This window comes from Lepisma saccharinum, chromosome 27, assembly GCF_977018435.1.
Source record: "Lepisma saccharinum chromosome 27, izLepSacc3.1, whole genome shotgun sequence".
Classification (NCBI taxonomy): domain Eukaryota; kingdom Metazoa; phylum Arthropoda; class Insecta; order Zygentoma; family Lepismatidae; genus Lepisma; species Lepisma saccharinum.
This window is the reverse complement of record NC_139255.1, coordinates 9,596,228-9,740,406: the sequence shown is the minus strand read 5'-3', so window position 1 is coordinate 9,740,406 and position 144,179 is coordinate 9,596,228. Positions and strand designations below refer to the sequence as shown.

At 39.9% G+C, this 144,179-nt stretch overlaps 1 protein-coding gene and 1 long non-coding RNA gene across 3 annotated transcripts; one reads left to right on the top strand and one right to left on the bottom strand.

Annotated features, from left to right (window-relative positions):
* Positions 1 to 31,774: 31,774 nt before the first annotated feature.
* On the bottom strand, positions 31,775 to 140,243 carry LOC145980088 (glutamate-gated chloride channel-like). The gene is made up of 9 exons (XM_083113086.1): positions 140,087 to 140,243; positions 129,770 to 129,861; positions 118,008 to 118,111; positions 111,116 to 111,185; positions 50,097 to 50,250; positions 46,163 to 46,245; positions 45,447 to 45,581; positions 39,979 to 40,364; positions 31,775 to 33,314 (listed from the first exon to the last, which is right to left on the bottom strand). The coding sequence occupies exons 1-9, from the start codon at positions 140,152 to 140,154 to the stop codon at positions 33,063 to 33,065; spliced, it is 1,344 nt and encodes a 447-aa protein (XP_082969212.1). The 5' UTR covers positions 140,155 to 140,243; the 3' UTR covers positions 31,775 to 33,062.
* LOC145980322 (uncharacterized) lies at positions 102,359 to 108,911 on the top strand. Of its 2 annotated transcripts, none has more exons than XR_014440842.1 (3): positions 102,359 to 102,444; positions 104,960 to 105,107; positions 108,558 to 108,911. It is a non-coding gene; the product is annotated as an uncharacterized LOC145980322 (long non-coding RNA). The 2 variants fall into 2 exon arrangements; XR_014440843.1 differs by having other exon boundaries at positions 102,433 to 102,444; positions 104,968 to 105,107.
* Positions 140,244 to 144,179: the final 3,936 nt, after the last annotated feature.

Here is a 144,179-nt window from a genome sequence, read left to right as displayed (position 1 = left end):
TTCCTCCTCGTAGAAGCGCCCCAATAAAATTTCACCGCCACTGTCCTTTATTATATACGTGTGACGGTTTCCGGGTAGAACTCGAACCACGGTAAAAAGTTCCGTGCTCCAGTTTCGTGTGAAACCCCTGTCGAACGTTTGCTTCAATTTACTGACCCTCACCTCGTCTCCAATTTTGTATTTAGGTTTTTTTGTCGTGGGTGTGTACTTTGGACAGTAAACTGTAGAAATTAAACGCTGCTCGTCGGACTTGGTAACGTCAGCTGGCTTCATGCCTATCGTTCCGTGCACCGTATTATTATAGGTATCGACGAGTTCTAGCAGAATGTCGACCCATTTTGTAATTTCCCCGAAGCGTGAATCGTTTCCACATGTGTGTTTTCAAGGTTCGATTAAATCTTTCCACGATGCTGGCTTTGATGTGACTGAAAGTCGAATAATGTCGAATGTCATGTTTTTGAATAAACTTTTGGAATACGGCATTGTAAAATTCTTTACCGTTGTCTGTTTGCAAAAACCGTGGTCGTCTGCCGCCGCTTTCGCGAAAAATTGTCTTGAATGCTTCCGTGACGCACGTCCCCGTTTTCGCCTTCAAAGGTAGAGCCCATGCGAATTTCGAAAATGTGTCTATGACTGTGAGGAGGTACTTGTTGCCCTTGTTCAATTTATGTACGTTTTTTAGATTGCCGCTGCTCATCTCCACGAGGTCACTTTGCCAGAGGTCATCGATGCCCTTGGTTACCACCGCCAAACGTTCGTAGTTGCGGCATGCAGGTTTATGCAATTCTTGGACGATGGCTTGCCTAGACATTTTTTTAGAGATTACGTTTGAAGAGAAGCACCAGCGTGATGGGATTCAAAGAGGGTGGCACCTCACCTGTGTTTTGAACGATCAGCTTATCGCCGGCACTCACGTCGAAAACGGTAAGATCTTCGTCTTCGTGTATTTCATATACGTTGCGCGTTTCGTTCCAACGTGCCAGAGGAATGTTTCCTGCTTTCTGAACACCACGATTCGATATTAAGGTCATGGTGGGAACGCTAGCTTTTCTGCGTGAGACCAGTACGAAAATTCGTTTATCTGAATCGTGCCATCGAGGAGAAACTTGTAGTACGGATGATAAGGATGCAACATGTACAGTTTGTTACCTTCGACGAACGTGGAGATTCTCTGTTGATTGGGTACGCTGTTGATTTCGATGGCTTGCAGAGAATGCAGTTTAGCGAATTTAGTATCGACGCTAACGAGGTTGCTGTGAAGCTGTCCCAGTGTATTTTGTACGGGCAACAAATGCTCGACTATGGTATCCGTTACGGTAGAAAATGACGGTTTGATTTTCACTTCCACGTTCAACTGCTTGTAGTTTTCGTTAAGTTCTTGTAACTTGGCACCGAAAGAGGCCAGCGTCGATTCCTGCGTGGATTCCAGCACTCCAACTTGATCCCTGATGTTGACGACAATACTCTGAAGGTTCTCGACTTGATTCAATTTCGAACTTTTCTCGGTGAGATCGTTCACGATGCTTCGCATCTCGGTAAACTGCGTGTGAAGGTCTGCGACGCTCTGCGAAGTGGGCAGCGTCGACACCAGCGAAGCAAGTTCGTCTCGAATCTGTTCCACGTTCGCCGTTTCCGTTTCTAGTCGTTTCAGCATACGTGATATGTTCCTTTTTAAAGCGTGTAATTCTTTGGAGGTGGGGAGATTGGCCACCCTACTCTCGAGATCGCTCAACGAACTTTTGATGTCGCTCGATTCGGATAGTGCCGTCACCGCCGTTTTCAATTTTTCCAAATCTTCGCTCGAAGGTACGCTCGTCCGTAACGATTCCAAGTCACCCTGTATGTTGTCCAGCACGTGATGAAAATGAGCAAGATTGGATTCGACGTTCAAATTTTCTAAATATTCGATCTTCTGCTGAACCGTGCTTAACGTGTCTTGAATGCTCGTTAACGCGTTCGCTTCAGCGTGAATATTTTTAATTTCTTCGTTGATCAACTCCAGAGACGCCTGAAGCGTAGCGATGGTGGTTTGAATGTGTTCGAAATCTTGATAAGCCTCCAATTGAATTTTTATGTTCGCAACGCTTTTGCCGATGACCTGCAGTTCGTCTGACGATGGTAGGTTCGTCATTGTATCTTCCAAAGTCTGTAACTTGGATTTAATTTCTTCCAACGTGCCGGTGAATTCTTCTTGTAATTTGGAAACAACAACATGCAAGCGTTCTACATCAATATCCTTCACGACAGTTTGAAGTTCAGAGAAATTCTTTTCGATTGCGGAAGTTCGTTCTTCGATTTCGAGTTTCAATTTTTCCAAATCTTCATTTTTCGATTGAAATTGCTGTAATTTGGCCAAATCATTTTGAAGCGAATCCACGCTCAACTGTATATTTTGAACGCTGTCGTAAGAAGGTACGTCGACATAATTTTTTATGAGCGTTTTCAGTTCGGAATCGATTTTTAGAATAGGGTCGAGACATTGCGTTTGGAGCGTAGCGATCTCGGACTCTAAACTTTTGTTTAAGGTCTCCTGCAAAGCGATCAAATCGCTCCTCAACTTTTTAATTCGGACGTCCAACATGAGAATCTCTTCTGCGTGGTCTACACGCTTGGTGTTGCCGAAAATATCGTTAGGCATTTTGGTTAACGGTTATTTATAATAGGATAGACGATTCGTAATTCTACGAAGAGAGGAATGAGTTTGTCGTAATCTCCCAGGAGTTGAACGTAAAGATAATCTCCTGCGGAAACATCGTACGTAATGTTAGAAAGCATCTTGTGCTTGATTCGAAAAATGTTTTTGCCGGTAGATATTTTGATTTCGCCTACGTTTTCCGGATTCACGGTGATTTGAAGTTTCCCACCGATCGGAATTTCGTAAAAATGTAAATTGTTGTTGAAGATGTAAAAAGTTTTGCCGACGTCTTCATCCAATTTCGTCCAAATGCTGTTGAGATGAATAATCAACACACCGTTGAGTTTAGGTAACACGGAAGGTAAGACTTCATGATCTGGTATGGACGGTGCAGTTTCCATGATGATTTTTTTTTTGAAACCGAACAAGTTCATAGGCATGCTGGTTTATTTGCACTGTGTGCAATTCTTATTTATTTCTAAACGACGATGTCCCCAAGGCAATGTGTGGATTCCACACTCGAGGACGCACCTCTTGTCGTCGTTGGGATCCAGGGCAATCTTCCTCACCTTGTTGGTGGTCAACACATGGTCGACGCTCTGGATGCGCTGTTCTGCTCTTAGAATCGACGACCTGGTTTTGAGGCAATCCACGAAGTCCTCGAATGTGAGATGCTCCCGAACCACCTGTGTGCCGACACCCTTGGCCTTTTTGGTAACGCTGCCCTCGGCTTTGATGGTATAGGCCTTTTTTGTTGCGGGCCAGGATGCCGTACTGGTTCGGCTGGGGATAGCCCGAGGTGTCGAAGAGGTTAACCAAAGATGGAACTGTGGCTATATCCCCGTATGCGTCGGCTGTGCGAACGTGGTACACCAAGCTGTCCGTGTCCGTGTAGAGAAGCGAGATGTTGTGGCCGTAGTGTGGGCGTAATATATCGTAGTACGTCTCGAACATGTGGAGCTTGCTCAGATCCAGAACAGTGGCTCCAACGTAGATGGGCTTGGTGAGCCTCACCTCACCTTGCTTCATGTGAATCAGAGCCAGCTGCTCGTTATAGATTGTTCGAGACTTGAACAATAGACTTGCGACAAGCTGACGACATCGCTCTTTCCTCGTCACCAATTTTATGTCCACGCGATTCCGTACATTCTCCATGGTTTTGCCAAACACCGCATTATTCATGAGTTTGAAAAAATCCTTATCAAACTCGGACGTGGCTGCGGTGCGGTGTTTGGTGTTGACTTCGATATATGGGCGCAACCACGGAGAATGCTCGAACTTGAGGATGTGGTGAACTGCGTGGACCGTGACCCCTTGCTGCATCAACCACCGGAGATTCTGGTAGTGCAGGATGTAATTCTTCTTGGGTTCGAAATCCATGACGAGCTTCTTCTGGTTGGAAACGGGTGGACACTTGAACTCGGGTGCAGGGGGGAGATCGCAGAACAAATCCTGCAGCTTCTCGGAGAACTCAAGGTCCACCTCGGCGAAGAACACATGTTCCGAATCGTCGAAGCTTTCGATGTCGAATTTGGAAGGATCGGCCCACTCGAACTTTCTAAAAGGGAGTGGCTGCATCATGGAGTGGCCGTACAAGTTATTCACGTCCGTGTGCATGATGTAGCTTGACGGTTGGGTGGAGTCGTAGCCAGTAGCCATGTGATGGTTGTTGGCGCGCGCGTGCCGTTGCGACACCTGGACCATTCCACCCCGCACGGCGCGTTCCACAAACAGCACCATGTCTACGTCCGAAAGAAGCTCCAGCTTGATTTTTGTCACCAGAAACATGGCTGACCACGCCAGTCCGGGGAGACTATAGAAGTAGGCGGGGTCCAGCTTGTAGATGGTCTTCGCAGTTGCACGAAACGCCTGGAACACATCGGCGAGGAGCGTCACATCAAGTCTGAGGTAGGCGTCGTGGTAGTCTCCGAGAGTTCGACAACCTAGCTCGCGCCACATGGACTGGGCGTGATGATATTCTTCGTTGGTAATGTTCGAGCCTCGTAGCTGACTGTAGAACTTCGCCTGGGGAGGTAGCGACGTCTCCGCAAACTTGGTAGAGTCGGTGACGTATTCGTAGGGGTAGACCCCCTTACGCCTGAAGAGACCGGCGTCCAAGTTCGGAAAATTCGCAGAGGTAATAAGCATTTGTTCGTTGCTCAGCTTCCCTGCAAGAGCATCGAGGCTGGCCGGGAGAAACCTCAGGGAGTCGAGGAAGCGAAGCTCGACGGTAGAGTCTGCTCCCGGGATCGACACTAGTTTGCTCACACTGATGTAACGCTCCTCGTTCTGGGCGAGAACGTTAATTCGCATGTCGTCGTACCCAAGATGCTTGATCAGGTGGTGAAAATCGTACCCCGAGCCATTGTGAAAAAACACAGGGATGAAGCGTGGGTCCCGGGCCATACGGTTGCAATCATTGCACCAAGGACCAACGTACCTACCGTTAAAGTGATCGTGGTGTCGGACTTTACGGTTGTTGGCGGTGTACTCCTCGTCGCAGACAGGGCAAGTGATGGCCTCGTCGTGTCTACGTTGATCATCGGGGGACAGTGGGAGCATAGACTTGGGAGCCAACAGTACCTTCTCTATCTCGATGGCCTCGACAACCATCCTCTCGAGGAAGTGTTTGGCTGCGTCGGGACTACGGTACACGTAGGGCTCGGGGGCGATGTGTTGATCTCGTCGCACCACAATGTATGCGAAACTGGATGCCTCGTGGAGTTGGTAAGGGGTGGTGGAGGAAACTTCGGGATCGGGATCGCAAGTGGACAGGGGTTTGAGGAAGGCCTCGAAATCCGCGATGATGATAGCGGGGTGCTCCACCATGGCACCGTGCATGTGGAAACGCTCCACGGCGCCAGGTTTGGGTAAGACTATCACCTCAGGCTTGTTGGCATTACAATAAAGTTTGTGGCTAGCGAGCTTCTCGGCAGCGATGTTGCGACCTCTGATGCGCTGGTAATCCTGCTGTTCTCGATTACGAAATGTAGACAAGCACCTGGGACAAACTTCTATGTGGGTTTTGTCTTTGCTCAGCTGGCTCGAAACAAGCCGAGAGAGGGAACGGATGAGGGTGTAATGGTGGCGAGTTTCATCCTTGATGAGCAGAAGGTGAATTTCCTGCGCACCGTCGTCGTCTACGTCGCTCACCCGAATGGGGTACACCACATTTTCGTCGGTGGCGCCATAAACGTTGATAGCCAACCGAGGGTTGTGTGTACGGGCCTCAAACTTGCGAATGTCCGAAAGCGCCACCGGGTAGTCGATCCCAGCCATCGCATCTTCCAGCTCTGGCTCGTAGGGTAGGTAGTGGTTAACTCGGCGTGGTTGGTTTTTCCGGTCGACAGGGTGTAATGCTGCAAGCACCGACCAGAGAAAGCACTTGGCGTCACTGTTTTGAATGTTCAGGACGGCCTTCTTTGCCGCAATGGCAGATGGTAAGCGAACGTAGCTGGAGGCGGAGAGAGGCACAAACTTGCAAAGTTTGACGCGCAGTTCGTGAGGCTCACCACACAACGAACCTCCCGAGCCCTTGGCTTGATGTTCCTCCTGCTTTGCCACCAGCTCCTCGGCAAACTTGTTGTAGATGACCTCGAGGTTGTCGACATCCGCCAGATGCAGCGTCTTCGCCTTGGTGTTGTGGCAGAAGCTGTAAATTTCATCAGACGGCTTCTTGTACCGACAACGTAGCGATGCGTAGAATTTGATGGAGTGCGTTGCAAGCGCATCGCCGAGGATGGAAATAATTTGGGCTTGTACGTTCTCCAAAAAGCTACGCGCGTCGCATGAGTCCTCCGAAGTAAGGGGAAAGTCCTCTAACAAACGCTCGAACGCAAACTGGTTCGCTTTCGCAACAGTTTTGATGCGCTTGGCGGATAGTGGCGTGTCGGCTTCCGCTTTCCTTTTGGTTGAGCTGGTCGACGGTTGAGCACCAGATGTACTTTCGCTTAGACAAGTAAGCTTATGCTTCTTGGCATACGCAATTGTAATGTGTTTATTGCATCCGGAACACAGTTCGGTGGCAGCCAAATGCTTGCCTGGCACGCAGGTGCGACAATGTCTTGCAAAATTTTTGCTTGATATAGTTCTTTTACACACAGGGCAACTTTTCATGGAGCGCATTTTTTTCGGGGTATGTTTATTTATATGTGATCTGTTGGTGGTAGAGTGTTGTCTTCCTCAAATATGTGCTTTAATCAACCCTATAAAAAAATTAAAAAAATATATAAGAAAAATATGATTGTAGATAGAAAAAAAATAAATATTGTATGCATGTGTAATTCTATTTAGCTTATTTTTGCTAGACACAAATCTTCTTCAGATTTTATTGCCCACTAATATATTTTTCTACCAATCTAATAGAGGTGTGAAACTATGAAAATATTCTGAGACAATCTTCTCTAAAACATTCTTCCCCCAAAGCTAATGTTAACAACCTGTTGTAACCTAAGCATCGTGTGTATTGCATCCGGCGAAGCCACGCTAACGCCCAAGCAGCTTGCTATTATGTACCTGCACGCTCCGGATGTGCTGACGATCTTCCATCCCAGCTCGCTGTTGTGTGCCTGCATGCTCCAGATATCTAATAATCTTCGGGCATCTCGCCCGCTCTGAAACAAAATATAAATAAAACAAATTGTATACGCCCAAGCAGCCCGCTATTATGTACTTGCACACTCCGGATGTTGGGGGTAGGTGTACTGACGAGGCTTGCCGTTGTGTAACTTCCGTCGTCCCAAAGCCTACGTATTGTTGAATTTGCGTTATTGTGTCAACATTGATAGCACACGCAGAGAGGAGAGGGGACAAAATTGTAGTTTTTTCTAGATGTGTTTGCGCCATAATACAAAAATAATAAGAGGCGCCAGCGCGCGCGTGTGTGTGGCACATCGTTCCCGAGAGAGGTTTACAAAAGTCACGATATACATTGGTGTCCCCGGGACTTGGAAATAAAATATCATATGGTAAAATATTCTTGGGGTGAGTTGGCAACACTGAACCGCAATTGATGGCGCAGAACCGAGTTGATTACACTAGTCAGTGTTGCCAACTCCCATTTGTAGGTTAGCTTCGTCTGTAAAATATCACATGGTGGAATATTCTTGGGGTGAGTTGGCAACACTGAACCGCAATTGATGGTGGTGAACCCGTGCACCTCCACTAGTCAATATTGCCAACTCCCATTCGTAGGTTATCTTTGCTTGTAAAATATCATATGGTGAAATATTCTTGGGGTGAGTTGGCAACACTGATCGCCAATTGATGGCGCTCAACTGAGCTGATTACACTAATCAGTGTTGCTAACTCTTATTCGTAGGTTAGCTTCGCTTGTAAAATATCACATGGTGAAATATTCTTAGGGTGAGTTGGCAACACTGAACCGCAATTGATGTTGCTAGTGTTGCTAACTCCCATTCGTAGGTTAGCTTCGCTTGTAAAATATCACATGGTGAAATATTCTTGGGGTGAGTTAGCAACACTGATCGCCAATTGATGCTGGTGAACCCGGCTACCTCCACTAGTCAGTGTTGCCAACTCCCATTCGTAGGTTAGCTTCGCCTGTCAAATATCACATGGTGAAATATTCTTGAGGTGATTTGGCAACACTGATCGCCAATTGATGTTGCCAGTGTTGCCAACTCCCATTCGTAGGTTAGCTTCGCCTGTAAAATATCACATGGTGAAATATTCTTGAGGTGAGTTGGCAACACTGAACCGCAATTGATGTTGCCAGTGTTGCCAACTCCCATTCGTAGGTTATCTTCGCTTGTAAAATATCACATGGTGAAATATTCTTGGGGTGAGTTGGCAACACTGCGAGAAAGCCTCAAGCGTTGCCAGCTCCTTGCTTGAGGTTAGGTTATACCCAAAAAAAACCTTGGTGATTTTTTCGAGTGAGGAGTTGGCAACACTGCTCATGCCTTACGAGAGAAATCCATTAAGGTGAGAAAGTAGGTCAAAAGACCCTTCCAGAACGTACCGTTCCACCTACTACTATAAGTTAGCTTCGCCTGTAAAATATCACATAGTGAAATATTCTTGAGGTGAGTTGGCAACACTGAACCGCAATTGATGTTGCCAGTGTTGCCAACTCCCATTCGTAGGTTATCTTCGCTTGTAAAATATCACATGGTGAAATATTCTTGGGGTGAATTAGCAACACTGATCGCCAATTGATGCTGGTGAACCCGGCTACCTCCACTAGTCAGTGTTGCCAACTCCCATTCGTAGGTTAGCTTCGCCTGTCAAATATCACATGGTGAAATATTCTTGAGGTGATTTGGCAACACTGATCGCCAATTGATGTTGCCAGTGTTGCCAACTCCCATTCGTAGGTTAGCTTCGCCTGTAAAATATCACATGGTGAAATATTCTTGGGGTGAGCTGGCAACACTGAACCGCAATTGATGTTGCCAGTGTTGCCAACTCCCATTCGTAGGTTATCTTCGCTTGTAAAATATCACATGGTGAAATATTCTTGGGGTGAGTTGGCAACACTGCGAGAAAGCCTCAAGCGTTGCCAGATCCTTGCTTGAGGTTAGGTTATACCCAAAAAAAACCTTGGTGATTTTTTCGAGTGAGGAGTTGGCAACACTGTCGGTTGTTTAAAGTAGGTCAAAAGACCCTTCCAGAACGTACCGTTCCACCTACTACTATAAGTTAGCTTCGCCTGTAAAATATCACATAGTGAAATATTCTTGAGGTGAGTTGGCAACACTAAACCGCAATTGATGTTGCCAGTGTTGCCAACTCCCATTTGTAGGTTAGCTTCGCCTGTAAAATATCACATGGTGAAATATTCTTGGGGTGAGCTGGCAACACTGCGAGAAAATGAGGCTCATGCCTTACGAGAGAAATCCATTAAGGCGAGCCTCACCGAGCCTCATTTTCGGTTTCAGAACCCGGGCACCTGCACTACTCAGGTGCAACAACCACTGCCATCGTGGAGATCAACGTATAATAAATAACACGCATAGTGAAAATAGAGCAAATCGAAAGTTACGAATTGCAATCTTTCCCTCCCAACCGTCGCACGTTCGCCAATTTGAACGAAGCGAACAGGGAGATCGAATACGACGTGGACGTAGGGGATGGGTTCGTTCATCCTCACAGAGCAGACCTCTACCTTCAATTCGACGTGGTGAAGAAGGAAAGCGGAGACGCGTTTCCACCCAATGCAAATTTGATACTCGTGGACAACTTCGTGCCTCACCTGTTCTCGCAGGTGGAGGTGAGGAAACACAACACCGTCATCGACAGAATAGATTATCCAGGCATCACGTCGACGGCAGTGGGAACATTGAAATTATCCAAAACGGACGCAGCATACTACCAGGCAGGAGGATTCGAAGCGGGAACGAAAATATCGACTAGAAGTCACACAGTGCTTTTTCCCATGCGTCTGCTACCGGGATTCTTCTCCGACTACAAGGAGATCATGTGGAAGGGAGGATTGCGCGTCACGTTTCGAAGAGCGGCCAACGACAACGACGCACTGATGCGATACACCAACTTAAACGCCGACGGCACGCCGATAGCCAACACATTACCTGAAGCGGCCAAGTGCATCATCCGGAGCATGGAATTGAGAATGCCAATCGTGGAATACGAAACAAACTACGCCCTCAAGTACAAAGCGGAGATCTTGAAGAGTCCGCAGGTACCGATTCACTTTCACGGTTACCAGTGCGTGCAGAAGATGGCGTCGGGAAGTCACATGGAATTCGACGTAACGACGCAGTTCAACAACATACAGTTCGACATGCCAGATTTCGTCGTAGTGTTCTTTCAGACCGGGCGCGATAACAACCAGGAAAAAGATTCCAGCAAGTTCGACGACTGCAAGATCAAGAACGTTTATCTGAAGAATGGACGCAACGAAGTCTTCCCGCGCGAGAATTACAACCTCGACATGACCAAAGACGATTACCTCAAACTTTACGAAGCTTACACCTCTTTCAAACGCGTGACCGAGGGAAGCATGGACATGTACTACACGCCCAGCGAATTCAAAACCCGCAGACCCATGTTCGTCATCAACACATCTAAGAGAAAGCAGGTGGTGGTCAACGATCGAACCAACATCAAGGTCGTCTGCGAGTTCCACGAAGCCTTGCCCGAGGACACCGTGTGCAGCGTCATCCTGATCGCAGAGAAGTCCTTCATCCACGACGTGAAGAACGAGAGGGTCACAGAGCAGTTTTAACAAGTTTTTAACATTTTTTCTTGCACAATAAGAAATTTTTGTACTAGCACAATCAGTTTCAATGGCACAATACGAAAATTTCACTAGTTCAAGATCAGTTACAATATCAATTTCATCAGTTATCAGTTACAATATCTTTTTTCTTATCAGTTTTTGCACTATAGCACGAGACAATCAGAAATTTTTGCACAAAAATTTTGTTGTTGTTGTTTTTACATGAGAAAATTAACAATAAAATTCTTTTTTATCGTTTCAGATGCTGTTGAACATCAAAAAAAAACACATACACATACAAACACACTAAAAAAAAAGCATGCAACTTTATTTGTAACACACACATACATTCTCCATCTTCATCAAAAAAAATATTATAATAAACATAATTATTTTTATCTATCACACAATAAAACTCTATATCCAAAATATTACAACATCAAATAACACTAGAGTCGTTAGTACACGTTGCATGCATTACGGAGGTCCTCTGTAGGGTTTCATGAAAGTTTGGGGGAAAAAAAAACACGTGAAACCCTACAGAGGTGCGGTTATCTACAACCGCAGCCGTTAGAACCTTTTACTTTTTTTTGGTTGGGCACCACGCACCCTGGCGAGGTTATAGGGGCCAGGAATCCTAAAAAAAAAAAAAACAATTATTATTTGTTTGTTTGCCTCACAATACGAAAATAATAAGAAGCGCCAGCGCGCGCACGTGTGTATAGCACATCGTGTTTCCCCCGAGAGAGGTTTACAAAAGTCGCGATAGGTCTCTCTCTCTTCATCTTACAGCAACATTGGCATTTCTATTTTTTTTAGTTGTAGGTGGGTTGCCAACACACTCTAGTTAATAATGCTACATATTATACACACACACACGCACACACATAATGTGTTGCCATCCATCCATCCATCTCTCTCTCTTTTACGGCAGTATATATTTGTTGCCGGCTCTCCTTGCCCAGTGTGTGTATGTTACGCCAGTATATAAATTAGCTAAGCCCTTGCCAAGTAAAAAAAAGAGGTATAGGTAGGTATTGGTAATACTGTCGGTTGTTTACTTTTCCCCTCTCTCTCTCTCCTCTCTCTTTTTTGTAAAAAGCTATGGGGAAAAACCAGTAGGTTGGCAAATTGCTTTATGCACTATAAGGCAAGCCTCAAGCAAAGTTGCCAGCTCCTTGCTTTAGGTTAGGTTAGACCCAAAAAAAACCTTGGTGATTTTTTCAAGTAAGGAGTTGGCAACACTGCAAGAAAATGAGGCTCATGCCTTACGAGAGAAATCCATTAAGGCGAGCCTCACCGAGCCTCATTTTCGGGCGTTGAACCGGGTTGATTACTCTACTTACGCACATTGCTCTTGTCAATGGTGTCATCTCCGTACAAATTCTATAGCCTTCTGTGGATTTTGGACAGTGCAAACCGGACTTCTTTCAAAGAGAATTCTAGAGTTGGGTTCAACGATGGTGGAAATGCATCGCTTTAAATGGAGACTATGTTGAGTAGCTCGTTTGTATAGACGAAGAGTCACTGCAACAACATGTGCAATTTGAACGATCTACATCAGTTAATAAAGAGGTTATGACAACTTTTGCATTACTTTCGGTACGGCCCTCGTATATTGATGCACTTACATTTTATTTACATAATGACATATGAGAATTGCAGAAAGAAATAACATTGTTTACAAACCAGTATACAAGGGTGTGACATGTCACAATTTGTTGCCAGAAGAGGACTGCATATCAGAGTATGGGCAAATGAAAGGTTATTTACCATCCTTAGTGAGTTCCACACACACTACGTGAACATAAAATTAACAAATGTCACGATTGCGCATGTCCTATGTAGGCCATATTGAGTCTACCTTATATAGTGTTACTCGTTATAAACAGTACTTTAGATGAAAGTCTAAACTAAATATATTGTTGTAAAGTATAAGTTATGGACTGGAGATATAAATACCTATTACTTGGAAGATGCAGTAAGTAATAACTTCCACATGCAATATTAGATCAAGTAATGCATTGAAGTGTATCTCGACTGAAAAGAATGCTACCTTGAATCAAATGATGCACTTTGGTGTTTCTTTCACGACATACAAAAAAGCACCCAAATACATTAAATGTGAATCTGATTCTTTGAAGAAGCCATAAAACACACTTTAATGCATCAATCGATGAATTCTGGTGCATCAATCGATATGATGCATTTATTTTTCTGTGTGTACGCTCAAGCAACACTCCGGTCGCTCTCCCCTAACGCTCCGCTCACGGTCAGAGGGTGTCCACACTAGCGGCGAAGCTTCGCTCCCGTGAAGATACGATCAACGTGAATCTGGTGTTGGTTTCTTCACAGAGTACACCAATTTTTCTGCATAAAAAGCCTGCCGGTTGTTCTAACTGCAATGTTTAAGAGATTTTCAAGAACGGACTTGTCTGTTACAACACTATCATTAATTAGAAGCAATTAAAGAAGAAGGATAATTGCAAAAACGGGGATTGATTGATTTGGTTGATTTACTTCGCTTTTCTGGCAGTTTTGACCAATTGCGAGGATGAGGATGCGTTGTGATATGACGAAATGGATGAAGGGACATCACAAAGAACATCCATGCTCAGGCCGGGATTCGAACCTGGGACCATTCGGCCACGGAGGTCGGTTATTAAAATATAATACTGTTTATTGATATACAGCGTGTCCACAAAAACATTCCGTGATTATAAACGACCACAATATTTTAATTGTGTATATTACGAAATTTATGCCGATACCATTCGAAAGACCAGCTCAAAGAATTTTAGCGGATGTGTAATTGTTGGCGTTAACTACAACAATAGATGGCATAATAATAAAATAATGAACAAAATATATTTCGATCGTTAATGTGTTATTGCAAATGGCATTGTTGTTAGAAGCAAATTGTGTTACTGTTGATGTTCACTGGATGTTTAGGTTTGAATTTCAGATAAGTTCAGGTCTTCAATATTCTTCATAAGTGATAAATGTTCGCAGAAAGCAAGTCGTTTTTCACTGTCATCAGGTTTCAACTTTTGCAGTAACTGCAGTATGTAGGGATGATACTTCAAAAGAGTACATAGGATTTTGGACGCAGAGAATTTAGGAATGTTTAACTGCGGGCTAGCTCTACGCACAGACTTCATAGCGTAACATTCTCGTCCGGGAACGAATAAGGAACCTGTCAGGACTTGCTGCTACAATTATGTTGATGAAAGAGTTATACATGAAGCGGCTAGGACGTAGACCTTTCAGGGGTAAGTGATTGTCGGCGAAAGCAACACAACCAGAGGAGGGGAGTAGGAAAGGTCTTTTGATTGGAAATCATGGAGAGCAGCAACAGCTGGAGCGATAACTATATTGGTTACCGGAAGGGGATGTTACGATAGGACTACGTATAAATGTCTCCCACACCTGTTCCACAAACGAAGAACAAGTTCGTCTAGATATCAAGAATTATGTTTTCCCTTGGCAGAGGCTTGACCAATACCTGCTTTCCCCTTGTACACACAAACACAAATGACAATTTTGTTGTCTGGAAAAATATGACCGTCAACAGGTTAGCTTTTCGATTTAAGGATTTTAATTCATGTAAAAAAGGTCATTACAACTAGTGCTCATGGACCATATTTGTGGTTATTCCCCTATTCAATTTTTTTCATCCGTTATAATTGTAATTTAGTTCTTTCGGTCAGTTTCTTCTTAAATTTATTTTACTCGGGTTCATGAAATCGCATATTTTGACCGATGTTTTACAAACGCAATTGAGAGGAAAATATTTTGGGATTTTTTTTGCGCAATGCACCCACCAATGAATTTAATCTATACTCGCCTTTCTCTATGTTTCAGTAGGTCTTTGACTTCAGCTCGCTCATCTGAAAGCGCAAAACTGGGTTACGTATCCTCTATAACGGGGCTGATGAGTGCTACTGAACCGTGGGTTGAGCGATACAGACGTTCACAAAACCATTAAAACCCTTCGTACACCAAGGTGGGTTAAAAATTGTCCACACTTTGATTCGGATAAGAATTTCTATGGATGTCTTTTTAGTATCATGTCATAACTCAGGTTTTGTGTCAAAAATAATATAAATTTTATTTTCTGTCATTCAATACTTTTAATTTCTAGAAAATAACCCAAAATTTAAAAAACGTTTTCGTGGTGGACATAAAGTACCCACCCTTGGTGTAACGTGTTACCATAATGTGCATGTAAAAGAACCGAAAACAGGAAGATGAAGATGTGTTCTTTGTTGCAAGGAAGCCAGATCAAAAAATGTACAGTTGAACAAGTTTGCAAAAACAACAATTGTATGTGGAAAATGTGAAGCCTTTGTTTGTGGAAAGCATAGTGAAAAAAGTAACGTGTGCTCTTGCAAAAGCAAGACTATTGATTCAGAGTAACCAACAATGACTTTTGGAAAGTAATATAAGACAATAATGCTTACTCTGTAGCTTCCAACAACAAAAATAATTTATGTCTGTAGTACTACATCATTGCTCTTATAATTCGGGAAATATGTGAGTAGAATTTCCATAATGTTAAAATACATTGTAAGAATAGCACATAAAAATGGTGATATACTTAATAGAATTTCCATAATGTTAAAATATATTGTAAGAATAACAAATAAAAAAGGTGATATACTTAATACTTACTCTGTTCGTAGCCTTCAGTTGTCTTAGTTTATAGTTACTACAAAATAGAGAAGAATATTAAATTTTCTGGGACAGAAAATAATGATCTATGTGGTGGACATTTTTTAACCATCCCTTGGTGTGCGGTGTTACACGTAACATCTTGGTGTACATAGGGTTAAGCTTCGAGCTCCGCCCCCTCACGTTCCAGTCAAATATTCTTTCCACCCGACCGTTACCAGACCCCGAGCTGAGAGCGATCGGAACGAACCTTGACCGGGACGCCTGGTGTGAATGCTTCTATAGGTTGAGGCAGTCAAACGGGAAAATTTGAAAAATTCACAAAAAATAGAGATAGCTAATATTAGTTCATTTTTGAACATGAATGTACTGTACGAATGAGTTGAAATTGTTAATGTACCTGAAATGTGTTCAATGTTTTAATATGGTGTCAGTAAGATGGCGTCCTAGATGTTGCACACATTCTCGGAGTCTCAGAGTAAATCCGCCCATGACATTATGCTGACATATTGGTAACCTTTTTCCTGCCTGTCCTCAATGACTATGACCCAGATGAAGAAACACACTTCCAGCAAGATGGTGCAACTATTGTCTATGGATGTGCTTAGACTCGCATTTCCTAGTCGTCTCATCAGCACATTCGGCGATAATCCGTGGCCTGCCCGTTCACCCGATTTGTCGGCTCCTGACTTTTTCCTTTTGGGTTACCTCAAATCCAAAGTATTCAGGGACAACCCTCCAAGAACCAGGGATGATTTGAAGGAGCGAATTCGGCAAGAGATCTACAACATTCCGTTGGAGATGCTACGAAGCGTCATGGGCGGATTTACTCTGAGAGTCCGACAATGTGTGCAACACCTAGGACGCCATCTTACTGACACCATATTAAAACAATAAACATTTTTCAGGTACACTAGCAATTTCAACTCATGTACAGTACATTCATGTTCTCTATTTTTTGTGAATTTTTTAAATCTTCCAGTTTGACTACATCACCCTACATTTAAAAATCATTCAACAATATTTGACCGCACCGTGAGAGGAGGGTGATCTGAGCGTTACTTGAGCGTAGATGGTTTCCGTTAATGATCTTGTATAGCAATTTCATATCTGCAATGTATCTACAAGTTTCTGGATTATTAAAGTGCAGATTTACAAGCAGATCTCCCTTAGACAGGAGTCTCGAGGCCGACACTCTACAATATCGAACGATGAAGAGCTAATTTTCCTCAGTTCAGACTGTATTTTTTTAATGTAAATCAGACTGTGGGGTCAAATTTGACCCCTAATTGTTTTTTCGTTAACGTTCGTATAATTTTTTCAGTAAATGACACCAATTGATAACTGTTGCATTACAGTATATTTTTCACAACCTAAGGTACCTATATTAACATATTGAACCTTCAATGTTACAAGACATGCTTTCTTACATTAATCAGTACAAAAAAAAACTTTCCTCACACGAATCAGACACTGGGGTAAAATTCGACCCCACTAACAAAATCAGCAAATAATTCACGGGAAACAAAACAAACTTCACATTTCACACCAGCACCTGACACCTAACACCCTTTTTGACATAGTCACTGGTTGTCGTACATGTTGTTGAAGAAATTTCGAAATGCGGCGGTTATTTTTAAAAAAAAAAATTGAGGTCAGAATTGACCCCACAGTCTGATTCCAGGGTAAGCATATTTGTGATCTCAAATTGAGTAGAGGTTAGACAGCGCTCTACCAGGTCAGGTCCCACGTGTTAGAATCCCTGCTTGGGCATGTGTGCTCTCTGTGAGTGTGCCTTCATAAATTTCATCATATCGTCACTCATCCTCATCGTCGCGATTAGTTAAAAGTGGCAGAAATGAGATTTATTATGTGCCAAGAGAGTGTACAAAGTGTTTCTCCGCTTGAGTAGTTGTAGCGATTTTTCAGACCGAAGCGACACGTAACTCGTGTCACTTGGAATCCAAGTTTCAAAAACAAATTATGCCGACCAGCGCGACAAAGTGGTGAGCACAACGCGCTACGACGCCAGGGCTCCTGGGTTCGAATCCCGGTCTGAATGTTCTTTGTGAGTGTGCCCTCATCAATTCCAACATATCATCACTTATTCACATCGCCGCGATTAGCCGAAACTTGTAGAAAAGCGATCCTGAATAACAAATATTAAAACAAGTCAGAATAAAATCAACCTTTCGTACCGGAGTAACGTGACAGGTTTCACGTGTCGCTTGCATTACATTCTTTGTGGTCCGTATTGTGCATCGCGTCGCAACCATCTTTTGGTAGCGTATGAAAAGTGAATTATTTTTTAGAAACTGTCACTTTGGTATGAGGCAGTTTCAGACCGAAACCAGGAACAACAAAAGGGTTTACACCGAAGTGACAAGAGACACTCTGTAAGCAAGCATTCACTGCCCAAGAGCGAACAACAGACCGAGGCGACACGATACACAATATTGAGGAAACTGTCCACTTAGACGGCTTGCAAGCGACAAGCGACTTGTGCAGCCTGTCGTGTCGCTTTAGCTCGAAAGGTTGCATTGATTAATGAGGTTTCGTTTCCAAGTGACACGTGTCATTTATCGCCTATCGCGTCTTGCTTCGGTCTGAAAGCTGCCTTACAGATGAAAACACGCAATGAACAGAAGGGCTAACTTTTCTCCAAGAACACATTAGGGAGCTTTGAGACCTAAGCGAAACACGACACGGACCCCTTCTGTCTACAAGCAAGCACTCACCCCGTATGCGCGAACAAGAGACCGAGGCGACACAATGCATTGAGAAAACAACGCAGTCTGAGCGACATGTGCAGCTTTTCGAGTAACTTCGGTACAAAAGGTTACATTTTTTATCTAGAGTGAGTTTCCAAGTGATGCTTGTCACTTGTCGCGTGCTGCTTGTTGCTTCGGTCTGGAAGCTTCCTTACGGAGCACCGGTTTACACCACTTTATTTACTACGGTTCCCTTGAAATGTATTTTGTTGCTGAAGACCGCAAGGACTTGCCTCAATATTTGAAGTCCAAATCTGCATCCAACATATGCTTAAACTTTATCGTCTAGGATCTTTATTGCAATATATCCATATAAACTTACAGGCCCGAAGCGATGGGGGCCTCCCCGATGGCGCAATGGTAACGTCGTCGCCTTGTAATCAAGGGGTCCCGAGTTCGATTCCTGGTGGAGGCACATAGTGGTTCGGATCCCACTTTAAACTGTAGGTCCAGTCCCCATTAGCCTTACTGTGCATAAAGTGGACTTAAAAAACACCAAACCAAACACCGTAGCGATGGGCAGGCTTGGGAGACTGAAGCCTAGGGCCCCATGCACAGATGGTTGGTTGATTGATTGATTGATTGATTTGCTTTATTTCACTTCGCTTTTCGTGCCACTTTTGGCTGATTTGCAAAGATGAGGATGAGTGATGATATGAAGAAATTGATGAATGGACACTTACAAACATCCATGCCGAGGCCGGGATTCGAACCCGGAACCCTGGCGTCGTAGCGCAATGTGCTAACCACTCCGCCACGGTCACAGATGGGTCTCCCTTATCGCACAACACTAGGACAACCTATTGGTCTGACTTCAGACGAGGAATGCATGATGCATTGTTCTGTTAAGCTAGATAGGTTTGGTTCTCTTAGCATAACCTAAATACACTGCAAATATACATTCGTCACGAAAAGTTTGGAATATTGTTCCGTTAGGTACTCCTTGATATGTGGATTTTGATTACCTAAAATATTTTAAAAATGGCCCAAAAATTCGTACAAAACTCAATCTGCTTATTGAAAATAGTATATATATTCCAAGACCAACAATTTAACAATTGCTTCTTCACCTTGGTATGTTGTACAGACTGTGAATAAGAAACTCGACAATGTTACATTTCGCGATTTTCAGACAGGCTTCGTTGCGCTGGTAGTTAAACAAAGGGTAAGTACCGCAAGATAATATTCAGACAAAACAGAAATTGTTGAACTTCTTATGTTTCAGCATGCAATGACACAAAAGTTTTTATAAATGGACCTAAGAATGACACAAAATTTTAATAAATGACCGAAAAAGAAAATGGTAAAATATGAACAAAAAATGATCCAAAAAAACTTACATTTTTTCAACCTGAGAAGGGTGTTCAGAATTTCTCTACTAGTTACCAATGTCTATGTTGCACCAGTTAAAAGATGAAATGTCAACAAAATCCTGGCCCTGTAATAACACATGGTATCTGTCTGGTGGACGTTGTCATCTTTTCGCCAACATACGCCACCGTGCCTATCGCTTATTGCCTAACATAATAATATTCGAAATTTGCTTTGCCTAATATAACAATACTCCAAACTTTCTTGAGGAGTGCATTAGTTATGCTAACAGAACAAAACCAAGCTAGCCTAACCTAACATCTTAGGCATTTAGCCTAACAATAAAAGCATTTCCCGGTGGCGTCAGAACACAATGTTGTCCTAGCGTTGTGCGATAAGGGAGACCCATGATGACGCCATTAAAAACTTTAAAGAAAATGGCAACAAAATTTTTAGAATGTAAATATCACAAACCATGATACAAGAAGAAATTATCGGACTCACGTAAAAATGTCGGTGCGTGGGAAGGCGCCAAAACACAATCCTGCCTAGGACGCCAAAATATCTAACTACGGGGCTGAAAAATTATTGCACCCTTTCGCGTGCACGAGACGAAAAGGAATAGACTAGCGATTAGCCGTAACAAAAATATAATTCTCTTTCCAAAGGAAGAAGTAGGGCATAATAGAAACTCAAAAGAAGTGTGATGACGTATTTCCTTGGTAAAAATAGTTTAAATGTAATCCGAGACTCCAGAGAGACAATGTGAATACAACGAAGTAATTTCATAAAAATCTCATTTCCACAGATATTCAGATTTAATTTTGTTTATATAAACTTCAATTTAAGATCGGCACAAAATATTATGTTTCACGGTTGGTTGCCATATAAGTATATATTATTATCACATTACTCACTTCTGTAGAAATATAAATAATTCTTTGTTGTATAATTGCGATTAAATAAATACAGGATGTTCCACCGTTCCTCCTTCCCTTTTTGCAAGTCGCACACAAGTGTTTCCACTTTCCGCGTCGCGTCTTCAACACAGAATAGATAGCATTCTGTACCTCGAAGCTTCTTTTTGATAATCGATTTCAATAGCAATCGATTTCTGATTGGTCGACAGTCGGTCACGGAAGGCTTTCATTATAACCTTTCCTATTTAGAAATTCTTGGACAGTAACCACGAATGCGAGAAGAAAACATGTGTACTGCGCGCATTTATTTTGTTATTATTATTAGTATTATGCTTTTAAGTTTTCATATTTTCTTTCCTCGTTGGCAAGCCCATCATTTTTTTTTCTCTTCGTTTTTCTTAGTCGACCGTTTCTTGTCTTTTCCTTTGTCACCCCAGAAGACAGAGAGGCCGTACGGCAACCCCAACTCCTGCATTCCAGCGACACCCCAGGATCGAGTAGAACCAAACCCCTATACCTATAAGTAACTAAACTTTACATTTTCATCATTTGGACAATTAATTAATAATAGAATCTTCTATCCATTGCATAGGAATGAAGGGCGGTTGTTCATGTAATAATAAAGTACCAAAGCTACAACAAATAATATATACAGGAACTAAGCTAGAAGTGAATATGGACACGAGTTGGCAGTTGTGTGTGTTATGTGAAAACGGGGTTGGGGGTCTTCAAGAAGTGACCTTTTTTTTTTTTTTTTTTTTTTTTTTTTTTTTTTTTTTTTTTTTTTTTTTTTTTTTTGCAAAACCCGGTAAATGGAGAGAAACCATGAAACACGGTTGACTATTGGTCCAAGGGAGGACACAGGCGCCAAAAAGCTATAGAACTGACGGACTGATTGGCTTTTTCTCTCTCTTTTTTTTTTAAGAAATGTTGTTGGAAGAGGGAAACGTGCGTTTTCCAAGACAGTGTGTTTGAGAATCTGACGAGAGGAGGACTGCAACTGTGTTAAGTGTGGGAAGGAGAAGAACGTACTCCTTTGTGTCTATTGGTGAAGTGGAAGGAACAAAAGTACAGTGGATGAGAGGATATATTTATTTATTTATTTATTTATTCCTTGTTTTGGATGGCGAAGTTAAGGCACAAGCCTTTTCTTCCACTTAACCATCTCTACATTACATTTTATAAATTGATTTTTATAGCTAACTGTATGTTAAATATATAAAAAACTAAATATTTAAGATACCAAGAAATGAAATCTATAAAAAACTAAGAACATTGAGATACCAAAAAAAAGAAAAACACAAGAAAAAATAAAAGAGAAAGACGCAAAAAACATAAAAAATAAAGACAAAAATACATACACACTAAGTAAAAAAAATACACGTAAAACATAAACACACACGCAACAAACAGTCAAATTACAGAAAAAGTCGGTGGGTGTTGGTCCTACAAGTTTACACGAAGGTTTAATTTTATTTCCCTGTTTTCAGTTCTGGTAAGTTGACTCCAGAAGATGATTTTTTAATTTTGATTTGAATTGGAGAAGAGAAGAAGAGTTTCTTATGTCGTTGGGGAGGTCGTTCCACGCTCTGGTAGCAGTGACCGTTAAGGAATTTCCATAAAACGTTGTCTTGTGGGCGGGAATGGCCAGCAGAGAGTTGTCTCTCGAGTTGTCTCCACTCAGTTATTCTACACCACTAGAAGATGAGCTTCTACCACCAGAACAATTTAGTGCTCTGCAGGCAAGGATAGCTGATCCAAACACGTAAGTCAAGCCCGACTGCAGTAGTGGCAGTGGCACTTCCTACTATCGCCCAGCGTCTCCTAGACCCTCACAGGAAAGAGGAAATATGGAAGCTAAGCTTGTAGACCTCCAATTTATCAAGTTCAATTTTTAACGTGCACGAACTGAACTAAACTTACAATTCAAATATTTTCTTTTCTTTGGTCAACGGGGTTTTTTCCAGTGGCGTCTCGTGGCCTCAAATTTGGCCGGGCCTTATTTTTTTAAAGAATTTAAAATATAATGACAATTCACATGAATTACAAACAATAGGTATTTTTTCTTCTAGACTACAAAACTGAACTTACTTTTTTGAAAGAATTTAAAATGTACTGACAAATTACATGAATTACAAAAAAAAAGGTATTTATCTTCTAAACTACAAAACTCGACTTATTTTTTTAAAGAATTTAAAATATAATGACAATTCACATGATTACAAAAGAAACAGGTATTGTTGTGAAACATACCTTTCTACGAACGTTGACTCCTGTTCTTCTGCTCAGCAAATTTTGTTATTACTTTTTCGTTGAAGCCCTCTATGTTTGAAATGTATTATATCTCTATTGTAAGCAAGTGCCAAGGCATTTGGTCTGTCTTGTCCCATTGCATTTCTTAAGAAGGTTTTAATACGCTTCAATGTGCTGAAACATCGTTCAGATTCAGCTGTTGCCACTGGAGTTATTAAAACTGTGTTTGTCATTTTTACTGTTTTTGAAAGGTACCCTCTAAATAATTTTAAATAAAAAATGAATGCAATCTACTGATAGAGTTTATGTTTTTCAACTCTTCACTACAATAAAGAACAGGAAGTTACCTCTTCCATGAAGGGATAATAAATTTGGGACGATGCCTCTGTTTAAAGATTGTTCTCTTTCATTATGTCCTCATAGAGCAAGTTCATGTCGACCACAGCTATTTAAGCAATCGATAATTCTATTTAATATATGCCTATTTTTGAGGACAAATTCATTTTGTCTTGTAATTGACAGCCTATGTTCTTCATCAATTTGTGTTCGAACATCAACCCTGCCAAACTCACTCAAACATAGCGAATGAAAGCCACCAAAACACTACAGAACAACACGCGAGATCGAACGCGATGCAACGGAAGTAGCCCCGAATCAGCACTCAAATCCATTGCACTCTCCCCTCCTCTCTCTCTGCTAGCACGTGACCTTCACTGTAGCGTAGGTGGGTGTAGGCCACGCCTTCCTTTGCGACGTGCCCCCAGTGATGTGCCGTAGACTATAAGTTTACGTCTACATGCGTTGTCTACACGTAATCTACGCGTAGATTACATTGGGTTGTAGTTTACATAGACTACGTAGACAATCTAAATTGCATTAAAATTAATTTTCAAGGCTTTCATGAAAGGAAGGTGACATTTTCAACTATATTGGTTCCTAACGAACTGAAAAGAATCCTATTTACAACAAAATTTCTCTTCTCTTCTATTATCAACTATGGAAGAGGTTAAATAGTATGCAAAAAACAACAACAGATGGCAGTCGTGAGGCAAGAATGGTCTTTTTCCCATAAAACACTAGAATATTTCCTATATTAGGTTTCTTCCTAGGAGAGAAATTGTTCGAATTTGGAAGAAATAGTATGAAAAGTTCTCCTTACACATCAGCAACTGATACGCAGTATAATTTTCTTTTAATTCCATGGCGCCCTTCGCTAAGTTATCAACTTTAGCCATGTTGTTTACATAGATTACGTAATCTACTTGTATAAAATAGTCTACGTGTAGAATGTAGACTATCGTTGTTTACGCGTAGACGCACATCACTGCGTGCCCCGGAAAGCGATAATTGACATCAATGCCGCTAGGAACGCTGTCGTATCCATTGAAACAGACGATGAATTTACGTGAGTAAAAATCGCCTTTTAAAAGACTGTGCGATAGTTATGCGTTATGGTGATTGATAATTACGTGAATACGTCCGTTTTTCTTTATGGGCTAAGCCCCGGAAGCCCCAAGGGACGAGACGCCACTGGTTTTATCGTATGTAAAACAAATGGGTGGGAGAGTTGTAATTCTTAATTTTGTTTATGTCATTCTATAGAATAGATTCTACAGGTAGTATAAATTGTCAGCTATTGATTTTCATTGTCGACCAAGAATAGTACTAGTAAATGGCAGCAACCCTTTCCCAGTGCCTGGTCGGAGGGGTAACGGAGGAGAATTAACCCTGACAGTCTCATGCTATGAAAATTATTTACCCCTTCGCTACCGCTCTGCCATGCACACATGACTACTCTGACGTCACGTCCCTTAAGTATCGAATTCAATAACTTGTTCGTGTTTCATTTGGTCGTGTACAGATAGCTTTAGACTTCCCCTTTCAGTTCCAACGCTGATTGGCAGACAGAAAGTCTTATTAGCGAGACAATTTGACACCCCTGTCTATTCCATTGCCACACGCTTACTCGCTGACAGTGGTAGCAATTTGTCCACGACAAGAGAAACCAACGTCAAAGAAAACTGTTCATTAAACGCTTATCAAATTTGGTAAAATGCGGGCACAGTTACAAGCCATATTACAGCATCTGCACCAACTCCAGCCTATCCCCACACTACAAGCAAGGACCCAATTGCATATTAGCACTTTTATTTATCCCGGGCATCCCCCCTTCTCCCCCCTTTGCTGTAATGAACTGGATCCAGCTTTCAACAGGATGACATAAATTAATTGTCGTAACAGCCTGCACTTGCTTCAAATGAGGAAAAAAGAAAGAGCGCTGAAAAAAAGAGCATCGCTCCATGGGAGAGAGCAATATAGAGCGATGCTGTATCCCTGCACCAGATGATCATCTCGTTCTCTGATTGGCTGTTGTTGTGCGTTGTTTGCTTGCTTCCTTCCTTTTCGTCGCTGTTCTCCAGCGGCAAAAGTTACAATTATCATAAATAACAGGCAGCCAGGCACTGAGCCAAAATTAACTCCAGCCTCCCCCTGCCCTTTCCTCTTCTCCTCGCCTCAACGTCATTTTCGTCATGGGGCAATTCTGGGCTTCGGCTGGAGAGAATTTGATAGAACACATCAAGCGTAAGAAGTGTAGTTGACAGCATAAGTGATTGCTGTTCGTTTATCTTTGGTTTTTATCCTTACGTGTTATGCAATTGTGTCTACTAGTGTGCGGTTTAAGCTGCCTGTTTATAGGGTGGAAATTTATTATTCCATCTTCGTAATTTTGACTGTACAGAATATTAATCTGCCTATTGTAGAAATCATTATTTATGTAAACCCATGGTTAGCACAGCGTGCTATGACGCCAGTGCACCGGGTTCGAATCCCGACCTGAGGATGGCTGTTCTTTGCAAGTGTTCCCTCATTAATTTCATCACATCATTACCAATCCTCATCTTCGCGATTAGCCGAAGTGGCAGAAAACCTAAGTAAAACTAAACCTCATGAAAGCAGTCTACATTAAGCCATTGAGAAAACTTGAATAGGTACAAATATTATGACAATATTTATTATCATCGTGATTATGATTATTATTAAAAAATAAATATGAACGAATGTGTTATATAAATTATTATTATTATCATTTTTACTATTATATCCCCTTGGGGAGAATTTTCTACTCGATCCACTAGATGAGTACATTTCAAGCACAACTGTGTTTATTATTAGTGTTAGTGTTAGTGTTAGTGTACTGAAATGAATAGTTATTCTATTTTGTTATTAACTTTTACTCACATCATTCAAGGAGAGGCTTGAAAAATTAGGGGGAATTTTTAGCCATAGTGTATATGATACGTGACCTTTGAAAATTTTGAAAATTTTGAAATTATTTATTCTTTGGCTTAAATCATTGGTTCTCAAACTGTGGTACACGTACCCCCAGGGGTACATGAATAAGTTGAAGGGGCACGCGATCAGCTGGGAAGAGAAATGTCGAGAATACCCACACGACAACATTTTTGCTTCAGGTGTGTAGAGCAGACTTCATTGTATCAGACTTCATAGCTTTAACACTCAACAGGGAAATAAGGCTGATTTCGTTACTGACACTCTTATCATTGTTTCATATGTTTTGAAATAAAATACTCGCTCGAATACAAAATAGAATAAATTTGAAGCTTGAAAGTTTGAAGTGCACAACCAGACATCAAGAAATTGTGTCAGTCTATGCAGGCACACCCTTCTCACTACAAACTCCGAGGATTTACAATAAAAAAATTAAAAAAATGTGCTTCACAGTTTGTTTACAAACTTATATTTGTTCTTTACTTTTTCTCAAAAACTCTGGAGAAAATATATGAAAATTAAAGTTTGTTATCTATTTCTTAGAATACATGCGTTTCACAATTTTTATTCTTGTAACAGATCATAATGATTGTAAAGGTAGGATGATTTACTCCAGTTCAATCGCTTCTCGAAATGTGGGCGTGGTTTGTCCCGATCCATCGCTCCTGATAGCGAAATTGTTTCTTTCCGGGTCAGGTGTTCTCGATCCATCGCTTCAGAAAATAAGGAAATGAACACTGTATATAAAAATCTGTGCCACACGCACAAACAAAACTAACAAACGTTGTTACACACATAAATATGTAAAAATAAGTAAATCTGTAAATGTTTATAAAGAAATAAATGTTTGGCATCCTCATAACCTAACCTAACCTAACCTAACCTGCATACAACTGACGCTTCTGGGACGACGGATCGGGACAAACTCCGCCCACTTTTCGAGAAGCGATGTATCGGGAAGCGATGTTTATTTGTTTAGCATCAATCAGGCAGACAAAAAATTACCCAAAACCCACTATTCGGAGAAAACCTATGGTGGTGGTACATTAGACGTTAGATACGACTAAAGGGTACAATGAGGTAAAAGTTTCAGAACCACCGAACGATAGAGTATATACTCGCACTTTCGACGTTCGTGCGCTCGCCGAAGTGGTTCGTTTATTTAAAAAGTTTTGAACGTAAATTTATGTCTGTATGCGCTGTCATGTGGTACAAATAATCAAAATGTTATTGTGTTTTCTTAATAATAAGCTGGGTAAGTAATAACAGTTTCAAGATAGTTAGTTATATGTTTTATGTAAACGAAATCAATAGCAACACTAAATTCGAAAAGTAACATTTTACTTCCGTAGTCAGTTTTACATTTTTAAACATAATTGAAAGAAAGAAATGTTTTCCTTCATTCTTCGCAAATTTCTACCTCTCCTCTGCAATGAATTCTGATGCTCACATTTTAAAATTCGAAAGCTCTAACACTGTGCACAAAGTAGCTTTTGGTGTGAAAATAAACTTTCTTTATGTTCCCGTTTACGTCCGTTTCCATGGTGAACAACAAGCAACGCAAACTCTCTATATAATTGTTTGTTATTATACACCTAAACATTTAGTTAAAACAAGCACGATGTAGATATTTTCGCATTCAGTATAACAATATATACGTAATTTTATCTGGACTGAATCTTCTTCTTATGTAGATGTTACCCTTGTTTCAGGCAGCTTTTCTAACCAGGAGTTCATTCATCTGTGTGTTGTAGATCTGTGAGAAATATAATGTATCTCGACAATTAAGAATTGAAGCAAACAATGTGAGCAAAAAAAGCCATGGAAACGGGTTCCTAAGGAAGTGAAAAAGGGCATTTTCACCCAATTGAGCGATTTTAATTTTCTCTGCCTTTTGGAATAATTTCATGGTGGGATTGGGGCTATATATATATACTAACTCTCTAGCCTTCTTAAACCCGAAGGTTCATGGCTGCAGCAACACAGGCCTTCCATCTTTCCCTATCTTGAGCAAGATCTATATATTCTTTTCAATCCCTACCGATATCCCTTAGGTCCATCTCAACGTTGTCCCTCCATCTTCGTCTTGGCCTTCCTACAGGTCTCTTACCATCAGGAACTTATATATATATATATATTGGATTATACACCCTATTTTTGAGATTTAACTTCTTTTTCTTCGTTATTCTGTTCGAATAATAACTAACCAAACTGCATTTGCGTCACTAACTACAGAAACCAACAAACTATCTGATTTTTTGTAACTTGGGATGAATGATGCAATTTCCGGAGGGTGTGGGGGTCGAGAGACATACTCGACCGCCCCCCAACGGCCATGCTTGGTTGATATAATTTGAATTTAATCAGCAGTATGAAGTTTTATATTCACCAGATTGTTTTAGGATGATAACTAGGGAACGGAACTTTATGTGTTAAAAAGCTCGGAATTTTTTTTTATCTGTCATAAATGTTGAAAATATGTGATAAAAACAGGAAAATATGTGACAAAAAAATCACATGGTAACAAAAACAAAATATTGTTTCCAAATGCTTACCTCTTAGTGAGCTATTTCTTGGAAGAGTTGCAGTGGATCACAATAGTTTTTCCAAATTCTCCATTGTAAATCTGTGACAATTATCTCTAAAAAGTATCTTATATTGTGAAAAAGATCGCTCCACGTCACAAGAAACAATTCTTGCATATTTGAAGCACGAAATGCCACTAACGCTGAAGTTTTACAAAGCTTCCTCTTCCTCTACTTCACCTTCCTAAACACTTGCGATTTCGCACAAAGTTTGAAAACCTTGGTTTTTCCCAAAAATTTCTGTTCATTTAGACATTAGCAATTTTGCGTTAGATCCAGTTGGGGTAATATTTTCCCCCAATAGGATCGTAGGCGTGGCGCCAGAAGTCTGCCAGCGAGCGTGTTCAAAGAAAAAACAAACCTAGCACTCTCCATATGAAAGAGGTGAGGAGAATAAACATTTTTCCTTGGAGGATTTCGAGATAGCTGAAGTCAATGAGCGATTTTATGTATTTAAAACGCAAATTTGCAAAATATGTATTTACATACGGAAAACTGGAAAATATGTGTTTTTATTTCAAATAAAATTTGCTGTGTTGACATATAAGGCTATGATCAGAATTTTGGCAAAAACGAAGGTCAATCTTATCGCAGAAAAAACATTTATTTACCTAAAGTTCCGTTCCCTAATGATAACATACTCTGGTATCACTAGTTTCCAGCATAAAAGAGAGTGTTACTTACAGTAATCCAATTTCACACTGAAAACAGTCTCGTCGTTGAGGTTAATTGAGGGTAAAAAGTGGGTATAAAGCTTAAACAACATTGAAAAAAAGATTCATCGTAAGAACTCCAGTAATTCAAACTCGCACAGTGCGAAAGAGAAAAGATGCCTTGTTTGCCCTCCGTGATAACTCCTGTGGACGATCTTCTTTGTATGCAGTAACTGAAAGAGAATATTTGCCGCAGGCCTGTAATACCATTAGCTTACTTTTTGTGAAGAAATGATTGCCCGTTGTAGTAATAACTGACATCTCCAGTGCCTCTCAAATACTCTACACCTTTGATCTCATTTGGAAGCGTGCATTTGAATCACTGGGTGAGCCCCCTACTTTTATCGGCCCTGGTTTAAATGAAAACGAGCTTCGTAAAATGCATCTTGTTTGAAAGTCTTTTGATTGGTGAACGCTGTGGAAGAAATTGCCAATTAGAGCCGAATCAGGTTTCAGCAAGTCGCTTGCACTTGTGAAATCCAGAGCGCTCAATATAGTGTGCTCTTTGCAGCTCAATCCCAGCGTTGCCAACCTCCAGATTAGAAAAAGTGCTGTTCAATCTGTGAAATTATGCTATACTCTATCCAGGGAATCTATGCAGCAAGGCAGCGCATAACGGTACATAAGAGAAGGAAGCGAGTGGACGGAGCGAAGAGTACACGCTGCTGCAAACGCTGGGAGCTGCTGTCGCTTTTTCCCCCTCCATGCAATCCCGTTCCATACCAAGTGCTCATTGATCGAGCCCTCTCGAGTCACTACATGCGGAGGGACTTGGTTTCTTTCGCTTGCTCCAAAAATTCCTGGGTATACATGTTGATAAATTGTGCTACATTCTATACCGGTAATCTCTGGAACAAGGAAACAAAAAAAAGTGTCTCGTTATGGCTCAACCAATGAGCACGTCAGAAGGAACCGGATTGCTTGGAGGGGGAAAATACGCAACTTGGACCGAATTTAAATTGTGCTAGAAAAAGTTCCGGTCCTGCAGCGGAACACAATAGAACCCATTAGAATTTATGGCTTCCTGGACCATTAACAACCCTGCTTTTGATATTACGTATACCTAATGAATATTAAGCAGGAAATGTAAATAAGCTTTAAATTAATTCATCCTCGGTAGATGGCGCAACCTTCATTTTGCAAATAAAAATAATTTTAAAGATAAATGAACGTGTACCTGAAACAGATTTTAATATATAAATTGTCAAATACTACGAGCAAGTAAATGTAATACAATAAAACAAAAAAGTGTGCATTTAGATATACATGAATGACTATTATGCTAATTCTTTCGTGTAATATGTGCTTTTATAAGAATGTAAGTGCAATGAAATAATATTCTCAAGTCGCTTCTGACGTGAAAGTTTCTGTGTAAGTATTTCTACCACACTGTAAATAATATTCTCAAGTCGCTTCTGACGTGAAAGTTTTTCTGTAAGTATTTCTACCACACTGTAAATAATATTCTCAAGTCGCTTCTGACGTGAAAGTTTCTCTGTAAGTACTTCTACCACACTGTAAATAATATTTTCCAGTCGCTTCTGACGTGAAAGTTTCTCTGTAACTACTTCTACCACACTGTAAATAATATTTTCCAGTCGCTTCTGACGTGAAAGTTTCTCTGTAAGTATTTCTACCACACCGCTGCCATCCAACTACTGTAAAAATGACCGTGCCCGTTTTTAAAGCATTTTCGACCGTTACTAAGTTAACCAAAATAATGTAATTTTAAAAATATATTTATGAAGTACGAAACTCTAATTTATAACCATTCTACATTTGTTTACTCAACGGCAAAAGAAACAGTATGCGAATTGTCCGTCACAATTTTCATTCGGTCTGTATTTCGCAATGTGATGATAATGAATTGAAATAATAACTTCAATAAGCAGAGGACAATGCTGCTTCGAACCAACGTAGTTTCATTCAGAGGATGTAGAATAAGAAAGTAATGAAAATAGCTGTGGACAATTTGCCCATCATTATCTTTGCCCTTTGACTGTACGTGATAAAATATTCAAGTTTGATTTTTTTTTTAAATAACGGTTGCATCCCGTTTTGTAAATTAGTAGGCGGACTGTTAAATTTTAACGGTCGAATACGAATGTAGCTAAATTTTACGGTATCTTCTAACGGTGCACAAGTTCACTTCTTTTGTTCAAATAGGCTAATCAAGACCGTTCCTTTAATTTGCATTCCTGTTTGGAAAAAATGCTAGGCATTGTTAAAATTCAAGATACAATACATGATGCAATGTTTGTTTTTAAAGATAGGGTGCACGTTTTCTCTAACAAGGTACATTTTCTTACGACAGCACATCCACATGACAGGAACACATCTCTGATTTAAAGGAAAGCTATTACTATTACGTTAAATTAAGTTATTTTGTGATTGCTGCCAATTACATGAAGTCGAATATTATTTTTTTATTTTAGCGAACTTCTTTATTAGCTATCAGAAGGAAATGTACAAACTAATTTCAAAAATATGTTTGTTAAGTAGTGCATATACATATATGTACCTTATCTTCATTCAAAAAAATGAAGTTAAAACAATGGGAACACTAAATATAATGAAGTAAATAATATTGTCAGAATCAACGTGCAACAATTAATATCTGCAATCCTACTAATGAATATAAGAGGCAGATATTTCGGCAAAGAAGCTTGAAATAATGGGATATGGCGGGCAATGTGAATTATACGTGGGCTGTAAATTTAGAAGTGGCAACACTATTAGGAAGAGGTGGTAACGCCCTCCATGTGATTTCAAGGAATTGAGCATTTTCAGCTAGTGCCAATGTCGGTGTGTGGAGTACCAAAGTGGTCGGTGCAGCGAGTACTGTTGTTTAGGATCGAAGTTTAAATGAACACCATTTTGTGTACTGCCCTAAAACGTGTTTACAAAAGTAGAACAGCGATTCTGGATCAAAATCCAAGTGGCCCGTGGCAAAAATTCACAATAACGTTATCAAGACTTGCATGAAGGCTGTAGCAACAATACCTAGTCATATATGATGGTTGCACAATGGTGACAATATCGGGAACCCAACATGATTCAATTTTTTTCATGTTCTCACTGACATATCCCAACCTCCTCAAGAAATGCACTTACCCATTGTGCAACCAACGCTAAGTATTGTTGCTACAGGCTTCATGCAAGTGTTGATAACATTCTTGTGAATTTTTGCCACGGGCCACTTGGAATTTGATCCACAGTCGTTGTTCTACTTTTGTAAACACGTTTTAGGGCAGTACACAAAATGGTGTTCATTTCAACCTCGTACACATAGAACAGTACTCCCTGCACCGACCACTCTTGGTACTCCACACACTGACAATGCTCAATGCCTGATAGCACATGCAGGGTGTTATCACCTCTTCCTGACAGTGTTGCCACATAAATGTATAGCCCACGTACATAAGAATGAATTGATAGTCTGTCGTTCTTATTGATGGCATTTTTAGCATAATGGAGTTATGTATTGTGATAATAGTGCGCGGGTATGCGAGATAAAGTCATTCAGTGTCGAAACTGTGGGCACCTTTTCCTCGACAGCTATTCCAGATGCACACAACACCAATGCCACCCTCAGTTTATTGCCATAACTTTGCACACTCAATCAGTGCCCGAGAAAACTCTCAAAAAACAAAACAAATTACATCCATCCACGAAGATGATCACGTGACGAAAACCGTTTCCTTGATCAATATGGTATCTTCACGAAGGAGTTGAGTGTCTGGATGCCCTCGTAGTCGGCGTACGTGGCCCAGTACGTGATGTTGAAGATGATGAATGCCACAGGGAAGAGAATGCGTGACAACACGTCAATCTTATGTCCGGCCGTTGGGAATCTTGACAGCCACTGCTTCACAAGGTTCGGTTTGACTTCATCGTCAGCCCCTTTCACGTCTTGCTCTATCTTGGAGTCGCTTCCGTCCGTCTCCACCAGAGGTTTCTGGAAAGAGTGATTGAAAGTCTAATAGATGGCGCTGGTAATATGACCTCTAGAACATCTTACAAGTTAGTCTGTCTACAACTATTACCTCTAGCATTTTACAGGAAGTATTTGTATAAAAATCAGTGCATGCATCTTTTACATGTGATCCATCCTTTCCAGACTGTGCATAGTCTGAAATGTTAATACATATTAAAACCTGTAGTTATTTTGGTTACCAATGTGATTTAGTCATCAATTCTAAACACATCTGTTGTAACGAACAATTTGAGACATTTCCCGGGACTTTGTGTCCTATAAAACTGTAATATATGTATGTAATTATGTCATAAAAATTGAAAAATATGTCATAAAACTGCAGAAATATTCCCAGTAAAGCCAAAAATATGCACAACAGTACTTTCGAATTTCTCATTACGGTAAGTCAGTCATAGGTGTAGCTAGAACTTTATATTTGGGTGTGCACAAAGAAAAAAAATGAGATCTTGTACCTTTTTAATATCATATTTTGCAACACAATCACTTGGCTCTTTAACTGCACTGATGTTTGTAAAGGAATATAAATTCACTAAATGACAGTGTTGAAAATTTCTGAATATATGTAGTAGAAAAAAATTAAATTGCATAGAAATTACAGACACACAAAATGTTCATAAATGTTACAAACAAATACATCAAAATACACGTCATCTATAAGAAGAGACGTCTGTCAAAAGGTACAATGTTCTTAAACTCATCAATAACTTCATTTACATCAATAGACAAAGCTTTTTCCTGTTCCACAAATAGCAAGATCAGGGCTTCTAATCTATCCTTCTTCTGAGTTGCTCTTAATTTAGTTTTAACTTGGGAAAGCTTGGAGAAAGCTCTCTCACACGTGCAGCTTGTGACAGGTATAGAAGAAAAGCGCTGTAGTACAGAGTAGAATGCAGTAAATATCTTCTTTCTCCAATGACATAAAAAAATCGAAAATCTATAGACACTCATTTCATCAGCGATAATGCACACGTTTGTACCAAGTAATGACATTTTCAACTTCTTATAAACTGCCGCTTATTTTCTCTCTTATTGAAATATCTGTCTTTAATTCTCTTTGATAAAGCAGCCCATTAGGGTGTGCCTGGGCACACCCCGTAGCTACGCCTAGGGTGCATAGTCTGAAATGTTAATAAATATTAAACGCTGTAGTTATTGGGGTTACCAATGTGATTTAGTCATCAATTCTAAATACATAAATAAATTGTAACGAACAATTTCAGACATTTCGCCGAGACTCTATGTCCTATAAAACTGTAAAATATGTATGTAATTATGTCATAAAAGTTGAAAAATATGTCAGAAAAATGCAGAAATATTCCCAGTAAAGCCAAAAATATGCACAATAGTACTTTCGAATTTCTCATTACGGTAAGTCAATATCATCCAGGGAAGATTGACTATGTCAAAATATGCCTTATCAAGTTTGTCTATTTCGGCTGAGTTTCATCAGATACGTAAAGATCTCACCCCAGATTCAATCCGATGTAAATAAAAAATATGTTAGGGAACATGAATCCCGGGCCCTGATAACAACTATGCTATTTTCATACCTCATGAAATAAAGCACAAAAGTTAATTCATGATTTTTTTTACTGGATGTATTAGAAAGTAAAATAACAACCAAGTACTTAGTATATAACATTTAATAACTATATCTGAATTTTGAAAACATTTTCTACAAATTACATTCTCCTAAATTTTGGCCGTGTTCGAAAGGTGCAAGACCGTACTTGAAGCGAGCATCCTCCAAGTATGGTCTTGGAGTGCGGTTTTCAAGTCGTGGACTGGAAGTGAAAGTCTTTCGAATTGCACTTCGACTGCAGCGCCAAATACGATCAATAGATAAAACTGAGTACTCGTTGTTTTCCCCGCGTTTTTAAACACTTATTTTTCACTATAGAAATCACATAGCATTTTCAAATGTTCGTACATATACATCTCCACACATTAGAAGAACTATAATTAACAACTTGCTGGCCCATAACGTAGCATCTACCTGTGTCGCTGGCGCTCTACCTCCGTGATTTTAAACAAATGAACAACGAGTGTGGACAACATGTGACCTAGTCACCAACCATCTGCACTGCGAGCTGTGCACTTGCGTACTTCTGTTCTTGGCGCTTTCGAACTTTACTAGGTGACGTCACTTACGCCAAGACCATACTTCAAGTCTGTACTTTGTACCTTCGGACAGAGCCTTATTTTTGTGCTACTTATTAACATATGTGATAATATTTTAATGCTCATCTCTGATAGTATTAAGAGGCATCGTTTAATAGGCGTCAGCGATCTGGTTTCCAAGTAAAAACACTATTATTAGTGCAATAATTACAATGGAATTATTTTACATGAAGCTTTTTAGAAAGTGTAAAAATGTGTTAATTTGCAATTAAAGACAACAGAATTTGAAATATACACGAAATACGAGGTAGAAGAAAGAAAGAAAAAATAGATACTGCTGTGGTTTGCTACTCCTTGAAAAACGTTTTTACCTATTATTTTAGCAATACAGTAAAACCTCGTTAATCCGGACTAATAGGGAGGGGGATAATTTGACCGGTTTAACGAAAGTCCGGATTAACATAAATATCCTAAACGAACAGTGGAAAGTGCATTACCTTAAAATTCCGCTTATAGCAACAAAACACGTTTATTATGGTGTATTTAAAGGGCATAGGCCTAAATACACTATACAGGACAGTAAAATGTAAAGCAATACTGTACATACAATGCGATTGTTGACTTCTAGCCATAGTTAAAACCTTGCATTCTGCTTTTTTTTCAGATTAAGCGAAGTCCGGCTTATCAGTGTCCGGATTAACGAGGTTTTACTGTATAGGCAAAACGTCCAGGATATATGTTTATCTATGCCTTCTTATGAGGGACGATGAGTACCTATCTTCCTATAACCTGACAAGTTAAGTCCCAATATGCGCAGATCGCTGCGGAGCAATTCCTATTACGTCATCCTCCCCATCACTCTTCCAGGCAGTGGTCTGGCTTTGAGAGTACCAGTGGTACCAACTCAGCAAAATTAAGCTAAAACAAATATGACAAATGATTTTCACTGTTTAGCGTGACCTGGAGGGACGGTGCCGGTTCATATTATATCAGTGGTTCATTTTATTTAATCCGGCTTTTGAAAATGCGTGTGATGCGTGGATCGTAAACTGTAGTATTACGCACGCGCGTTAAGGTTTATAACGAAGAGAAACTACTGGGCGAATGACTTGATTTTCTGAATGCGACATCGAGCAGTGGCCTGTTTTATTTCAAAAAAGCCGAGTGGGGTGGGGGTTCTTTTGTTTATCGTACAACAATCGCTACGAGAAGGCAATCTGATAACATGCTTGCCTGTGTTCTTTTTTTAAAGCATTGAAATGTTCTTGCTCCTTACTCTTGGCTGCATATTTTTGAAATGCGAGTTCTTCTTTTTAATATATCTTATCAATATCAGTATGCGAACAATATTTCACCGTTGTTTAACCCTATCTTTCTCTACCTTTCTTACGGTCTTGTCAAGTTCAGAGCTGTAGCTAGGGTGCGACGGAAGAAGGCCCTGGGCGCCTAACGATCTAAATAAAAAAAATGTAAAAGAGAATGCCATGGCGCCCCATGATTTTCTTTGTGCCATATTAAATTAATATTGTTTCCAGTTTGCAAAAATTTGTATCTAAAAATTTTCTTGCTCGCTTCGCTCACAATTTTATTGTTTTCTGTAATGCATTGTAAATTACCAGAGAGAGAAGTTATAACTACTAAGTACTTCACACTCTTGCTGCTAAACAGTTTTGTCTTAAATGCATGAACACGATTGTTTGGAGAAAGAAGAGCGCGGCACATTTCTGAGTCAATTTATTTATTTGTCATTGTGCCTCTATGTATACTACATTATATATGTATATACCTGGAGATCCAAACGTCCCGGAACGGTCACATATCGTGAGAAATACACATAGAATCAGAAAACGAAAAAATACGTGTTTAAGAATTGAAAGAAAGCTATTCAATGATATCACACTTGATTCCCCACCCACGCCCCCTGGGTTGGGGCGGGGGCAACTGTGAAATTTTAAATGGAAACCTTTGAAACGGAGATATGGCGATTTTAAATTCACGCAAAAAAAAAAAAAATGTGAAAATTTCATATAACCCAAAGTATTTTCAAAGGGACGCTCTGCCCCTAATTGAGCTAGAGTGAAAGCGATTGCAGATTCGGAATCTTGACGTGCAGATTGCAGATTCCGAATCTGCAATTTCCGAATCTGCAATCGCTTTCACTCTAGCTCAATTAGGGGCAGAGCGTCCCTTTTATTATTTTTTTTGGTTTTAGCTAATTTTCACTTTTTTTTTCATTTATAATTTCAGAGTTGCCCCCGCCCCACCTCCACTAGTTTTATCTGCCTGACTTTCTACACCATTAAAAACAACCGCAAACCTTAGGTAGCCCATTTGGGTTCAGGTACCTTACATTTCACTGGAGTATTAATTCTTCCGCTTTTCTTTACTATGGCACTCCTTTTCGTTCCACTATTTTTCCCTTTAGTGCTTGGCTGCTATTGACCTTATGACACAGTATTCCTTTAACTTATGTTCTTCTTGGGGTTTAATTCCTTTCATGACCCTTAATTCATACCATCATTGTCCCCTATAACACTTAATGCCTCTAACTCTTAGCGGATGATCGTGGCGCAATGGTTGGAACAGCGAATCTCGGCCTGAGCATGGGTGTCATTTGTGAGTGTCCCTTCATCAATTTTTCACTCCTCATCTTCGGGTCTAGCCAAAAAGGTAGAAAAGATAAGCCGAATAACAAAAAAATAATCATCTAACTCGTGTTCCTCATGCCGCTTTGTTCCTTTCGCTTTCATTTCCTACGGCTCTTAATTCATTTCACCCTTGGAGACTTAAATCCTCTAACATCTGTTCCTCGTGGCACTTGTTTCTGGTCTTTTCATATTTTCGTTTCTCTTGGCGTTTGATTAATGTCGCTGACCTTCCTTTGAACAACTATTTCTTCACCAATTTGCTCTGTTGGCACTGAGTTTCCGCTGTTCACTTTTCACCCTCTTCTTCCCTTTGACACACAAACGTTCTGCTGTTATTGTGTTTGGCGCTTAATTCTTTTCGATATTTTTTCCGTTTATAAGCACGCCACTTCATTCGATTTGCTGCTGTTCTCTTCTACCATCACTTATTTACACTGCGTTTAATTTCCTTCATTCTGTGGTCTTGGTTACGTTTACTCTTGTTCACTACAGCGTTTATTTATATTCACTGTACTTTCATTTGGTATTAATTCATTTCGCTGTTCTTGCATTTGTCATTAGTTCCTTTCACTGTTGTGTTTGGTATAAATTCCTTTCACTGTTGTTGCATTTTGCATTAGTTCCATTACATTTAGCATTAGATAATTTCACTGTTGTTGCATTTGGTATTAGTTTCCTTCACTGTTGTTGCATTTGGCATCCTTTCACTGTTGTTGCATTTGGCATTAGTTCCTTTCACTTTCGTTGCATTTCGTATTAGATCCTTTCACTGTTGTTGCATTTGGCATTCGATCCTTTCGCTGTTGTTGCATTTGGCATTAGTTCTTTTCACTGTTGTTGCATTTGGCATTAGTTCCTTTCACTGTTGTTGCATTTGGCATTCGATCCTTTGACTGCTCTTGCATTTGGCATTCGTTCCTTTCACTGTTGTTGATAAGCATTCGTTCCTTTCACTGTTGTTGCATTTGGCATTAGTTCATTTCACTGTTGTTGCATTTGGCATTCGTTCCTTTCACTGTTGTTGCATTTGGCATTGGTTCATTTCACTGTTGTTGCATTTGGCATGCGTTCCTGTCACTGTTGTTGCAGTTGGTATTAGTTCCTTTCACTGTTATTGCATTTGGCATTAGTTCCTTTACATTTAGCATTAAATCATTTCACTTTTAGCTTTTTGCATTGATTCCATGTACTGTTGTTCCCTTTGCCGCATATTTCCATTCGCTCTTGTATTCTCTAAACTTTGGATTCTAATACGTTTGATCCGTATGGAGTTTAGTAACTTTCACTGCTGTTTCCTTTGTCACTACTTACTTGTGCCGTTGCTATTCCTTTTCATCGTTGTTTGTTCCACCTCATCCTTAATTCTTTACACTTACTTTGGTTTTTCCGATTGTAATCAAGGTAGCTTGGTCGAATTGCTTAGGAATTTTACTTTAAACCAGGGTTTTCAAATGTCCAGGAATTTTAATCAATTCAATTCCGGTCCATTAGAGAAAATCAGTAAGCGTAAATGTGTTCCGGACCGTAAAGAACCTTTTTATCTGTAAAGTTTTTCAATCCGGTCCAGGAGCCTTTGTTTCCAGATGAATTTATATACGGTCCAGGAACTATTTCTCCAGCTGAATTTAAATACGGTCGAGGAATCTTTCTTCCGGATCAATTTAAATACGGTCCAGGAACCATTTTTTCAATGAAACAATACGCAACTTGTACCGAATATAAATTGTGCGAGAAAATCTCGGGTTCTGTAGCGGAACCAACCAAAATCCTAGAATTTAGGAGTTCCTGGACCTGCAACAACTCTTCTTTAAAGTGCAGGTTGAGTTAGATGTAGAAAAAAGTTCAGAGTTACTTACCAATGCAACTGAGTTGTTTCCTTCCTCGATCTCCAACCCCCTTCGACTCGTCTTGTTGGGGTTGGTGTTCCTTCCGCCAAAGAGAATCACAGCCACCACTTCCACCAGGGCGGCGAACACGAAGAGCAGCATCCAGTTGGACCAGGAGTCGATGGCCTTGGCGTCTCCAGAGGCGGGGGAGGCGGCGGTCACTCGAGAGCTCTCGAACACTGTCGACAAGAAGATGATGACGGAGATGATGACCCTCGTGCTGGTAGCCTGGATCTCCAGCCAGAATACGATCCACGAGACGATAGCCAGCAACCCCAGGGGCAGGTAGAGGTGGAACAGGTAGTTCTTCACCACCCTCTTGAAGAGGAAGTCCGCTCTCAGGCAACTGTACTCACCTAAAGGAATGGAAGCAAGGCATTTCAGTCAAACCACAGATGGAACAATGGTTTTTATACATCATGGTACGAGGGGAGGCTGTAAAGTATTGAGCCTTACCCAGAAAAAAATAAGCTAGGAATCTGTAACTGCCACTATTCTACATATTCCCCCAGGAAGTCAATGCACTTGAATTGCCTCCTTAACACTCCCAAATCATTGTCCCTTTAGGTTGTTTTTTTTTCAGATGGGAGAACAGATAATAGTCAGATCGAGCCAGGTGAGGCGAATAGGGTGGATGGGGCAACACTTGAAAACCTAAGGAGGTCAGTGTCGTCATTGTTTCACCTGCAGTGTGTGGCGATGCATTGTCATGCAACAGTCATGCAAATTTTCTGGAGGTGCTGCCATTTTAACTTTGAACTTGAGAAACAAAGGAAAGTTAAAATCATAGAAAGTCGATTATTGCACCATTACATATAGAAGAATTGACCAGTACACCCTGCAAATTTCAGCCTCCTAGCTCATTTTTTTCTGGGTAAGGCTTAGTACTTATCAGCCTCCCCTCGCATGTTGGCAGATCTTGACAGGTATCACGTACGTGCTTCACCAAGAGATCCATGGAGACAGCACGTGCCAGTCAGGGATAGTCGCTCGCTTCATGAAAGAAATACCAACACTTAGTTGTATCTTACGGAGCAGGCATTTTAGATGTCGATCGGAAAAGCTGCTTCCAGAAGCTTACAGAAGCAGAACACAACAACACATTAATTGGTAAGAAGGAAATAAGTGATGAAACGATGATGATGTTTTACAAGACAATCTACATTCCCACATTACTGTATGATACAGAGAGCTTCATATTACTATCAAAACAGAATAACATAATTCAAGAAGCGGAGATGAGATACCTACGAAGAGCAATAGGAAAGACTAGAAGCGATAGGATTAGAAAGATCACTATTAGGGACCAGTTACAGCAAAGAACACTATTTGAAACAATAGAGAGAAAGGCACTGCAATGGTTTAAACATGTCACAAGAATGGAGGAGAATCACAATCCTAGACAGTTGCTGGGGCCTCCCCGATGGCGCAATGGTAGCGTCGTTGCCTTGTAATCAAGGGGTCCCGGGTTCGATACCCGGTCGAGGCACAAGTGGTTCGGATTCCACTTTAAACTGTAGGTCCAGTCCCGATTAGCCTTACTGTGCATAAAGTGACTTAAAACAACATATCAATCAATCAATAAACCTAGACAGGTGCTGGAGGCCAGAACAGAAGGCAAGGGGGGAGAGGACGACCAAGAGATCAATGGGAAGAGTATGTGGAAATAATAGAAAAAAAGAAAGGGAAAACAATGCCGGAAATCCGAAACCTAGCCTTGGACAGTAAAAGTGTATAGGAAGTGGATGATGGAACCAGACGCTTAATGGCAGAAGGGGATGGAAACAAAGAAGAAGATCGGAAAAGAATGTACCCTCTATGGGCTTGAATAACTTGTTAGTAAAACAATCGGGTAATAGCACGCTCAGTTGCCATGAGTACACCAAACATACTTTTAGCAACAACGGACAGCAGACAAAAGATCATTCAGTGGCGCGAACTGTACCAGGTACGTCTTCTTGCCTACAATATACGCTATATAACCAGATAGCTATAATGATTAGCTAAAACATGTCTGATCAATAGTCAAATCCACGGGTTTTGCTGATATGGACCAATCATACAGACCTACTAGGCAATTACCAAGAAATAATGTATAAATTTTGATATAAATATGACCAAAATGTAAAGCCAAAATTACCATTCTACTGCGTATGCACAGTTTTGTTATTTAATGGTATTGCACCTTACTTGATTAATTACATTGATGATGATGAATGGTGAATTGTTGATAGAACAAACACAGTTGAGTTGGTGTTTTACGTCCACTTTATGCACAGTAAGGCTAATCGGGATTGAACCTACAGTTTAAGTGAGGTCCGAACCACTATGTGCCTCCACTGGGCATCGAACCCAGAACCCCTTGATTACAAGGCGACGATGCGCCATCGGGGATGCAGGAACAAACACAGGATTCACACCTAGGTCATCTGGTTTTTGTAGCGCCCTACATCAACTCGTCAACCTATTATTATCATTAGTTTTTGAGTTATTCTGACTCAAATTACAAGTTACACTTACAAGTCAAAAGATATAAACAAGTAACTGCGTTTTGTATTCAAACGCGATGTAATGAATGTATACTTAACACATCATAGGGTGTCAGCCATTATTTCAGGCACGTATCCAGAATTTTTCAAAGGAGTCTGAACCACAAATTGGTAGGGCATAGATCATCACTACTATGAACTGGGGCGGCGCCGGGGGGGGGGGGGGGGGGTGCGAAGGGGTGTTTACGCACCCCCTAAATTTCTACCGCACCCCCTTCAGCACCCCCTATTCAAAACCTATATTGAAAACAATAACTCTTACAGTGTCATATGTCGTAGTCTCATTGAGCGCTCGAATGTTAGGTATTGTAGTGAGACCGCTGTTATTGTAGCCTATACAACAGCCAAGCATTGACAGAGAAGCCGCATATATTTTCCTGTACTGTCGACAGTCTCTGTAAAGATCAGAGGCCGTTATCTTTTCTTTCGTCAGTATTGTTGTTAAGAATTGTTTCTTCTTTTGTTTTAAGTGGCCTCTTTGTGTTTTTCGATATTTGCCTACAGCTCAGTGAGGACTTTTTCTTTTTTTGGCATTGTTGTTAAACGGTTTTATTGTCCGCCTACTTGTTGTTCCTCTTTTCTCCAAGTCGCACTGAAACAAAATATTCAGGTGCTCTCAAGATATCATTAGATCGTGCTGAGGAAGGGTTTCCATGAGGTTCTGCCCTCCGCGGCAGCTGCATAGCACTGTTGCCAACTTAGATCTTTTGGAGCAAGATCTGGCTCTTTCGTGCACTTGTTCGGCTGTTAACTGGAGCGCCCGCCCCCTGCTCCACTGTGATGCCATCACTGGCTCCGGCCCACATAGACCAACTTTTGCCATGAACATACATTTTGCACGTGACGTGATATTATTATATTGGCTGCCCCAACCCCTCTTACCTTCCCAGCTACTTTTATATAACGCCCTGGATGAGGTGAAGATCACATAATATTGTTATCCTGGAATCCTTTAATTTCGATTTACTACGGCCGTCAATAGATTTTTGAGATGGATGTTGTTGCCGGAAATAAGAATATATTGTCATCACTTTAAAGTTAACGGTAATAGCATTTCTTCTACACGTAAAATTATCCTAGGAGGTACTTTATGGAGACTTAGTAAATCTAGCTCCTTGAAAGTCAACTTTAGCTTCATTTATGGTGCAATTGTGCTTTTTTTATGTGCATCAGGTTTGGCAACACTGCCAGGATGGCCGTAGGAGGCAAGGAGACATACATTACGTTTATGGGAACATTATTTTACGTTTCCTCTCTGGAATATCAAATATCCAATTGCGTAGAAAAGTACTGAAATAGAACACGTTGAACAATTCCTTGGTCGTCGGAATAATCGGAACTCCCACTTGATTAGCTGTAACTTGAAGGTGAAGTTGATTCCCCATAAGGAATGCATGGGATTCTGTAAATGCTTATTCATTATTTTTTCAAACATTGGTTAAACAACTAGCTTAAAATTCAAATTTAAAAAACCGCTTCGAACATGGAGAGAAATTCATACTCTCTTGGCGAGCCGGGTTTTCTTAGTACCAGCGCCCATTCCGACGATTTTGAAATAAATGCAGAACCAGTGCAAAACTGACACTCGCCCCCCTCATGAAGTTCCAACAAAATATTTTTTATTTTCTTTATTTTTTTTTGTGACGCCTTAGTCTTTTCTTTATTATTTGGTGTCGATTTTCTGCCACTTTTGCCTAGTTGCAATGGTAACGATGAGCAATGGTTAAATGAAATTGATGAAGGAACACTCTCAGAGAACAGACCAGGACTCTCAACCTGTACCTTCGATGGCGAGATTTGACGTTTTCTGGCACCGAGCCGGCTGGTATCTTAGAAGAGGGTATTCTGGCGATTACGTCCGTCGAGCGTACGGTATTTGGAGCGCACAAAGAAGATAAGCCATTTATTGAGGGCACGTGAAGGTCACATAACTGAGTCACCCTAGCATATCCAAGGTGCAGGCAAGGAGGAGATTGAAATTTGTAAAGTGGGTAGTGAGAAAGTCGAGGTTCAGAACGCTTTGATTTTGTGTAGTTTTCTTTTTTTTTCAAATGGAAGTAAACACCACTACAAGAGTAAACCTAGTCTTCTGCTCGACGGATATCGATACCATGTTGGACGTCAAATTGAGAACTTAGGCTTAGCATAGGAGTACAAAGAAAACGAGGAGATTAAGAATACATGTAGGATGTGTACTGCTTTGGCGTTGATACCGACAGAAATAGTCGACGAATCCTGGCTCAGAATTATGGAGAGCGCGCCACAGGATCTAAAATTAACAAGATTCCTGGACTATTTTGTGGAGCAGTGGTGGAACAACGAGAGAATACCAATAAATCTATGAAATGTTTCCGGCCAAAGGACAAATAATCCATTTGAAGGATGGAACAACAAGTTCAACAGGATCTTTGGAGCACCAAATCCGAACGTTTACCTACTCGGCCAGAAAATGAAAGAAGAAGTGGAAGAGGTAAGCGGCAGGATAATGGCTCAACACTAGGAAGAGGAGACGCAAGTTCATTGAAACGGAAAGATGCATACAAGCCATTCTAGAAGAACCAACATGTGCATTAGATTACACATTGTCCAGTCGCAAGTCTGGAAAAAAGTGTGAAGGAATGTTGATATTTAATCATAAAGGTAGAAAAATATGTGTGTGTTCCAAATAAGGTAGTTGAAATGTCATTCAGGAAGTGGCGCTCGATGTACGAAATTTCCTTCGTGTGCTCGATGTACGAACTTTCCTTTGTGCGCTCGATGTATGAAATTACCTCTGTGCGCTCGATGTACATGCGCTCATCATTCTGGCAGGGTAAATAAAGTCTAATAGATGCGCTGTAAACTGTTGGAAGCCATTATTTTATCTGGCAACAAGAATGTTTAACCCACCTGTGTTTGTCTTTGAGTTGCAATAGTCAATTCCAAACCCTTGCATTACAAACGGGTTGAGGTCCAGGTTCTTCACGGACTGCACTGGGTCCATCTTTTTCCACATCAATATCTGGTCTTCTGTTGTGTGAGCATCTGAAATAGAGCCAAAAATAATCATTTTTTTTAATATTTGCACTTCATGATTCCTGAGGAATAACGTTCGATGTGTCAAAGTTTTGCTGATAGTTTTATCATTGCACCAACAGAAAATTGTCATTATCCCCATAGAGGGTAAATCGAAATCCAGTTTGCATGAGGCTTGCACATATACCTAACTACCACAGCCTACAATTTAAAATGGTGTTATCATATCTACTAGGCTTCAAAGTTTTAATTTTACTCAAAAAGCAAATGTAAATTATGGTTTGGTCAGAGGTTGTAAGTGGAAATATTAGCTGGGGGAATGTTTGATCAAGTTTCAGGATACGTAGGGAAGGATGCTTGTGTGGATCACAATGGAGAAAATGTAGTAAGTTGGAGATGCTTATTTAAATTACCTTAGCTGGGAGATGCTTTGAAAAATAATTCTAAAATGTGGGGGAAGCAACATAAAAAATACACGATGCAATTCCTTATAAATTGAAAAAAATACAATATTGATTATTTGTAAGAGCACAAATGTTTCTCCTCTAAGCAATAAATAGGTATTATGTAAAAATATAAATTGTACTCACAACTTGCCATTCTCAACGAACATGATTGCTTATCCATAGGATAATTTGATAGGTCCATTGGGCAGGCTAAAGTCATTGTTACCCTGAAAATTGAGAATAATAAGAATTAAAAATAGGTATAATCCGTTCCAGCTAACTGTAGCCCAGACGAACGAGAACAAGTCTCTGCGCAAGTAGTGACGCGAGACGGCTCCACCAATGAAGAGTGAGAAAAACGGGATTGTGTAATGGGCGACGGGAGTTACCCGATTTCCTCCTTCTCTCTGTAAGTATTGCTAACTTTTGAAAACGATAATACCTGATAATACCGTTCACAGTTGGCAAACGGACCGTATTTTTATCTCCAGGTCCGTACGATTGGTTTAAGAATTTCTTAGGGAAATATTAGTGATAAAACTGCAAGAGCAAATTTTGACAAGCCGTGCATTTAGCGTACGTACATACATGCCATGCCATTTCCATACATGTACGGTCAGGACCGTACGGTTTGCAATGCTAACCTTTTTCACCAGTCGATTTTCCTCCTCTGCCGAATATGCGTGGTCTTGCTCTACAGTTAGCTGGGATAGAGTATAGTTTCGATATTTCTATGAACAAACAATCAGTGTTCAATATCAAGATGAAATATATTACATACTGAAACTTATTAAAAGATTTAAAATATAACCGGTTTTATATTATATAAATTATATATATATACATATATGAATCGGTGAGACCAAGAAGGGAAGGATTCCACTCGACCTTACTTCCGGGAAATAAAAAAAAAAAAAAACTCATAGCAACCAAAATTAAAAGCCGGATGAAGAAACTTACAATTCAAACTTATTCATTATAACCATAGTAACAATATTCCATAAATGTTTTGTTTTTAAAACCTTTATTTTTGCTCTGATATGTATTCAAAGTATTAAGCCCATTTTGTTCAAAAAGTGGAAACTTTCCATTCTTGGTCTCACCGGTTCAAAATAAATCCGCATGTGTTCTGTGTCCTGTGGCTGCTAACAATACATATTTATTCCTCAAGTTCGAAACACATAAAGTTTGACAATAATCTTCAAATCCGTCGAAATGTTGATAATGCTCTCTTGTTCCCTATTAATGAGGATAATTTTATTAACTTTTAATAATAAAACCTTTAATAACAAAAACATATATTACCTTCGTATTTACTAGTTTTTAGATATCGACATATCACTTCAATTACATCGTCGCTTCGCTCCAGACAGGCTGATCGAATTAATTTACGTATGCTGATCTGAGCTACTATTTGCTAGGTTGATCAGTCCACCAAAATTTAAATTTATAGCTCTGGTAGTTAACTAGATACCGACATTTGACAATACCAAAACAATACAAACAATTATAATATAAATATATACAGGAATAAAGTTGGTAAGTTACAGAATATTAAGCTTTATTGCAGCGGAACACAAAACACAACCGCATGAAGTACACGGCCCAAAGTGGGCTGTAGTGTCATGGATGATGATGACGAACGTGTAAAATTGTTACTAAATAATAAATGTATTAACCATGATTGCAGCGGAATATAGGGTGTCCACAATGAGACTCCAACATTTTGAAAGTCTAAAACTTTTTCATTTCAGATTGTACAGCTGTGATTCCGGAAGAAGCAGAAGGAGAAACTCAAAAAGTTAATGGGGTTACGTTTTAGTGCGAGCAATAGCCGTAGTGGCGATGCAACAATCGATTGTTTGAAAATGGAGATTCCAAACGAGCGTGCACAGCTTGTGTGGTGGTATGCAGAAACAAAATCAGTTATTCAAGTGCAATCAAACTTTCGTCTTGTGTACAATAAGGATCCTCCGACATTGAAGACTATCAAGAAGTGGTGTGAAGTTTTTGGCGACCGGCAATGTTTTGAAAGGACACGGTGGTGGTAAACCCATGGCGTGAAATCGACCGAGGCGCCCATGTACAAGTGCACTGAACTGAATTTTGTGAGTTACACTGAAAACTTGATGAGTTACATTATCATTTTTATGTATAGTAATTATAGTACACCAAACTGATTTTTTTTATGCGTGCCACCACACAACCTGTGCTCGCTCGTTTGGAATCTCCATTTTCAAACATTCGATTGTAGCAGCGCCACTACGGCTATTGCACGCACTAAAACGTTACCACATAAACTTTTTGAGTTTCTGCTTCTGCTTCTTCCGGAATCACAGCTGTACAATCTGAAATGAAAAAGTTATAGACTTTCAAAATGTTGGAGTCTCATTGTGGACACACTGTATATATATATAAATAAATATTATTCTTCTATTTGACCCTTACAGCCAGCAAACTGGCGGTTTTGGTCAGAGGTCTGGGTCGATGAGCTCAATAAGATCGAATCTTGCTTAGGAGATTATTTATATAAATATCGGAACAGTGCACTTCACTTCTCTCCTTCACACACTTTCATTGATCACTGATTTTTTAAGTGAAAATATTTTAAAATTGTGTCTCAGTTTGTCGGGCAAGACTATATCGTATCTATATTATACGTGAGGAAGGGGACAGACAGTATAAGAAAATGTAATGAAACCGGAAAAGGTACCTTAGCTCTGTTAAATAGAGCATGTGTATGCTTGTTCCGCAGCGGGCACTGGAAGAAGAGGTGACTCTGCGTTTGTTTATTTACTTCACAATCACAGATGGCGGAGGGAGTTTGATGTACTTTTGCCAGACGTGACCAGTTCCAAGACGGAGTGTGAAGTTATCAATTCTCGAGTGTATTTGAGTTTGTGAAACCAACGTCGTTTGTACAGTTTCTCTGTATACCATTTGTAAGTGGTTGTATGGGTGACTTGATAGACAACCCAAGCCTCCCACTGGGAAGAGATTTTAACGCAGGGAAGGACTGTACAGAATAAACGGAAGTTGGACGAGAACCCTTCTCGATTGTCGCATATTGGTCAACTAAATCGTGACAGGGATTAAGGTTGCTGTACGCTTTTATACACTATCATACTAAGTACAAAACGTTATAGGCTAAGCGTTATAAATTAGCTATGATAACAATGAGTAACGAACCAAACAAACAAATGACAAAAGGGGATGTAACGGGTGCTCCTTCTACGTAGTGCACCCAATAGTTAACCTCACTGTAGACTAACGAGGCTCTGGCGACTGGCCAGTATAATTCTGTGTAGTTTTGTGTTTTTTCCTTATTTCTGCTAAGCGCCCTTTTTAGCCTCAGCTTTTAAGGACATTTCAGTTTTCAGACACGCTTTTATTTTTGTTATCACAAGGGGCTGGACCTCGTATAGTGTGACGGGTGTAAAATAGCTGCAGTGCTGACGCACCCAAAAAGTTTTAATTCAAATTCAAATGACAAAAGGTTGTTTTTTCTAGATGTTTCAGTTTTAGCTTAGAAGAAGCATAGAAATTTCACGTAGAGTACACACACACACATATATATAGTACGTATATTATACAAAACTGCAAGAACCAGACAGCTCCACTTTTTTTTTTTTTTGTATCACGAATAAATGCTCTATCTGCTGGTGGAAGAATCAGATAGCTCCACAGATTTGTTGCGTCGTAGGAATGGAAAAGGAGTTGTCTGGCGTGTTTCTGCCGGCGCATCACCGCAGACATCTCCTGGAGCAGTCTGGTTCTTGCAGCGGCTATAGTTCAGTGTTCGGCCACTAGGCGGCGTGCAGCAGTTGCTATCGAGACCGCGCAATTCAATATGTGTGTTACTGTTGCTTCTAGCTATTGCACGTGAATACCCCTTGCTTCTTCGACATTTCATTATTTTATTCAGTTTTTCGTGTCTCCTGAAAACTTTTATAATTTGAAACTGTCTGGTTCTTGCACCGGGATCTTCAACTTAATTAAATATTACACTTCCATGTTCAAACCTTTAATTTTATATTAAACATTAACGCGTGCTTCTTTTAACAATATGAAATCTTACCTAACACTGTAGAGAATATTTCCGTTTGGATATATCCTCACTAGCCTGTTTGGTATCAATATGTCGTGGAAGTGACCTTCAATTTCATTGGAGACGAAGAGGTCTGGAGTCCAAATATCTTGAGGGGTTGTCAAGAGGCGATATTTTATTTTCCCTGTAAATAGAATGAAATTTCGAAGTCAATTTACATATATATGTTATACGTTATGCTAATTTAGTGTATTTACGCATTATTTAAACTTAACAGTTCACCTTTAAAGTCAATAAGGTCTCCCCGATGGTACAGTGATAGCGTCTTAGCCTTGTAATCAAGGAGTCCCGGGTTCGATACCCGGTGGGGGCACATGGTGGTTCAGATCCCACTTTACACTGTAGGTCCAGTCCCGATTAGCCTTACTGTGCATAAACTGGACTTAAAACACAAAATCAATAAATCAATCAAAACCAGGTCAATAAACCGTATTCTATATATTCTTCAAATTCCTACTAACCTTTAATGTCTATCTGCAACCAAGAAATTTACATTGAAAATTGAACAACACAGGTTCATGTTCAGAGGAATATTTTGTTAAGATTTAGGCAATAAGTCCACTACACTATATATATATAAATGTATGTATTGATTAATTGAGTTTGCGTTTTAAGCCCGCTTTCTGGACGGTAAGGTTAATTGGTTCCAGACCTACAGTTTAAAGTGGGATCTGAACCAATATGTGCCTCCACCGGGTATCGAACCCGGAACCTCTTGATTACAATGCGACGACGCTACTACCACTGCTCCATCGAGGAGGCCCTGTGTGTATGTATGTATGTATGGGTGTGTGTGTGTATGTATATATATATATATATATATTGCTTTATCACACACACACACATTGCACCAAACCATGGATGCTCATACAGGGTGTGGAGGTAGGAGTTCCACACATTCACGATCACAGCTATGGTGGAGGTGACGTGATCAGCACCACGCTCGGTCCATATTTATCCCTGCTCTCCAAAGTTGCCCCCAGTTGCCCATTTTACTGGAGGCTGGTGGATCTCAGAGCCATCTTATGCATGGACATAGTCTGAAAATTCCTTCCCTGATATAACCTACGAGGGTGAATCAAATATGAACGATCCTTGATTGGCTAAGTGTCGGAATGGGTAGCAGGGTGTGATTGGGCATGTGCGGCCGGTAGCCGGCGTGTTGCATGCTTCGTTTAGTAGCTCTCACGATGAGTGAGCAGAGTGTACCAGTGTCTGTTGCGCAACGCATAATCATCAAGTTCCTCACCCAGGAAAACGTCAAACCGGCCGAAATTTACCGGAGACTGCAGGCCCAGTTTGGGAATGGTACCCTCTCGTGGGCAAGAGTGAAGGTGTGGTGTAAGGAATTCCAGCAAGGCCGTGAACGTGTTGCAAATGAAGTGCACCCCCGTCGTCCTCGCACCAGTGTGACGAATGAGAACATGGCTCGTGTTCGTGAGCTTGTCGAACAGGATCGCCGAGTCACTGTGAAGCAAATTGCGGCAGAACTTGGTGTGAGCTATGGAAGTGTTCAATCAATCATCACAAAGCACTTGGGCTTCCGCAAAATCACAGCTCGGTGGATTCCCAAGCTGCTGAATGTTGCTCAAAAAGATGACCGAGTTCGCATTGCTCGCCAGCTTCACACTCGTTTTGACGTGGAAGGGGAAGCGTTTTTGCATCGCATCGTTACCTGTGACGAGACATGGGTGCATCATTACACCCCAGCATAAAAGCTTGCCAGCATGGAGTGGACGAGGAAAGTCGAAGGAAACCCTGTGAAGGCGAAAGTTCGGTTGTCTGCGGGGAAGGTGTTGGCCACGATGTTTCGGGAATGGAGGGGGATCCTACTGGTGGATTTCTTACACGAACGTCGGACCATCAACGCACCCTACTACTGCGGCCTCCTGGATCAAGTTAAGGTGCAGTATCGACGCAAACGACGAGGCTGTCCTATCCGCCAGGTCTTGTTCCTCCACGACAACGCCAGACCCCATACAGCAGATGTTACGCGGCAGAAACTGGTGGAAATGCACTGGGAACCGCTTCCGCATCCACCGTACAGCCCAGACCTTTCACCATGTGATTTTCACCTGTTAGGACTACTCAAAGAAGCACTTGGGGACGAGCGATTTGCGACCAACGATCAGGTGGAAATCTTTGTGCGCAACTGGTTGGCTACCCGCCCAGCTTCATTCTACGAGAACGGCATCAAGAACTTACCACAACGTTGCGAAAAATGTATCACTAAGGGCGGAGACTATGTAGAAAAATAGGATGTGGCAATGTCTCTGTTTCCTTCAATAAATTTTATTTTATCGCACAAGGCTCGTTCATATTTGATTCACCCTCGTATTTCGGGAAACAAACCCAGCTTTCCTGCGTTACAGTAAGTAGCATTATCGACTTTACCACCTCGGATTCAATTTTAAGTTACAAGTACGGACAGGTTTTGATTTCAATATTGCTAAATTTTGTGTTTTATTATTATTATTTCACTTTAATTGAATGGACTTTATTGTTGGGCGAGGTTCGGTCAGTTATGATCTATACAAAACTCCATAAGAGAAATAATACATAACATGATTATACAGAAACATAAAAAAACACTACATGGATCAAATAACCAAGAGAAGTTACTAAATAAAATTACTTGCTACTCCACAAAGAAATGACGAAAGGATGCAAAATATACACAGCGACCGAACTAGTAAAGTAAATAATTAGTACTTAGTTCCTGTTAAGTTGAAGGGAAGATACTTTTTTGCTTATTCACAGGGAACTTCCCTTTAACTGCCTTGTTTAGCTTTTGATCATTAATAATTAATCATTAATCCTTTAGTGTGTTACAAAAGCGTTTGTACTTTTGTGATTTTACTTAGTTTGAAAGTGCATTCAAAGTTTTAGGTACCACACAACTGAACGCAGATTGGCTTTGATAGGCTAATCGGGAGTGGACCTACAGTTTGAAGTGGTATCCAAACCACTTATGCCTTAGCCGTGTATCAAACCCAGGACCCCTTGATTGCATGCTGACGGCTTTGACACTACGCTATCAGGATGACTCAACGAATATTGGTTAGCAGAGGTTCCGCAAAGAGGTATGTTAATAGTAGTAACTTTTCTGTTAGGGTATGAGTGTGCTTCATTCCAGAGTTTTTCCATTTTGGTTACTTCACGTTGTTTCATCCTCGTCGTCGCGACTAACCCAAAATGTAGAACCTCTTGTGTCAGTGTCGACGATGATAAATGAACTAATGAAATGAATGGTGGAATAAATATAACGATACGTCTATGCTCTCACGGGTTCGAACATGGGACCTCCTCGCCGTAGCAGTGTTACGATACCTACTTCCACTGAACCGGGCGATACGCGAAATAACGAAAGACATACTGATCAAACTACCCGAACAAAATAAGTGCGAAATTCCTAATAATTTGATTCGGTTCTGTAACATTCATTAGCAACGACAACTTTTGGGGCAACATTGAAAGATTTGATAGGTTGCCTTTTTGCGAGTCAAGTGCTTCAAGGTCAAATATCTTTGTAAACGTATAGGCAAGGTTTTAGTTTCCAGTCAAGTTCTTCACAGTTCTTTCGTGAGGCAGAGTTTTATGATTTTAGTCGGTAGGTGTTGTTCAACTTTCACTTTCATAGTACTTCAGCTCTCAAGATGACACGCTTTGCACCGTTTAGTTAGTGGACTCAAGATCTTTTACAAGTCAGTCAGGTGCTTGGGGAGCAAGTTCCTCTACGTGAACGCAGCACGGACATTGCGCGTGTTGAACACTGCTGCGAATCAACTGCTTCACGTTCTAGTATCTTTGTAAACACAACTCGAGCAAGATTTTCGTGTGCGGGTCAAGTGCTTCACAGTCAAATGCCGTTGTAAACACAGCACAGGTAAGATTTTAGTGTGCGGATCAAGTGTTTCACTGTCAAATGCCGTTGTAAACACAGCACAGGCGAGACTTTAGTGTGCGAATCAAGTGTTTCACAGTCAAACATCGTTGTAAACACAGCACAGGCGAGACTTTAGTGTGCGAATCAAATGTTTCACAGTCAAACATCGTTGTAAACACAGCACAGGCGAGACTTTAGTGTGCGAATCAAATGTTTCACAGTCAAACATCGTTGTAAACACAGCACAGGCGAGACTTTAGTGTGCGAATCAAATGTTTCACAGTCAAACATCGTTGTAAACACAGCACAGGCGAGACTTTAGTGTGCGAATCAAGTGTTTCACAGTCAAACATCGTTGTAAACACAGCACAGGCGAGACTTTAGTGTGCGAATCAAATGTTTCACAGTCAAACATCGTTGTAAACACAGCACAGGCGAGACTTTAGTGTGCGAATCAAATGTTTCACAGTCAAACATCGTTGTAAACACAGCACAGGCGAGACTTTAGTGTGCGAATCAAGTGTTTCACAGTCAAACATCGTTGTAAACACAGCACAGGCGAGACTTTAGTGTGCGAATCAAATGTTTCACAGTCAAACATCGTTGTAAACACAGCACAGGCGAGACTTTAGTGTGCGAATCAAATGTTTCACAGTCAAACATCGTTGTAAACACAGCACAGGCGAGACTTTAGTGTGCGAATCAAATGTTTCACAGTCAAACATCGTTGTAAACACAGCACAGGCGAGACTTTAGTGTGCGAATCAAATGTTTCACAGTCAAACATCGTTGTAAACACAGCACAGGCGAGACTTTAGTGTGCGAATCAAATGTTTCACAGTCAAACATCGTTGTAAACACAGCACAGGCGAGACTTTAGTGTGCGAATCAAATGTTTCACAGTCAAACATCGTTGTAAACACAGCACAGGCGAGACTTTAGTGTGCGAATCAAATGTTTCACAGTCAAACATCGTTGTAAACACAGCACAGGCGAGACTTTAGTGTGCGGGTCAAGCGTTTCGCAGTGTTAATACAGCACAGACAAGGTTCCAGTGTGCGAATGGAGGCAAGAGACTAAGGGACACGAACAATAATTTTGTCATCGATGTTGCAATTCTACAACCGGAATAGACGAATGGCATCAAAAGGTAACGTAAATCTATTTATTACTTGTCTTACTATAATGTAACTGTCACGAAATCTCCGGAGAACGGGTGCCTAAAAATAACATAAGGGTTCTTTTCTAATCTTGAACTTAATCTATGATTATCATATGTCTAGTAGAAAAAAGACTTCAGCGTTTGTTTGCATTCAGTTCTCTTACGTATATTCTCGTAAAATTGAAGATACCCTACGCTGCTCCGTTTCTTCAGGGCATGGCTTAAAAAAAAACTAAAAATGATTTTTCATACTTTTGAGTTTATAGAATAGAGGCACTAAAGTAATAAATAAGCTCTTGAAAATGCAATGCGATATTCGAAAGATACAGCTGGGTAGGGTGAGTTTCATTTAACGGCTCACCTTATTTTACAGAGCCTTAAGCCGCGTTTACACAGTTACACTTAGCTCAGACTTTATGATATCCCAAACTCTCAATCATTGCATGTGCTGACCCATAGGACATGTACACTGCATCAGAAATTTCCTGGATGGTGATGCATCTATCCTCTCGAATGAGCTAGCTCATCATCCCTGTGGCGGTTGTCGACGACGTTGATGACCTGCCACTCATTGTCATGTCCACACTTTCGGTTTCTCCCACTTTTAACTTAACTACTTAAGTCTGAGCTAAGTCTGTGCTTCGTGGCATGAGATTCGATGACCTACAGGAGGTTAAAACAGCTCTGAACGGTGGGGCAGGGATTGTTCTGTTAAATTTTTCCAAACTGGTTTTGAGGGCAGGATAAAACGCTGTCACAAATGCATCGAACGTGATGGCAACTATGTGGAAGGGTAACTCTGAGTAGAGGACACTACAGGCAAACTATATGTTCGTTGTTTCAATCTTTCCATTATTAAAAAAATGAACCTCAACAGGCAAACCTTTTTGATACCCCCTCGTATTAGAACATTTCGCGGCGTCCCTGTAACCCATCCACGGCGCACACTTTGGGAACCACTGTTCTAGGGGTTGAGTATGTTTGCCGAGGTACATTGCGATGTTGTGTTTTTGGTCGTAGCTATAAAATATCTACATGATCCCAGTACGAGGTTCAGGTATTAATGTTGGTGTGTACAGAGTGATCACAAAGTCCCATTACCCCCTATCGCGTGTCCACATCGTCATAGATGGTCGCATTGTATTAATGTGAGATCATGGCAGAGGACAACTCGGAGGTAGTGTGACTATTTGTTATGATTTAGTCCAGAGTGTCTATGTGTACACCATCGTTTTCATAACAGGGTATGATTCTCCGCCATGTACGATGGGAAACTCTCCTCAACATTGCTGGCGTGATGGCAGTAAATGCACGTCGAACAGCATCCTTAAGTTCGTCAACTGTCTCGTAACGTGTGGCAGCAACCTGCTGTGCTCACTAACATCTATGTAATACATAGGGGGTAATGGGACTTTGTGATCACTCTGTATATGGGTGAAGGCCTACACGTTGAAGGCAGGACCGGCAGGGGATGTGTGAGGGACCTGGGCGTACAGTAAACGTGGGGCCTATAACAGAAGCTTTCAGAGATAGTCCTAAGATATAATCAGAGATTTTTGCTCTTTCTGAAGTACAGGTATCGGAACGACTAAAGATGACCTGACCCTTCTCCGATTTTCTTCAAATTTGGCATACTCACTAATTGAGGCTTCGTAATCACGAATCTGAAGTTAAAAGTTGTCAGAAACGTCTAGAAATTGCAAAATAAGCTAAAATAAGGCATTTGTTTTCGGAATGGAAACCGTCGATTTTTGCGATTTTTTTTGTTTCACAAGCAAATATATATATTCCTGATACTACCACGACACCAAATTTTAACTATGTTTGCCTAACCTAACCACACGTCAATGGTTCGTGGGGCTAGCGCCAATGCTTCGCAATTATTTTGCAATTTCTAGACGTTTCCGACAAATTTTAACTTCAGATTCATCAATAGCAGGCCTCAATTAGTAAGTACGCCAACTATGAAGAAAATCGGAGAGTGGTCCGGTCATCTTCAGTCATACCCAGGTATATCTGCACGTATATTCATATTATGAACATTATTACAACCAATATATAATTTATTTACTTATTTTCAGTGGCGACGATTGGGTTCCTAAACTGGGGGCCAAGGACAGTTTACTTTCAATTGGCAGATAACATTTAGCATAGCGCGGGAGGGAAAGTTGCAAAAAGTGTGGGGCAACTGCCCTCCCTTGCACCCCCTAATCGCCGCCACTGTATGTTTAATATTTTTACAAACAGAAGTCAGAAGAACGCGCTGAAGGTTAAAACCTAGAATTTTGGGGACCCACTAAAAGTTTCTAAGTTACTGATTGTTTTCCTTTTCGATGTTCACACTTGTATGATTTCATTATATTTAATTACGAAATTGGATCAATATCAAACTATTTCTTTACTTGGAAAAGTGACAATTTTTAATAACATCAAATAATATTTTCTATCATAATTTTCCTTTGTTTAATTTTTATTTAATTTTGACGTTGTAACGAAGTTACTTTGTTTCACTCAAAATAAATGTTCACCTTCACCTCACGATTTAATTCTATAATTAAACAGATTGTGCATATTAAATATTTTTGACTGAACTATTTGAACACGATGTTTATGTACTAGTTTGTTTACAACTTAGAAGTAACAGCACCCCTTAAACTCGAAATAAACCGTCCTACACAAATAATTATTTTTTATCTGGTTGAAGGTTTTTGTACAGAGTATAACAATGTTTGTGGCATAATTGGTATTGGAAGAACGAGTGATGCAATGTTTTGCTTCTTTTTCCTCTTGAATAAACAGTAACCTGGCCTGGCTCTACCTGTTACTTGTTCCGTTACTGCCACCGGTGAATAAGATGCAAAAACATAATATACTAACAATACCGATTCATTCGAAATAACACATCTTAGAATAACTACCATACAATTTCTTGTTATTTTTCTGTACCATGGATATAAGGGAAACTTTTCTCATGAATGAAAGTTTGGACGTTCAGATTAAAAAGATATAAAAGGATTATTTATTTCTTGTTTATAAATGTATAAATGAATTACAAATGCAACAACCCCCACCCCCGATCCAAATTAGTTAAAATGACATATATATATATATATATATATATATATATATATGTGTGTGTGTGTGTGTGTGTGTGTGTGTGTGTGTGTGTGTGTGTGTGTGTGTGTGTGTGTGTGTGTGTGTGTGTGAATAACAAATATTACCTTCACCAACCCATGAAAATAATATTAATGAACATGTACCAACATTAATAAGGAAAAGGATCATGTACTGGTTCGACCATTACAGCACATAGGCGGCTGGACAGAATAGCCGTGGTGCCACATATGGGAGAAGCAAAGCGACAGCGGGACGAAAGTCGCTGGTTCCCGCGCAGTGTGTGGCAACGTCAACCGGGCTGCGTTGCCTAGTTCGAGCGTCAGACCGACCTCTATCCGGGGCACTTTTGTGACATCCCTGACCTTTCGAGCAAGTACTGTCAGTTTGTATCGCATAGATTACAAACACCAACTCTACAACGAGATCTTTCATTCTGTTAAACCTCCAAACACACGGGGTTGTGCTCCGACGTGGCAACAGCGCGAATTTCTGCCACCCGCCTAATTTCTTGGCCGTGCGTTTAGCTGATTTTTATAGCTTCTCCTCACTGGCAGGAAATTGAAGATGCAACGTGTAAACATTCTAAGGGTTGGATAACTAGAATATGATATTTACGCGTTCTCAATTCACACACGATCACTGTTTGAGGTAGGTTTACGTTCGATACCAACGTCGACGATTCGCGACTTGTGCGAGAAGTATGGCTCGCGTTCTGTTACGAAACCAAATATAACCCATTAGAATGTATGGATTTCTGAATCTTTAACAATCCCAGGGTTGTTAATTTCCAGGAATTGTGAATAAATTCAATACCCGTCCGGAAGAGAAAATCAGCAAGTATAATTGGGTCCTAGGCCATAAAGAACCTTTTTATGTATAAAGTATTTCAATTCGATCCAGGAACTTTTCTTCAGGGTGAATTTAAATACGGTCCAGGAACCTTTTTTCCGGATGAATTTAAATACGGTCCAGGACCCTTTTATTTCTGGATCAATTTAAATATGGTTCCAGGAACCTATTTTCCGGATCAATTTAAATTCGGTCCAAGAAACTTTTTTCAATGAAACAATACGTAACTTGGACCGAATTTAAATTGTGTGAGAAAAGAATGTTCCGGTCCTGCAACGGAACCCAACAGAACGGACCTAAGTAGTATAAGTGGCCCGGTTCTACGCCCGAAAATGAGGCTCGGTGAGGCTCGCAGTGTTGCCAACCCCTTATTCGAAAAAATCACCAAGGTTTTTATCTCGGTCTAACCTAATTTAAAGCAAAAAGCTGGCAATACTGCGAATCTCACCGAGCCTCATTTTCTTGCAGTGTTGCCAGCTCGAGCGAGGCGTAGCCTTTTATGGTGTATGTTAACGGTTTGCTCTCGTAAGGCATGAGCCTTATTTTCTCGCAGTGTTGCTAGCTCACCCCAAGAATATTTCACCATGTGATATTTTACAGGCGAAGCTAACCTACAAATGGGAGTTGGCAACACTGGCAACATCAATTGCGGTTTAGTGTTGCTAACTCACCTCAAGAATATTTTACCATGTGATATTTTACAGGCGAAGCTAACTTACAGAGTAGTAGGATCAAGCCGGTTGACCAACCGAAAATGGCGCTCGGTGGCGCTCGCAGTGTTACCAACTCCTCACTTGAAAAAAATCACCAAGGTTTTTGTTTTTGGGTCTAACCTAACCTCAAGCAAGGAGCTGGCAACACTGCTTGAGGCTTTTCTCGCAGTGTGGCCAACTCACCCCAAGAAAATTTCACCATGTGATATTTTACAAGCGAAGCTAACCTACAAATGGGAGTTGCCAACACTGATTAGTGGAGGTGCACGGGTTGAGTGCCATCAATTGGCGATCAGTGTTGCCAACTCACCCCAAGAATATTTCACCACATATTATTTTACAGGCGAAGCTAACCTACAAATGGGAATTGGCAACTCTGGCAACATCAATTGCGATTCAATATTGCCAACTCACCTCAAAAATATTTCACCATGTGATATTTTACAGGCGAAGCTAACCTACAAATAGAAGTTGACAACACTGGTAACATCAATTGCGATTCAATGTTGCCAACTCACCTGAAGAATATTTCACCATGTGATATTTTGCAGGCGAAGCTAACCTACAAATAGAAGTTGACAACACTGGTAACATCAATTGCGGTTCAATGTTGCCAACTTACCTGAAGAATATTTCATCATGTGATATTTTACAGGCGAAGCTAACCTACGAATGAGCAACACTGACTAATAGAAGTGGCCGGGGTTGCGTCCGAATCAGCAGCAGATGTCACCTAGAGCGCTGTTCCATCCGGGACTCAGCCAATCTCTGTTGTCTGAATTTGCGGTAGACGTGGAGTCGGAGGGAGGCGCGACAGATGCACGCTTGAACTCGCTGTGACGCTGCGCTTGGCAGCCATATTCTAACTTTCATTTTGTACAGACAATATTTACTGATTAGAGGATGTAAAACTCAGTTATATTTTAATATTTTATCGATAATGAATGCAGAAAACGTAAATGATGAAATAGCGTGTTATATTTTTTAATGTGAGTAGTTAGGTGGAAATCATTGTCATGTTTGTTTGCGCCCCAGAGCGCGGTGGGTGAAGTTCGGGCTGACACCTGGCGGGAAAAGTGACAGGCGTACTACAAGGGGACATGCAGATTCGGACGACTTGGACGCGACTTCGAGTGCACGCGAGAGCAACGGGGGAGAACGGGATGGAGCGCTTGCCAATCCGGACACGGCTTTTGTAAACCTCTCTCGGGAACGATGTGCCACACACGCGCGCGCGCGCCTATCGGTAGATTACGTTTCGCGTATTTATTCGTTGTGCTGGCACAGCGTGATGAGTAAATAATGCATTTTCTCATTTTTGAAGTACGAATGCACTTTATCGTAATCTTCCAAGTCCCGGGGACACTAATGTTTGTATATCGTGACTTTTGTAAACCTCTCTCGGGAACGATGTGCCACACACACACACACGTGCACGCGCTGGCGCCTCTTATTATTTGTGCAAGAAAAAAGATGTTAAACATGTTAAAACTGCTCTGTGACCCTCTCGTTCTTCACGTCGTGGACGAAGGACTTCTCGGCGACCAGGATCACACTGCATACGGTGTCCTCGGGCAACGGACTGTTGAACTCGCAGACGATCTTGATGTTGGTTCGATCGTTGACCACCACCTGCTTCCTCTTAGATGTGTTGATGACGAACATCGGCCTGCGGGTTTTGAATTCACTGGGGGTGTAGTACATGTCCATGCTTCCCTCGGTCACGCGTTTGAAAGCCGTGTAAGCTTCGTAAAGTTTGAGATAATCGTCTTTGGTCATGTCGAGGTTGTAATTCTCGCGCGGGAACACTTCGTTGCGTCCATTTTTGAGATAAATGTTTTTGATCTTGCAGTCGTCGAATTTGCTGGAATCTTTTTCCTGGTTGTTATCGCGCCCGGTTTGAAAGAACACTACGACGAAATCTGGCATGTCGAACTGTATGTTGTTGAACTGCGTCGTCACGTCGAATTCCATGTGACTTCCCGATGCCATCTTCTGCACGCACTGGTAACCGTGAAAATGAATCGGCACCTGCGGACTCTTCAAGATCTCCGCTTTGTACTTGAGGGCGTAGTTTGTTTCGTATTCCACGATCGGCATTCTCAACTCCATGCTCCGGATGACGCACTTGGCCGCTTCGGGTAATGTGTTGGCTATCGGCGTGCCGTCAGCGTTCAAGTTGGTGTATCGCATCAGTGCGTTGTTGTCGTTGGCTGCTCTTCGAAACGTGACGCGCAATCCCCCCTTCCACATGATCTCCTTGTAGTCCGAGAAGAATCCCGGTAGCAGACGCATGGGAAAGAGTACCGTGTGACTTCTAGTCGATATTTTGGTCCCCGCTTCGAATCCTCCCGCCTGGTAGTATGCTGCGTCAGTTTTGGATAATTTCAATGTTCCCACTGCCGTCGACGTGATGCCTGGATAATCTATTCTGTCTATGACGGTGTTGTGTTTCCTCACCTCCACCTGCGAGAACAGGTGAGGCACGAAGTTGTCCACGAGTATCAAATTTGCTGTTGCGGGAAACGCGTCTCCGCTTTCCTTCTTCACCACGTCGAATTGAAGATAGAGGTCCGCTCTGTGAGGATGAACAAACCCGTCGCCTACGTCCACGTCGTATTCGATCTCCCTGTTCGCTTCGTTGAGATTGGCGAACGTGCGACGGTTGGGAGGGAAAGATTGCAATTCGTAACTTTCGATTTGCTCCATTTTTACTATGCGTGTTATTTATTATACGTTGATCTCCACGATGGCAGTGGTCGTTGCACCTGCGAAATCCACCACGTCTCCTTTCTCGTTTGTCACCACCAACTCTATGTCGTCTATGCGGTTGCGGCATACTGGAAAATAGATCGGCGAAGAGGGTGTGTAGATGATCGGTTCCATGAATTCGGAACTAGGTTTGAATGTGGCTATGATTCCTGTCTGCTTGTGACTTCCCAGTAATCCGTCCGAAGATTTAGTGATCATGCCTTCCGCCACGTTGCAGTGAACGTTTAGAGTTTCTATGGCTAGAAATTTAGGAATGTTGGTTGCCGTATGTTTGATGCCAGCTTCGAGTTTGGTGTCGTTCTCGAAACCTAAAAGTTCTCCCATGGTGCCCAGGTTTATGGTCTCCGTCGCCGATAGGATTTCCACTCTGTGCGTGACCGAATTTTGAGAAAAGTACGTGCCTTTGGGTAATTGAGCTTGCAAAGTGGAAAGATTGTATTGGCCTGGCGTGACGATGATGTGTTCGTTTCCGACGCTAATTTTGTTGTTGTGCTGCGTGACGTTAGGTATGAGGTACATGCTGTAGAATGCACGCAGAGCTACGGATTTAGGATAGACGATGTCGTCGTGCAGCGTGAGTTTCAAGATCGAAGATTCGCTCGTGAGATGGAACACGCCCATCGTGTTTAAGATTCCACAATACTTTCTGAAAATGTTCCACCGACGGGTTATTTATTTTAGACATGTATGCGAGAACGGAAAGACATAGGTGGCCACAGTTAACATCGGTGAAACCCTGGATGCGTTTGTCATTGTAGTAGAGGTTGGCAACACTGAGATACTTCACCAACCTGGCAGGTGGTGTGCCACCAAACGAATCGAAAACAAATGCTTTGTCATCGTCAATTTTGAGGTAGCATATCCAATGTGTACCAGGATTTTTGTAACTGTCCAGGTTGACCACGCCATACTCTTTTTTCTTCACAGCAGAGGGTAGAGAATCGGACATGAAAACACCCCTGAAGTTTTTTATTCCCAACGGTTCGATCAGAGATTCAATATCGAAGTTGGACAGGGCTTCTTCTTTTTTTTATATTTCTTCAAAGCATCGAGGTTGCTTTTTCGCTTTTTGGTCACACCTTTCCCCTTCTTCTCCATAGCCAGGTTGTGACGTTTCTGTTCTTCCAATTCTGCCTTGTTTTTCTTCGAGTCGATGACGGTTTTCGCGATGGCGGCGCTACCGCCGGCCAAACTTCCAACGGCCCCCAATGCTGCCAGGATGGCTGGGATGCTGAATATGAAACCTCCGATCTTTTGCTGTTTTCGCGAACGCTGCAAGCGTTTCAATTGAGGTGTGCTGAGAAGTAATTTCATTCCGTGTCCTTTCGTCAAGCAAGAACGTTTCTTCTCGCGTTGTTTCTTGGTGAGTAACCCATCGAGGGCACCTAGATTTTTCAGATTGGAGTATGGTATCTGGTACACGACACCCTTGGGCTTCATGATGATGCTCTATATGCTATCTTCACGGTATGTTATTTATATATATGTTCTGAGATTTTTTTTGTTTTGTGTAATTTTTTTTCGGTATGTTATTTATATATAAATGTTCTGAGATTTTTTTTGTGTAATTTTTTTTTTCAAGGATATACTCCGCGCAGAGCCCTTACACAAATTCTATTACGTGCTTTGTTTTCTTACCAAGAAGTTCCTTTGTACCCTTGTACACGATTTGAGTTTTGTTCTCGATTAAAATAGCTAGCTTCTCGTCGGATAACATGTTAGCGTATCGATCTGGTAAAAATAGACTGTATTGTGCGTTGAGCAACAGACGCGCCTTGGGGCCATACTGGGTAGAAACAATTGAACCGGAAGTTATCGTGTAAGGTTTGTCCACTTCTAATTCCTGAATTTTTACATATTCGACTGATGAATTTAGCATTTGTTTTAATGCTTGGGCGTCTAGTGATTGTTTACTCATTTTATAAATGGCAAACACAATTGGAGTTTTTTTTTTTTTTACGTAGTGTTATTTATATACCGAAGAAATTTTTTTCACGGTAGAGAAATTCTTTTATTTCTACACACCCCATCCAAGTTTTTGTTTCGTGTTCATGGCGATGGTGGTGCCCAGTGCTGCAACTCTTTCTCCCAGCGAAGCGTCTCTGCTAACGAATCTTTCGAAAGCTGCGTGCTCTAACTTTCTGTCTGCTTCGTGACGTGCATCCAGATCGGAGCGAGTGGTGTTGTAAGCGATGTCGTGATCTTTGCATGCGGCGTCCAACAGATTCACACCCTTGTCTCCTCTCTCCAATCTTTTCTCGAGTTTGGTACCTGGTCCGCAGTACTGGTAGCCAGGTAAATGCATCTCGAAAGGTAACTTGTTGATGATGTCGTTCACGAGACCCTTTCCTTCGGCCACGTTCCAGAATCTCGGAGGCAGCGTGTTGATGATTTTAATGAGGTACCCTATGCCCTTGTCGTCGTTCACGATGAAGTTGGAAAGTTTTGTGCTGATCATGTCCACGATGCCAACCTTCTCGTTGTAGAAATTACGATTGCCTGCATTCTCCTCTCCTGCAATAACCAACAACCTGTCTATGAGCTTGCGCACGTCGTCCACCCACACAAACTCTTTGGGCAGGGTGTTGTAGAGTTTGACGCCGCTGCCTGTTTTCACCTGGTTCCATATCGGCTTGATGAGATTCCTGTATTTTTCGCCGCTGCTCGATTTCACCCTATTCTGCGTAGCGTCGTTGTTCTGGTACAAGGCGTCCGTCATGATCAGAATTTCCTTGTAACTCTGGTAATCTTCGTCGGTGTAATCTTTCGGCTGCTTTTTGGCAACAAGTTCCCACAGTCCCACCGTACCCGGATACCTGTTCCAGCTATTCTTATCGCCTAAATTGACTTTAATGTCGTTGCCTTCGAAGGTAACTTTCGATTTTCCAATCTTCCAAACCACACCGCCGCCTTCATTGGTTTCCATGGTGGGATACAATCCGAACACTTCATCCTTGTCGAATTTCGCCGTGCTCAGGTAGTCTCGTGCCAAAGGTCCCAACTCGATCTTATCCAAAGACGACGACGTGCTGCTTATGGCTCGACGTCCTGGCGGTACGTCCTTCAGTTCGAACGGCGTTGAAGGAATGCTCGAAATAGGCGTGGGTACGGTGTAACTTTTAGCTGCAAGTGGTACGAGTTCGTTGATCAAATTTTTATTTTGTTCTGTGACGCCTTTAATTTCTTTACCTAGATCGCTGATGGCATCGATCACAGGTTGATCTTGACGTTTCTTCTCTTCGTAGAATCCGCGATTCTCGGATTTCCAACCTTTGAAGCGTTTTGCGAGGTAGTTTCGCAACTTGAGATTTTCGTCTTCGATTTTTCGTTTCGCCATAACGTTATTTATACACGTTGTTGCTCACAACGTTGCAACGTTTAGAAAGTTGTTGATTTTGTTTCTGTATTTTCCATCGTTGGGTTTCCTCGTCATGTCGATCGTCGCGAATCCGAAATCGTCACTGTTCCAACAGTGGGAGCAGCAGCGTTCCGAAAATTGATTGTAGTTCATGTCTCCGCCTACGTAGTCATCGTACGCGTGCTTCAGGTTGGTGTGATCTTGACGAAACAAACATATGAAATTAGCGTTGTCACGTACTAACTGTTTTGGAATTTTGGAAAACGTTTGAGCTAGGAAGAAGCAATCTATTCCTTTGTGACGACCTTGCGTGAAAAAATTGCGAATTTCATTTTGATTTTCCAGAATAACATCGTCGAACACAACAACTGAATTTTCACGACAATCGTCGAGTGGTTTTATTTCCGAAGCGAACGTTGCAATGTCCAGACCATCGTACAGTTTTATCAGTTGCTGGTATTTCGCTTGTTCGAGACTTTTCGAAAATACGTAGAGGTGCCTGTTCTTCCAATCTAACCAATTCGGTGCGAGGAGAAAATTGTCCACGAGCAGTGTTGTTTTCCCACACCCTGAAGAGCCTACGATTAGACAACAGATGCTGTCGGGAAGCAACTCGCCGTTCTTTTTTCTCGTTTGACTTTCCGAATCCGGTAGACGTTTCACGACATTCCATGTACTTACAAGATCACTTCGTTCGCGTCGATCCAACTTTTTTCCGGAAGTCCCAGCCATTTGACAAACAGTTTGTCGCCTTTCCTACGCAATACTTTCTCGATGAGGTACGTGTCGGGATGTTTTGTTTTAGAGAGTTCCTCTTCGTAAAATCTTCCTTTCAAAATCTCGCCGCTACTATCTTTTATTATATACGTGTGTCGGTTTCCGGGTAAAACTCGAACCACCGTAAAAAGTTCCGTGCTCCAATTTTTTGTGAATCCCTTCTCGAAGGTGCGTTTGAATTTGCTGATCCTCACCTGGTCTCCAATTTTGAATTTTGATTTCTTGGTAGTCGTGGGAGTGTACTTTGGACAGTAAACTGTAGAAATTAAACGCTGCTCGTCGGATTTCGTAACGTCAGCTGGCTTCATGCCTATGGTTCTGTGTACCGCATCATTATAGGTGTCGACGAGTTCCGGCAGTATGTCGACCCATTTGTAATTTCCTCGAAGCGTGAATCGTTTCCACATGTGTGTTTTCAAGGTTCGATTAAATCTTTCCACGATGCTGGCTTTGATGTGACTGAAGGTTGAATAATGTCGAATGTCATGTTTTTGAATAAACTTTTGGAATACGGCATTGTAAAATTCTTTACCGTTGTCTGTTTGCAAAAACCGAGGCCGTCTGTCGCTTTCGCGAAAAATTGTCTTGAATGCTTCCGTGACGCATGTCCCCGTTTTGGCTTTCAAAGGTAGAGCCCATGCGAATTTCGAAAACGTGTCTATGACGGTGAGGAGGTACTTGTTGCCCTTGTTCAATTTATGCACATTTTTTAGATTGCCGCTACTCATCTCCACGAGGTCACTTTGCCAGAGGTCGTCGATTCCCTTGGTCACCACCGCCAAACGTTCGTAGTTGCGACGTGCAGGTTTATGCAATTCTTCGACGATGGCTTGCCTAGACATTTTTTAGAGATTACGTTTGAAGAGAAGCACCAGCGTGATGGGATTCAAAGAGGGTGGCACTTCACTCGTGTTTTGAACGATCAGCTTATCGCCGGCACTCACGTCAAAAACGGTGAGATCTTCGTCTTCGTGTATTTCATATATGTTGCGCGTTTCGTTCCAACGTGCCAGAGGAATGTTTCCTGCTTTCTGGACACCACGATTCGATATCAAGGTCATGGTGGGAACGCTAGCTTTTCTGCCGTGAGACCAGTACGAAAATTCGTTTATCTGAATCGTGCCATCGAGAAGAAACTTGTAGTACGGATGATAAGGATGCAACATGTACAGTTTGTTACCTTCAACGAACGTGGAGATTCTCTGTTGATTGGGTACGCTGTTGATTTCGATGGCTTGCAGAGAATGCAGTTTAGCGAATTTAGTATCGACGCTAACGAGGTTGCTGTGAAGCTGTCCCAGTGTATTTTGTACGGGCAACAAATGTTCGACGATGGTATCCGTTACTGTAGAAAATGACGGTTTGATTTTCACTTCCACGTTCAACTGCTTGAAGTTTTCGTTGAGTTCTTGTAATTTGGCACCGAAAGAGGCCAGCGTCGATTCCTGCGTGGATTCCAGCACTCCAACTTGATCTCTGATGTTGACGACGATATTCTGAAGGTTCTCGACTTGATTCAATTTCGAGCTCTTCTCGGTAAGATCGTTCACGATGCTTCGCATCTCGGTAAACTGTGTGTGAAGGTCGGCGACGCTCTGCGAAGTGGGCAGCGTCGACACCAGCGAAGTAAGTTCGTCTCGAATCTGTTCCACGTTCGCCGTTTCCGTTTCCAGTCGTTTCAGCATACGTGATATGCTCCTTTTCAAAGCGTGTAATTCTTTGGAGGTGGGGAGATTGGCCACCCTACTCTCGAGATCGCTCAATGAATTTTTGATGTCGCTCGAATCGGATAGTGCCGTCACCGCCGTTTTCAATTTTTCCAAATCTTCGCTCGAAGGTACGCTCGTCCGTAACGATTCCAAGTCACCCTGTATGTTGTCCAGTACGTGATGAAAATGAGCAAGGTTCGTTTCGACGTTCAAATTTTCTAAATATTCGATCTTCTGCTGAACCGTGCTCAACGTGTCTTGTATGCTCGTCAACGCACTTGCTTCAGCGTGAATATTTTTAATTTCTTCGTTGATCAACTCCAGAGATGCCTGAAGCGTAGCGATGGTGGTTTGAATGTGTTCGAAATCTTGATAAGCCTCCAATTGAATTTTTATGTTCGCGACGCTTTTGCTGATGACTTGCAGTTCGTCTGACGATGGTAGGTTGGTCATGGTATCTTCCAAAGTCTGTAACTTGGATTTAATTTCTTCCAACGTGCTGGCGAATTCTTCTTGTAATTTGGAAACAACAACGTGCAAGCGTTCTACATCAATATCTTTCACGACGGTTTGAAGTTCAGAGAAATTCTTTTCGATTGCGGAAGTTCGTTCTTCGATTTCGAGTTTCAATTTTTCCAAATCTTCATTTTTCGATTGAAATTGCTGCAATTTGGCCAAATCATTTTGAAGCTTATCCACGCTCAACTGTATATTTTGAACGTTGTCGTAAGAAGGTACGTCGACATAATTTTTTATGAGCGTTTTCAGTTCGGAATCGATTTTCAGAATGGGGTCGAGACATTGCGTTTGGAGCGTAGCGATTTCCGACTCTAAACTTTTGTTTAAGGTCTCCTGCAAAGCGATCAAATCGCTCCTCAACTTTTTAATTCGGACGTCCAACATGAGAATCTCTTCTGCGTGGTCTACACGCTTGGTGTTGCCGAAAATATCGTTAGGCATTTTGGTTAACGGTTATTTATAATAGGATAGACGATTCGTAATTCTACGAAGAGAGGAATAAGTTTGTCGTAATCTCCTAGGAGTTCGACGTACAGGTAATCTCCTGCGGAAACATCGTACGTAATGTTAGAAAGCATCTTGTCGTGCTTGATTCGAAAAATGTTCTTGCCGGTAGATATTTTGATTTCGCCTACGTTTTCCGGATTCACGACGATTTGAAGTTTTCCATCGATCGGAATTTCGTAGAAATGTAAATTGTTGTTGAAGACGTAAAACATCTTGCCCACATCGTCATCCAATTTCGTCCAAATGCTGTTAAGGTGAACAATCAGTAGACCGTTGAGTTTAGTTAACATGGAAGGTAGAAATTCATGATCTGTCGTCGCGCGGTGTACAGTCTCCATGTTGGTTTGTTTTCGGAAACCAAAAAGATTCATATTATGCTGGTTATTTAAAATACGGTCAAAGTTTTTTGTAATAACAGTCAGTGTTGTTTTTTTTTGTTTTTTTTTGTTTTTGTTTTATGAATCTTCTGTTGAAGATGGACATATGTTGCAGGTTTTGCTTTCTGCTAAGCGATAGTGCCCCCACGGCAGTGTGTGGATTCCACATTGGAGAACACACCTCTTGTCGTCGTTGGGATCCAGGGCAATCTTCCTCACTTTGTTGGTGGTCAACACGTGGTCGACGCTCTGGATGCGCTGTTCTGCTCTTAGAACCGACGACCTGGTCTTGAGGCAATCCACGAAGTCCTCGAATGTGAGATGCTGCCGAACCACCTGTCTGCCGACACCCTTGGCCTTCTTGGTAACGCTACCCTCGGCTTTGATGGTATAGGCCTTGGCGCGAAGACCTGCAAACTCAAGAATCACATCTCCGTCCTTCTCATCTTTGAGTTTGCCAGGCACCTTCTTGTTGCGGGCCAGGATACCGCTCTGGTTCGGTTGGGGATAGCCTGACGTGTCAAAGAGGTTAACCAAAGATGGAACTGTGGCTATATCCCCGTATGCGTCGGTTGTGTGAACGTGGTACATCAAACTATCTGTGTCCGTGTAGAGTAGGTTGATATTGTCGTTATAGTGCTGGCGTAGTATCCCATAATATATTTGAAACATGTGCAGTTTGCTCAGGTCTAATACTGAGGCACCAACATAAATTGGCTTGTTGAGCATCACCTTGTTCTTCCTCATATGCACCAGAGCAAGCTGCTCATTATAAATAGTCCTCGATTTGAATAACGGGTTTGCTACGAGCCTGCGACATTGTGCTTTGTTTGATATTAGCCTCACATCTACATGATTTCGCACATTCTCCATGGTCTTGCCAAACACCGCATTATTCATGAGCTTGAAGAAATCCTTATCAAGCTCGGACGTGGCTGCGATGCGGTGTTTAGTGTTGACTTCGATATATGGACGCAACCACGGAGAATGCTCGAACTTGAGGATACGGTGAACTGCGTGGACTGTGACCCCTTGCTGCATCAACCACCGGAGATTCTGGTAGTGAAGGACGTAATTCTTTTTGGGTTCGAAATCCATGACGAGCTTCTTCTGGTTGCAATCGGGTGGACACTTGAACTCGGGTGCAGGGGGAAGATCGCAGAACGAATCCTGCAGCTTCTCGGAGAACTCAAGGTCCACCTCGGCGAAGAACCCATGTTTCGAATCGTCGAAACCTTTAATGTTGAAGTTGGAAGGGTCAGCCCACTCGAACCCTCTAAAGGGGAGTGGCTGCATCATGGAGTGCCCATACAAGTTATTCACGTCCGTGTGCATGATGTAGCTGGACGGTTGGGTGGAGTCGTAGCCAGTAGCCATGTGATGGTTGTTGGCGTGCGAGTGTCGCTGCGACACCTGGACCATTCCACCCCGCACGGCACGTTCCACAAACAGCATCATGTCCACGTCCGAAAGAAGCTCCAGCTCAATTTTCGTCACCAGAAACATGGCTGACCATGCCAGTCCGGGGAGACTATAGAAGTAGGCGGGATCCAGGTGGTAGATGGTCTTCGCAGTTGCACGAAACGCCTGGATCACGTCGGCGAGGAGCGTCACATCAAGTCTGAGGTAGGCGTCGTGGTAGTCTCCGAGATTTTGGCAATCCAGCTCACACCACATGGACTGAGCATGGTTATAGTCATCCTCAGAGATGCCCGAGCCTTGCAGTTTGCTATAGAAGTTTGCTCGAGGAGGAAGCGACGTCTCCGCAAACTTGGTAGGGTCTGTGATGTATTCGTAGGGGTAGACCCCCTTACGCCTGAAGAGACCGGCGTCCAAGTTCGGAAAATTCGCAGAGGTGATAAGCATTTTCTCGTCGCTAAGCTTCCCCGCAAGAGCATCGAGGCTGGCTGGGAGAAACCTCAGGGAGTCGAGGAAGCGAAGTTCGACGGTAGAGTCGGATTCTGGGATTGGCACTCGTTTGCTCACACTGATGTAACGCTCCTCGTTCTGCGCCAGGACGTTGATTCGCTCGTTGTCGTACCCAAGATGCTTGATCAGGTGGTGAAAATCGTACCCCGAGCCGTTGTGAAAAAACACAGGGATGAAGCGCGGGTCCCGGGCCAAGCGGTTGCAATCGTTGCACCAAGAACCAACGTACCTACCGTTAAAGTGATCGTGGTGTCGGACTTTACAGTTGTTGGCGGTGTACTCCTTGACGCAGACAGGGCAAGCAATGGCCTCGTCGTGTCTACGTTGATCGTCGGGGGTCAGTGGGAGCATAGACTTGGGGGTCAACAGCACCTTCCCTATCTCGATAGCCTCGACAACCATCCTCTCGAGGAAGTGTTTGGCAGCGTCGGGACCACGGTACACGTAGGGCTCGGGGGCGATGTGTTGGTCTCGTCGCACGACAACGTATGCGAAACTGGATGCCTCGTGGAGTTGGTAAGGGGTGGTGGAAGAAACTTCAGGATCGGGATCGCAAGTGGACAGGGGTTTGAGGAAGGCCTCGAAATCCGTGATGATGATGGCGGGGTGCTCTACCATGGCACCGTGCATGTGGAAACGTTCCACGGTGCCAGGTTCGGGCAAGTCTGCCAGCCCAGGTTCGTTGGCATTGCAGTAGAGCTTGTGGTTAGCAAGCTTCTCGGCAGCGATGTTGCGGCCTCTGATGCGCTGGTAATCCTGCCATTCTCGATTACGAAATTTAGACAAGCACCTGGGACAAACTTCTATGTGGTGTTCGTCTTTGCTCAGCTGGCTCGAAACAAGTCTAGAGAGAGAACGGATGAGGGTGTAGTGATGGTGAGTTTCATTCTTGATGAGCAGAAGGTGAATTTCCTGCGCACCGTCGTCGTCTACGTCGCTCACCCGAATGGGGTACACCACATTTTCGTCGATGAGGCCATAAACGTTGATGGCCAACCGAGGGTTGTGTGTACGGGCCTCAAACTTGCGAATGTCCGAAAGCGCCACCGGATAGTCAATCCCAGCAATGGCATCTTCCAGCTCAGGCTCGTAGGGTAGGTAGTGGTTAACTCGGTATGGATGGTTTTTCCAGTCGACAGGGTGCAATGCTGCAAGCACAGACCAGAGAAAGCACTTGGCGTCACTGTTTTGAATGTTCAGGACGGCCTTTTTATCCTCAATCGCTTCTGGTAAGCGGACGTAGCTGGAGGCGGAGAGAGGCACAAACTTGGAAAGTTTGACGCGCAGCTCGTGAGGCTCACCACACAGCGAACCCCCCGAGCCCTTAGCTTCATGTTCTTCTTGCTTTGCCAGCAGCTCCTCGACAAACTTGTTGTAGATGTCCTCGAGGTTGTCGACATCCGCCAAATGCAGCGTCTTCGCCTTGGTGTTGTGGCAGAAGCTGTAAATTTCATCAGACGGCTTCTTGTACCAGCAACAAAGCGATGCGTAGAATTTAGTGGAGGAGTGCGTAGCCAGTGCATTACTAAAAATAGAAACTATTTCTGCTTGCTTCTCCTCTAAAAAGCTACGCACGTCGCATGAGCCATCCGACAATTGAATGTAATCTCCTAATATTCCCCCAAAAGCAGACCGGTCTGCTTTTATCGCAGGCTTGACGCGTTTAGCAGGTGGTGCATTGATGGAGGCTGCTTCTGCCTTCCTCTTGGTTGAGCTGGTCGACGGTTGAGCCCCAGATGTATTTTTGCTTAGACAAGTAAGCTTATGCTTCTTGACATACGCAATTGTAATGTATTTATTGCATCCGGAACACAATTCGGTGGCAGCCAAATGCTTGCTTGGCACGCAGGTGCGACAATGTCTTGCAAAATTTTTGCTTGATATGGCTGTTTTGCACACAGGGCAACTTTTCATGGAGCGCATTTTTTTTGGGTATGTTTATTTATATGTGATCGGTTGGTGGTGGAGCGTTGTCTTCTTCAAATATGTGCTTTAATCAACCCTATAAAAAAATTGAAAAAATATATAAGAAAAATATGATTGTAGATAGAAAAAAAATAAATATTGTATGCATGTGTAATTCTATTTAGCTTATTTTTGCTAGACACAAATCTTCTTCAGATTTTATTGCCCACTAATATATTTTTTCTACCAATTTAATAGAAGTGTGAAACTATGAAAATGTTCTGAGACAATCTTCTCTAGAATATTCTTCCCCAAAGCTAATGTTAACAACCTGTTGTAATCTAAGCATCGTGTGTATTGCATCCGGCGAAGCCACGCTAACGCCCAAGCAGCTCGCTATTATGTACCTGCACGCTCCGGATATGCTGATGATCTTCCATCCCAGCTCGCTGTTGTGTGCCTGCATGCTCCGGTTATCTCGCTTGCTTTGAAACAAAATATAAATAAAACAAATTGTATACACCCAAGCGACCCGCTATTTATGTACTTGCACGCTCCAGATGTTGCGGGGTAGGTGTATTGACGAGGCTCACCGTTGTGTAATTTTCGTCGTCCCAAGGCTTACGTATTGTTGATAGCACACGCAGAGAGGAGAGGGAGCAAAATTGTAGTTTTTCTAGATGTGTTTGCGCCATAATACAGAAATAATAAGAGGCGCCAGCGCGTGCACGTGTGTGTGTGTGTGGCACATCGTTCCCGAGAGAGGTTTACAAAAGTCACGATATACAAACATTAGTGTCCCCGGGACTTGGAAGATTACGATAAAGTGCATTCGTACTTCAAAAATGAGAAAATGCATTATTTACTCATCACGCTGTGCCAGCACAACGAATAAATACGCGAAACGTAATCTACCGATAGGCGCGCGCGCGCGTGTGTGGCACATCGTTCCCGAGAGAGGTTTACAAAAGCCGTGTCCGGATTGGCAAGCGCTCCATCCCGTTCTCCCCCGTTGCTCTCGCGTGCACTCGAAGTCGCGTCCAAGTCGTCCGAATCTGCATGTCCCCTTGTAGTACGCCTGTCACTTTTCCCGCCAGGTGTCAGCCCGAACTTCACCCACCGCGCTCTGGGGCGCAAACAAACATGACAATGATTTCCACCTAACTACTCACATTAAAAAATATAACACGCTATTTCATCATTTACGTTTTCTGCATTCATTATCGATAAAATATTAAAATATAACTGAGTTTTACATCCTCTAATCAGTAAATATTGTCTGTACAAAATGAAAGTTAGAATATGGCTGCCAAGCGCAGCGTCACAGCGAGTTCAAGCGTGCATCTGTCGCGCCTCCCTCCGACTCCACGTCTACCGCAAATTCAGACAACAGAGATTGGCTGAGTCCCGGATGGAACAGCGCTCTAGGTGACATCTGCTGCTGATTCGGACGCAACCCCGGCCACTTCTATTAGTCAGTGTTGCTCATTCGTAGGTTAGCTTCGCCTGTAAAATATCACATGATGAAATATTCTTCAGGTAAGTTGGCAACATTGAACCGCAATTGATGTTACCAGTGTTGTCAACTTCTATTTGTAGGTTAGCTTCGCCTGCAAAATATCACATGGTGAAATATTCTTCAGGTGAGTTGGCAACATTGAATCGCAATTGATGTTACCAGTGTTGTCAACTTCTATTTGTAGGTTAGCTTCGCCTGTAAAATATCACATGGTGAAATATTTTTGAGGTGAGTTGGCAATATTGAATCGCAATTGATGTTGCCAGAGTTGCCAATTCCCATTTGTAGGTTAGCTTCGCCTGTAAAATAATATGTGGTGAAATATTCTTGGGGTGAGTTGGCAACACTGATCGCCAATTGATGGCACTCAACCCGTGCACCTCCACTAATCAGTGTTGGCAACTCCCATTTGTAGGTTAGCTTCGCTTGTAAAATATCACATGGTGAAATTTTCTTGGGGTGAGTTGGCCACACTGCGAGAAAAGCCTCAAGCAGTGTTGCCAGCTCCTTGCTTGAGGTTAGGTTAGACCCAAAAACAAAAACCTTGGTGATTTTTTCAAGTGAGGAGTTGGTAACACTGCGAGCGCCACCGAGCGCCATTTTCGGTTGGTCAACCGGCTTGATCCTACTACTCTGTAAGTTAGCTTCGCCTGTAAAATATCACATGGTAAAATATTCTTGAGGTGAGTTAGCAACACTAAACCGCAATTGATGTTGCCAGTGTTGCCAACTCCCATTTGTAGGTTAGCTTCGCCTGTAAAATATCACATGGTGAAATATTCTTGGGGTGAGCTAGCAACACTGCGAGAAAATAAGGCTCATGCCTTACGAGAGCAAACCGTTAACATACACCATAAAAGGCTACGCCTCGCTCGAGCTGGCAACACTGCAAGAAAATGAGGCTCGGTGAGATTCGCAGTATTGCCAGCTTTTTGCTTTAAATTAGGTTAGACCGAGATAAAAACCTTGGTGATTTTTTCGAATAAGGGGTTGGCAACACTGCGAGCCTCACCGAGCCTCATTTTCGGGCGTAGAACCGGGCCACTTATACTACTGACCTATTATAATTTATGGGTTCCTGGATGTTTAACAACCCTGTATTATATTTACAAAGGGTAATAGATCTTATGTTACTTGTTCCCGCTTTCTTCCTCATTTGACATTAGCATCTACGCGCGCGAATGTTCGTACGTACATAAGTAATAGCTTCTGTCTGCCCTTGTTGTCGAATCCTACGAACATTCCAGATCATTATTTCTCTATTTTTACACTATATTGGTTAGTCATTAAGCACATCCTTTCAAACATGCGTCACATAGTTGAAATCTTTGTGCTATATGGCATAAAGTGACAAGGGACAGTCTCTTTTCTTTAGCCTCTGTGATGATTTTCTTAACGTAAAACGGGAAACCAAAATGTTACTTTCTTTTACAATGACTTATTGACATAGTATTACTGCAACAATACATCCTCTCTACTATTACGATGAACTGTAGCATTGTTGGGTAGTAATTATATCACATTTCAACGTCAAGAATGTGCCACATTCCAATTTTCTTAAAATAATAGAGTTTCTTGTTTGTATATCTTGAACTAATGCTCCCACTGAACGACTTTTTTCGTACAGTCACGGACACTGCCGGCTTGTAATGAATACATTGACTTTCAATGGAATCGTTACAAGCCGGCAGTGTCCGTGACTGTACATGAATGGTTTTTGGACAAGACACAAGAATGGTCTTTCAGTGCAAACTTTCAAAGCTATGTTCATTAATAATGGGAACTATAATCACCCGTGTGTAAACTTTTACAAAATGTTATTTGAAAAGAAAGCTGTACAGAAGAAGATCCATTCATCAGCAAAATATCAATGAATGTCTTCTAATTCCAAAGGACTGCTTGGTTCTAGTGCAGTGCATATCACCATATTATGTAAAATATTTGCACAGTATTTAATTAGTTTTCAAACACAAGTATTCCTGACGAAACAGTTCTTACTATTAGGTTAGTCAAAAAGTAAATGCAATGTTTTTCTTTTCTTCCGTAGGTTGGCTGTACAGCCTTCTGCGCTCGCAAGCCGATAAATAGTATCGTTGTCTTCGCCTGTGGCAGGTTACAGCGTCATCACTTCAGTTCGCTCTGCAGTGTTGTGAAGTAAACATGGCTGTGCCATTGTCCGTGTGCACCACAGAAGAACAGCGTTCTGTAATTCGTTTTTTGTGGTCTGAAGGTGTACTAGGAACTTAAATCCATAGAAGACTTTCAGCACAATACGGTAACAATGTTTTACCGCTGCGAAGTGTTTACCAGTGGATTGAAAAGTTGAAAAGCTGTCGAACAAGTGTGAAGGACGAGGAAAGAGCAGGTCGTCCAGCCACATCCACTACTGATGACAACATTGAGCAAGTCCGTGAGCTGGTTCTGAATAACCGACGAGTGACTGTTGATGAAGTGGCAAACCATATGCACGTTAGTCATGGTTCTGCATATGAAATTATCCATAACAGGCTCAACTTTCATAAAGTCTGTGCGAGATGGGTCCCTAAAGAACTCACTGACGAGAACAAGCGAAATCGTGTGAGAATCTGTCAGCAATTATTGGACAGACATGCTAACGAAGGTGAAGACTCTTTGAAACGAACCCTCACTGGAGATGAAACATGGATCCATCACTTCGAACCTGAGAGCAAACGCCAGAGCATGGAATGGAAACACCCTGAATCTCCAGTGAAAAAAAAGGTCAAGCGTCAACACACTGCAGGAAAAGTGATGCTCACACTTTTTTGGGAAATTATGTGGAAAAGGGGACAACAATAAACAGTGAACGATACAATGATATGCTTTCGAACAAGTTGAAGCCTGCAATTCAAAGCAAACGACGAGGTCGATTGTCGAAAGGCATTCTTTGTTGCATGACAACGCGCGTCCCCATACCGCCGCCAACACCGCTCAAACTCTTCAGAATCTGGGCTTCGAGGTGTTAGAGCATCCTGCATACAGTCCCGATCTCGCCTCGTCGGATTACCATCTGTTCGGTCCACTTAAAGATGCTTTAAGAGTCCGTCGATTCGACGCAGATCAACAGGTGAAGGAAGCGCTGCATACGTAACTTGCTGCTCAACCGAAAATCTTTTTTTCTCAGGGTATCGGAAAGCTTGTGGAACGTTGGGCCAAGTGTATTGAACTGCAGGGGGACTATGTTGGAAAATGATATCATTGTAAGTTTTCTATTGTTGCTGTGAAAAATAAAAAAAAAATGATTGCATTTACTTTTTGACTGACCTAATATTATGTTTATATTTCGCCATTCAGTTTTGTGCCGTTTTTCGTTCAGGAAAAATATGAAAATGTCCCTTTTATTATATATTTTGTTGTTATATATATGTTACGTATATAAAAGTAAATAGTGAAGCTACCCCATGCATATTGTTTTTTTTTTTAATTGTTGTTTTAAGTCCACTTTATGCGCAGAAAGGCTAATCGGAACTGGACCTACAGTTTAAAGTGGGATCCGAACCACTGTGCAATGTGCCTCCAACGGGCATCGAACATTGTAACACATGGCGCATGGGATATGTGGAATTAAGAGTCCCACACATTCACTGCTACCGTCTTTACATTCCGACTGGACCCCAGCTATCCATTTATTGGAGGTTGGATAAACCCCACAAAAGGTGGTGAAACCACGCTCGCCGGGAATCGAACCTGTGATGGTACCGTCGGTAGGCGTCTTGCGCCGCGCAGGAAATCCAGGTTCGATTCCTAGGTTGGATGATTTTCACCATCTGTTCTGGGGTTGACCCAGACTTAAAAAATGGGTACCTGGGGTAACCTTGGGGTGTAATGTGCTCGGAGAATGGTGCCGATCACATCACGTCCACAAATGGCCGGAATTGTGGATGTGTGGTACCCCAACTCCACGCTTTCCATTATGACTTCACAACAATGTTCCAGTTTGGAGGAGAGAGCCTACCAGACTGCGTACTTCTAACATTGTCGCCTTGCAATCAAGATGTCCTGGGTTCTATCCTCGTTGGAGGCATATTGTTGTTCGGAACCCACTATAAACTCTAGATCCAGTTCCGATTTGCCTTTATGTGCATAAAGTGGTGATAAACAAACTCAATGCAATATGTAGGAGGGTAGCTTTTAAAATGCAACTTGGGAATGAAAATCAGCATTTACCAGTATGACGAGAGATCGCCATAATACCTTTGTCAAATCAAATAACAATGTTTACATAAATCGAATGCATTATGTCACGAGCTTTCATGTCCAAGTAGTTTACATGATCATCGGTAGATGTCCACAGCATACAGACTACTATCGTTAAGGGCTGAAAGTTTCGCGTAAACAACAGCTGATGGAGCGAGAACAAAGAACGCGGGACAGTAGTGGGAATTAGGTCAATGGATGCCTGATGTGGTATTGAAAGTGCAGACGCTAACTTTGCACGTTTGCCGGAACTTTTGCATCGCCCGAAGAATAAATTATTATTCAGTCTGACGGGTACTTGAAGTGTTAAGTATCGGCTACAAAGAATCGAGGAAGCAGGTCTTCGCCACCGAATTCTGAAGAGAAAATGGTGAACCTGGGATTCTGGTTGCCATGCAAAGTAACTGGCCAGGAAGGTAAGGTGCACATTGCTTAAGAGTTTTTCATTTGGAATATCGGTGCCGAATTGCACCCTGAAGAAACGCAGTAAGTTGAAATTTCATTACCACTATTTGATACGGACTTTCGAGTGAACTTCGTGCAATTTAGTTGTTGCTTGCAGACGTGCCGCTGCAGAAAGAATAATACAGGGTGGCTCAATAAGTCACTTAACACCCTCAGTACAAGGCCACTGCGGCATGGAATTTGAAATTGGCGATGACCAATCGTTATCTGGCCAAGGGGGAACCACATTGACGCCACCCACACGGTTGGCGGCCATCTTGATGTCCGCCATCTTGAATTCAACTTCAGAATTTTAAATGGGAAGGGGATCGTGCGACATATCAAAATGGGCTAGCATTTCACGAGAAATGCAATGGTGAAGGTTTTTTCGACGTATCTTTAACCAGTAAAACGTTATGACTGATTTCTTGTACCAATTTGCTCCTTTTCGAGGTGTTAGAAAAATGCCTTAAAATTTGTTTAGCTCTTCGGTAATGCATCGAGATCAAAGTGACGTCTATGGAGAGACGTTCGCATGCCATTGCACATTATTTTAATCGGATACATCCATGAAGATCTGTGCATTATGAATGGTTGTCGCGAACAATTTACAGTGTGACGCTTCCATTGAATTAAAAGTCCTTCACAGTGACAAGTCTAATGTTTATGTTCAGAAGGAAGTTCATAAACAGAATATTCGACCCTTGTCATCTGATAACTAACTTTGGACAAAAACTGGTTCATAACGTTCCCATAAGTGTTCTGGTGTTCTTCCCTATTGAAAAAACTATGTAAAAAGTACCTTCTTCCATAAGCAAGGATGAAAAAAACTGTTTATTTAACAAATCCAAGTAGCCCTAAGCATTTAAGGTTCCGTTGATGGAAAATTGACTAACCAATCGTGTTCCACACAGCACGCCACACCATTAACTTACCAACACTAACCATTCAGCTTTGGTCTGTCAAAAATGGGTTATCAGATAAAAATCATCGAATATTCTGTTTATGAACTTCCTTATGAACATAAACATTAGACTTGTCACTGTGAAGGACTTTTAATTCAATGGAAGCGTCACACTGTAAATTGTTCGCGACAACCATTCATAATGCACAGCTCTTCATGGATGTATCCGATTAAAATAATGTGCAATGGCATGCGAACGTCTCTCCATAGACGTCACTTAGATCTCGATGCATTACCGATGCGCTAAACAAATTTTAAGGCATTTTTCTAACACCTCGAAAAGGAGCAAATTGGTACAAGAAATCAGTCATAACTTTTTACTGGTTAAAGATAGGTCGAAAAATCTTTCACCATTGCATTTCTCGTGAAATTCTAGCCCATTTTGATATGTCGCATGACCCCCTTCCCATTTAAAATTCTGAAGTTGAATTCAAGATGGCGGACATCAAGATGGCCGCCGACCGTGAAGGTGGCGTCAATGTGGTTCCCCCTTGGCCAGATAACGATTGGTCATCGCCAATTTCAAATTCCATGCCTCAGTGGCCTTGTACAGAGGGTGTTAAGTGACTTATTGAGCCACCCTGTAGAAAAGAACAAAATGGGCGACGCCGCCATCTTTAATAAAAGGTGATTTTCGAGTGTTCTTATCAAAATAACAAGAACTCCCGTGTGTTACGAAGGTGCACATTGCTCAAAACGAGTTATAAGATACATATGGGTTGTTTTAGTGAAGAAATTATTGACATTTTTGAATAAAGGTTGCTTCTGCGCGTTTGAAATTTCGCGTCACGCTGTTTCTTGTATGCTTTGATTTTGCAACCTAACTTAAACGAGTGAATTTGTTGCTTCGCAATATCACTTGTGCAGATTGAAAATCTAACAGGTTTTCTTGGGATTCGTAAAGTAAATAGGACTGGATATGTAAATAACCCCTGGAGACATTTATTAATTTATATTTTAACATAAAAATGATGTGTGGTTTGCCTAAGCATTTGTGGATTGTTTTTCATGCATGATCTCAATGGCATTGAGAGAGAAATTTTACACTAACTATTGTGTTCTATATAGCACAAATGTGAGTGCTGTTTGTAACGGACCTGAGAGTTTAAGGTTTTATATTTGTAAGACGTTAAGATTTTTAAAATGTTTGTTACTTCAAATAATGTTCAAGTTATCACAGATAATTATAGTTAGATTGATACAGAGTTGTGTTTGGAACTTGTGTAGATGTTTACAAATACGTCCTAATCTGTTCGTGTTGACGCCACTTTCTCATCTCAGCAGAGGAAGTGAACACACCTGAATGTTTCTCACCTGACGACAGACTGAGTTTGAAAAACAGGTGAAGGTGAGGAATCAACAAGAACGTGGTAACAGTTAATAGAATGCCGGAATAATGTAATTGGTAACTATTTTCGTTTCATTCTGGCTATACTCGAAATAATACTTAAGTACAGAAACTTTCGTGTATTTATGTTTGTCTTGTCCAACGTTAATTCTATATGCAAGTGTCTTTAGTGATTGTGATGTGATTTAATATGATATAGAATTGTTCCTCGTCAGGCAGAAACGTAAGCAAATCTGTGTCTTGCTTGTAAGTACACATACGATAGGAAATATAAGTGCTTATAAAACTACGTTTAACTTTGAATACTGTGTTGTGTTTCTTTTCGGCCCAGCAAGCCCTGATGATTTGCAAAGATTCTCATGTTCCCGACTAAAGGAGTAGCGGACTAACTTTGTGATGACTGGTGTCCAACCGGGGGACGTTGCATAGTTATTTTGGCAAACCAACGTGGGGATCGAAATGCATAGTCATTTTGGCACACCAGTGTGGGGCCCGAGTGCACAGTTATTTTGGTACAATCGTGGGGGCTTGAGTGCAAAGTTATTTTAGCAATTAAAACGTGATACCCGATTTAGTGCATACTGAAAGTGTTCGTCCATAGAATTCACGAAGGTGATATTGAAAGTCCTTGGAATTCACGAAGATAAAAGTGTGATAGTGAAGTGAAGGTATTAACTGGTAAGAGCCATAGACGGTGTTGTAGAATGGAGAAAGACGCGACAGGAATGAATCTGCGAAGCAGAGGAAGAACGACAATGGATGCAGAAACCAGGTTTGGATGCTGTAATGATCTTACCAATGACAGGGAATTCTTCCAGTGTTGCCAATGTTTGCAGAGGTTTCATAGTAGTTGTGATGGGCAGGAAGTAACGTTGGCATCAAATAAAGAGATGCGATGCACATCATGCTTGTCAGCACCAGAACCAGAACCGAGCGTTCCTACCAAACCCTCATCAGATCACTGGCTACTTGATAGGTTGATGAAAGATAAAGCAGAGCGAAAACAGAAAGAAAAGGAGGATGAAGACCGTAGACAGAAGGATGAGGAGCGTAGACAGAAGGATGAGGAGCGTAGACACAAGGAAAGAATAGAGGAGGAAAAACAGCGTAAGAAAGAGATGGCTCAGATAGAGAAAGTTCGAAAGTAGGAGATGATGGATTTTAAACTCATAGTTGAGTCTATAGAAGAAAAGAGAAGGAAAGAGAAAGAAGAGGAAGAGGAAAGGAGAAAGAAGGAAAAAAGAAGAGGAAGAAGAAAAGAGAAGGAAAGAGAAAGAAGAGGAAGAGGAAAGGAGAAAGAAGGAAAAAGAAGAGGAAGAAGAAAAGAGAAGGAAAGAGAAAGAGAAGGAAGAGAGAAAGAGAAAAGAAGACTTAGATATTTTCCGTTCATTGATTGAAAACCAGGAAGAAAGGAGGATACAGGAAGATATAAAGCTAAGGTCAGAGTTACAGGCTCTATTCTCTCAACATAAACTTGAACAGGTGGAGAGCATCAGAGGAGAGATAGAAAAGCTTAGTATTAAAGTCACTGAAGAGGTGGACGAAAGGGTAAAGGAAATTGTGGAAGAGCAGCTAGAGTTCCTAACAGTTCGGCAAGGACGGTTAGAGAAAGAACAGGATCAATTGAAGAAGAATATGGAAACCTGCCTTGAAATTGTCCAGTTTGGAAGAGAATCTGAATGTGACCCTCCAGAGAGAGTTCAAGAATTAAAGAGTTCTGTAGAGTCATTTAATGTAGCACTAAAAACCTTTGGTGAACGAACAGAACTCATAGAAAATATAGTGCAAGAACAGAAAGTTGAAATAAAGGAAGCTGGAGAAAAGGTTAATTTTCTCCATGAGAAGGCTAAAAAGATGGAAGTATCTCTTCGCCAAGAAATTCAGGAACAGACAGTTACAATTATAAGTAGGGTCAGTGAACTGCAGGAAAAGATCCATAATTTACAGATTCGACCAGAAACCTCTTCCGATATAGTGCCTGATCCAATCCGAGGACTGAACCCAGAAGCTGCTGCCTATGAACCTCCTGTTGTACTTCCAAACCCATTCTTCCCTGGTAATACCACAACTTCTGATAGATGCAAGAGGCCTAGAGAAAAGGATAGTAATGACGGGTTTTCTCCTCGACGCAGAACAGAGTTTAAGATGCCCAGAATGGCTGATTTCGCGAACATTCCGAAATTTAAAGGCGATATCGAAGCTCAATCTGCCGAAAGATATCTGCGTGAATTAAATGTCAGTTTCGACTTAATGCAAGTGCCTGAGCACTATAGATTAGAATTATTACCTCGGGTTTTCATTGGCAAGGCTGAGCATTGGTTAGCTGGTAATATGGACAACTTTGTGAATTATGCTGATTTCTGCGCACGCTTTAAGGATGAATTTGCATCAGAAAAGGCAAAACAAAGACAACTAGCGGCTGTGAGGAACCGAAGGTATTCTCGCCTGGTCCACGACAACTTAGAAAGTTTTGCCTGGAGTGTCTACGCAGCGTATAGAAACCTGTCTGACAATTTTAATGAGAGTGAAGTTCTTAATTTGATCATTGGACAGTTGCCGTATCGCATTCAGAATCTTTGTCTGGCGCATGCTCCACGAAGTGTGGATGAATTGACACACTTCTTAAAGGACTTGGATATTTATGATGACCCTGATGCCTGGAAGAATAAAGAAGACCCTAAGAATAAAGAGGCTGCAGGCAATAAAAGTTTTAAGATCCGGAATATCCAGACGGATTCAGAGAGTCGAGGAGGAAATTTCTCACGACCTCGAAGATCAACAGAGGATTAGGCAGGAGAGGTTTTAAACAAGATCAAAACCAAAGACAGAGAAATTTCTACAGACCTCGTCCAGAACAAGAGCGGAACTCTCCAGACGGATGGCGTTACCAAGAACGACGTAATCCTACTTCGCCCAGACGGTACTCTCCACCACGTAGAGGTGACAATTGTGGTTCCTTCTCACCAAGACATGACGTTGCCTCAGAGCAGGAAGAAGCAGTGGAGACTACTAGCGAGTTTCTGCACAACCAGCGATCCCAATCATGTCAAACAAACCTCGACCTATTCTAAGTGCCTTCTCTTTGTTTAGGCAAGTGAACTCGACGGGACGTAAAATACAAGAATAATATGTAGATTATTTTTGCTGACCGAAATTTGTATCTTCACGCAGTTAAGTGCAAAAGGTTCCAAATACAAAACTGGTATAGATTTTCCGGAAGCCTTAAGAAGATAGTGCTAGGTGGTAGACAAGTAGAACATGATATTAGTGACATGAATTTTAGCACCAAAGTATCCATTTAAGAAGGTTTTGGTTCTGACTTCCTCTGTAGTATGCTTTTTATAAAAACTGCACCAGGCAGAAATAAGTATTGAGAAGAATGCAGTTGATGCGTTGTTTGTTACCACTCCTGATCAAATGAAGTAGGATTTTCCAGATATATATTTAGTGCGGTACATCCGAAAGGTCCAGAATGAGGATAGAATCGGGATGTATAAATCCGTAGACCTCTTAGAGAAGGTCCATATAGTAAATATTTGGATTGATTCCTATAAGCAGGAGTTATTATATTGCTGGTGTGCAATCTAAAGGCATTCTTCTAGAAGCCCAGAAGCAAGAAGAGTGTTGAGTTTGAAGTGCTATAGGAAAGTACTGATTCAGTTCACCACTTATCGAACCCTATACCGTTTTCTACAAAGTCTTTCTGGGGAAGAAACTACATATATGGAAGCCTGCTGTTATATTAAACCATCATGGAATAAATCATTGCCTGAATTCACTGTTTATTAGCTGATTAACTATCCTGGATTGTATTCTGTTTTGGATACTACAAACTACGTTCCTTCTGAGTTGTCGAATGAAGAGAAGCATTGGTTGGAGAAGTTGACTTAGTGTCAAGATAATTTCTATATTTAAAGTTTCATTGTGTACTCAAAATTTTTTCAGAACTTGCAACTTACAATTTCTTCAAAATTTTCCCCAGACGAGGGGCAATTGTAACGGACCTGAGAGTTTAAGGTTTTATATTTGTAAGACGTTAAGATTTTTAAAATGTTTGTTACTTCAAATAATGTTCAAGTTATCACAGATAATTATAGTTAGATTGATACAGAGTTGTGTTTGGAACTTGTGTAGATGTTTACAAATACGTCCTAATCTGTTCGTGTTGACGCCACTTTCTCATCTCAGCAGAGGAAGTGAACACACCTGAATGTTTCTCACCTGACGACAGACTGAGTTTGAAAAACAGGTGAAGGTGAGGAATCAACAAGAACGTGGTAACAGTTAATAGAATGCCGGAATAATGTAATTGGTAACTATTTTCGTTTCATTCTGGCTATACTCGAAATAATACTTAAGTACAGAAACTTTCGTGTATTTATGTTTGTCTTGTCCAACGTTAATTCTATATGCAAGTGTCTTTAGTGATTGTGATGTGATTTAATATGATATAGAATTGTTCCTCGTCAGGCAGAAACGTAAGCAAATCTGTGTCTTGCTTGTAATTACACATACGATAGGAAATATAAGTGCTTATAAAACTACGTTCAACTTTGAATACTGTGTTGTGTTTCTTTTCGGCCCAGCAAGCCCTGATGATTTGCAAAGATTCTCATGTTCCCGACTAAAGGAGTAGCGGACTAACTTTGTGATGACTGGTGTCCAACCGGGGGACGTTGCATGTTGTAATAGCTGAGTTAACGTTGAATTAAAATTAAAGTAAGAAATTCAGCGGTGCACCATAATGTTATTTTTAATGTAAACAGTTGCAATTGCTTTTCAATTAATTTCTTAAATCAAGTTCTTTCAATTTGAAATAAAATAACGCTTGGGTATAATGTCACGTGACTGGTGGTACAGTGTACACTCAAGAGCATAATATTCTGGGTTACATGTCAGGGTAAGAAAACCGGTTATTTTGCTTTATTCTGAGTATGCCAGTGTACATATTTAAGCACAATATTTTCACTTGTTCCTTTTTGCTCAAGTTGGATAATAATAAACAATAGTATTCTGTACACTCGAGTGCATAATTCACTTGTTACAACCTGTGGTGTTTTCCCGTTGATGTTTTATATGTACTAATTTGTGAGTTCTTTGCAGCGGGGAATGAATATCCTGGGCTTGAATGATCATAAATGAATAAAGGGAGGAAAGCTTCACCATTTGCATAACCTACAAGGGGCAGTTTCACTAAATTTGTAAAAATTACAGTTTGGGAATTTCTCTGAATTACTTTTGAATATCCTAACTTTGGGAAGTGGGAGAAAGGTGCTCGCCCCCATTCAATCGCATCTTTGGTACATACAGGGTGTTCTCAAAATTGTGTGTCATCTTTGAAATTATAAAGTCCACCTAAAATAGATATTTTAGTTATCCGAGGGAGAATATAGTTTAATTGAAAGTTAGCATGTCCCTTTATAACTGTAACCCTCCAGCTTGTGCTCCTAGAGCTGCTAAAGAAGTCGTACAAGAAACAAAGAAAGAGAGGAAAATTTGATGTTTGTTTGGTTTGGGAAGGAAGAAGTTTGGATTGGGGGTTTCTTGTAACTTTTGGGGGCTTTAAGGTTTATCTCGCCTCCGGGGTGTCGTAGTACCAGATTTATTTAATGAGGCAACTATAAGATTTCATTAGAGATCCAGTGGTTGACATCTATTCCAAACATAATTTTATATTTTATCAACCAGACTAAACATAGCGGAACCATCACTCTATTATTGATTCATTGAGTTAGTGTTTTAAGTCCACTTTATGCACATAAAGGCTAATCGGGACTGGACCTACAGTTTAAAGTGTGATCCAAACCACTATGTGCCTCCACCAGGAATTGAAGCCGGGACCACTTCATTACAAGGCTACGACGCTACCACTGCGCCATCTGGGAGGCCCCCATGACTCTATGATTGTCATAATTAATTCATTAATATTTAATTTCTGTGGTACATATAAACTAATGTATGCAGATTAAAACATTAGAAAGATACTAGTAAAATCAGTGGATCGATTTTTTTTAATAAAAATGAAGCGGCGTTGTTACACAAGGTTGAAAAGCACTGAATTGGACCAGAAGGACTGAATTCTTCACACTTTGGAATTATTTCTGTGAAATATATTTGTGTATACATTTTGGGCATTTACTTTGACAGGCTGGAAATTCATATCCCCCCCTTCCCCTGTACTATCTTCTATATTGTGCAGGTGCACTGGGTTGTGGGTAAATCTACGTATTATCTGAACTGGCAACCTTAAGATGGCGCTGACAATTATAATTTTAAATTATAATTTAAATTATCATTTCCATTAGTTAAATTAAACACTATTAAGAAAATAAGAATAGTATTTAATAAAAGTAAATTAAGTAAATTAGAATATTTACTCAATAGCCTAATATTGATAGTAATAAGAACTCAAACACTGCTATTGCCATCCTTGTATACATTTTTTGACATTACTTGTATGCAGAATAACGGATAAAATAACAAAATCACAGATCCATGTTTTCGTCACCTTCTTGTAAATGAAGCATTCCTAAAATAGCACATGTTAAGTTTTCAATGAACAATTCAATTTTACTTTTCTTTTCTTACAACGCCAAGTCATGTGGCAACATAATTTCAGAAAAATTAAGACATAACTATAAAAAAAAAACAATGTTGAATAACATTCTTCCGGTGAACAATGTCAATTTCAGACTAAAAATCAAAGAAAAGAGTAATTGATAAATTTTCCATTCATATACCGTAAGTGGTCAACTGCACAATATCAGATTTCTTAGTCATGTTAGTAATAATGACATAGCATTGATTAAAGGTCAATGAAAAGCCCCTATTACCCCTGATCCTGGGGAATGTGCGACATTGGTACTATTTTGTTGAAATGTTACTAAAAATTACAAAATGGATATAAGAAAGTAAGAAAGGCATATTTGAGACAGGATGTTCTCTTCGGTTGTAAAGCTTAACGCTTTACAACGCTTAACGTCATTGACCATTCACCTATGTCCCGGCTTTGGGAGTGGGAGTCTGAGGGTTTTGTTTATGTAAAGCTTTCTGCGGTTCACTGAATTGTGCCTCAACACTGCACGTGCAAACCATAAAGTTCTCTTTGTCGCAAACTATATTTACTTCAGTCTTCATTGGACACTGGGTTATTTGTTTGGTTTGGTTTGAGTTGCTGTTTTAAGTCCAGTTTATGCACAGTAAGGCTAATTGGGACTAGACGTACAGTTTAAAGTGGGATCGGAACCACTTGTGCCTACACCGGGTATCGAATCCAGGACCCCTTGATTACAAGGAAATGACACTACCAGTACGCCATGGGGGAGGCCTACTGGGTTATTCGTGTGCGAGTGTTTGGTGGAAGGTTGTGTCAATATGTGAAATTTACCAGAATGCAACATTTACTCAGGTCTGAGGTATGTAATATATATATATTTTTTACTCAGGAATAACCCCCATACACATGCATCGAATTTAAAAATTTTGATGGGGAGGCAACAATGTGATTTTCCACACAAACTCTTCATACTTAAAGGAAGTGACGTTTCATCTACGCGTTACTAGAACAGCATGTTGTGTAGAATATTTTTAATTTTCTTCTGATGGTGTGATGAAGAAAGGGGGCATTGGCCTTCCTAAATCCAATCTCTGTTTGCGTGTTTGTCTTTTTACTTAAGAAAATCTTACTTTAAATGTTGCCAACTTTAGCGTAGTTTTAGCTTTCATCTCAAAACGAAAAAAATTGACTTGGTTTATCAATAAAATCTAAATCTTTCAAAAAAATATATTTAAAGTTATTGATTTTATTGTATATTGATTTGGTTTATTTTACTTCACTTTTCTGCCACTTTTGGCTAATTGCAAAGATGGGGATGAGTGAATATATGCTGAAATTTGTGAATGGACACTCACAAACAGCCATGCCCAGGCCGGGATTCGAACCGGGACCACTGGCGTCGTAGCATTTAAAAGTTAAATTTTTTAACATTTTATACATACATACATACGAACATGGGTCAACGATAATATTTATTATTATTATTAGAGCCCGGAAGTTTGGCAAAATGCCTCTTTTTATCTACTGCATATATTGATAAAAATTTTCCGGATATACGTTTTTTATGTTGTTTCGAATGTTTTAGAAGCCTTTTAATTTTGCTTATTTTGCCTATTTGGGACCCCACTGCCTATTTTTAATTATAATGCCTTTTTTTGCCTTTTTCAACGAAATTTGACCATTTTTTTAAAAAAATGTGTAGCCTATATAAATTATTTTTCTCCCAAAAAAACGTTGTTGGCATTTATTTTTCTTCCATTTATTATGTGAATAATTTTCGCCTTATTATTGAACTCATGCATGTTTCAACATTGCTGAAGGAGAAAAGTGTGAGAAAAATGTATTTCGTGCCAAGTTAGGATATTGCCTTTCGGTTAACATTTCCTTGTGCATGATTGACTGCTGAAGTGGGCAGGTTGATTTCGAACACAAAGAAGATATTTCTGAAATCTCCCTCTCGAACCCGAAAATTTAAGGAAGTTGCATCTGAGCTTAGTTTACCTCCGCAACTAGTCTTGACCAGATGGGAAGCCTGGATATCAGCAGCTATATATTATGCTAACAACCTTGAAAAAATCAGTGAGGTGATAGATGCTCTTCCAGAAAATGAAGCGGCTTCAATTCATGAAGTGAAAAAAACTCCTGTGCTATTCAAGTTTATTTTTGCACATTATGGTGCATTGCCAGAGACAATTACAATTATAGCATCCATGAAAATCTACGAGGAATCTATGCAGCAGATGATGGAAGTGCTAGGAGAAAAGGGGTCAGCTCTTGTGGAAAAGTGCAAACGGGTAATGAGTGCAAATGAGAACTTGAAACAATTTAAACAATTTGTGATATTCTAAAAGGTGAAAATGCTGTTACCAAAATGAGTCCAGCTACATTAGCTTGTTTTATGTATGCTCCAATAACTTCTGTCGAAGTAGAAAGATCATTTTCTATTATGAAAAACATTCTCTCTGACAGTCTACTATCAATGAATGTTGAGAACTTAAAAAAACACCTTGTAGTTATGTGCAATCAAGACGGAGAAAATTGAAATGCTCTTCCCAATGTAGATTTTAACATGTTGCCAGAAATTATAGATAAAAGTAAGCGACTTCCAAATGTGCCTTTTTCCGGTTTATTTTTCCTTCTTTTCATTTTTAGTGCCTATCTTCCACATTATAAATGCCTTTTTGCCTGCCTATTTTAAAGAAAATAAATGCCTGAACTTCCGGGCTCTAATTATTATTATTAATAATAATTATTTAGATGAAGGGAAAAAATGGGCGAAAAAGGGAAATTTTACACCTTGCAAAGGGAAATTGTGCTTACAGATTGTGGCAACATTGGGCATTCGTACTATAAGGAGCTCCCTTCTCCTTCCTTGAACACTGGCGAGGGTGATCGGATCCGCGTCGACACATGAATTTGACTGATGGCTGGACATGGAATAACTAGGTATAATAATTTAACTCATTTCGGTTTATGTTAAAGTTCATTGACCGGTCATTTTTAGTTCAGTATGATTTTCAGGAATAGTTTTTGAATTATCCATTTAGTGTTTTAAAGCTTAGTGCATTTATTACATGCCAAGCATAGTACAGTTAAAAATTCGACATCTTGATTTTTGAGAATATCGTCGATATAATAACGTAAGGTTTCCGATCACCTAAACCATAGAAATGCCTTTGTATTTATTTAATGCGTGTTCATTTTCATAATTTTTAACGACATGTAGGGAAAAAGGGAATTATTTATTATTCCACGTGGGTTTTATTATATTGAACAGACAATTATATATATAGGGAGAGATTTTGTTAATTGTTGGGGAGAAGTTTCTAATTGTACGGGAAAATAGTTTGTTAAAATAAATGGCCACTAAAATGAAGTTCGACGTTTCCAATTGTTCTTATATTTTTGTTCATTAAGCGTTCCACCTTGTTTTGATATATGTTGAGAGGGATTCAGTTTTCGTGGCTAGACGACGACGAACACTGATACCAATATTAAATTGCGACTTCTAAAATAAACTGGGAACTATATTGTATGGTGGGGATTGGGTGCTCGAGATCCACGTTAATTTCTGAGTCAGCATAAGGGGCCAAAATTTGTTATATCTGTGGTCATAGCTTGGAATGAATTATGATTTTACCACAGTGGCAATAAATGGTGGAATAGAGTAAAAAGAGGAAAGGGTTGCGGGTTTGAATATTCTTATAGATCTAGTATTTGACAACTAACCCTTTTTTTAAAAAATTTTGGCCAATACTGATGTGAAGTGGTCGTGGACTTAGTGGTATAAAAAATCTATTTAATATTTTTGTTTTGCTTCCAAAATTTTACCACTATATTCGAAGGACGCGACCACGTCACAATCTGAATTGACAGATATTTCAATTTGGGTAACTAAACACACGGCCATGAGAATAGGCAGCTGGGCTGAATTCTGCTGGTGCCACATATGGGGAAAACAAAGCGAGAGAGGGTCATTCCCGCGCACTGTGTTGCAACGTCAACTGTGCTGCTTTGCCTTGTACGAGCGTCAGACCGACCTCCCTCCGGGGCACTTTTGTGTCACCCCTGACCTTTCGAGCAAATACTGTCAGTTTGTATCGCATGGATTCCAAAGACCAACTCTACAACGGGATCTTTCATTCTCTTAAACTTCCGAACACACAGGGTTGCACTCTGGCGTGGCAAGAGCGAACTTCAACCACCCGCCTAATTTCACGGTCCTGCGTTTAGTTCACTGCACTTTTTGACTCTGCACTCGCGCGTCTGAAAAATTTTGCAACCTCAAAGAATTTAATTGTGAAAAGTATCACTTTTAAACATAAAGATATCCATAAATATCCAGATGGTAGAACTCATAATGAGATATATTATCGTAACGCAATATTAATACTACGTTGGGATCGACCCAGAGACCCAGAAATGCGAGAGGTTAGGTTCAAAGGAATGGCGAAAGAATTGACTTAAGCTAGATATGGGGTTTATACTCTCTATGACCTAAACGATATGAATACTGTTAGGTAAAGGTTCTTACTTCCCTCACATTTGGATGAAGGATATTTTCACAGATTGTCCTCTCGACAATCTGAATGGTCACACGTCTGACCTCCCTGTCAGAATTCACTCTCCTCACGCGTCCCCCAATTTCCTTGCTCTCTCACTCCCGATCCTCACTCCATCTCATTCACTCGTCAACTGTCTTCTCTCCCAAACATCGCCGTCTCTCCAGTCAGTAACCTAACGTTTGCCTAATTACTTATTCAGCATTCCTTTCTCTGCTTCCTGCTATGTTAAGGATAATAGCAGACTTGTCACTTTTACCCAACGCCTTGGGTACGATACGATATTCTCATTGATAAAAGAAGGCATACTAGTAAATTCTACCACCCACCTAAATTTCATGGTCGTCCGTTTAGCAGCTGAACCGATCTGAGTGAGGATTGGGAATCAGTCCTTGTTTTAATTAATCTTAGCACATTGGCCGCGGTGGCTCAGTCGGTACAAGGTTCAATCCTTATGGTACATATTAGTACATTATAAATATACCAAAAGTAAAAGACATCGACTTAAATTCAGTGACACGTCATTATGTAATGTGTGCAATGAGGAAGATACAATATCTAAATGTCGTCACGCAAGTACCATGTGGCAACAATTACGAAACATGTTAAGTAGAATATGTCGTACGTCAACAGCTAATTATACGACACAGAATGTAATAGTACCAGATTTTAAGTATTATCTTAAAACCAAATGGAATGCAGTACAATGGCTTATTAGCAATTCTATTTATTATACATTAAACTGCACAAATATTAAGTACGCATATAAAGATTTCTTACAACAAGAATTAATGCAAAACACTATTATTTATAACAGAAAGAATTATGCACATTTCCTAAAGGTTGTATATGAATAAAAAAGAAGGTATCTTATTTTCAACCATGTTCATATAAAATGTAATTTGTAATAATAGTAATAAAAAAAATTTAAAAAAAAATTTAAAAAATTGGTAACGCGTCTGACTACAATGCTAAAGTTCCCGGGTTCGATCCCCGGTCGGTTCAAACCCGGGAAATTTTCTAACGTTGGAAGCGGACCCGTCGCCCACCCAGCGTCGAGTGACATGGGTACCTGGGGGAAACCCTGGGGGGTAAAGGCGGTCAGGGGCGTGATGCTGATCACATCACCCCCACTCATGACCGGATCAAGAAGGTGTGGGGCGTTACCCCCACACCTCCTGTACTCGTATACGCCTTCATGGCGTGGTGCTAAGCACAGGGGAGCTCTTTACTTTACTTTATTTTAGCACAATTTTTCAACATCGAAAGAACTGGTGTGTACCTGGTTACTTCGGAAGTCATCCAAAGGACTGCATGGTATCGTCGTCACCTTGTATCAAGGTGTCCCGGATTCGATACCCGGTGGAGGCACATAGTGGTTCCGATCCCACTTTAAACTGTAGGTCCAGTCCCTATTAGCCTTACTGTGCATAAAGTGGACTTTAAAACAGCAAATCAATCAATCAAACGGCTGCAATAATATGCGAATCTTATTTCACATAATAATGTATAACTTTACCTTTAACACATAAAACGCATATTTCTAGGGGGGATAGCATAAAATGTACATATTTTAGGCATTCCATAGAAAGTAAAGTTTCCAAACGCTGTAAGTATATGGTCCGGGAATTAAACCTGTTTTTTTTTTTAATTACAAATAAAGACAAAACTCTTTCATACAACGATATGAATTTAATACATGTTAAAGTGACGGATAAGGTGGGTGCTATTGATGCTGCAGCATTAGGCCCATTCCTGAAATAGGCCCAGATGAAAACAGACGAGAATTTTCCGAAAGCTAAACAGCTTTCTTTTTCTATATTAACCTGAAAATAAATCTTAGAATGAAATTTAGAGCCCCAATTTCGGACGCCTAGACACAGCATTACTTATTAAACCAGTTTTGTCTTAATCTGGCCCTATACATGTTGTACTATATCTAAAGCATTATAGGAAAATAGCATAAGTGACAGTTTCATGTTCTTGACAAGAACAGTTCATTTCTTGAAGAGCACACCTGTGAGGCGCGGCAACTGAATCTGACGGTTTTTAAATCAAAGCTGAACGGAAGTTGCTGGAGGTAACGACATTCACCGTAATCTCTATGTTTCCAGTCAGAATACGTAACATTTTACTGTGGGTAAGGAACTTCAAGGAGACGGCATTAGCAATGAGAAGAACACCTGGTGAACATCGTAAGGTTAGGAATCCTGAGAACATGACGAGTTCGAGTCTCTGCTTTGATAAGTCATTCAAAAAATGAACTGTCTTTGTGAAGAAACTGCATGAATCTCCCTTTCATGGTATTTTCGTAAAATGCTTTGAGATATAGTACAACATGTATTAAATTGACTTATACTGCAGGAGGCCTTAGAAAGAGCGTTTCGCGGGCTAACAGCAGACGTCGCTCGCACACTATTGCCGATACTCTCGTGTCGTCTGCTCCTCAGCCGAACAAACAGGCCGAGGTAGCAAGAGGCAGAGGTCACTCACCCTGTGGCAACCGGGCTCGCTCATTCGCGGACCTGATTGGCTCTCGCAGACACACCCCAATATTGTCGTCTGCTGCAAGCGCGCGAAGCGATCTTTCTAAGGCCTCATGGAGTATAGTTTCATGAAAGAATTTTGTTTTATTTGTAATTATAAACCGTTAGGTTTAGTTGCTGCACCCTGTATATATTTTGGAGTTAGGGCATTGATATGCATTGTAATTTCCACTCCTGTCTGTGTTTTGTGGACCATGTGGCAAGGCAATTCATGAGTCACATATTCTCAACTCACCCAGCATTTGTCAAGAAACAAATATAACGATGCAGCATTACTTGTGCGTTCACTAGCAGGAGCGCCCTGTCGCCCCCCCCCCCCCTATATTCACTTGGACCCCTTTTTAAGAGTGAACGTTTGTACGGGCTGATGTGCTGAACGATGCGATTTCCCAACACTTTCGCTTTTGGCACTTACAACGTTTACCACTTTTAGTCCTCAAATATTTTTCAATCTTCTTGCCCCTTTAATTATCCTTCTTGTACCCTTAGATCTCGCTAGGAAAATTACATTTAAAGAAGGAGACAATATTAATCCTTAAGTTTCAAGGAAGACGCTGTTTCTATTCTTTGCACGTGATTTCTACATGACTCATGGCACGTGGAAAATTCAGCTTCGGAGAGAAGATGAAACTGGAAGATATGTCGCAACACAAAGACGGATGGACTACGTGGTTCAATGAATGATAAGGCGTTCGTATTTGCAAAGAAAAAGGCACCAAAACCCTGCAATAAGAGGAGGAGAAGGTTAATCTTCGAGCAAGAGATGGAGTATTGGTTTAAATTAGTTCGTGCTTCTTCCTGAGGTTTAGAAGAAATTGGAGGATTCCGAACTTTGCTACTGCGAACAATGTTGTGGAAAGAGTGAGAGGAAAAGTTCTGGCGAACGTTTGATCACTTGAAGGGGGTTGCGACAAGGAACGTGAGTTATCAAAGAGCTAGGAATTTTAGGTGCTGCACCTTCAATTATTTTGTGTGAAAATGGGTAAAAAAGTGACTCATCTCCAAAATAAGCACGTATTGAACTCTACTCATGGAGTTTCTGTTGCACCTTTTTGTACCTTTTTCACAATCTCAGAACCTTTTGCACCTTTTCGCCCTTTTTGCATCATTATCATTGTTTTAATACAACTCGCGCGCTGTTTAACCCCATCCACATTCGAGGCACGGCTTCTTGGCACGCGATTCTTGTTTACCGCACAACAATGAATCGGCTTTCTTCAGTTCTTGGACGTTAATGTAGTAAGCGCGCGGACTGTGCCAACAATGACGCGTTACAATTGCTAGAAGTGGTTCATTTTTGTCCTATGCTGTATTGTTTACAAATTGTTATTCAAACCCTACAATCTACAACAAGGATGTTTATTACCGGTTGAGAACAAAATACGCACCACTTGTGTGTGTTGACGTTGAACGTTCTATTTCAAATTACAAGTATCTGCTTATACGGCGCACGCTTTTAGAAGGAACATGAGTTCGGCCAATACCCAGCCAGTGCTACTGCGCTGTTGCCAAACTAACTGCTAACTCAAGGGTAGGACAGAAAATTCGCGATGTGTCCATTATTTTGATAATGCATGCACACTATATATGAGTATAGTGAAATAATATAGTGAATATTTCTACACAGGATTATAATATCATATCACTGTAGCTTATACGAGAAACCCATATCTGAAAGAAGCTCTCGTCGTCTTCCTCGGTCTCCGTGTCACTGATTTCACTCATTTCCGAGTCACTCTCCTGGAGGATAATGATTAGATTTTGTACCCTTGATGCCTGTACTACTGGTGCTAAGTTTTGAGAGTGACATTATTTAAAATTAAAATAACACACGGAACACACATTATCGCACGAAAGGGCTGTATTTAATCTCTTCACAAACTGTTCTTCGTGGCGCACAAGTGAACGATAATTTTACACCGGCCTTGCTACGAAAACGCTGAACTCAAACTGACCCAGACTTTCAATGTTCGAGAACGCCCGGAACAATGAAGGGTCATTGTTTATATCGAGGCGAATTCAACACCCACAGTTTTCCCTAGACACAACAACTCAGCTGCGTCAACACGGTGGCAACGAAAAAAACAGGCTGAAGAACATGATAGGTGAGGTTTCCATTGTTTCTTCAATAAGCGATAACTCCGGCTGTAGGCGACGGAAATTCATGGGACTTGGACAGTCAGGTTCAAAATGTATTTCCCCATCTTATGATGAATCTTAAAGTGGCGAGTTTTATGAAAACTTCTTGCGCGTAAGAAAAATACAGAACACGGCTTTTAACTTCCGCGCCGCAGTCCCCTAACTGTACAACGTTGCACTCCTGCCATTGGCTGATCGCCACGCACACCCTCTGCGTGGCCCCGCCCGATATCGCTTCTAAAAGCGTGCGTCGATGTAGCCTCACTCAGAAGAACATAGAAATTTTGAATGTAATCTATTTTAACAGTTTTCTATATGACTAATTCTAAGCAAGTAAGAAGAAGCATATTTTCCTTTGTCGCTTTCTAATGTATCAGAAAATTTTCTTTGCTTAGTTATATTAAACGATTTAAAACCAGAGAATACTCTATGTATTTATCCAGACAAGTTGAATCATATATGTATGCAATGCTCACAATAAATTTTACATCTGAAAATTAGCACCTATTTTAGCACCTTTTTTGTACAAAAATTGGCACCTTTTTTGCACCTAAAATTCCTAGCTCTGGTTATCATAGGCTAGAATGCATTGCCTAGCAGCCCCGTGGCGCCCTAGGCATGATTGTAGTTTGGCAACCTCCTGCACTACCAAGCAGAGGCGCAACCACGATTTTTGTCGGGGGGAAGCAAGTACCAGGATAAACGTACCAATTATAGTAATAATAATAATAATGCCATTATTATTATTATTATTAGTAGTAGTAGTAGTAGTAGTAGTAGTAGTAGTAGTAGTAGTATGAGAGACTTTATCAACCCTGTAAATCACGCAAAAATCGGGGTAGAAGTCGGTGTAAAGCATTTGTGTTGGAACAAACCATTTGAAATATTTTTATCAAAACGTTTAATTTCACATCAAGTAATAATGGAAAACCAAGCAACGAACTGTATTTTCGAATAGCAGAAAACGCATGATAAATGTATTCCGAATATAATTCTTTCTGTACATATAACATGTATAACTTTCATGTACAACATATGTTTTACACACATGTAACATGGAAGGGACGTAAAATAATAAAATAAAATAAATATGCAACATGCTAACACTAATTTGTGTACGCATTCAAAGCATCTTTAATACATATATAGGCCCTACACAAGATATATTATTTAAATACATTACATAATCATTTCATCCACCTCATAATAAACCAACAACAAAAATTATGTAAATTGCATCTTAAATGTGCAGCTCCTTTTCCTTAAAAGAATTGTTCACGCAGTAAAGACAAAACCAATGAAGATAAGTCCTAGTTCTATCTCTCTGGTAATTTACAATGCATTACAGAAATCAACTATAGCGAGCAAGAAATTTTTCAGATCCATTTTTTGGAAAATGGATACAATATTGATTTTATAGGGCGCTAATAATTTCATGGCATTCTCTCTTTTTACAACATTTTTCATTTAGATCTTTCGGAGTCTAGGGCCGACTCTCGTCGCCCCTAGCTGTGGCTCTGAACGTGATGAGAATAAAAAAAAGCAGGCAGTGCGAAAGAAGCGAGCAAGAAAATTTTACGAAATGCATTTTTATTTGCATAAAATTTAAAATCATGGGGGGCATTTGCCCTTCTGTGCCACCTGCAGGTGTCTGTGGCCGTCAATGTTTGCCCCCTCCTTGCCCCACTTAGAATTGACTTCCTTTCAAGGTTGTGGGGAGAGGGCAATTTCCCCTGCCGCCCCCCCTGTGGTTGCGCCACTGCAACCAAGCACCGATGTGTGTCCTTCGATATTTTCTTCCAATGCCAATGTTCGTGATATTTGCACATTGCAAATTTTGAAAGGAGGAAGCAAAGAAAAACTCAATAAAAAGATAAATAGTTGGTATTTTGATTTGAAAAAGTTTAGCATATTTAAGAACATTTTAGTTATGTCTTTGTGTATGAAGAACATCCTTAAAAACGTACTATTATTACTACTTCGGAACCCAAAAAACCTACAAGTACAAGATGGGAAAAAACAGATCAAGAATAATAATTAAAATAAATAATTATGTGTGCAGCATGTTCTCAGTAGAAACATTGTAATTTAAAATTCTTCAACTCTGCTTGAAAAGAATAACATCATTATAAACTATGTTTTACACTGGGTATATAAATACGACGGATATCTCAGGAAGAAAATAATTAGAATTTAACTTTTCTTGCTTTCTAGGAGCAAAATGTCTATTATCCTATCTCAAATGACCATTTTTTGCAAGTTATTTCTGAAATGAAATATTGTAAGATTATTTAACCTCCCCTGACCCGTTGACGATGTTTTTAATTACTATTGGCTTGTTGAAACCCCTTCACACGAGGCACTTGTGACAGGCAATGTCCAGGTTGGGATAAGAGACACAGAGTGACATTTGTGAATCAGATTTAATATTAATATGTCAAGCTAGGTTGATTTGGACAGACAGAGACCCTACTTTCTTAATATAGACGCTGCTTGAAACTTGCTACTTCGCCCTCTATTCCAATAGAACAAAGCCCTTTGTAGTACTTAGTTGCTAACTAATTTGCTTTGTTTTGATATTGTACTGATTGTAATGTTATAAAACCAAAGTCATCACAATTTTTTCCATTACAGGTAAATAAGAAATAACAAGTCTTGTCATCATTTCATTAAAAATGCAACAACTGATGATTTTTTATAGTGCCTAAAACAACCTATTTTACTTCTTAGAACCTATTTTAGGTTTGTGTGCCTAAAATAAACCTTTTATTAGGGTTTTATGTATTGTTTTAGGTATTACAGATTTTTTATATCTCACAGAGCTATTTACTCCGTTTGGTGAAGAAACAATTCAATGACTGGCACTTTTGAAACGTTTTCCATTGATTTGCCTACCTCCAAGTCTATGATGTATTTCAAAGCTCTAAAAAAAACCTGTCTGACCCCACTATTACCTGCACACAGTGGGGGCGACTAGATTGAGGCAGTTCCCCCTTACTTCTATTTGCCACTGCACTATGGACTCTTAATGCTAAGCCTTGCCTATTAAGAGAAAGCAAATTTTCCATATCGAAAACTAGCTATTACTAACAGCACAAGTATAGCATTACAATAATTTGTGAATAGTTTTGATAATGATTTAAAGAAATGAAAATTTGGTTAGAAAATTAATATTTGGTTGTTACAAATACCTATTAAAACTTATTACGGCTTTTGTGAAATTTTGTTTTCAATTATTGTATCTAATCAGCATTTGTCAGGAATTTTTAATTTTTTGGAACCTACTTCAGGATTTTTCGAGCCTAATTTAAGATTTTTTTCTAATTATTGATAACAACTCGTTTGAACCAGTTTCCAAATTCAAATACTTAGGAGTAATATTAACAAATGAAAATTATATTAAAGAGGAAATAAAAAGTAGGCTTAATTCAGGAAATGCATGTTACTTCTCTCTTCATAAACTTTTGTCTTCTCGTTTAATATCTAAGAAACTAAAAGTTAAAATATACAAAACAGTAATTTTGCCTGTAGTATTATATGGATGTGAAACTTGGTCCCTTACATTGAAGGAAGAACATAAATTGAGAATATTTGAAAATAAGATCCTTAGGAAAATCTTTGGACCTAAAAGGGATGAGGAGACAGGTGAGTGGAGAAGGTTACATAATTTAGAACTACATAAGTGTTAATTTGTATTCATGTCCAGATATTATTAGAATAATTAAATCAAGAAGACTTAGGTGGGCAGGCCATGTGGCACGAATGGGAGAGAAAAGAGGAGTTTACAGGATTCTTGTTGGGAAACCTGATGGTAAGAGACCTGTAGGAAGGCCAAGACGAAGATGGAGGGACAACGTTGAGATAGACCTAAAGGAAATCGGTAGGGATGGAAAAGAGTATATAGATCTTGCTCAAGATAGGGAGAGATGGAAGGCCTGTGTTGCTGCAGCCATGAACCTTCAGGTTTAAGAAGGCTAGAGAGTTAGTTAGTTAGTTAGTTAGTTAATTTAAGATTTTTAAAACCTATTTTAGGATTTTTAGAACCTATTTTAGGAACCTAAAATCCCATTTTATAGAACATAAAAATCCGAGGTCTACACTGAAAGAACAGATTAGTTGCAGGGGCAAAATATATTTTGCTGGAGAAAATTTCTTACGGTTAAACAACTCCTACAGTGCAACTGTTTACATAAACCATTTGGTTTAGTTCCCTTAACAAAACTATTTGTTTAACCTTATTTCGTTTCACCGAAACATGCATTGTGCACCGTGACAATCTCTTTTTACACTGAAACATATTTGTTGCTTATCGGAAACAAACCTGATGTTTGTACTGGCAAGTGTGACAAAAACAAACATGGCGGATCCCGAAAGAAAGGGATCGAAGATCTTCGATTTTATTTTAAAGTTGTGGGGATTTGAAACAGTGAAATCTACATTTGCTGGTAAGTGTAACAGTATTGATGTTAAATGTTGTTAAATATGTTAAGTAGGAAGTGTAAATTATAGAAATGTATAAATACAGGCGTATGCAAATTTTGAGGTGGTTTTGTCTTATGCAAATATGTAATATCTGATCATGCTGAATATAAAATACAATATATCACAAGTGGTGCAAGCGTGTTTTACGTTAACATACGCGCAATAGCTCAGTTGATATAGGCTAGCATCTTGACTACCATACGGACAACCTGGGTTCGATCCTCGGGTTAGGTGATCTGGGCCAAGCAGGCATTTCCCCAACAGTTAAGATAATTTGTATAACAATGTACCTTTTGATTGTAAGCTACTGGCGTAGCAGTGGAACGTGTACCGTGTTAGTTTCTATCACATACTGCATCTTGTTACATTATGGGGTTCGTTGTTCCACTGTACTCCCTCGAGAATTGCTTTGTTTTTTTTTTAGAACAACAGAGTTCGATGTTTTACGTAATATAAAATTATTTCCAGCATGCGGAAAACACAAATAACGGATATATCTAATCCCAAAATATGGTCAGCATAAGTGCTTTTTTCCTCTAAATAGACGAACAAAATTTATATCCCCTGAAAGTACGTACCTTCTACTTCCATTTTCCGGTGTTACTTTTCCGATTACTATTATATTATTGTGCGAAAAAAATGTTTTTCCTGCTACTAAAAGGAATGCATTTCTCCATTTGTTCGCGTCCATGTTGTTTACGCACAGTTGCTGTAATTTGTTTCGGGGTCTTCCTCTCAGCACAAGAGTTTTCCTACCTTGTGTTCCAACGTCAGACGAGGAATGCCTGTTAGGTTAGGTTCCATTAGCATAAATACAATGAAAAATTATTCTTTGGGCTAAGAGAATTAAACCAAGCCAGCCTACAATATAAATGCTTTGTGCGATAAGTGAGACCCTTCGTTTCGCAGAATTCGAGTTTCTTTCATTATTTCAGACGAGGAATGCTTACAAGGTTAGGTTAGGCCTGTTAGGTTGGGTTCCAATAGCATTGACAAATGTTTTTTCCTGCTACTAAGAGCAATGCATTTCTCTATATTCATTCTTGTCCAACCACGTTTCTCCTAAGCAGCCCATATTCTGCAGTCTTACTGTTCTGCTTCATGTTAAAGTAACAAGTAACACTTGTACTTTTCTTCACATTAACACATTTCTGCAGGCTATAAGCAAGGGAACAACACAATCCTCATAAAGCATGAAGAATATTTCATTTCCTTGAGAGGGTTAACACATTATTGTGATGAAAAGGTCAAACAGCGTGAAATGAAATTTTTGAAATTTGTATTGCATTTTTATTCTTTCACTCAGCAACATTCCACAAAATAAGTATTTTAATCTTGTGCGCATAAAAATGGTGCATCATGGGTAGTATGTCATAATGTTCCCTGTGCCTACTCGGTTATTTCCAAGTTTTTACCACAAAAATGGTTGCCAGGTGCAAAGTAAATAGTAAGGTGATTAGAAATGTTCTCCCACCTCAGTATTTCCTTTGGTTTTCCTCAAGAAATATTTATTTCTTCAGTTTTGGTTCATATGTAATACAGTTACTTGTTTTGCATGAACATTCAATTTAGTGCTTGTTTGCTTTGATTGTTAGGTTCAGTGTCTCTCTTTATATATGTATAATCTGTGCAAAATCCCTATGCTTAGTATGTTAAGCAGTTAGATCGAATGGCTCTCTTCATAAACTCTATTACGGTAATTTTATTTATGCTTAGTGCCATTGATTTTACCTACAAAACATTGGCAATGTGTGAAATATAGAAAGTACTTGATGAAATAAAATACTGGTGAAAGTAGTTACTCTGAAAATTTGTTGTGCCCCTTTATTTTGTTGGCCCCCACTCCACCAACATACCACACAAAGGTAAAGTGTTTTAATGGTGGTATCAGAAGATTTTAGAGTACAGAATCATGAAACATATGTTTAAGTAGTTATGGTAGTTAGAATGTATTCTGAAATGGTATGTTTCAAGCACAACGGGAATGCCATTTCACAATTGTACTTGAAATGTTTAAACATATATATCAAATCATAATAAAATCATGAAGATATATGTGAATTAAATGTAATTGAAAGAGGGAAGACTAAAACTAACTGCATAACCTACTCATGTGTGAATACTTCTCCCATAATTTTTAGACACACATTGGTAGGCTCAGTCTTGATTAGCCTACCGACAAACTTTCATTCAGAGAAATAATGAAGAATGAATATTGGCAGGAATCAATAGAAATTTGAGCGTAGCCTTTTTTTCTTTACTTTTATTCTCATTGAGAAAACTTACAATTTAGAATTTGTTTATGAATTCTCAAATAAGAACATTGTGTTTTTACATTTTTTTTAACTCGTAATGTTGTTCTCATACCTGTGGTTGATAGTATACATATTTCACTATTATTTATATTGTTATTAAATTTTATAAATGTATCAGAGTGGAAAGTATAGTTTAATATTTCCTTTTTTGTTTATCTTAAAGATGACTAGTGGCCAATAGCAGTGAACCATGAACATTAGAGCATTTTCACAATACCTGCTGGAGCATGAAGAAAAAGGAAATATCAAAAGTGGCAGAATTACACATGAATCATTGGCCTGTGCTACAGCACAAACTGAGATATACATTGGTAAGCATTTGTCTAATTGCTTTATGAATAAATAATTATAACATTTCTAAACTATTAAAAGTGATCAATACTTTGTACAAATTAAACATTTTTTGAGAATAAAGTTTAACAGTAGGAATTGATAACTCACCAGGTAAAAATCCTCTCTGGATATGAGTAGGTTAACTGTGCATGTGTGGGTTTTGTTAAGATTTCTGTAGCATTAAATAGTATATTTTCCTCTTTCAAATGCACGGCGAATATTTCCAATCGTTACAAGGCACTTTATATTTTTCATTGTTGTTTATTTGAAGTCTCTCCTGAGATCAACAAACCTCGTATCAAGTGGTATATCACAGATCATTGTTAAGGTTTTTTTTACTTACTTTATGCACAAATAGGCTAATTGTAACTGGTCCTGCAGTTTAAAGAGAAAGTCAAACTATTGCCATGTGCCTCAAGGCAAATGCAACATGGTAGGCTCACACATGAGTGATGCACACATATATCTTTCCCAAGAGCTTCATTTCCATATTTTGTACTGGTGTATGCAGTATTTTCAATGCTATTTATACGTATTAACAGTATTGGCCAAAGGATATACCGTATTGTGACTGTACTTTTATGATATATTAGTTTCGTAATGTTATGATATTGGCAAGGGGTCCCGAGTTCAATACCTGGTGGAAGCACATAGTGGTTTGGATCCCACCCTAATCTGTAGGTCCAGTCCCGATTAGCATTACTCTGCATTAAGTGGATTAAAAACACCAAATCAATCGATTATCATAATATTGGCGAAATATATTATGTCTATAAAACACATTTATTCACTGATACCTCACAAATTGCATGTATCTCTGGTAATTGTTTAAATATACGATGAGTTAATGAAAATACAAGGAAGCAATTGTGTAGCCCAGAATAGTAAAAGTGCCTCTTTCTACCACCTCACCCTTTTCTGTGTTGCAAGTTGAAGATAAACAACCATATGCTCAAGTTGATTGGTGCATGAGGTCAGATTTTGTGGTGCCCTTAAGAGAGCATTTCATAAGATGTACAGGCAATATTATAAATATCCTAGTCATTCATCTTGCAGAACTTCACATGAAATAAGATATTTACGTATACCTGTTTTAAAAAATCCTGCTAATGATGTATTGTTAATATCACAACATGGAATGAAAGCACAGATATAGCTATATAGAAATAATATATCTACCTTTTTTCTGTCTTTTGGCTGTTAGTTAAGTTTATTACTTCTGCTTTCATTTTTATCTTTTCTAAATATTAAAGTCTCAAGAAAGCTGGAAAGTTAGAAAAAAAATGAAAATTTTAAATTTTTGCCAGTTGAGGCTAACCTATTTTACTTGCAGTATCAGTTGTGAGTTTAGAGATTCATAATGTCTTAATTTGGAACAAGCTAAAATATTCTACATGGTGTAGCAGTCAAGAGACAGATTTTGGCCGTTGCTTCTTTTACTAATTTGTTTTTGCCATACGTTCATATGTGTGTGTGCATACCAGTGACATAATGGTAACACTTGTCTTGTAATTAAGGTGTAACAGGTTTGATTTTCAATGGAGACATATTGCACTGTGGTTGACATTCCATTTTAAAACTTTGAGTCCTTCTGAACATAAAATGAAATTAAAACAAACTTTCACGTGTTGGTGCTTCTTATGTATGTACAATATAATTTCATTATAAAGAACACCCATGCTAGGCCAGGATTCCAAACTCTCTAGACCTGGGGTTCTAGCCCACCGTGCCAACCACTCTGTGACAGAGATCAGTGTGCCAAATGTATAGTTTCATGTGATAAAATTGCAAACAAATGTTATAATCAACTGCTTAGAGGTCTTTGGAAATTAAAAACTTTACTACTCTTACTTGTACACCTTTTACATTAGAATGCATATGCACACTCCATTTAATAATGAAAGAAGATTTCATAATTATTGCAGCACATGATGTTCAAAATTTTAACTGGCTGGGAGGAGGAGGTGTTTAGTTGGGCCTGATAGTCAGCTGGGGAATGCTTTGCAAGAATTTCTGCTAGCTGGGGGATACCCCCATATCTCCCTCTCACTTCAAGACTGTTTTAATGTGACCTGTTGATACCAGAATTACTTGCAATTGCGAGTATTGTTTTAGGAAAAAGACCAGCATATTGATGAAAGTTATGTGAAGGAATTGTACTCCCTGATGACAAGTAATGGCTTGTGCATCCTTGTAATCAAGGTGTTCCAGATTCAATCCCCAATGAAGGCACAGTGTGGATTCAGTCCCAATCTTCATGTCTGGGCATAAAGTGTACTTACACAATTTTTTTTTTCTGAGAGAAGGCCAATTTGGACACGTTTCAAAAGTTACACAAGCTTAACGAGTTAAATGAGTTATGGTAACTGGCTGTCCCATAAGTTTCATTATGCTGTTCCAAAAGTCTCATTTCGTGCAAGAACGAGATTCACCAAACGTACGAGCCAGGAGGCTGGTTTGTTTGGTGAGAATCGTCTGCTGCTTACGGAAAACGTGCATGCTGATGGATTCAAACTGCACTAGTTTGGAAAATGTATTATAATTTTAACAGATAGCGATATGAAGCCACATGCACAAGATGAGTATACCTTAACTGTTCTTGGAATGCGATTAAAATGAGTAACAGTGTCCAAAGTAGAGTTTATTTTTGCCATAGGGACATTGCTTCCACTGGACTTCATGTGGAAACTTTGTCTAAATCAAAACGCTGCACCTGCGCTTCCGCCTAGAGTGTCCCATAAGTCTGTAAAATAACTGGTTTCACCAGATTCATGAGCCCAGTTATTTTCGTTGAATGCGTTAGTTTCGTTAAGACTTTTGGAACACACCTTATGTTTTATAGACCACTGTGCACTAGGCCAGTAATCTTCATTGCTGGCTGTAGCTGGGTATTAGGCCCTAACATAAATCGTACCAGGTAATAAGAGGTCCAGTGGTTACCAATTAATTTAATTCCAATTTTACTTTTGTCAACAAGCATAGACAGAAAAAGCTTTTATTATTTACATTTATGCCATTATTTATTAATATTTCAAAAATCTAGGGTGCAAATGAATGTATAAATTTAAAAAATAGAAAGGGGTTAATTGTTTGGGCAGGATTTCAACTGTTATTAAAAGAGGCTGTTGTCTTACAAAGATTGAGAACCACTGCACTAGGTGGTGAAGATACATCACCACTTGCTTGGAATACTCTGAGTCACTGTGGTCCCTCCCTGACAAGGAGGGAAACTGAAGTTTCTATTTTTTTTAGGGGGTTGGGTGGAAAATATTAATAGTTTTGAACTTCCATAATCCGCAATGCAAGTTGAAGTTGGTCATAAGTGTTTAGAAGTGTCTACTAGAATTTGCAACATTGTTACATAGAATTTTGTAAACTGACCAACCAACCAGCAAACTATATTTTATGTTTGTTTTTTTTCGTTTTAGATTTCTGGAAACATTCAAAGGCTGAGGGCCAAGAAGAATCTATGCTTTCTTTAAATCAAGTGGTACTCTGACTGCAATTATTTTGAAGTGTTTTTATCATCAATAATGTATCTGTGCCTACAAGCAACTTTTATATGTAATCATTTCTTAATAAGAGCTGTACAATAAATTTCTAATAAATTTGTCAGTGTTAATGTATGTGTTATGTTTGGAAGAAATAATTCCTTGTGTATAGCATTTAGTTTAAATTACTTTTGACAATTCTAGCCATATCATGTAAAATCAAAGTAAACCTCCCTGTGTTCATATATAATTTTGTGTACTTGTGCATTCGAGTAGTATAATGTAGGGTGAAAATCCATATTGGAAATTTCATGCCATTAAAGGAAGATTCATAATGTTTTTCCATTAACTTTTCTTTCTCTGCAACGTTCATTGAACATTACGCTGCATGTTAAAAAATACAGTGTCGTCTTACACAATCAACATCCCGCGTTACAAACATGTGCACACAGGTTAGAGCTATTGTAGTATATACATGTACCATATATAGTATAGTATATAGTATGCAAATTCATAGCATTTCCAACATTGGTGGTGTTCTTTATATTCCTTTGTCCTTGTGTTTCGAAATCTTGGGCCTCCCCGATGGCACAGTGGTTGTGTCCTTGCCTTGTAATCAAGGGGTCCCGAGTTGGATACCCGGTGGAGGCACATACTGGTTCGGATCCCATTTTAAACTGTAGGTCCAGTCCTGGTTAGCCTTTCTGTGCATCAAGTGGACTTAAAACAACAATTCAATCAATCAATCAAAGTGTTGGACCTGGTTCAGGAACAGAATCAGTTGATTTGGTATTCAATGCTGCTGCTCCAAACCCCATACATTCTTGATTGTGGTATATAAACTGAATATTACAATAATATATAAAATAAAACATGGAATATCAACAAGTATAAGTTCAGGTACAAATGACTAAACCAAACCACCCACCTTCCTGTCATTTAATAACTTCTGAACCACATGATAACCATCAGCATTCTGTCTGTGCGACAAAAGGTTGACCTGCATTTTATCTTTGCATAAGAGGACTGTGGTAAGTAATTAAATTTATTTTCCTAATTAAGATTTAGTTTAATATACTATAGCTATCAACAGTAGAGCTAATTCCCCTCCTCTATTGAATGGTTTAATAATACTTCAAGATATTATTATTATTTATAATATCAATGTGACAAAATGGAGTACATCACATAGTTGTCTATATGGTGAAATATACTTCTATAAAGGTAATGCAAAAATGTGTAGTGAGATTGCAATGTGTGTCTGCAACATACACAAGACATTGCCTCAAAATAAAGTTTCACTGTTTGAGCTAAGTGAGCTCAACAAGTAGCTCTGCCACTCATCCAGCCAAAAATGAGTGGTGGTCTGGGGGAGAATGGAGGCTATAGCATGGCTCTCATCACATTTCCACTTTGTAAAATGGAAAAAAAAAATATATTGGGTCTACTACTTTCATGTCTCCTTTGTACTGCAATTAACAGGAAATTGCTGTACTCCAGGATGCGAAATCATTGAAGACTGGTGAGGGAGGAGGAAGAACTCCATTAACATGAATGCGTGTGAATTATTATGTATATTATATTTATATATATATCACAGTATATATTAGAAAGTAGTGTGTGAAATCCTGGAAGACAGGGGAGGATTTTCCCTCGCCAACAATTCTGTCCTACAATCCTTCAAAGATTCAGATGGTAAAGGAATTAATTTGATACTTTATATACTTCAATATATATATATATTGTATAGTGTGCGTAATATAAAATGAATGTATGTATGTACATAGACATTAGCACTGTATATTATGTATATAAATATATAACAAAATATACAATATTAAATATGTGTGTATATATTTATATATACATTAATTCATTCTGTATTTTATATACACCTATGTCAGGAATTAGAAAGTAGCAAACTAATTCCTTTATCAATCGGATTTTTGTAGGACAAAATTCTTGGTGGGGGTAAATTCCCCCCTGTCCCCCAGGATTCCATGCTTTTTAATAATAATAATTCCAACAAAAGATCCTTTAGTGCCAACAAATTGATTTGTTTGATGGTACCAATTATTTTGTTCAGAAAACTACACCCGATTCGATACTCCATACAAGAGATTTGGTTGGATGAACAAAATTAAGTCAATCAAATAATTTTGTACAGGGAACCTCAACGTTTTGCTCGCGTATAACAAACAAGGGATTTGGTTGCTGTAACTAGGATTTGTTTCAGCCAACCAGACTTTTCTCTCAGTGTAGTCATCACAAACTTCCGTTAGACAATTAAATGGACATTTATTTTTTTGGAAAATAATCACAGAGAAAAACATTTCGGGTGAAGTTGAGACTGTCAGTAAGTAAGCAAAATGTAAAATATAGATCCTATATCTTACGTAAAACAAAAGTAAAGCAATTAACCATGTTCACTATTATTTATCATACCTTATTCAGCACTAAACTGTATAATGTAATATAACTAACAACTTACTTACCTCCCATATCATTATACGCAAGCCTAGGGTCATTCCATTCTTGCCTTAACGTTAAGGACACTTGGAAATCCTTAAAAGAAGAAGAAAATATGTATTAAAATATTGCAGAATGTTTCCAATCACACATAAATGTTACAACACAATGTAAACTTTTATTCATTTACCTTCATAATGGTATTACTTTACCATTGTGAAACATAAAACTGATGTTTAAATTCACGAAGGGCTTATAACATAAAAATTAGAAGATTATTTACGTACAATTTAGATATATTTTTATTGTCTGAAATACTGAATACTTCAACCATATTTGTCTGCAAACGCGATCTTCACTATGCACCATTATGGAAACATGGCTGTCATTTTTCCATAATAATAATTTCGATGTCTACAATAATCGACGGAACCTACAGTCACACTCCCAAAGTTCCCTAATGCTACGACGCAATGCACAGAAATTTTTCTTTTCTTTTTCTGTCAAACATTTAACCTTAATACGTTGACCACATGAAAATCGGTCTAACAATACAGCAAACAATGCATATAATTTCCACAGCAACAATATCAAATTATCAGACAACAAGCACTCTGATTCTGTTAAAGGAATAGAAAGTGAATGCTATTCAACAACAGTTTGGAATATAGATATTAATAATAGTACCTGAACTCAACAACTTTGGCTAGAAACTGCAAACGCGGTGTGAGCCATAAAATAAAGAAGGAATAGAAGCCATGTGTTTATAGAAATTTCCAGTATGCAACAACGTTACGATTGTTTGTGTGACGCTTTAAATGTATCAAATTTTGACTTAATTTGTCTGTGAAGCATATGAAATGCGCATTCACAGACATCAAAACATTAATGCAATAAATTCAATAATAATGTCCATATTAATTCATGTCCTTATTTACATGGAGTTAGACCACTTTTCGTGGAATGCCCTCAATATCCAGTGTTTCCAACTAAGAGTCGGTCGTCTTGTTACGTGCTACGTGTGCTCACAAGAAATAGGGAGAGGTTTTGATATAAACTATATACCTACGTGTGCGTTTCTTGTTTGTTCTGTAACATGGGCTAATCGGAATAAAGTCTAAAATGGGTCTGTTTTATGTGTATAAGAGACAGGACAAAACAGCGGAACAGGAGAAATCAGGTGGAGCTCTGTAGCTAAGTTGTTTGTCGACCTCCTTTGCCAGGGCAGCACCATACGGCACCAGAGGTTCCAGGTTCTGATCCTGTCTATGATAAAGATGATTCTGTTATTCCTATTGACAAGTAAAGTGCAGTACTGATAAGAACATGTAAAATAAATATAATATTTTTTTAAAAATAATAAAGAGAGGTTAGTGCAACTACGCCAGAGATCCCGGGTTCGAATCGCGTGTAAGACGTGGATCCTTGTGTTATTCATGATGAAGAAACGAAGAGTAATTTAAGGTAAGAAATTGAAAAATTTTGAAGTTCACTGGGAAAATATTTTTTAAAAAAATGTGTAGAGGTATGGCCAAATATTCCATAGACTTAGCTTGGAGTATGTAGGTCCAGTCTGCCTCATTGTAGGCAAATGTCTGAATATTCTAATATTTCTTCACTATGCTCCTAATATTATACGGTTGTGAAGCTTGGTCTCTTACTTTAAAAGAATAACATAAATTAACATTCTGCCTCGGAGTTTTTTCTTCCAGGCCTAAAGTCAGGAAAGTTTTTGTAAGTCGTCACTAAAAACACATTTGCATTTTAGCATGGTTCAGATCGCTGATCGACAGAACGTCACTTCACTGCCATGTAACAACTAAGATTACGGCAATTAAAAAATACTGTTTGTTTATTTCTGAATTCTGTCATGAAACTCAAATCAAAGTAAGCCGCGGCGAATTGCATATTCTTACCTATTGTCAGAAACGTGCTGCTCACCAAGAGCCACGGTAGATGTCACAAATGGTTTGAAATCAAAACCTCACGCGGCGCGGCGGTGACTACAGAAGAGACGCAAAGGTCCAACAATTTTTCTTTCTTGCAAGAAAAGTTTACTTTCCTTGCGCTTGAAACTGAGAGTGTTGTATTTCTTTACTTTGAAATTAAAAACGGAAACGATATTGACAATTGTTTACAAATAACATTTTGTTACTAATCTTGAAGTTAAGATGCTGTCTATACCCCAAATAATAGGATATTTCAAAATTTTCCTAAAAACCCGCCCGGAGCATTTTTAGTACCCGAAAAACAGGATTTGTCCGGGTAAAAGAGAACTTCTGGTAAACCTAAACGACTTGCGTCGCTGCAACGGTTACAGCGAGCCCACATGTGTTTTTCACTCAGGGTGCACACCCCCGACCCTAATAGTGGAGTCGCCTGCCTTTACGTCACTTCACTTCCGTCAGGGATCTTCTCCTGAGCGGTCAGCTGTACCTATCTCCCAGCTACCGGATTCACTCCCACCTAATGCTCCTCACTCACTCACCCGAGGTGGGAGATCATCAAGCCAGGTACGAGGTGACGTGTGGTAAGCACGACGAACCCCCGCTCGTTGTAGGTTTCCATGAGCCGGTTAAGCTACTCATTCGTACCTCCCCAATTTCCTCACGATGGTGGGTGGGCATACACAGGCCGAAATCTAAAGAGAAAAGTAGCGCTGGAGCACAAAGCATGACGCCCACTGAGACGCGGCGAAACACGGAGGTTTCCGGCAACAGAACTTCTGCTGTCTGCTTCCATCGAAATCGAATGATGTAACGCCCTCTACAGGGAAACGCGCAGAAGCACGGAATTTCCGACTAGAAGTCTGCAGGTTGTCTTAAGTGGTATCGCCCATTTGGACTCCGGAAGCGAAACTGTTCCGTTCTGTTGCTGCCCTTCCGGCGTCTCAGTGGGCGTCCGCTTTACACCGCACGGCCACGGTGGGGGACAAACACACATTACACTGTTCTTAAAATTTTAGGAAAATCACCAGTCTCCTTATTTGTTATACTCCATGAGGCCTTAAAAAATCGCTTCGCGGGCTTGCAGCAGACGAAAATATGGGGGTGTGTCTGCGAGAACCAATCAGGTCCGCGAATGAGCGAGCCCAGTTGCCACAGCTAGCTCGCTGCACCCTTCTGGTCTGGAAGGGTGAGTGACCTCTGCCTCTTGCTACCTCGGCCTGTTTGTTCGGCTGAGAAGCAGACGACACGAGAGTATCGGAAACAGTGTGCGAGCAATGTCTGCTGTTAGCCCGAGAAGCGCTCCTTCTAAGGTCTCCGCAGTTATTTTTTTTTATATATATATATATAGTGCTCCTCGCCATCCTTTAGTCCAATAAAACATATTTCTTCTTCTGCTGTACACATTGATTTACTCCCGATCCATCGCTTCCTCATCTATCGTTTCTCGAAAAGTAGGCGTGGTTTGTCCCGATCCATCGCTTCCTCATCTATCGCTTATCGAAAAGTAGGCGTGGTTTGTCCCGATCCATCGCTTCCTCATCTATCGCTTCTCGAAAAGTAGGCGTGGTTTGTCCCGATCCATCGCTTCCTCATCTATCGCTTCTCGAAAAGTAGGCGTGGTTTGTCCCGATCCATCGCTTCCTCATCTATCGCTTCTCGAAAAGTAGGCGTGGTTTGTCCCGATCCATCGCTTCCTCATCTATCGCTTCTCGAAAAGTAGGCGTGGTTTGTCCCGATCCATCGCTTCCTCATCTATCGCTTCTCGAAAAGTAGGCGTGGTATGTCCCGATCCATCGCTTCCTCATCTATCGCTTCTCGAAAAATAAGCGTGGTTTGTCCCGATCCATCGCTCCTGATAACGAAAGTAGTTTTTCTGGGTCAGGTGTTTTCCACCGCTTCCGAAAATGAGGAAATGAACAGTTACAGAATGCATATAAAATGTGTGCCATACGCACAAACAAAACTAACAAACGTTGTTACACACATAAAAATGTAAAGAGAAGTAAATAAACCACGGAACATTTCACAATAATAAATTCAAATACTAAACAAATAAGAAGCAAATCAATAAATAAATGAACAGTAGGTACACAATAAATGTAGAAAATGTTTTTGCTATCCTAACCTAACCGAATCAAATTCCTCCTCAAATATCTTCGTAACTGATGAAAGTTCTTCCCTCGCTCTTTTCATGCATTTGTTTTTATATATGTCAACTTCTGTGGCTGCAACATCGGGAACGCAAGGATGTGTTTTCATACTAATAATCTGATTATTATTCATATTGATAGTGACGCTGCCCCTGCAGGGGTTTGACTTCATATATTTGTGTACACATTGCCAATAGCCAGAACCATTTTTCCTGGTTTTGTTAAGGTTGAACCTGTATCCTTGGTGAAGCAATAAACTGACGCTACTGGGGCGGTGGATCGGGAACACCTGACCACTTTCGTTATGAGGAGCGATGGATCGGGACAAACCACGCCCACTTTTCGAGAAGCGATAGGTGAGGAAGTGATGGAACGGGAAGACACCTACACATTCCAGGTACATTTCAATCATATGAATCATGTTATTAGATTTTTTGAACTCCACCTTTAAGCTTTCTATGTCTTCCACTCTTGGATGTGGGTGGCTACCTAGCTCACTGTTGGTTTTGTGGTTCCATCCCTCCACTGCATTATTAGTCCGGTGCCTCCTGTTAAAACATGTCTTTTATCAGCAAAGGGTTCTCGAGACATTAACACACGAATGAAAGTCTGATTACGTCGATAAACCGAAAGGGTGAAATGACCTTCGAGAGATTTACAAACTAGAAGACGTGAGTAGTCATTAAGGTTGGCTATTGTTGCTATAGCTCTCGCCACGAAAACAGTCCATTCAAGGTCGGAGATTCCCCTTGCCTTCTCCACACCCCTGGCCTTCCAGGGTTGCCACACTTCTTCTAAGCTGCTCAGTCGACACTTCGAGCGTTGTACGTATGCGGTTGATATCGTCGGTTGAAATTGTTGCTTATTGGCAACACTGTAGGTGTGTCGCGTGACCTTGACTGAACTGTTTTCGTGACGAGAGTTTATTTTTTTAGTCAAACCAGCTGTCTTGCAAGGTTACTACCCTACTTTGTTTCTGAAAACAGGTTTTCCAGTTCCATGTGTTTGATATTAGGACATTGAATTATTTCTCACTTTTAAGTGTTCGCAATTAGTATCATTAAGGTGCTGTTAGCAATTAGGACACAACCTCTGAGACAACAGAAGAAATTTTGTGTGATAATAATTATGCAAAATAACATTACTTGTCTTTATTGAGATGGAACTACACACACAAGAATCAGGTATTCAGTTCGATGCATTTGTGTATATCGTTTGTAAAGGTGAAACCAAAGTGTATTCTATGATGGAAAAGAGTATTTCTCTATGTCGAGCTATACTTCAATGCATCAATTGATGTGCTTCTTTGATGTAGCTTTCTTGATAGTGCACTTAAACATTTGTTCTAAGTTACAGACTTAATACATTTTTTTTGTTTCAACTCATGCATTTACTTTTCTGTACGTAAGAATGCTACAAGGATTACATTTTGGTGTAAAGAAATCACATTCAAATGCGAATTAATGAGTTTACCATTTCGTTTGAAACCTATAACAAGTGAATATGGATATGTACTATTCTGCTTAGTAGTCATGGATCGATTCGTTGTAAACGCAGTTAAAACATATTTACTTATAAGTGGTCAAATTTGTAATGGTTTTCTTGTTTATCTCAAGTTTGCTGTCCTATATGTGTTAATATTTACAAACATATCGGCTTGAGAGGCATGTGAAAATACTGTATATAGTTTCAACGAAATGTAAATACTGTATGGTGTATCATAATAAACAGCTTTAAGAGCTTATTTCGACTAAACTATATGGAATACAACAACTATATTTGTTGTGTATCTATCAGTAACACAGAGTTTTTATGAATAGCTACAAATGTTCAATGTGGCTTCCAACTGTTATGCGACACACATCATATGAAAATTCTAGTTCTTGCCACACTTTTCCCAAGAACTCCTTGTCCACCAAAGCAAGGTCGTTTCTTAATCTCTCCTTTAGCTGTTGCACATTCTGTGGCATAGGTGGCATATAGACTTTATCTTCAAAGCCCCAAATGCAGAAGTCTAGGGGTGTAAGGTCTGGGAACTTAAAGACACAGCCTGCTCTTTCTTCACCTGTAAAAGTCGCCATTTTCTTAACACTACACCAGCGCCACAATGAACGTGTTTAAAAAAGTCTTGAGCATGTAAACAAAACTTGAAGATCTCCACATTGTTATACAACAAACCTCATTGTTGCTTTTCAGATAATATTTTAATAATAAACGTGATAAGTTGTTTACTCAATTATGATACACGCTGTACGACAATTTTTTTTTAAAATTATGACCTTTGATTTTATCCACGCTCGTTTCAATTGCAACATACATAATATACAAATAAGAAAAATAAACTGTTTTTTATACTACACTTGTATGGAAACACCACGCTGCGTACTGGCTAATGCTTTTGCCTTTTAATCAAATGATCACAGCATCCCCGATGGCGTAGCGCCGTCGCCTTGTAATCAAGGAGTCCTGGGTTCGATACCAGGTGCAGGCACATAGAGGTTCGGATCCGCTTCAAACTGTAGGTCCAGTCCCGATTAGCCTTACTGTACATAAACTGGACTTATAACGCTCAAAACATTTGGTGACAGGATGGATTCAGTGTAAAACAACAATGCACAATTCTTAGAATCCGACATTAACGTCCAGCTTCAATCCTGATTAATTTACATGAGCATCAAATACTCTGGAATTAAAAATAATACACACGCACACACACATATTATAAGTCCACTGCAACAGGGACGAACCTGCAGTGTGTTCAAAGCATGGTACTCTTTATGAATTTTTAATGAACCTGAAGAGAAATCAATAGTTCTTACCCGTGTCCTGTCGTTTATTTGTGATATGGAACGGACAAACATATTCACTGAGACTATCACTGGGTTCCCAGTCACATGGTACGGTAGGCCGAAGAAATTCACATCTGGAAATAGACAGAATTAAATATTTTCTTTATTTTTTGTATATTAGGTTAATAGTAATAATTTATGTGTAATTATATATGTGTGTGCGTGTGTGCGCCTGGGTCCATGAACAATTTCAAATCTTAGGCCTACATCAAAATTAAAATTTCAATAAAATAATTTAATATCGGAGTGACAAGATTATGGATGTTTTCGTAATAACTACACACACGAACACACACAGAGAGAGACAGAAAAAGAAGAGAGAGAGAAAGACAGAGAGTGATAACGGCATGAGTGAAGTTTGTAAATATTCTTGGGGATTCAAAATTTTAAAATTGTGCCCGTTATTAGCACCATGTCAAAGAAAGAAAGGAAGAAGGGAAAATAAGCAAAAGACAGAAGAACGAAGAAAGAAGTCATTCATAGGTACAGTGAGAAGGGAAAACAAAAGAGAATAGGTAGATTGGGATAACAAGTTTTTAAAAAAAAACACACAGACACTCACTGGTTAGCACGGCGCGCTACGAGTTTGGGGATAGGAGGGAGGATGTTTGTATGGAGCGAATGCAAGAGGTGGCCGAACGCTTAGGCAAAGTATTCTAGATGAGGAATGCTTCGTTAAAACTTTTAAAACTGTGGCGATATCATCCCACTGCCTGCCCGCGCATCCGCACTCCGCGCACTGATCTATTACAAAAAAAAATGTGTGCGCCATGAAATAGTCTAAGAAATGTACATCGAAAAGAAATTACATCCTTAAAATTATGATTAATAATATCGAGGTCCACTAACATTAAAATTAAACTCCGTGTATGGCAACTACATTTTGCGAGTGCAGCTTTTCAAATCGACTTTTCATTGAGTGACGCATTCTCGGTCAATTGTCGCTCCATACCTATCCCTCAGGCAGTGGCGTAAATAACACCCCCGCAACCCCCACGGTGCGGGGGGGGGGGGGGCGCACGAGCTTCGGGACCCAGTAAGAATGACAAACTAAGAAAGACCGATAGTTCACAAAAGGATTACTTTCGGAGTTAAAATATTAAGTATATTTTCAACCGACCATATTATATTTTATGCCCCTACAACTGCTAAGAGAAAATGATACTCACAAGTAAAAAGTGGATTACCAGATTAGAAAAAGAAACTTCATTAGCTGAATGGTTTACGTAGCCGAAGGGTAGACGACAGGCAAGAAAACTCACTGGCAAGCAACGCTGAGTTTCAACCTACTTGCAATTTTCACCAAACGGAAAAGAAAAGTTTAAAAAAATCTTCCTTGACGAAATGACAAAAGATATTGACTTTGTTGATTTTCCAAGCTACAATTCATCAAAAATTACTTGAGAAGCACAATGTCAGGAATGAGAGCGACCGGGCTCGAAAACTAGACTTTACCGAACTAGCACACAAGAATTTGCTCCCATGAAAAAATGCAGAGGACTGGTAATGATCATTTGACAATATCCTAATTTTTGTAGTAACAGTCTATTTTCATATTATAATACATATTTTTTTACAGTTTCTCTGTTGTCGTAAACTTTCGTATCAGTTTTTACATTGATTCAAATTACATGTATGCATTTTCATATTTGTATATACCTAATATAAATGTAGGCGTGAATTAATATTTTAGAAAAGAAATATATTTGTATATTTTTAAACGAGTAGCGGCGTACAACTGAAAGTTGCGGGGTGGGGGGCGCAGAGCATGTTAGTTACTCTACTGCTCTCAGGATTGCCGTCTGCTACTATTTCATTCGCGTAAAGGGTGTCTCAAAGAGACGGGACATTTTGAAACTGGGGTGTAGAGAATACTTGCAAGAGATTTAATCATGGAAATGTATAGTGCATAGAATGTCATTACATAATTACATACAGCTGAAGAGATGGGTCAATTGTGAATACCAATAATTCAATCGAAGAAGAAATAAGAGAAAGAATTATAGCAGGAAACAAAGCTTTTTATGCAAATAAAAAATTATTACAAAATAATCTACTCTAAAAAAAATCAAAACTTAAATTATATTGGACAATCATTAGACCAGTGACAACATATGCCTGTGAAACATGGGTCCTGAAAGATAGCTTAATACAAAAATTACTAATATTTGAAAGGAGAATATTAAAAATAATATTTGGCCCCTCCAAATTGAGCGATGACTCTTGGAGAATAAAAACAAATGACGAGTTAGACCAGTTGATTAAGCATAAGAATATAATTCGATTCATAAAAGCCCAAAGATTAAGCTGGTCAGGTCATATCGAACGATTGTCCAATGAGAGGACAGTCAAAAAGATAAATAAATGGAAACCATTTGTTAAGAGGCCAGTAGGTAGACCTAAAGTTAGATGGGAAGATGATGTTAGAAACGATATTAGAATAATGAAGATCTGAAATTGGAAGAAGGATGCCCAGGATAGAGTTAAATGGAAGAAAACTGTTGAGCAGGCCAAAACTCATAAAGAGTTGTAGCGCCAAATAAGAAGAAGAAGAGATGGGTAGGATTGACTTGATGATGCGTCCAATAGATGACGATTTCTCTAAGCTATCATTCTTGCAGTAATCGAAGGACAGCTTACATTGCTCGACCTAATATATCCATAGGAATCTGGGCGAGTTCTTCAGAGATTTTTCAACTCGACCTGCTACAATGAATCTCTCAGATTCCTGTGGATATGTTACGTCGAGCTATGCAGGCTGTCCCTCGATGATTGCAGCAATGAAAGCTACTGCATGTCATCATGAAGTCATAATCCTACCCATCTATTCAGATGGTATATGCGTTATTGTATATTCGAAGGGTCCCCAATATTTTACGTGGGGAAGGACCAAAGCCACACACCATATCGCACACACAAATAAACACACACTCTCTCTCCGCTCTCCTTCTCTCTCTCTCTCTCTCTCTCTTTCTCGCTCTGTCAATTTCTATCACTTTGTCTCTTTTGACTCGCTCTTTATTCTATTCTATCTTTCTCTCTGTATTTTTCTTTCTTTCTTTCAATATTATCTTCCTCTTTCTCGTTCTGTTTCTGTTCTAAATGTTCCTTCTATCTCTCTTCCTCTTGGCTTCTCTGCCTTCCCTCTCTAACCCTCTGGTGTTACTCCAATTTTGACCGGACCAATTGTACCCTTGAAAAAGTCCCCTAAAAAAGGACGCTGGTAGCAAAGCCGCTGCAGCAGCATGAAAGCTCCACTGTCTGATATCAATGACAGCTGTTAGCTTCGGAGCCGCACGGCGAAAAAAAAACAAAAAAAAAACCTCTCCCCATCCTCTGGTGGGTGGGAACATCGGGCCACGAAGAAAAGCTGTGTGAGAGAGCTCTGTATGAGCTTTAAAAGCTCTCAAAAAACATCAAGGGAAAGAAGGAAGGGCCAATGCACAGTGCGCTCTTGTCGTAATGTTCTTTTAACTGCTGTAAATGAGCGGGAATTCTGGGGAGGATTACGCGCGGGGGCTTTTGGGAAAATATTAAAAAAGGGGCCGAACAATGACAAATTTAGGTCATCTGTTCCCTGGTGTTTCTCACGTTACTTAATATGGGCGGGTTTTAAAGGAAGAAACATGGGATTATTTTCGTAATATCGTTCTTTCTTCTGTTGGAATTTTCTGAGAGGCTGTGCGGTATGCAAGTGACCATTAGCACGTGGTCACGTGGTATTATTCTATTTTCCCTTTGATGTAAAGAGGCAGGAATGTTATCGGAACAGGGCGTGAGAGTTCCGGACTTGTAATTGTCTCGTTCTCGGTCTCGTATCGATATGTCGTCCTCGTCTTGGTCTAGAACGGCTTATCTCGGTTTCACAGATCGCCAAACTCCTAGAGCCATGGAGCTACTTCCTGAAGGCGAGCTACCAAGCTTGCATTCAATTTATATCATGATAATTTATTGGCTCATAAAAACCTTAAGATATAATGGAATTGGTTCATTTGATTCATTTTACTTCGCAATTCTTCCACTTTTAGCTAATCGCGAAGATGATGAGTGATGATTAGATGAAACTGATGAAGGGACAATCACAAAAAATACATATGACCTGGCCGAGATTCGAACCTCGGGACCTCTGGCAGAAAGAGACAATATAAGATGCCAATTTAAACTTCTATTTACAATATATTTACATTTAAATATCTACAAATTTTAATATCCACATTTACTAGTTTCTGAAATATCGAAAAATCAGTTTAAATGTATAGTTATTATCATGGCCACAAAGTTACAAAGAAAACAGGAATGAAGTTCAGTTCGTATTTGAAGGAAATAACCAAAGTAAAAATGCATTAGATCAAAAGAACTGAGTACAAATGTAGGAACTAGGTAATAATATAACATTTAATCCAAATAATAAATATTTCCACAGTTTTCCAAATTCCAAAAAATGTGAGTTCACGGAAAGCAAATTTCATAACTAAAACTTTCCCCTAATTTTAAGAACTTGCTTGAACCAGGTAGGTAAATGTATTTATATATATATTTCAGTACACTAACTGTACGGAATGTTCAAATATAATATAAAATAGTTATCTTGTATATTCGCCTGGAGGCGATCGGTGACGTATTTTTTAATGGCTTCTAAGCCCAGCACTGGACAGGGAAGTCTTCATTTTACCACGGAAGTAAAACCTTACAGCAATGCCAATTCGCTAAACAGCATTGGATTTCTCCCAGGAAAGGGACATTTTTAAACGAAACTACAATTACAGGAATGGGAAAAGGATGGCAAAGTAACAGGGAACTTTTTTCCTCTGTCCCATTGAACACATGTTAAAGTGAGAGCGCTGACCTAGTGATGTGCCGTAGACTATAAGTTTACGTCTACATGCGTTGTCTACACGTAATCTACGCGTAGATTACATTGGGTTGTAGTTTACATAGACTACGTAGACAATCTAAAGTGCATTAAAATTAATTTTCAAGGGTTTCAGGAAAGTAAAGTGACATTTTCAACTATATTGGTTCCTAACGAAATGAATAGAATCCTATTTACAACAAATTTATCTTCACTTCTCTTATCAACTATGGAAGAAGATAAATAGTATGCAAAAAACAACAACAGATGGCAGTCGTGAGGCAAAAGTGGTCTTCTCCCCATAAAACACTCGAATATTTCCTATATTATGTTTCTTCCTAGGAGAGAAATTGTTCGAATTTGGACGAAAGAGGATGAAAAGTTCTCCTCAGACATCAGCAACTGATACGCAGTATAATTTTCTTCTAATTCCACGGCGCCCTTTTCTAACTTATCACCTTTCGCCATGTTGTTTACATAGATTACGTAATCTACGTGTATAAAATAGTCTACGTGTAGAATGTAGACTATCGTTGTTTACGCGTAGACGCACATCACTGCCTCCAACCAACCACGCTTTACAACGGTGACCACTCGGCTGCTTTATTTATGACTGGGGGAGAGTGGCTGACCGCGTTGAAGGAAGGAAATTGCGTTCTTTACTGGACAGATTTTATTTCGTGTATTGAGGGAGTGACATCAGTGGCGTACCAAAGGGAGGGGGTTGCCATATTATGGAAAATGTTGTGAAAAAAAATAAAAAGTGGCCAATTTATCACAATCAAAGATCTGCGATAGTAATAATAACAATAATTTGAATTATTATTCCCATGCATCGCAGAGAAAAGCACAGCATTCCAAACACCCGCGTCTTTAGGAGTGAATGCCTTGAAAATAAACAACAATTCCTGAAAGTAGAATGTGAGGACAACTATGATTTGCAAGTTGTTTTGTATCTCAGCTGCAACAATGTTCAACGAACATGTATTTGTTTCCTGTGAACAATGAGCATGAACTAAAGAAAGACCTTGGTTCCTTGTAAGCGGCTAATGTAGACAAAGGCTAGACCGACAAGAATACACAGTCACAAAACCAACTTCTCATTGTTTACCGCGGTACTAACTATTATGAAATGTTTTGTTGGTGTAATAAGAACAGCGAGACAATCCAGATATGAATTATCGTGCATGTGCATGATAGATTTTGAGAGCGGTTACTCATAAATATTTAGTGTCGTTTGGGAACTGTCGAAATGTCTAAACAATCTAAGCGATCGCAAAGTTCAATTTTGATTCTTTTTTTTTTATCTATTTATTTTTATTGCAAGAAGTCGCTCCACTCCACATCACTAAATAATGTTGAAGAAGTGCGATAAATGTTTTGCAATGATTTTAAGCTTACTTTTGAAAGTAAAGTAGACTCAGTGGAATTTAGCAACTAAGTACAGTAAAAAACTGCATATCCCGGAACCTCTATAAGAAGGAAACCTGTATTTTATATATATATATATATATATATATATATAAAATTAAAAAATAAAAAAGGCCCCAGAACGGACCTATTTTATACCTGAAAATGATCTGCTTAAGGCGGACCTCCTTAACGCGGAAACGGGACACCATTTATAGACCAACGAGATGTTTTTATTCTCATTAAGACGGAAATTTCTTTCTATGTTTATTTCGCTCGCAAGAAAACACTCGCTTATCGGTAACATTGTCGATATGAAAGAATGCGCTACAATACTCATAGCTGTTACGATTCCGTTTCTTTCTTTCATCTCTTACCCTCTTTCTCTACTTTTCTTTGTCTATTTCTCCTCTGTTCTTTCGTCATCTTTCTATTTTTCTTGTTATCTCTCTTTGTTTCTATCTTTTTTCTTCACTTTTATCTCAATCTTTCTTCACCTCTCTTATTCCATCTTTCAATCTCTCTTTCCCTCTAGGCACATCGCGCTACGACGCCAGGGGTCCCGTGTTCGAATCCTGGATGTTTGTGAGTGTCCATTTTACTTCGCTTTTTGTGCCACTTTTGGCTAATTTGCGAAGATGTGGATGAGTGATGATATGATGAAATTGATGAATGTATCGCATTTTTATTCATGTACGTACATACATTAGTACTCTACAATATAAGTAATGCGAAATGTAAATGTGTCTTTCCATTATTTCCTGCAGCGCTCTATACTGTATTTAAAGTCAACCCTATATAAGAAGGAAAACTGTTAAGACGGAAAATTTTGCTCGGAACCATCATGTTCCGGGATAGACAGGTTTTACTGTAATATTAACGGTAAAACTTCGACACGGTCCCAACACCTCTCACTCGTTTCTTTCGTCATTTTTAACATTCGTACTTACCTATTCTGCATTACGAAAGATTCTAGAAGGTGGTATTTTGGTTTTTTTCACGAGCATAATTTGAATTTGTGACATGAGGAGTAATTATTGTTGTTCCTTAATTCGCTTCCGTAAGACACAATATGGCGAGACAGCTTGACTAGCGTGGTACATCATCATTGGGTATGCAGTGTTTCCAACCTTGTCAACCGAAAAATCCCCAAGAACTATTCACGGATAACCCCAATTCATGAATAGCCCCACGAACCATGCAGGGATAGCCCTAGAAACCGAAAAATCCCCACGAACCATGCACGCTTAGCCCCACAAACCATTCACGGATAGCCCGAATTCATGAATAGCCCCACAAACCATGCACGGCAAGGTTAGGTTAGGTTCGGTTACGTTAGGCAAACATAGTTAAATTGGTCATCTTCTTGCAAAAAACGGCGTGGTTGGAAACACTGACAGGGAATTACGTCATCAAACATTCGTTACATTTGGTTCACGTAGTGCAAGGAAATGAAAGGAACGAGAATTGTGCGTCGGAGAGATATTTCTGTTAAAAAAAAACATGATTTCCCGGTGAAATAGATTCCACGATGAAAGAAAATACCTACACGAACTTATAAATGCTACAGAAACTCATTTCCTTAAGTAGTTTCTTGTGTAGAAATCCGTTGGGACCGTATCGAAGTTTTACCTTATTAACTAATTAAAGTGTAATAAAACACTAGTAATGTGAATTTGGAGAAAGTTTTAGAAATACCCCCCCCCCCCCCCCGATGAAATCTTGCGTACGCTACTGAGTGACATATACGTTTTGAATGATCTGTGCTGCGTAGTGTAGCGAACGAACTATTGACGAAACAATTTACTAGGCTTTTCTATGAAGATAAGCTTCAAATCGTGAAGAGCAAGATGTATTTAATTTAGTTTATGTAGCGTCGCTTTTCTGCCACTTTACTAATCGCGACGATAAGGATGACTGACGATACGATGAAATTGACGAAGGGACCTTCGCAATGATTAACCATGCCCAGACCTGGATTTGAACCCGCGACCCTGGCGTCGTAGTATGCTGTACTAATAACCATTTTACCACAGAGGTCTGTAAGAGAAGAATGGAATTCCTGTTCAAGTGAAATATTGAAGGTAAGAAGTTTGTTATGTATTTTATTCTCGCACGTAGGACTACATAAATATTTCACAACATTGGCCTCTGTATTTTATAAATAACCATGAAATACTTGAAATCCTTTCCTTACTGTTTCTATATTAATGAAACAGACATTTTTATAATTATTTGTAAATTGTAAGGTACGTGTTTTTAATCACATCTGATCACTTCAAAATCCAAGAAATTCAACGAAAAATACTCTCCTATTTGAACATTATGATATGAACCCAGCATACGCTACTGATATACTAGTATATACACCAGTGGCGTAGCGTTATAGTACGCCCATACGCCCGGCGTTCCCTGATTTAAAATTTCAAAAATACGTAAATGCTGTAAATATAAAGTAAATCTTGACTAATTTCATATATGTTTGACCTTCATGGCATTATAATAGCTATTTTTCGCGATCCGCTTGCAACGCTCCACTAACAACACTCGTTCCAGCATTATTTTTTCAATGCCTTTCCTGCCTGGACGCCGGGCAGGTTCTGCGTAAAAAACTCTATATTCCTTATTGTCTTTCTGGAGGGAAAGCTTGGACAGGCTTGGATCTCTACACCACGCGCGCAAATGCTCTTACCTCTACGCCAGCGTATGGAGCAGAGGGCTACGTGATTGTTTCATGTGACCCTTCTTGCCTTCTGAAGCAGACGACAGCGGTAGAATTCCTACCCGGTTCTTCGCGCTCGTGCCACTCGTGCTATGTGATGCTACAATACGCAATATTGACTGACGTAACTTTACCAAACTCAAATATACCATTTCTTAATAACCATTGCATTGTATAATTTATCGCACGAATAGCGATGTGTATTAAAAACTAATAGATCAACACAGTTTTTGTCAAATAAGTTGGTGAAGTCCTCGTGGTAGAAGTTCAGCCTGTGCCTGCTCTACCACTTAACACGCAAAACTATCCATTTTTTTTTATTATTATTATTTCGTTAGTATCAAACTGCTTCATATTGTGTCAATGGAAATGTTTAGCATTCATTTGAAAACTCTTAACATCGAATGGTCTGTGGACAAAATTATTTTAAATGTTTATCACCATTCCAGGATGCAATAAACAGTGGTCTGAATTACTAATCGGCACTGTTACGTCAGTAGAGTGTACGATAGTTGGATCATCCATGCACAGCGCGCCAAGACGACAGAGGTCCCTGGTTCGAATCCCGGCGTTAGCACAGGTGTTCTTTATGAGTGTCCCTTCATCAACTTCATAAGTATCATCACTCATATTCATATTCGCGATTAACCAAAAATGGTAGATAAGCGAAGTAAAATAAACCAAATCAATCAGTAGTTGGATCACCCACAACAATGACGTCTACTGTTGTGCAGAGGCGCTTGTGATTCAGGTAGGTTTTCTAATGACTTGCGTCATACCAAAAAATAAAAACACCAGAGTTCAAAACATTTGTGACATAGTGAGGCATCTCATTTTCTAGCTGAAACATGCGTAGATGACGTTTAATTGAAAACCCAGCTGACTTCAGGCAAATAAACCATACCTATGGCGACTAATTCCATAAGTAAATTATTAAGCAAAAAAGGGCCGACCCTTCCTTCGGACTTGGCGTTCCCCTAAATGCCCATGCTACGCCACTGATATACACATGAACTTATCTGCCTATAACCGGATTATGACTTAATACTGAACTACAACCAGATTTCTTTAGTTACCAACAGATAACTCTGTTATCGTGCTGTTGGCCGTTGGCACGTGGAAATGTCATAACCCTGATAATCTTGTCCAAGAAACATAAAAACAGTCAATAATTATCTTGCTTTTAAACCAACAACAACTTCTTTTAATGCAGGGAATGAGTTCTGAGAAAATGTGATTATCAATTGTGAAATTTAAAACAATACAGACGAGTAAAGAAAGTGTTGGGGAAATCGCATCGTTCAGCACATCAGCCCATAGGAACGTTCACACTAGTGCCTTTTTACACGCCCTGTGAACTTCTTAGAGAGTTACCTGTAACTTTTCACGTTTACCACATTATCAAGCATGGCACATCTCACAGTGTAACGTGCAAAACGGTGTTTGAATTATTGTGGCACTTACAGCGTTTACCAATTTCAGTCTTCAATTATTAGTTTAATCATGGGATCTCTCATTGTCACTGATCATGCACAGAAGTATGGACTTTTTAACTGCAAGGAACTACTTTAGCTTATAGATGTACCCTTGCAATTATACAAGTTGTATTTCTAAATGATTGACAGATTCTAGCACATAAACGTGATTGACGGTTTAAGACAGTTCAAAAACGTTGAAATAAAATCGGGATAATTCATGTCAATGTATATTAACAAATTTTATAGAAGATATATTGTAATAAATTACAGTAAAACTTCGATAAGCCGGACTTCGCTTAATCCGGACAGGCAAGAGAAAGAAAAAAGAGAAAGAAAGAACTTCCCAAAGAAAAGGGAGTCAACCACTGATGAAATTTTGTTTCCCGCAGACTTTGAACTGTACTGTATAGTGTATTTAGGCCTATGCCCTTTAAATACACTATAATAAACTTGTTTTGTTGCTATAAACGGAGTTTTAATGCACTTCCTACTGTTCTTTTAGGTGATTTCAGTTAATCCAGACTTTCGTTAAACCGGTCAACTTGTTCCCCATTAGTCCGGATTAACGAGGTTTTACTGTATTTGTTCAACAAGAAACTTTAGGTTAGATGAGCGTTAAAACTTGTCGATCTAAATTTGGTCACGTTTTCGGTGTAACAAGTTCGATAGATATTTTTGTGTATAAGTTTGGGTTATCTTAGAATGTAAATACACGTGATTTGTTATTTAGTGTTTCTATATTAGGTGTAAATGTTTAATGTAAATGTTGTAAGGTACCTAGAAGTGCAAGGCAATAGTTTAGTTTATTGGCTAGTAACATTATACAAGTTTCCAAAACAAAAAAAAATATCCCCAAAAATGAACTCACAAATACGCCACTGAGGGGGCACCCCCCTCCCCGCGGAATGCTTAATTCTCACAGTGAGTTTAGGATACTAATCAAATAAAGTTGTAAAAATTACAAAATCTGAGATATTGATAGTTTCCTAGTTTAGTAGAGGAAACATTGTGTCTACGATAACTGCTTTAATTTAAAGTTCTGGATCCGTACTTTTGCAAACATTAGATAACTTGGAAGATTCTTCTAGGCGAAATTAGTCAACACTTTTCAAGACGGTGGACATGGACTCTACAAACGGAAAATAACTTTTGGAAATACACATGTTTCAGAGTGATCTCCGGTAAAGATATTTTTTTTCACCTGTAATACAGTTATAAGATTATGAATCAAGATTATTTGTAGTATTAATATAAAATTTAGTACAAATACCTGTTACGTTCGTTCCTGCCGGCCTGAGCCTCTTGTCGTACTTTGAAGGATCTAATAAGTTAGACAACCAATCAGTATTCTCTGCTTGAGACCTGCAAAATAGACACTGCATTAGATCTTTGGACTTCTCGAAATCTCTATTATGACCTGCAACCCAAAGGACAATAAACCTCCTTCTCTCAACTCTTCTTACTGGAAGTTGACCTAATTTGTAAAATGCAACTAAATATATTTCTGAAAATAAATTCGTGGAACAATAGTGTGAACTGATATATTAATATATCTAGGCAGTGACGGCGATTAGGGAGGGCGAGGGGGCAGTTGCCCCCCCCCCCCACTTTATGAAACTTTTGCTCCCGCACTATGCTAAACCTTATATGCCAAGGGAAAGTCCCCTAGATTTGAAATCCAATCGCCGCCACTGTAGGATAATTTAATTCTTATTTCATAATTTGAGGCATTTTAAAGGCTTACTTTTTAGTTACAATACATATCCGAGTAAAATTAGACGCAAAAATTCGGTTGCTTTGAAGAAGTATGATAGAGGGCAGTGTGAACAGGTGGAAAAATCCCGGTTCTCCCCCACCGGGGATCGACGCCCTAACGCTTTTTTTTTTTTTTTAAGGAATACCCCTATGCGATAGTATCCATCATTATTCATCATTTTCTCAACTTTCACGCATAGCAATTTTTATCGTTTTTTCTCCTTACGGACAAACAAAAACATCTGTATCCTCACCGGGATTCGAATCCGGGACCCCTGGCTTCGTAGCGCGATGCGCTGAACACTTAGCCACTGAGGTCAACGAACGAATCAGCTACCTTGGCTCAGTGGCACAATCGATGTTCATCATGTTTCTTAAAAATTCAACCCACTATTTGAAGTCTTGTAATTCTTTCTTTCAAATATTTTCACTTCAACAAAGGGCCTCCCCGATGGCGCAGTGGTAGCGTCGTTGCCTTGTAATCTAGGGCTCCCGGGTTCGATACCAAAGGGGGCACATGGTGGTTCGGATCTCACTATAAACTGTAGGTCCAGTCCCGATTAGCCTTACTGTGCACAAAGTGGACTTAAAACACCAAACCAATCACTTCAACAAACGTAAATTGATCTTCTGATGTAGCTAGTTTGTTCGTTAGGATACTCTTTCCGTCTATTTAACATGAAAAAAACTATAGGTTGCAGACACTTTCCGTTAGCAGCAAAACGTAATTTTATTTTCTAACTTACGACATTTCCTGACTGAAAATCAATCCACTAATGTATTTATTATGTAGTGGATCTAATAATATAACATTTCCTTTGTTAATGCTCAGCATTGCCAAATTTAACACACCAATCTGGAGATTTTTAAATAAGAATTGACAAAGAAAAACAGTAAAATATATATTTATTAACTAACTAACTCTCTAGACTTCTTAAACCCGAAGGTTTATGGCTGCAGCAACACAAGCCTTCCAACTATCCATCTCCTGGGCAAGATCAATCCAATCTTTTCCATCCTTACCGATTTCCTTTAGGTCCATCTCAACGTTATCCCTCCATCTTTGTCTCGGCCTTCCTACAGGTCTCTTACCATCAGGTTTCCCAACAAGAATCCTGTAAACTCTTCTTTCCTCTCCCATTCGTGCCACCTAAGTCTTCTTGATTTAATGATTCTTATAATAAATGGACATTATTTCTTATCTATATTTAAAAAATCAAAAGTCGAAGTATATTTTAAATTTTGTAGAAAATATTAATTTTTAATTATTCACTGTGCTGTTTATGAACAACATTTCACATGGGAAATTAAATATTCCTTGTATTATAAAAGTCATGGGTGAAAGCAAATGCACATGGGTTAAGGAGTAGGGTAGAAAGTGGATTATTTTAATAATTTAATGAAAAGAATTAAAGCTTGTAATATCTAAATATTGATATTGACGGTTGTGGCTTGCAATTTTAATATGCACATTCCTGGTAAGTTGATGTGCTTGTTTGTTAGTGCAGTTTATAGAATATTTTCCTGTAACATAACGGTTTCAATGCCAACACGAAATATTGCACATGTTACTGTAATGAGAAAAGTACGATAAGAACTAACTATACTGTCATCTATGCACGGAAAATGAAATGCATCTAATCACTTTATGTACTGCAAACTCTTCCATTGATGCATTGAAGGGTGTTTCTGATCCTTGTGAATCGTCAGGATTGCACTTTAATGCATTTTTTAATATTATTTGTACAGGTAACGCCAAAGTGCATTATATGATGCATGTGTATATTTCTTTCCATGCCGAGATGTATTGATGTGGTTTTGATGCACATTCCTGCACTGATGCACTGAAACATTTGGTATGAGCTACAGACTTTATGCATTTTTCTTTCAACTGATGCGTTTCCTTGTCTCTGTGTTTCGTGCACCATTGGAAGCAATGTTTTTGCACATTGCCTAAATTCAAAGCACTGTGGCACAATTTGTTCTAGGTGCTAGGCAGGATTGATCATCTAGGGGTGCTGAGGGGGTGCGGAATGAAGTTTAGGGGGTGCGACGTTGAAAATAAAGAAGAAATGAAATATGCATGCATATTTTAGTCCCTAAATCAAAATATGAATCAACTTTTAGAAGGCATGTTCATGGACGTCCGCAGGATTTTTTTCAGGGAGGGGCAAGGAAGGTATTTTTTTCCAGGGGGGGCCAACGAAGACAAATTTTCCCCAAAAATAGTGTTGTTCCCTAAAACAACATTGCTTAAATTTGAATTTATGGTGTTCATGCAATAATTAACACATATTATTGTGTCTAAAATGAAATTATATGTGTGAAATACATATTTTTTGGTTGACTTGCCCCCCCCCCTTTCCGGACGCCCATGGGCATGTTTGATAATATGCTAATTAAACTGAAGAATACTAGCGTTAGTAGCGAATACTCACGTTAAATAATTTCCCGAGAACGAGCTGATGACAGGGGCGGTTACTGATATTGTTACAGTGTTGCACAACGACCGGATATTTTACCATGAAATTTCATACCTTTTGTTAGTAATTTTTTTCATAATTCTCTTTTTAAATATATTGATCATAAAAATTAATTTTGCCCTTAATTGTTTCAAAAAAGCTAATTCCATTATGATATATATTAAAAGAAGGAGGCAAGCTGCGAAATTTCACAGTATATGAGTAGACGCACAGGTGGTCGTTGCAGCGCTGCAGCAAACGCGAGATTTCTACAGCTATTGCAGCGAGGTTGAGGTTCCTATTCCTGGGCTTCAGTCGCCTCGTCGTTGCAGAGGGCAAAGATAAATATTTTCTTTATGTTGAATCTTAACCTAATTTACTAACCTTACCACCAATATATATATATATATATATATATATATATATATATATATATATATATATATATATATATATGCCACTTTAAAATATAACTTATCGTACGGAAATAGGATGCTCTTTATTTTTCTTGACGTTATGGCGCGCGGATCTTAAAGGCACCAAGATTTATTGACATCGTTGCGATATTTGTGTACTGTTGTAAAATCGTTTTCCCACCGCTACCGACGCTTGAAAATAGCAACAATTAAAAGTTGTTCAAAATACTGATTAATATTAGTGGGGTGAGTATTCCAGTCCAATCACAAGCATCGATTTATCAGAGTTTTCCTTCAAAATATTCAACAATTGAATCAGAACATTAAAATACTTCTTACGTAATCACAGAATACAGCTTTTCTACACAATAGTTTTGCCGAATAAATTCAAACTTCAAAATTTGCATAATTTCCATGATAAATATACTCCATGAATGCGTAGCCTGCGTAAGACAAAACACCGGAAAAGTAAACAAAATTAAACCGATACTTTCCGATACTGATACATCGGCATTGGCTTAGCCCAAATACCGGTTGGGCCATAAGTCAGTTGTCACTAGAAATTGTTAGACTTTGTTTTGCCTATCGTAATGGAAGTCAGTTGTGAACTTGACCAGTGCGTATTACCCAATATACGAATGCTGGGTAATACTCACTAGTGTATTAGCAATGTTATTTTATTATTTTCTAGGACCAATATTCAAATTAAATTAACATTTGTTGCACAATAGCCTATAGGCCTATACCGAGAATAGTACGATATGTTTTTAAGTTGAGCATGGTTAAAAATAAGGTCCTTGGTGTAGATTTCCATTGGTTGATTCATTGATTTGATTTACTTGACGTCACTTTTCTACCACTTTTGTCCAATCGCGAAGATGAATGATGAAAAGATTAAATGAATGAAAGGAATACCACAAACACATATGGACAGCACACAAGTTCCACAAAAGATTAGGGCTGTGGATCCAGTCGCCAGAGCCTCGTTTGACTGTAAAATACACACAGAAAGCTAAATGCATCATATAGATTGATGCACCAGAATGCATCGATTGATGCACTAAAGTGTGTTTTATGCCGTCTTCAAAAAAACACCAATGTGCATAATTTTATTCAAGTGAGGATTTCTTTCAGTCGAGATGCACTTCAATGCATCAGTTGATGTCCTTGATGCACCTTCCTGCATCTTTTTTTGGATGATGAACTTAAACGTCTGGTCTGAGCCGCAGAGTTTATGAAGCTCAGACGAAACGTTTAAGTGCATCATCGAAAAAGATGCATTCTGGTGCATCAACTGATGTATTGAAGTGCATCGCGACTGTAATAAGTCCTCACTTGAATGAAATGATGCGCTTTGGTGTTTCTTTCACGACATACAAAAATGCATCCAAATGCATCAAATGTGAATGTGATTCTTTGAAGAAGCCATAAAACACACTTTAGTGCATCAATCGATATGATGCATTTAGTTCTATGAGTGTACAGCCCAGAATGCAAAATGTGGAACGAAGGATGGAATTTGGGTGACTTCAGAAAAGGTCACCCTCTTACACCCCGATGTAGGTTTTGAAAATTACTATCCATCACTCTGTCTTGGTCAACAATAGGAAACGCTTAAGATACTGTTTCAAAATCGGATAGGTGTTCCAAATATTTACACATGTTGTTAACAGAGTTATTAAATTCTAATTGGTTCTATTGGGTTCCGCTGTAAAACCGGTACCTTTTCCTCGCACAATTTAAATTCGGTCCAAGTTGCGTATTATTTCATTGAAAAAATGTTCCAGGACCGTATTTAAATTGATCCGGAAAAAAGTTCCTGGACCGTATTTAAATTAATCCGGAAATAAAAGGTTCCTGGACCGAATTTAAATATGTACTTTAAACATAAAACAGTTCATTTACGGTATAAAACCCATTTACGCTTCCTTATTTTCTCTCCTGGGCCGGAATTGAATTTATTTAAAATTCCTGGACGTTTAACAACCCTGGTTGTTAGTAATTATACACGTATTTTTGTACGAAACAACTCTTGCAGGTTTCGTGACTCGATCCGACGCAAGAGCCAAGTTTGATTCATTGACTTAGGATATTTTACATCACTTTTCATCCACTTTTGTCTAATCGCGACGATGAGGATGAGCAATGATATGATGAAATCGCAGATGGGACACTAAGAAAATTTATGCCCAGGCCGGGATTCGAACCCGGTATCGACGTCAAAGAGGTAGGCACCCAAGTTCGAGAGTCGACCTAGGTCTCGGCATTCTTCATCAGCTTCATCTACGGTAATCATCACTGAACGCCACGATTATTCAGTGGCAGATATGCAACCTAAAACAACTGCAGAATACAAAGAATTCTTACTTCAGAACAAGTTTGCATTTCAAACTCACTTGTTACAAGTGGGAACTATACATGGGCGGGGGTATACAGTTGTTACTAGTCATTGCTGTAAAACATTGTGATTTTTACTTGCACGTTCCTTAGTATAGGGTAAGGACGGGGCAAACGGACACTGGGGCAAACGGACATCCCCTAAGAGAAGTACGAATATTTTCGGTTCGAAGTTAGCAACAGTACAGCAGTTTGAGTTTTGTACGAACCTGAACGTTTGAGAGCAGTTGTGTTGAGCATCGGAAGAAATCGTAAAGATAAAACGCGAATCCAGCATAAAAACCTGACCAGGTAAGCACAAAATGTACGTGCAAAACCTTGAATACTAAAAAAATGTGTTGCGAACACAAGGATTGCATAGGTTACTATGGTCCCGCCGAAGTTGTGATTTGAAGTGTGGTGAAGGCAGTGATTCTTTTATATATATACACGTGTTGACAACATTGTGCTGCTATGTGGTGGACTTTTGCGGAATGTAAAGTCAAAGGCTACAAGTGGGGCAGGTGGACAGGTTGCCCTTGGGGCAAACGGACATAGATGAATTGTATTGCATTTAACTATTTTTAGATACTTTGTGATTGAGATACTAATGTATATTTGACTCAGTAATTGAAATGGCAAGTGTAAATTGTATAGAATGCACTTTGTACCCTTCAAATGTTTGTGTTTCTAATTCAATGTGCCCTTGTTACAGGATGGTGAGACATCGAGATCGAACAATGCTGTAAATGGGTTCAATGCTTATGGAATATATCCCATTAATCCACAACGACTGCCTGGGCATGTCTTTGTTCCTGCAACTGTCCATGTTCAAGATGAGCGATCATCAGAGCCTACAGCAAGAGAAGAGGATGTGTCGTCTCGTGCAAGTTTTGAGGAGCTAAACCCTTTCTGAGACCTGCAGCAGGAAACGCAAAACTGGGCAATCGTATCTATTGAGGGATCCTTCCTTCATCGCTTGCCTCAAGGACAAAAAGCTGTAAGCTGCAGCAAAAAATCAAAGAAGTTTAAACGCACCACAAGTGATGAGTGCCGTAAATGCAAAGATGTGTACCACCAGGGTCAAAATTGGGTGCAGTGCTTAGAGTGTTCTCTCTGGTTCCATGTAAATTGTGTTGCAAAGGGAAATGACCCATATTATGTGTGTTGTTATTGTGAGAGTGATGATAGTTCATAAATCATCACGTGCCTATCTGCCCCGATGAAATGCCCCTCTGCCCCGAACGTGCGGGGTAAACGGACACTGCCGCATCCGGGGATTAATCAGACTATTTTGAGACAGATGTTCATTTGCTTGCATACTATGTGCTATCATGTGTTAACTGAAGGTTCACACCTTTTATGCCAATAGTTATTTTCATTTTTTAATAAAATATTTCACAGTTATTTTGAAAATTGTGCTTAGGGTGTCCGTTTGTCCCGTCCTTATCCTGCCCCCGGATATTTATGGGTAGACAAGCTTTACTCTATTGTCAGGTATATTTCGATCTATTCGGGTGGAGGCATTCCTTCCCTGTTTAAATATTGGTAGTAAATATGCTTAAACTGAGGCTAAACACATTACCAGTACCAGTGGCTGCGATTTTGTTCCAAATCTGGGAGGGGGGGGGACAAGGGCCAAAACTGGAGAGGCATGGACAGTTTACTTTTCCTTTACACATAAGGTTTAGCATATTGCGGGGGGAAAAGTAGACCCCTAATCGCCGCCACTGACCAGTACAGGTCCAATCATAATCACCAGGGAAGGATTTATAAAATTTGTGCCAAAGCACTCTCCTCCGTGGTCTGCCAACATTATTATTATAATTATTATTAAAATTAACATGGCATTTCACTTGAAATAGCTGTTCTGTATTAATAACACTTGTAAACTTTAAAAATAAAGGCACATCTAATTAATTTATTGTCATTAATCTGCACTGTGCATTTTGGTACACAACACTAATACCGCACACTAACCAAAGCAAAAGAAACCCACGCTACATTACTGTAGCCACACTCGCCCTGAGCTGAGAAACAAAGATGTTGATTTCAACCGTCAATATCCCTTCACTTGACTTTCTATTGGTGGCATTCAAAATGTTTGCATTAGTGTCATAGAGGATCAATATTTTATATTTGAGCACTGTTACGCGACCTCTGGAAATAGAGTTATGATGTAAAAATTATTTAAACTCTAGAAAGTAATTCGTTTTACGTTCTTTCATGAAATATGCAAGTTAAAGGACTTGACAGTTTTATTTTGCTATTATAATATTAAAGACAGTGGCGGGGATTAGAGGCGGGGCAGTCGCCCCCACACTTCTGCTCCAGCGCTATGCTAAAACTTATGTACAAAGGGAAATATACTGTCGTTGCCCCCCAGATAAGGCACCTTGTCCCCCTGGTTTTGAAACACAATCGGCGCCACTGATTTAAGAATTTTCATAGTCGATGGACTTTTGTTACTTCTGGCCCTTCGGCTCCTAACTTTTGTGCGCCCCCCCCCCCCCCGGACTTGTGGAACCTAGTCTACGGCCTAGTGGAAAATCTCCCCTGATAATCACCATCGGGCAGGCCTCCATTACGGAGTGGTTATCACAGCAGGGTACGACGCCAGGCTTCCAAGGTTCGAATCCCGGCTAACATGGCTGTTTGTGAGTGTCCCTGTAGCAGCGGCGGCGACAGGATTAATCATCTAGGGGTGTTGAGGGGGTGCGGAATGATATTTAGAGGGTGCGACGTTGAAAATAAAGAAAACATGAAATATGGATCCATGTTTTAGTCTCTAAATCAAATATCAATCAACTTTTAGTAGGCATCTATGATAATATGCTAATGCAACTGAATAGCATATATAATTAACAAAAATGACCGTGACTGAAATGTACACTTTTAGATTGACATCCATTGTTTTAAGTTCACTTCATGCACATATATTCTAATCGGGACTGGACCTACAGTTTAAAGTGGAATCCGAACCGCTATGTGTCTCCATCGGGTATCGAACCGGGAATCCCTTGATTACAAGGCACAACCATTTGATGTACAACTTTCACTTATTAATCAAATGTCAAATACGTTCTACATGTGACAACAACTGATGAGTGTTCAGTTTGTGTGAGTTGGGTCAAATAAAGAAATCCTTAGTATGCAACCTAAAGTTCTGCAATTTCAAAAATAAAATGAAGCAATAAACACGAAATCATGTAGTCACTTTCATGTAATTATCAATTCACTTTTTCAGTGGCGTATGCTGTGTCCAAGATCTGGGCTATCTCACTATGTCACGTGGTCCTAGGTTATGATTAGAAATCAGGTTGCCAACTCATGGGAAATCAGGTTGCCAACTCATAAGAAATCAGGTTGGCAACTCATGGGAAATCAGGTTGCCAACTCATAGGAAATCAGGTTGCCAACTCACAAGAAATCAGGTTGCCAACTCATAGGATATCAGGTTGCCAATTCATAGGAAATCAGGTTGCCAACTCACAAGAAATCAGGTTGCCAACTCCAGAATCACCATTATTTATTCACTCATATGAATAATTTTATTTAGAATTTCTGGTCGATTTTCCTTCTGTGTTTTATTCTCTAGACTTCAGGCTTCACAGATAGCATAGCTAGCCTAGAATATACGCTCCTGCACTTTTTTCGGACTGCTTCACTTTTCTGAAAATGTTCCTTTCCTTTATTGCCCCTCTTTTCATATGCGTTCGTTTCACATAATACATAGCCCACTTCCGTCTGCCCAAATGCTGTGATGTCAGGACAAAACGCTAAGTGCACAGCAACTTCTTAGTTAAAATCCCTTGCGCCGCACTGTCCCCAACAACGAACTGTAACATTTATTTGCGAATTTTTAGCCATTTCGTAACAGTCTTTGGAAAAAGTCTGAAATGGTACGTTTACTAGAACAAATGGTACGAATTAACAAGGAAACTACCATCACGATACAACTCGCGTTAAATAATTTCCCGAGAACTACCTGATGATACTTGAAAGCAACTGAAATTTCTGTTCCAATGCGACTTGAAGAAAGGAGGAAGAACGAGCAGGCGAACAACAAAATCGTGTATCAACAGTTCAAAGGAAAACATACAACAACTGACACTGAGCTGTATTTATTTATTGAAAAACGCAGACTACTTTAAACACAAGAATAAACAATTCTTAACAACAATTCTGAAGAAATATAGACAAGGGCTGCTGACCATTATAGACTGCCGACAGTTCAGGAAAATAAATGCGGAATCTCTTTGAGAGTAGTCTCACTTCAGTACATAACATTCGGCCCTCAATATGACAACATGACACAATATGACACTGTAAGAGGTAATGTTTTCAGAAGAATATAGGTTTTAGATAGGGGTGCTGAAGGGAGGGCGGAAGATAATTAGTGAGTGCGCAAGCACACCTTCGCGGACCCCCTGGCGCCGCCCCTGTCCTGCATCAATTCCATCATATCATCCTCATCATCGCGATGAGCAAAAAGTGACAGAAAACCAAAGTAAAAAAAAATCAATCAATTGACCACAGGAAATTACCACTGCAGCAATACAAAAACACTTTACTTACCAGGAAAAGCGGACACCGTTCACAAGGAGAACAATTAACGTAACAACCACTTGCTTGTTGATGGACATGGCGGCTTCTGTAGGTCGAGTGGCAGCCAGTGGCAGTTGATGCGTTTGGCTGCTGCGTCCCCACCAACCCGCTCTCCCCTCGGGATAAAAAATTCCCTTGTGTCCCAAAGTCTCCCGCCGAGCTGATAACTCAACAGCAGCCAGAGCGGCCGGATGAAGGTCGTTATGATTAAGAGGAGTGGAAGCGGATCAGATGTCGACAAAACACGGGGAAAAAGGCAAACGAGTATGGGAAAAGCACACACGCACTTAACAGCATCTTTTAAGTGGTCCCTCTGTTCGTTTGGTGTCAGTTGTTGTATGTTTTCCTTTGAACTGTTGATACACGGTTTTGCTGTCCTCCTACTTGTTTTTCCTCCTTTCTTCAAGTCGCATTGGAACAGAAATTTCAGTTGCTTTCAAGTATACAGCAGGTCGTTCTCGGGAAATTATTTAACGCGAGTTGTATCGTGACGATAGTTTCCTTGTTAATTCGTACTATTTGTTCTAGTAACATAACGGCATCTTTTAAGTGGTCCCTCTGTTCGTTTGGTGCGGACATTCGTGTACGTAGATGGTCAGTTGTAGAGGAAATGATTCGAAAATTTGTATCGTTGTGAAATCAATGTTAATCGTGTTGTTATATTAGTGGGTTAGAATATTGATATACGGTGCAACTTCAGTTTTCTCTTCGTGTTCTGTGCAAAAGATGACTGGACGAACACATGGACGTCCGCAGGGGCAAGCAAGGTATATTTTCCAAAGGAAGAAAACATTTCCCCATAATAGTGATGCCCCCTCAAAACACACTGCTTCAGTCTGAAATTATCATGTTCCTTATAATAACTAACATGAATTACTCTCAGCCAGCCCCCGTGGCGGTTACTCTACGACACCAGGGGTCCCGGGTTCGAATCCCGGCCTGAGCATCGATATTCGTGAGTGTTCATTCATCAATTTCATCATATCACTCATCCCCATATTCACAAATTAGCCTAAAAGTGGCAGAAAAGGCGAAGTAAAATAAAACAAATCAATCGATCATAAATTACTCTGACTGAAATGAAATTATGTAATATGTAACTTTATCGGACATTCATTGTCCAGCGGGAGGCGTGGCCCCCTTGTCCGCCCTTCCGGACGTCCATGCACGTACTGTTTTCAGTGGCGGCGATTGCCACTTATGCCCGTACTACAAGGAAAGTAAACTGCTCTTGCCTGTCCCCACCAGTAGTGGAACCCAATCGCCGCTGGCTGTGATGAGCCCGGGACTCTATGTCCTATAAAACTGTAAAATATGTATGTAATTATGTCATATAAATTGGAAAATATGTCATGAAAAATTACAAATATGTCAGAAAAATGCAGAAATATTCCCAGTAAAGCCAAAAATATGCACAACAGTATTCTCGAATTTCTCCCATACCCGATAGAGTAGAGTAGGGCCAGTATTGTACCTAATGTTATTTTTACTTTTGGCTGATTTTTGTGAAAATCGAAAAAAGCAAAGAAATGAGAATCAAACTTCTTTACTTCCTGTGCAACAATGAGAGAGAACAATTTGCCTCAATAATGTTTGCATGGCTATCAATTGTCGGCGGGATAAAAAAATGTGGTATTATATTGTTCTGTACTAAGAAAAGACGGCACCTTTCTTCCTCCGTAATGTCCATATCCTACCATCGACAGTATGAACTATCCGTTGTGCTAAAGCTACGAAGAAAAACAAAATATAAAATAACCGATTATGCGCGAGAGAATTACGAAATTATACAGAAATATGTCTTATTACAACAAAATTGAAGAAATATGTTGTGAAAACGCGAAATTGGTGAAATATGTCAAAATATGCTTTTTCAAGTTTGTCTATTTCGGCTGATTTTCATCAGATATGTAAGATCTCACCCCAATAATAGATCCGAAGCCAATTGAAAAATATGTTATAACTTAAGGTCCCGGGCCCTAGGCATATGTACTGATAAGCAAGACCTCCTGTCGGATAAAAAATTATGGATACTTGAGTTTGGACTCCAATTAAGAATTAACCAGTAGACCTACGTCAAAACGAGTTACATCATATTTTTAGCTTATTCAGTTCTGCGTTACGATAACCAATTTTTTTAAAATATATATACAGTATGCCTTCGATCCTTGACGGTCCTGAGACCAAAAAAATGCCGTTTCTTTGTGTTTTCCAAACAAACGCTCTTTTGGAATTTTTATACACAAAAAAAAACTTGTAGTCCGATCGCAATGAAATTTAAATACAGTGAAGGTAGAAAGGTTTTAAATACAATCCTTAATTTTCAGATATTTTTTAATTGGCCAAAAAAAGTTTCTTATCAATTCTGTGAAAAAACTTTTTCTTAGTATTACGTTGTCCTACAAATACGGTCTTGTTCTGAAGCTCTTTGCAGCTGTTCTTAATATCCATTTTCATTGTTAATGCCAATTGTAAAAGCGATTTTATACAGATTTTTATTTAACAGAGTAAAGATGTACGTGGGACGTGGCAACATCGCAAGCGTTTTCAGTACAGAGAAGTCCGTTAAACCGTGGAAAATTCTGGCTGTCGCTTGTTGAACATTATTTTTATATTCAAGTCTTAATTTAAAATGAAAACCATCAGTAGCTCTTGAATTACCCTTTGCTGTCAATTTCTTCATTTCAAGAAATGTAAATATAAATTAGTAGATCCCTAGTACTACAATATTCATAAGGGAACCTGTTTGAAAGTATACATTTCAATGTTGATTGATTTGGCTTATTTTGTTTTTGGCTAATCGCGAAGACCAGGATGATGAAATAAATTAAGACACTCTCACACAGGGTTGTTAAAGGTCCAGGAATTTTAAATAAATTAAATTCCGGTCCAGGAGAGAAAATCAGCAAGAATTAATGGGTTCTGAACCGTAAAGAACTTTTTTATCTGTAAAGTATTTCAATTCTGTCCAGGAACCTTTTTTCCCGATCAATTTAAATACGGTCCAGGGACCTTTTTTTCCAAATCAGTTTATATAGGGTCCAAGTTCCATATTGAAATGAAACAATACGCAACTTGGATCGAATACGGACCTGACGATAAACAATTATCCACTTGTGAGCATGAAAGACTAATCCAGGTGCTGGCTGTCTCGAGAATCTATGGTACAAGGTAGAAATGGGCGAAACGCAAACGCTGCAGTCACGTTACCACTCTCCATGTAGCCCCATTCTCTCGCGCGCGTACCTTCACTTGGTTGTAGCAGCACTTTCCGTCCCTGTTGTGATATCTGCTGGGAACACAGCAGCCTCACATTATCTCATCGACGGCTCCTATTGGCTGCGGTTCCTGGGTCGGATGCCGCAGCAGCACGTGACGGGTTTGTTTGAACTCAATCTGACGCCACAATAATATAGTCCATTCCTTTCTGTACAGTAACTCTTCGACAAGGAAGTTTTTGAACTTGGGCCACGAGAGAACAACAGCGTTTTGATTTATTACCTTGAGCTATGTTTTCTGAAACCGCAGTGACATTCCAATGTAAAACTTACTGACGGACATTTTTAGAAGGCAACTTTTAATCGGTCAACCCTGGTCCAGGAATTGTAAATAAATTCAATCCCGGACTGGGAGAGAAAATCAGCAAACGTAAATGAGTTCGTGAATAACCTTTTCATATTTAAATAATTTCAATTAGGTCCAAGAACTTTTTTCCGGATGAATTTCAATTCGGTCCAGGAACTTCTTTTCCCGCATTGATTTAAATATGGTCCAGGAACCTTTTTTTAAGGAACAATTAAAATACGGTCCAGGAACCTTTTTTTAATGAAACAATACGCAACTTGGACCGAATTTAAATTGTGCGAGAAAAAGGTTCCGGTCCTGCAGCGGAACCCAATAGAACCCATTAGAATTTATGAATTCCTGGACCATTAACAACCCTGCTCTCACAAAGAACACCCATGCACAGGCCGGTATTCAAACCCGGGACCCCTGGTTGTCATAGCATGCAGCGCTAACCACTCCACCAAGGAGTTTCATTAGCAATGTGTGGAGGAGAACT

Coding starts and splice junctions, on each gene's coding strand:
- LOC145980088 (XM_083113086.1), bottom strand. CDS start 140,154: ATGTCCATCAACAAGCAAGTGGTTGTTACGTTAATTGTTCTCCTTGTG. Junction 129,862..140,086: donor AACGGTGTCCGCTTTTCCTG/GTAAGTAAAGTG, acceptor TCTATTTTGCAG/GTCTCAAGCAGAGAATACTG. Junction 111,186..118,007: donor AAATAAACGACAGGACACGG/GTAAGAACTATT, acceptor TCTTCTTTTAAG/GATTTCCAAGTGTCCTTAAC.